Below are 144,179 nucleotides of genomic sequence, written 5' to 3' on the forward strand. Positions count from 1 at the left end.
CTGTGGTGGGTTACAGAATGTGGTTTTCAGTGGCACTAAGCAACTAGGAAGCAGAGATTGCCTAAGTATTTATTAGCACTGTGGCCTCATTTGGACACGTCTAATAAATATACATTTGCGCATATAATATGTACCCCTGCACTTTCAAAGCAAAATTATTCGTTTAATGTTTCCTACATTTCCAAACAATAAAAGGCGAAATCTCTTTTTGTACTAATTTGCTCTGTTTACGAAGAACTATGAAGTTGTTGGGGGAAAGAAGCAAGTATGTAAAGCTAATCTGAAGAGCATTTCAATTGGGTTGGAAATCCATAATATGATTTCTAGGACTTCATGGGAAAGTTGAACGCTCAAGGGGAAATTACACAAAGAACAGCTGAGAAAAAGTTGCATTCTGGCACAGAATCATGCAAATGGGGCACATTCTTCAGTTTTCTCATGACGGATTGCCTCTGAAACCTCTGAGCCAAGCTGCAGCAATGCTAATGAGGGAGATGCATCAATGAACAGTGTCATCCCAGGGGCTTCCAAAGGGGACAGGGGGGATGGAGAGGGGGCCCAAGAGGGAGCTGGAGGAGGAAGAAGGAAGAAAGAAAGAAAAAAGAAAAAGGGGGTGGGCGGAGGGGGGTTAGAAAAAGAAAAAGAAGGGAGAGCAGTTGAACTTTGAAGTATCTGTGCTAAACCATTAAAAAACAAAATTTCGCAGGTAGAGATGGAAGGTACAAAATGAACAGCACTACAATTTTATCCCTTTAAGATTTGAGAGAGTTTAAGAAATAAACTAGGATGGGAGACAGAAAACTTTTTAAACTATCTGCCTGTTGGACTAAAACCAAAATTAAAGTTGGGAGCTAAAATGCTGTACTAGAGAATAGCTTGTGGTTTCTTTATTAAGGACTCTAGACTATAATGGAAAAGACTGGGGACCATCTATGCCAGAAAAAAAAAAAAGTAGCACTTTTAAGACTTAACTTCTTTGTGGTTGCAGAGTTCTCATTTGAATATTGAAGAAAAATTGTAAATGCATACATTTGTAGCTCATTTACCACAAACGAAAGACAGTTTGCTTGTCATTCCAATTGTTTGGAAAGATTATTTTCTTTAAATGCATATACACAAAGATAATTTTTTAAGAATATTTCTCTTGAGATTAATAAATGATTGCTTTCGTTTCAGAGATCTATGAGCAGATTTCTCTTTCTTCAGTGGCTAAATCCATACATACCACTTGCTTCCATCTCCACCTACTGAATGCAAAATTATTACTAATTTACTTTGCGTTTTCCTTCCATTCTGGGCTTCCAATGCACTGCATTTCTCATGGAAATCAAATCAATAGCTATTTATTGAGCACTTATTATATTTAAGGCACTTTAAGTTACTTTTATAAAGAAACCTATAAATATATATGTAATACTGTTAAGTTTCAGCCCTTTTAAAGTGGTGTTAAGTTTCCAAACATGATGAATAACTCCCTTTATAATAATCCCACAATGAACACAGCCAATTTGGTATTGATGTCAATTGTGTGCTACACTTCCAAAATGTCCCACTAAAACTTACCCAGTGCTGGTTTAATCAAAGTATGGTTAAAATGTATTATATTTTTCCTTTCATTAGTTTATTTTATTAGCGTATGGTTTTAAAAATGTAAACAGCCGACAGTGCCCCTGTTTGCAAGCACCGTCATGTCAGTTCCTTTAGTTAAGTACATAAACAACTCAAATAGAAAAGAAATGGCTGCAGTTAAGTTTAAACTCTCTAATCAATAGGTATATAAGGAGCTCTGCATCAATACAGATTGATGCTAAGATCAGGTTCCCTTTATTCTTTTGCTCGATTTCAACCAATAGGAACTGCAAGATTCAAAATTAAAGCTGAAAAAAAAAATCCCTAACTCACTCTATTGTGTATTACAGTTCATATGGTATAGTTTCCAAGACCACCCACAGTTCTGAGACTGCTTAATGGAAGATTGCATCAGCTGCTGCACCTAATGACAACTAGATGAGTTAAGAATGAAGTGTTAGTATTCACAGTACTTGTGAGCATAAGACAGATTATTCACATCATTTCAAAGATAACCTTTGTAGCAAAATGCATTCATTCAAGTAACACATTTCTAACTAATCAGATACATTTTCTATTGAAATTAGCTTAAAAAATCAAATTTCTCAGAGAAAAAATTTAAATCTATTCCATTATAGGATCTGTTAACAGGTATTTAGACAATTTTAAATTATATATTAATGGAAAAAGCGTGTTTCTGGCATCTCACAGTGTCATTTAACAGAATAATTATGAACAATGCTATTAATTGGTAGTTCACTATTGTCCGTCATACACCTAAGAGAAGCCAGAGTGTCTCAAAAAATTTCCCTCTGAAAAATCTGTAAAGGCAGAGAGAACACATTTGAACCAAGACATCGGGGAGTAAAGAGTGAGACAGACCCTCTTCTTGCTCCCTGCCTTCTTTTCTAAAAAGGGACATTTCTTTGAAGTTTCCTGTTTTATTTATTAAATCCCTATGATTTTTACTCCACAATATAGCCATGTTCATTTTAATATAAAAAGGATTTAAATTATGAACTATTTAGTTTGCTTGCTTGCTTTTAAATCTTAGCGCAAAACTGATACTCCAGGAAGATGCACCATATTAATCCCCTGAAATACTGTTATCCAGGGTGAGATGGTACAGCAATCAATGAGCCTTCCTTGGGGCTAAAGACTCTGATTCTAAGCCCTACTCTATACTCACTGTGTGGCTTTGGGCATGTAAGTCCCTTAGTTGCTTCGGTCCTCTGATTCCTCGTGGAAAATGAGGAGGGTAGACTAGGTGTTGGTCTTTAAACTCTTTTCACTTTGGGGATGCTATAATAATTCTGGTAATGCATTTTGTTTTTTCAATGGAGAATAATGACTACTTAAAGATTAGTGTAGATTAATTCTGTGAGTCTTTTCCAATACAAGAATTTTAAGAAAGTATGGCCTCCGTATGTAAAATATAAAAAGAAAAACCTACTTACTCTTTTGGCAAATTTACTCCAAAACTTTAAACACCAAAACCGGGAAAAAATGACCTGTTTGTTTTTCCCTTTGTTTTTGTTTGTTCAATAAAACCATGGTTAACTGAGAATGAGTAATCATAACCCTTTATTAATTAAAGCTTTTTTTCTGGGAGCGTAATTCCAAAAGAAAGATGCCAAAAGAAACCTTGTAACAAATTTTCCTTTCATTAAAAAATGTCTACACACAGTTTTGTACAAAGTTATTCACTAGACTCAGTGTGCAACATACTCTACATCCTTAACTGTGGCGTTTTGGTTTTGAGCTCAGGCTCTGGAATCAACCCTGGGATGAAATCCTACCTCCACCATTTAGTTATGGCATTACTTATCCTCTCTAAGCCTCGTTGCTCTCATCTGTAAGATGAAGATGATAATAACATGTCATGTTTGAGGGGCAGGGATTAAATGAGATAATATATATCAAGTGCTCAGCCCAGTGTTTGGCCCCAAGTAAGTACTCCATTAATGTGATCATTTATTAATACTACTACCAGATGATTAGAATCAATGTTCCCCTTTACATTAAAGGCCCACTTCAAGGTAAGACAAGTACATGAAGCACACTGGAAATAAGAAAGTAATCGTAGTGAGAAGTAGCCACATGGCACAGGGAGATCAGCTTTTTGCTTTGTGACCACCTAGAGGGGTGGGATAGGGAGGGTGGGAGGGAGATGCAAGAGAGAGGAGATATGGGGATATATGTATAGCTGATTCACTTTGTTATACAGCAGAAACTAACACACCACTGTAAAGCAATTATACTCCAATAAAGATGTTAAGTAAAAATATATAAAATAAAATAAAATAACATCTAGGGAACAACAGAGCTACTGAAATAAATAAATAAAAATAAAAACCATAGCTTTCCAAAAAAAAAAAAGAAAGTAATTTTAACTTAGCCAAATAGTGTCCAGATTATCTTCCAAAAATACCTCCTTCAATCAAAACCAAAATGATTTCCATGAGTGCTACCCCTCTCCTCTGCATGATCCCACTCCCAAGCCACTACTATGGCGCTCAGCCAGTATTGAACAGTCCTCTCTGCTGGCCCAGTCACGACCTGCACATTCAGAATCAGTCGCTAGAGATCATTGCAAGGTTACCTCCCATCCTAGGTGACAAATGTAATCCACTCACCTGTACCCTCAGGCTCCGCCTGGCCCGGTTCAACCTCACCTTTGTACCATTACTTATGTGCCCACTCCACCCAGCACAGTCTCTTTCTTCCCACGTTTCAGTTTGTGCTTTTCACTCCTTCAGTAGCTCCCTATTTCATTCAGCATCAAGCCTAAATTCCACATGGCCCTCCAGACCCTTCTTCACTTCTTCAGCCTCAATTTCCATCTCTGCCCTCCATTCACCACCCAACCTCCAGCTATGCTGAACTACTGGAAGTTCTCAAAACTGCCCACATTAATCTTCACCTCCAGGTCTTCAGGGGTTCTCTTTCTTTTTGTATAGTCTTTCTCTTTCTCCCAGAACCTCTCCCTTCAGACTCCCCATAGCTAATTACTCTTTAGTATTAAGTTCTCAGCTTATATGGGAGCCTTTCCTGACTGGGGAAGATTTGGTTAGGGGCTGCTCATGTTTCCATGACATTCCAATCCTTACCCTTATCAGAATTTTTATCAAATATCATAGCAATAGGCTATGTCCTTGTTTGTCCTACTCCAAATAAAAAAATTCCTTGACAGCGCGGGCTGGTTTACCACTCTCAGGCCTGAGCACGGAGCCTTTCACATATTAAGTCCTTAGAAAATATCTGTCAAATAGATTTCTTTTATATCTATCATAGTACTTTATCTAATCATCTGCAGTGTCCAATATAAAACAGGTTATATGTCATGTTGATTGATTATAAAAGTCATTTTTAATAAATTGCATCAACATTAGAAACTGCCATTAACCAGCCAACCACAGAAGGGATATGGCCCTGATGAAACACGTCAACACTCACCTTCTCACCATACTGTCCTGGAGAATAAATAAAAACATGGACATTGCAGAGAGGTCCTTGAAGGTCTACTAAACTTAGATTGAAGAAATATTCGCTAGATGATTTATGCATCTTCAAGGCTGTCCTTTCCAACCTAAAGGCTGGAGAATGGGGTCAGGGGGTGGGGTGGGCGGTAGAGTTGTGGGGAGATAAAGAGCACAGAACCACTCAGAATAACTGGGAAGATTTACATCCTGAAATCATAATTGGTTGTATGGAAGAGTTTGGGACATAAACCTCTCAAAAATATTTTGTTTATAATTAAGAAAAATTGTGAGGTTTTCCAACCCCTGTACCTCTGTAGAGTGTGGGTGGGTGTGTGGAGGTGAGATGGGCAGTCCTCTTCATTGTCTTATGACTCACACTAATTCTTTAAGAAGTGCTTTTCTTTATAGCCTCAACTCTGATTTTAGCTGGGGTTTTTACCCAGCCAGACCCTCTCGTACATCACATGCCAGCAAAGGAAAATCTCAGCTACCTCAGCTCTCATCACAAACACTTTTTTCTGGAACATCCATCTCACTTCACTTTTGACCTTATGCCCATTCCACTTTGTCCAGACTTTCGATCCTATCTTGGCTTCCATTTCTGGCTCCCATTACGGATCCTGGAACTTGGTTTTTCTTAAGTTTTCCCCCTTGATGTTCTTTTAGAACTTTGGTTCCTTATGCTCAATGTTTCATTAATCCAGTAGTAGACACAAATTCCCCTTAAAGAGTAGGGTTTCTTGTCACTCTTTTACTAGAAATATATATTTCATATACATCAAGAGCCAACTTAAATAATAGTCCTCCTAGAACCAAATATCCATAATGGATTTTGGACCACCTGAGCCCTCAGCCCCCAATGGGCTGGTATTTCCCAAAGTGCAGGGCATGTGCTGTGCGTGGGTACGCTGCCGGAGACGAGCAGATGCGGGTGGTACACTGGCATGGCCTTGAATACCAGTAGTGCACACAGTGAGCGGGAAAGTTATTCTCCTGTTGGTTCTCTTTCGATCCTTCTGATTACAGTAAGAATAAAAAGGCCCAGTGCTAATCCTGAACACCTTTCCTGTACTATGCAATACCTCTAACACAAATGAACTTAACAGTTTCCACTTTTTTACTTTAACAGTTATGTTTGTATGGCTTATCACATGAATTTACTATTTATAGTAGTGGTATATTATAGTTTCCTTTGCTAGTAAACTACATTTAAAAGGTAAGTCCATATAAAGAAAATATTATTTAAATAATAGTACAGGTAGTGTGTAACCATAAAAAAAAAATGACAGTGGTCATGAATTGCTGAATTTGGTAAACCATAAAAAATACACCAAAGTTGTAGATCAAAATTAAATTTAGGCATTAGTAATAGTTTGTATATCTTTGAACCTCAAAGTACCAGGTTTTCTTTAAATTGGCAATAAAAACACTTTCATTAATTCTCTAAGCATTTCTTAAGGGAATTAAAAAAAATAAAATCTCTTCATACTTTCATCCCTGGCCCTTTCTTCCTCAAAACCATGAAATGATTGTTCCATAGACTACAGCACTCATGGGTCAACCAAAAAAGAAAAAAGAACCTTTAGTCCCATAATTACCAAAGGAATAAGCAGAACCTTGAGAAAACAAGCTGGTGTTCAAGAAAATAATTTTCATTGCCAGCATCTAACCACTGGCCTCTTTCTTAAGAAGAGGATGAGGCCCACAGGATAATAAAAGGCCTATAGAATCACATAAAAGTTCCACATGTGCTACTCCCTAAGTGGCCTCTAAGGGGGTAAGGCCTGGAAGGGGGTAGGGGAACAGGGCTAAGAGCAAGACAAAAAAAAAAAAAATCTTGCTTCTAGAGAAGCAGCTCATCTTACACAAAAACCTAATTAACATGACAGGTTCCTGTTTGCAGAAGAGCTTGTTATCAGTGAAAAACAACAACAACAACAATAATAATAATCGTAATAATAATAATAAGATGAGCCCTAGCAGTCGGGGTTTCTGCAATTACAGTGTGAATTGCATGAGAGGATTATATGAAGTGCTCTTGGCTTAGAAGGGGGAAGTAAAACGCTTCAGCTTGCGAGGCACAAGCAGCTGCTTGGGGGCCGTGCACCTGCCGTTTCCAAGGCTGTTTTCACCTCGAGAGGAAAACAGGCCCCTTCTCTTTTCCTTTCACAGCCCCCAATCCAAAAACCACCTCTAAGAAGTGGGGAGAATAAAATGGAGAGGAGAGAAAGGCGGAAGAAAATAAAACTGAAAAAGTTCGTCCATAACGGCAAGTGCGGCTCCCCCACTTAGAAAATCGCGGAGCTGGAGAGCACAGGGAAAGGTTGGGGGTGGGAGGGAGGAGGGTGACAAGTGGGAGGGAATGACTTCATTTTAATGCAGCAACAGACAGCGCGCGATCTGATATTGGCAAAGTTTCAAGGAAAATGGGGGGCGAGGGGGCGGGAGAAGAAGAAAGGACTCTTTTACTGTTTCAGGCGGCTAAGTCTTCCCGAGGAGCATAAGCTCAGCTCGACATTCTGGGAATAGCAATGAGGCACACACAACAATCAAAACACACTATAAATCTGTTTGATGATTCAAACACATCATGCATCTGCACCCACAAAATAGAGCTTCAATTAAATAACCTTGCAGATTTGAACAGGAAAAGAAGGGAGAGCGTGAGGATTTTTAATTAGTAACTCCCAATACAAGCAGTTCTGTAAAAATTAGGTGTTTGCAGTACACTTTATTCTAAACTGAGTTGTAAGCGTGTTTGCTGCTAGAGAGCACCGGACAGCTCCTCCCTAACGTTGGCTCGAAGCTGTGTTTTCCTTCCTTAGCAAGACTAGAGGAAGTTGCTTCAAGGAGGCCTTTACCAAAGGAGTGAAAAGAGCCTACATGAGGCTTTTTCATACTCATTCACACAGATACATGCATCTCCACAGACCTTTTCCAGTATTTCAGGAAAACTCCATATGGTTTATTAAAACAAAACACACACACACACAAAAGAGAAAAGGAATAAAAGCCCACGTCTCACATCAGGTCGTTATACAAACTACAACTTCTGTTCCCCAGAATTTTTACTTACAGGATTTCTCTTTCTATGGTAGGGATAAATTATTCCACTACACAATTACTACTTGGTTTATGAGCACGTGACCTATCATATATGTTTGTATCCACACTATAGAATAACACACAGTTAGCTGTGAATGATGTGCTTGAGTGCCCCAGAAAAGGCCTTTTTTTGTTGTTAGAGAGACCCAGATTCATTTATTTCCGACTGACTTCCAAATAAGCTTGGCCTGGTCTCTGCTTGCTTTAAAAAATCAAAAGGAAATAATTCATATTGAAAAGTAGGAAAGCATTTGTGAGGCTCTCTCTTTGGAACCTTAGAAACACTTCTTTCATTTATTGAAAATGTATTCTACCTGTCAGCCTAAGCAGAAATTCAGAGGAATGGCAACAAGTTTTTGAAAATTCCTAGACTATACTCCCCACCCTCCATGAAAGGATCCAAATGTATCAGTTATCTGACAAAATATAAATAAAATCTATTTGAAATACAAGCATTTTTCTCAACATGAATCTCTGAGGTTAATACAAAAACTAGTAGAACAAGAAAGCCAAATGTACAAATTAGTAAAACATGAAAATTAATTAAATCATTCTTTAGGGTCTGAAAATATAAATGAATCACAGAAAGGGAGACTAGAGTTCAAGAGTAGGAGCATGAAACTAAAAATGTCTCACCACACTTATATTTTCAAAGAGTAATTTAAGCAGTTGGGGGGCTTGAACCATAGTGGCAGTTATACTGCTTAGAAAGCATCCAACTTTGGGGCAAAATCAGAGTTCTAAAGGAATGCAAGGCAGGGACATTGGGTATACCACCCATCAGTCCCAGTGAAAACAATGCCCCTTTTAAAAGCCTGCAAGCCTTAGGTAAAACACGAAATAAAGGATGGACAATTGTTTTCATCACGGAAGTGGGAATTACCTGCATGTAATCTGTAGAATCAGCAAAGTACGGGGGCTCTACCTACGACCCCTCTGTCAGTTTCCCCTCAGTAAATGGGGAAAGCTTTGCCTCCCACTCAGAATGAGGCGAGATTCGGGGCAAATTCTTCCCTAGTGGAAATGAGGAAGGGACTGGGAGGCAAGGGACCTGGAAGGCAAGAGTCTCAACCCCAAATCAGTGTGGCCTTGAGGACATAACTTGCTCTCTCGGGCCTCAGCATGTTCATCTATGAAAGGAGACAGCTGAATCATTAGATAGTCTCGAAGATGTCATCTGATTCCAAACTCCTGTGATTCCACGGGTAGAACCAGACAAGACTGACAATACATTTTGCACTAAGTGGTAGACAAGGAGATTTCGATTCCTCTCCCACTGCCAAGATTAAAATTCCTAAAGAGGTGAATCCCAATAACTCACAGCTTCAATGGAAGCTCTTCAGTTAGGCTGAGTAACCTCAACAGAGTCTAAAAGAATAAAAGGAGGGCTTCCCTGCTGGCGCAGTGGTTAAGAATCTGCCTGCCAATACAGGGGGCACGGGTTCGAGTCCTTGTCCGGGAAGATCCCATATGCCGCGGAGCAACTAAGCCCGTGTGCCACAATTGCTGAGCCTGTGCTCTGGAGCCCACGAGCCACAACTACTGAGCCCAAGTGCCACAACTACTGAAGCCTGTGCACCTAGAGCCTATGCTCCACAACAAGAGAAGCCACCAGAGTGAGAAGCCCGTGCACCGCAACAAAGAGTAGCCCCTGCTCGCCACAACTGGAGAAAGCCCACACACAGCAACAAAGATCCAATACAGCCAAAAATAAATAAATAAATTTATAAAAAAGAAAAAAAAAAGAATAAAAGGAAATTGTCTGTTATGGAGTCCCTGGAAGTTCTGACCACTCACCCATCTTTAAAGCCACCGTATTTTTCAAGGCGCATCATGTGAGGCTAGGGTCAGAATAACAGTGGAAAATGGGTGAGAGCCAAGTTTTTGGACTGTTCATTACCCCTCCCCCCAAACTCAAATTCACATCCCACAGTGAGACACTGCTATTAACGGGAGTGTTTCCTATCAGGTGCTAGGAGACAAAACAGTGAAACACTACAGCGTTACCTTACCTCCCACCTAGCCAGACTTCATCCATCCCTCAAGCTTCCGTTTTCCTTCAAGAAGATTTTGCAGACCATTTCACGTTAATCTTTCTCCTTTACAAATTGGTACCATACATAGTATAGAATTCATCTGACATTAATTATGCCTTGTGACATCTCATATTTTTATTTTAACTTTTAAAGCAGCACTTCCTCAAATATGATATTACTTCAGTGCTCCTCAGTATGATTCTGTGGTCAGAATCTGTTACATGCTAGATAAAACAAAGTTGAGCAAATTTTACAGCAAAATGTCTCAGGGCAATTAATTAATTAATTGATGTGCATCGTGACACTCCAAGTGGTACAGACAGCATGTGGTCTTCCCAAGCTTACTTTAAAATAAAATGCCTTTATTGGAACCCTCCTACACTGTTGGCACTGTTGGTGGGAATGCAAACTGGTGCAGCCACTATGGGAAACAGTCTGGAGGTTTCTTAAACAGGACTTCCATATGATCCAGCAACTTCACTCCTGGGCATATATCCAGAAAAGATGACAACTCTAATTCAAAAAGGTACGTGCACCCCAATGTTCATGGCAGCACTATTTACAATAGCCAAGACATGGAAGCTAAGTGACCATCAACAGATGAATGGATAAAGAAGATGTGGCATATAAATATATATACACAATAGAATACTAGCCATAAAAAAGAACGAAATATTGCCATTTGCAGCAACATGGATGGACCTAGATTTATCATACTAAGTGAAGTAAGTCAGACAGAGAAAGATAAGTATTATGTGATATTACTTATATGTGGAATCTAAAAAAATAATACAAATGAACTTATTTACAAAACAGAACCAGACTTCCAGACAAAGAAAAAAACTTACGGTTACCAAAGGGAAAGTGGGAGTGGGGGATAAATTAGGAGTATGGGATTAACAGATACACACTACTACGGATACTGAAACAGATAATCAACAAGGATTTACTATATAGCACAGGGAACTATATTCAATATTTTGTAATAACCTATAATGGAAAAGAATCTGAAAAAGAATTTATATATATAACTGAATCACTTTGCTGTACACCTGAAACTAACACAATATTGTAAATCAACTATACTTCAATTTTTTAAAAAATCTTTATCAGAAATATTGCCCAATCTCTATAATAAGATTTCATTTAAGAATTAAGATTCAAAAGTTCAGTTATTCATTAATGCCACAAATATTTACTGAGTACCCACCTGGTAGGAGAAAAAACGGTTAGGAATTTAGAAAGCTTTCTCCATGGGGTGACATCAGAAGTGAGGATGGGAGGGTGTTATCGAATTACTGACATACGTATAACAATTCACAATTTATCAAGTTTTTTCTCGTATACTTTTTTATATATATTCTCATATACGTTTTATACCACTGCCACATATTACATATCTCAAATTTATTTCTGCTTTAATTTGCCCTTCTGAGAAAGTACATTTCCTTTAGAGTTTTCCCATACACTTTTCCTATCTGTGAAATACTTCTATCCCAAGCTCAGATGATAGTGAAAGGCAAATGAAGTTTGGGCCTCCTATATGTGTCTTTTTTTTTTCCATATATTCCTTAGGGCAAAACTGATTAAGCAGTATCTATGAACTTCTCAAGATAAGAACAGGTAATCTTTTTCAAATTCGTGTGATTTAAACATTGAAAGCGCTGTGATCAGTACAAATCACATGAAGGAACTTTTTGTTTGTGGCTGGTAAAGGTTTGAAGTGGGATTCCTCGGTGGAATAACAACAGAGAGACCTTGGACCCTGGAAAGAAGCCAGCTTGACAAAGACAAGGTAGTTTTGCCTGATGAAAACCCTTAAAGACGCTGCCACTGAAGCTCGCCTCGTTGGCTAGTGGGTATTGCTAATCTTTCAGCCTACGTGATAAGATAAGTTACAGCACATTCTGAACATAGACCATCCAAATGCATTTGATAAAAACCTGTGGTTTATTGGGATTCTGTAATATTTATGCCATTATCAGTTCCCACCCATATATAAACATGATGGGTCACCTACATGGGACACACCTCTGATTGCTCGTTTAAAATAGAAATAAAATAGCCTGCATTCTTCCTTTCTAGGATAATTTATGAGAAAGAATATAAGGTAGGTCCTTCCCGTCCCTACCAGGTACAGGAAAGTAGGATCCTTCCTCCTCTCCCATTCCTTCCTACCTAGCTATACAGAGAAATTTTCTTTGGATTTTTAAAATCAAGCATAGGAAACCTGGTGGCGGGAGGTGGTGGGAGGATGGGACGGGGGAAGGGAGGGGCAGTGTGGGGGAAACATAGCTGCTGTGCATGTGGCAGGCTCCCCAGTCATTCTGTAGTGAAGAGAGCGCTAAACTAGTAGTCAAACAACCTGGCCCAGCTCGACCTCTTACTAACTGTGTGACACTTTCCTTGTCTTCAAATGGAATAATAATGTCCTTCCAGTGTCATCCCCAGGGTGCTTAAGAGGTTCAAATGAATTGAAACAGGTGAAAGCCTAAAGCACCAAGAGCAGTATCCACAGCCTCTCCTCACTATGTATGCCATTTGGTCAAGAGCTTGGGCCCAGAGTCCACCTGAGTTAGAATCCTGCATCTGCCTGATAGCAGCTGTATGACCCTGGGCAAGTTCCACTCTCTGAGCCTCATGTTCTTCATCTATAAAGTGGGGAGTACTAATCCTCAAAGCATTGTGAGGATTTAATGAGATCATAAATGTCGCACTCTGATGGTGTCTGGAATAGAGGTCTCTCAATGAGCACAGGCTCATATCATTAGTGAAGAGCTACTGCCATGTGGATCACCTTACTGCTACAGTGTGGGAGAATGAGACTCATCAAGTGTGCTTGGCACCCCCATCAGATACAAAATTCGTATGTCACTTCCTCCTTAGAGCCTTTCCTCACTACCCCACCCCTGTCCAAGTTCATTAGCTGCTCTCCCATAGCACCTGTTTCAAATATTCTATTATACCTTCTAAGCACCATTTTGTAATGTATTTACTTACACGTGTCCTCTATTAGATTGTAAGAAACTTGATGGCGGGACTCTGCCCTATTCAACTCAGAATCCCCTGTGCCTAAGACAGCGCCTACATCATACACAGTAAGCACTTAATAAATGCTTATGGAATTGGAAATATGAATATATAATGTTCTGCTGCAAGTCAACCCCCAAATAAGTGATGGAGACACAAACACAGAGATGACATGATACAGGGTAAGAAAGAGCAACATACTGGGGGTGTAGGACAGCCTTAGCTCTTGCATTCTCTTCCATTCACTCTGTTGTATTAACTTATGCAGATCTGGTGCCTCTGCTACTCAGTTCAAGCAAATACTCATAACTCAGTTGTTTTACTGGCCTTGTAAGGCCAATAAAAATGAAGTGTAACAGTCTGGGAAGTAAATTTTTAAAATTCAGTTAATTCCACCTTTCTCCAGGTTCTGCATCCTTAATACAATGTCACAAAATCCTGTACTCCAAACCGACAAGAACAAACATAAACTGTCTCAGAATCAGGAGATTAAAGCAGGGACTAGGACTAGATGAAGTTGATGGCTTCCCATCAACAAATAGTATGATTTCCAGATAGAACTGCAAGACCCTCAAAAATGTTTACCCATAAATCTTTCCCTCCTTCCAAACTAGCTTGAAATTCTTGCCATTGTAAGTTTATGCACATGTGTGTGGTGGGTGTAAGTGTGGGCTGGACACGGCATCTTCAGAAAACCCTTGCAAAAATACCTGTTATCTTTTCACTTGCCTTTTCTCATTAGCATATTAGCATCATGCATGGGAATATTCCTTGTAAATCATAAAAAATTATCATTATTAACACAATAATTTATCAGGTCAACTTTCTGGACCCACTGAAGACAACCTGGCCTCAGGGAAAGAGAAATTGGAAAGGATTTTAGTCACAGGCATCAGATTGCTGTGGGACTGGAACCAGGGGAAGCCTGGAGAAGGTAGACCAGGGAGAAGTGACTTAATTAGAGCCTGGCGCTGGGCAGCTGGGGAGGAAGAGTAATAATGAAATCAATGTCAGCATTCAATCCTGTTGTCCCAGAGTCTACTCATTGTTCCTTTTGTTGTTGTTGTTTTTAAGTAAGGCTTAGTGAGTACTGAGAATGTGCTAGCACTAGGACAGGTATTGGTATACAGTGGTGTGAATGCAGATAAAGTACCTCCCCTTACGATGCACACAATCCTAGTGTGAGAGACAAACATTACACAAGCAGGCATACTGACTAATACTTCATTTTAAAACATGCTAAGAGCTAAAAGGGAAAAGAACAGTGGATTATGAGAGAATGAGGTAGTCTACCTTTTGGATTGAATGCAAAAGTAAATTTACCCTGAAACGAATGAAGTTTAAGCTTGAAATCCTCTTAGTTACATGGGCTCCGTCCAAGGCTTTAGAGATGGTGGGAAGGGAAGCCTACAGTGTGCTCATATAGCTGTATGTTTTTGTAAATTTTGCAAATGTGAGATATTTTAACTGCAATCAGTTAAGACCTCTGTCTCTTTCCATTCTGATTTCCTCTGTCATATTTCCCCTTACATTGTGTGAAGATGGGCATCTGGGGAATCTAGTTAGGGGAAAAATTGAGATGGGGGGCACATCTCAATTGGGTTTGATGGGACATGTTAAAAAAGTGTAGTTAAGTTACTGCAAGCATCTCAGTATAAGAAAGGTTTCCAGGAACAGTCCTCCTAGCCTTTTCACTAATTCATACAGCAGGATGACACAAGCATGCAGGCCTAGAGGGTGTCCCCTGATATGACTGTGTCCTCCACTGCCTGGCACCAGAAGTAGATAGGTAGTGAGGGAGAAACCAGATATGAAATGCAGGGAGCAAGATAGAGCTTTTGCCCTGTGTGAAAATATTACTACTAAACATTTGCATACCATTACTAATAAAAATGTTATGAAGCTGAAATAAACTTTTCTAAACCGTCAATAATAAAAAGCAAAACTTGATTACTATGGAGGAAAACTAAACTTTCTATTCTCACCATAGAAAATATTACAGTATCATTGTCATATGGAAGGACAATCAAAAGATAGGTAGCCATGTCAATTATGTCTCAGTAAAAAAAAAAAATGTAGCCAAAGAATGTAGGGAAAAAACAATTAAAGCATTATTTATGGTACTACTTCCTTTTTTTTTTTTTTTTTTTTGCAGTACGCGGGCCTCTCACTGTTGTGGCCTCTCCTGTTGCGGAGCACGGGCTCCGGACGCGCAGGCTCAGTGGCCATGGCTCACGGGCCCAGCCGTTCCACAGCATGTGGGATATTCCCGGACCAGGGCACGAACCCGTGTCCCCTGCATCGGCAGGCAGATTCTCAACCACTGCGCCACCAGGGAAGCCCCTACTTACATTTTTTAATTCATCATTTTTTGTGATGTCTTTTCTTATCTAAATAAACATTCACTTTTGAGTATAAATTTCTATTCATGATTTTTTTTCCTTAAGAAAAATTCCCAAATTATATAAGCTTCAGGCCCCACAAAATCTGCCCCTGGTCACAGCTTCTCGGTGGAGATGACATTTCAGCTGACACCCAAGGAAAGTGAAGAAAACATCCACAAGGAAAGAAAATCCAGGGCCATGGAAAGAGCATGTGGAAAGGCCTGGGGATAGGATGAGCTTACAGAGTTCACACGTAAGACCACAAATCCTATTTATTTCCAACAACACTTGTTTTATTATAAAAATAATGCATGTTCATTGTAGTAAATTAGAAAAGCTCAGAGAAGCACAAAGAAGAAAAAAAAGAACCACCAGACGCATACCAATTTTTTACTGGAAAAACAAGATTGCTCCAGTTATACCACAAGGCTGTGAATCACAAAGGATGGCTCTAGAATGATCTGGAACCTGACAGATTTTTAGAGCATGGTGCAAATATAAAGAATCTGGTCATTCTCACCATCATCATGACCATCATCATCATTATCAATGCCCAGTCAGGAAAACACATTAAAAATACCCTCTTTTAAATTTTTTGCCAAAGTCATCTGGCTACGGAAATATACATAGCACCTTTGTGGCAGTAAAGACATAGGTGAAGGGGGGTCCCTTGGGATTCCTAATTAAGTGAATACTTATTGTTCTGCTGCCCAGCACCCTCCCTTATTCTAGAAACAGCCCCTCTTCTTTTAGGGAATTGACCCTACTACTGCTTCAATCTTATGACTCTGATAGAAAGTGACGATCACTGCTTCTCCTCCCAACTCCCAACCTTAATTAATGAGCTTGGGAATGAGCACAGATTTGGGCCAATCTGAATTCGAACCCATGATCTTCTAGCTGGAGCTCAGAGAGGACTGGCCCCCTCTGTGACGGTACAGATGGGAGATGTGGGCCTGAGAGCAGCAGAAGGCCATGTTTCAAGCCAAACAGAAGTTGGTCTGAGAAAATAAGGCTGAGGATCTGGGAGAGGAGCAGAGAAGAAAAATGAAAAATGTCCTGGTGACCATACCCAGAGCGTTTCTCTTTCTAGGCATCTCTGAGACCAAGCTGCCCTTACCTGCTGATTGGCTAGGTGAAATAGTAAATCTCCCTCTTGCTCAAGTTAGTTCAAGTTGTGTACCTGCCACTTGGAACCAAATTATCCCCAATATGCTAAATGTGAATGCCTCCTGTGGCTCTTTATCATGTATAAGTCACTAGGCTGGATTCAGGGTTACTAATAAAGTAGAAAGGGGCAAGAACTAACATATACTGAGTGCCCAGTGCATTTCAGGAACTATATACAAATTACTTAATTTCATCCTTACAGCAACTCTAGGAAGTATTTGCTTTTATGAAATTGAGTTTTAGTGTGGTTGGCAACTTGTTCACGTACTCACAAGAAGTAACAGAGGCAAAATTTGAACTTAGACCTGACTGCATATCCCAGTTTTATTCCTCTTCTACATGTTGCCCGTTATGGGACCTTATAACACAATTTAGAAGAGAAATAATTCATACAAATAAGATAACGAGATATGAGCAGATACAAACAAGGAGTGGCAAAAGAGAGAAGGATTGAGTATGGACTGACCCACGGTCCAAAGGACCACCCAGTTCTAGGTACCAAATTGGAATCTTGAAGCCCTATTACTGCTTTTAAATCCTGTCCTTGCCATGAACCTAAAAATGTCATTGTTACTAGATAAGTGCTCCTCACTTAAATATGTTCAGATCTATAAGCTGGAGGTAGAAAATAAAATCTTCAAAGACTTGGCAATTTTATTGGAGTAATGTTTAACTAAGTCTATAATAAAATGTGGAAGGATCAGCAAAATACAGCCATCCAAAGACACGGCAGGGAAAATGGGTCTGAACCACAGCAGAAATTACTTAAGTCCTTTATATGGGGAAACTGTTAGCTGATAGTAAGGGCTGTTAAACAATGAAATGGGTTACCAGGGCAAGCTCAGGAATCTCCTCATCTACAGGCCTTTAAAATAGTAAAATTTTCTTGGTCTGAATGGCTTTACGTGTGGTCTTCCTTGAAGCAGGGTGGGATTAGGGAGCTACAGAGGGAGGGATGACCCTCTAATTCCCTTCCCAAGGTCTGGGATTCTCCCTACCTGACTGTCGTCACCTGGAGGAAGGGGCTCAGCCATTCGATAACCTGCCCCCTCTCTCCTAGTTCTTGCCTACCTTAGTAATGCACTCATTCACAACTGCTGTAGAAATGATTGAAATATTTAGACATAATGGAGGAAGTTTAATAGGGTCCAGTGGGAAACCCAGGTGTTTAGATCAGCTTAAAAATAATAACCACCTCCCCTGCCGGGGGCCTTCTATTCACAATCAGCTCTGCTTTTATTCTTAACCATAAAGGCTACCTCAGACAGGAAATTATTCACGTGATTGGTCTTTACAAGTGCTGTTGGGTTTAAACTGAGGGCTGTAGAGGTCATTAGTGGGCAGCCATGTGATTAACCTTTGCTAGCCCGTTGCTTTTCACACTTTGTTAACAGCTTCCATTATTGCCCCTCTGAGTCTTGAGGAAGCTGTTTATTGACAGTATTAAAAATACATAGCTACAAATTCTTAAGAGCCTTGTGTTAAAGGAAAAAAAAAAATAGCCCTCCCAACATCTTATAGCCAGCTGACTGGGGAAATGGGAAACCTCTAATTTGCCATCAAGGTTTATCAAGAACTGCATTAGCTCAATGGTATTCCCTGATACTGCTCCTTTCTTTCATATTTATACATGTGATGGTGACACCAGAGAATTTTAAAATTTGAGGAGGAAGCTGTAAAACCTCTGGATGTATTTGAGGTTTGGACTCTGTTATTTCTGAGGAAATTAGGTTATATGTGTTTGGGGAGGAGAAAAGGAAAGGGGTTGATAAGAAAAAATGTCTCTCCTAAGGCAAAGTCAAGCCCTCACCCATGTAAAATGACCAAGAGTTTCAGAAAGGATTTTTGTGTGTGATTCAGTTCTCATTCTGATGGGAATAAATGATGGCTGTTTCAGTTCTCACCCCTTTCCTCACCCCCACCCTGGGCTGTAAAATAAATGTCTTGGGAGGCATTTCCTAGAATTGTTTATGCAAGAAAGACCATATTGATGTCTCTCAACCAGTGATATGCCTAAACCCTACTTAAAGGATGGCATTCTTCAAATGATCCTCAGTCTATGACCCCTCCCACTGCCCCCATGACCTTCCTGCGAGAATTGAATGGCCTTTCTATGACCCCTCACCTCAGCATAAGAATTCTTCCCAAGCACTTTCTTTTTACTTTCTGAATTCCAATGAAGAATTTAACTCCCTGATTCAGAAGTATCTAAGGCTTTCCCTCTCCTAGGTCAGAATTCACATTCAAGGGGGGAAAAGGCCCAGAAGATGATTCTTCAAGAGATTTATTCCCTGGTTATATATATGCATATATAGTACATTATATATATATATATATATACACACACACACAATGCATAATACATATGACATATGTGTGTGTATATGTGTGTGTATATACATAAAATAAATGAGTAGGAAAGGAAATCATTAGAATTCCATATAAAATTTCTGTGCTCAAGAGATTACGAGAAAGGGACAATGTACAAAAAGAGAGATGATTCTCCTTCAATTGCCTTGAATTTTTGTTTGTTTATTTCTATTTTGATGCTATTGCTCAAACTTATTCAGATGCTGTTTAAAATGTGCAGCTATAGACCCAAACTCTTTTTCTGAGAATAATCACAGGGCAAGTATTATTTCTCTCAAAGAAAAATATGAATTAATTAACATTCCAATTAAAAGAAAACAAGCATAGTAAGTGGGACTACTGCCTTCTCCCAGAACTGTTACATGCTATAATGATCTCTGATGTCTGTGTGAATTGTTCTGAAGCTAGACTTTAGTTCCTGCATATACACTGGTCAAAAAACAAACAAAAAGCGTTCGATTTCCTTTTTTAAATACCTTTATAACTTTTAAAACTAAAAGACCACACATTCCTATATTTCATGATGGAAGGGTAGAGAGGAAATTGTTGCTAGGATAAGACTTTGTATTTTATGTCAAATTGTATCTGGAAGCTCATTTTAAAAGTGGAATTATAACCCGCCCACCCCACCCCCCCCACCAAAAGCAGGGATTTGAGATGAAAATGCCAAAATAACTTTAATTATAGGTTTGTTGGGGGGTGTGACATTAAAATATCAGTCAGTGGAAAACTTCACATTGTTAACGTGTCACTCAAAAGATTTGAAATTTGTGTTATACCATTACTATTTATTTGTACCTCTTGCTAGATAAGAGCCCAAATCACTGTAACAGTGGTCCAACATTTTCAAATTTCTTTTAAAATCATAGTTAAATATAAATCACTGTAGGCTCTTAATGTAAAACCTTGGTTCCACTTATTACAGATTTTCAAAATTGGGCTGAATCACATGATTTTTTAATATAGAAAAATAACAAAATTCAATTTGACCTACAATCTATTTTTTTTTCCACAAAATTCAAAATAATATTATGGCACTAAGGAAAACACATATAGTAGCCTCTAACATCAAGCTAGTATTTCTTAACCTAGACTTATTGTAGACAATAATTGGTTTTCTCTGCTCCCTTTCCCAAGCTGCATGAGAAAGGAAACCATGGAAACGGGGCCACCATAAAGCAATGTTTTCTAACCTCGGCCAAGCTCTCACTGATCCTCAGGAATGGTTTTACACATCCCTTGTTGACTAATGATTATAAGAAACCACAACGGCTGTTTGAAACATCCATCCTCAAGGGCCCGCCCCTTGACTCCCTTCAACTTAATCTCACTCATGGGGGATGACCTTCAGTCCTACTTCACTGAGGAAGGTCAGGCAGCATGAGCCCCTTGCACTGGTCCTTGACCAAACTAGACCCAGGCCTTGACCTGCCTGGCTGGCCTAGCTGGGCCCAGCCTGTGCAGTTCTCTTAAGTTCTCTCCACCCCTGCCCTCCACCCTCACAAGGCAACGCCAACTTGACAGTTCATCTTTAAGGCCTAGGTGTTGCTGCCTGGTCCCAGCTAACCTTGATCTGGAGTCTATTACAACTCTTAACAGCATCTTCTATCTCTTCTGCCAATGGCCCCACCCCTATGTCTGAGAACACGGCCAGCTCTCCCTTATTCTTATAAATTTCCTTTGAGAGCTCTCCTTCTACCACCATTTCCACTTCTCCAAGGCTTTATCCTTGGCCTTCGTCCTTAGTTCTCTCTTTTACAATCTCTCTTCGCTGTCTTCTTTGGTAATCTCATCAAATCCAGAGCTTCTACTCTGATCTTTAAGCAATGAATTCCTCAATCCCTATACTTACTTTTTTTTTGGCTGTGTTGGGTCTTCGTTGTTGCACGCAGGCTTTCTCTAGCTGCGGCGAGCGGGGGGCCACTCTTCGTTGCAGCGCGCGGGCTTCTCATTGCTGTGGCTTCTCTTGTTGTGGAGCATGGGCTCTAGGCTCACGGGCCTCAGTAGTCATGGCACGTGAGCTCAGTAGTCATGTCTCACAGGCTCTAGAGCGCAGGCTCAGTAGTTTTGGCGCACAGGCTTAGTTGTTCCGTGGCATGTGGGATCTTCCCGGACCAGGGCTCGAACCCATGTCCCCTGCATTGGCAGGAGGATTCTTTACCGCTGCGCCACCAGGGGAGTCCCCTATACTCACATTTTTAACTTTCAGAGCCATTGATTAATTCCTCAAACTAAAATCCTCCTTCCCCATCAAATTAGCCCTTCTTTTCAACTTCCTCATTTCAATAGATATGTCATTAACGTCACAGAGCCATGGGTGTTTCTTCTCTCTCCATGGCAAATGAATTGTCATGACACATACAATGAAACTATAAGTATTACATCCTTTCCATGGCCAAAAATTTTCTATGTAATCTCTGTGACATTGTACCCCTATATTCTTCCCTGGCTCACCATGATTTAGCCATTCTGGCCTTCTTTCTGCTTCTCAAACCCACCAAGTTTGTTCTCTCCTTGGAGTTTTATGCATTATCTTGTCTACTCCTGGAAATTTCTACCCCCCCAGATCATTCCAGGCTGGCTCTGTCATCAGGCCAAAATGTCACTTCATCAAAGAGATGGTCCCAGAAACGCTGTCATATCACACTGTTTATATTTTTCCCATAACAACTTTCATGACTGTTCAATCAGTTAGGATTAAAAAATGATGAGTAGCTAAACTACAGTAGTGACAATAGACGAAAGAAAGGACAGGCTTGAGAAGTGATTAAGAAGCAAAACGAAGAGAATTTGATGACATTTATAGAAGTAGCAAGGGTGAGAGTATAATGGATTATTCCCAAATTTCTGACATGGGGGACCAAGTATATGGTGGAGTTATTAAGCAGAATCAAAAATACACGACAAAGAACTGATTTTGGAAGAGAGACAGTCGGTTCGGTTTAGGATGTACTTAAGTTGCGGTGTCTGCATGCAGACTGAAAGATTTACATGAGGCAATTGGAAATATGGGTCCAGAGCTCATGGGAAGGCATTTAAAACTATATGAATAGAAGTCATGGGATATGAAGAGTAAGAGCAGAAGAGGAACCCAGAGACCACTGGAGAGCACCAATGTGAAAGGGAAGAGACTCATGAAATAGAAGGACAGCAAGGTAAGAAGGGAATTGCGGAAGCCAAGCAGGAGTTTCAAGAATGAGGGGGAAATCAACAGTGTAAAACCGTAGGTATGTTGCCTAATATAAGAAGTTTAACATGCCAGTGGATTTGGCAAGTATGTCATCAATGAATTTAGCAAGGGCAGTTTCAGAGGCAAGGTGGAAGCAAATGTCAGGCCACATTAGGTTGTAGAGTATAGCAGCCAACGCAAGGCGAAAAAAGAGACTTCAGGTGAGTCTCAAGCTGTTGGAGAGGAAAAGAGAAAACGCAATAGTTAACGGGGAATACAGCTGGACTCTTTCTTTTTAATGATTAGAAAGACTTAGTTGTGATGCTATATTGAGAAGAAAAAAATGGCAACTTGAGAGAGAAAGAGATTTTCAAGGTCTCCCTGACTGACACTGGCTAGTCATTTCTAGTCTTATCTCTCACTACTCTCCACCTCACCTATAATGCCCCCAAACTGGAGCTTCGACACTGGAGGAAGGCACTGGAAGTGGTGGAGGTAGACAAAAGACCTAGGATCCCTGCCTCATCATTATGCTCCCAGCCAGCTCCAAATACCTAAACTACAACTGATGGATGATTCAGCATCTCTCCAGGTGTGGCGCCATATGTCTACCCCACCCAGACTGCATACTGCTTGGCATTCAGAGGGTGGTTAAGGAATAGTGCATGTACCTTGGAAGAGAAAACACTCCATGTGTCTTCAACTTAAAATGTTGAAGTTTCGTCCTTCCCCAAAGCTCTGTGTTCTAAACACACACAGTGTATCTCTGCATCAAAATGCATTGAAGATTCTTAGTACACCGTAAATAAATTTCAAACTTATTGACAAAATCATTTAATGCCCATTAATATCATTCCTAATTAGAGGAGAAAAAGGAAAGGAAAACTAGTCTTTACAAATAATTCAGTATTCATCTTGCTCTCATGACACCCACACTTCTCAGAAAAGCATCACAATCTTTTTTATAATCCTCTTTCATCTTGAGACTTCTTGATCTGAGCCTGTTTAATTGGCTTTGAAATAATAGCTACTGACATGACACCTGAAGCATGTCACCTGGCTGTGTGACTTTGAGCAAGTCATTTTACTTCTCAGAATGTAAATATCTTACCCCATCTACTTTCAGCTCAGTTACTTCATGAGATCAACTCTCACATTGCCCTTATCGCTCACTCTATTACAGGTGAGATATACTGCAAACCTATTGGAAAAATCTTTTAGGATATATAGGAAGATTCCCATTTCAGTTTCTAAGGCATAGCAGAGAGTTGGAACTTAGAGCTTTCAGGGAGCTTACAAGGTCTTTCATAAGGGAAAGATCAAATAATGTTACTGTAAACTGCTATTGTAATTCATCCTACCATAAAGATTACCTCTGTTGTACTAGCAAGTTCAGCAAGACCTTGGGTTATCAGCCAAATAAATGCCACTTCAGTAAGTTATTGCTGCCTGGGGCCAGCTTTAACTTGCATCATCAACTTTTTTCCTGTCTAAAATTCTACTGTAAGTTTTACATTCATAAACCCTGTTCCCCCTGGCTTTATTCCTTGCCCTCTTATGACTTTGCCCCTCTTCCTCATTGGTAAAGAGAGCCCCATTGTGTGTAGTGACACCAGAGAGCTTCACCCAGTGATGTAAAAGAGTCACATTCAAATAGTATTTTAGGTAAAACAACCGCAAAAGCCCACTGAACGTGTCCTTACTTTGTGAAAATTGTTGCCTGCATCTTTGCACCACAATTCTGGGAATTCAATTCAAAAGAGATGTATTCAAAAGTATATGACTTTGGCTCCCATGTATGATCATGAGACAACAGAGGAACACTAAACTTTGTGACAATTTTTCAAATTTGTCGTTCTATGAAAAATTTCACCAATTTTCCATCACTTGAACTGAATTCAAAATGGATTCAGAAAATGTGGTACTTGTCTAAATGAAAATAAATGTTGTTTCAACAGTCTTTTTTTTCTCCTTTAAATTGATGGTTAAGTGTACAACAAAAGGAGAAGACAACAAACAACATATACATACTCGTCTGAAAAAGCCAAAAGAAAATGCCACCCACATACACAGAATACCACACACAGAGGGTGACTATTGAGTACTGATGACATTTTTTCTACCCCATACAAATTACTCTTGCTAAAGTGCATCCAGCTTGTTTTCTTGCCAGTGTTTCCCTCCATTATGTTGTCAGGTGTAGATTAAAGACACATTCTAGGAGCATTCTTCATAAGACCATCTCTCTCAGTGCTACTTAAACATGGCCTCTCATGTACATCCTCTGCGTCACTGGCCTTTGATATTCAGTAAAGTATCTCTGCCTGAAGAAAAATGAGTAGAATAAGCCTCTTCTAGGAAAAATCAATGAGTGTAAGTAGGTAATGGACATTGAGGGTACAAAGCTCAGAAACCTAATACAAATTCTCCTTAAGGACATAACATTCTCCTGTAACATGAGAATGACTGGCATGACCCTAATATATCCCCCTTGCATCTTAAGTGATTCTAGAGCAACTTTCACTAAGTTGTTTGAACTGATGCCTTTAAAGCATTATCCCAGTCCCTCATGTTAATAAAGAGAAACCTGATTAATCCCACATGGCAGATTATACTGATTTGAGGAGGGGATTCTTGTACTTACATTGAGTAGGAGTGTGCCCCATGTTTGAGAACTGGTAACTCAGCAGAGAAGGAAAATATGAAGTTCTCCTACGAACTATGAAGTTCTGAGTTCTCCACGTTGCCTCCTTTGCTTAACTCATTCTCTCCTTCTAATTCCATGCTAAGCATTTATTCATTAATTTGACAAATATTTGTTGGATACCTCACATTTGCCAGATACCGTTCTATGCAATGGAAATACAGTAATGAACAAAACAGACAAATTCCTGCTTATATTCTTCATCTCTCTCTCAGGCTTATGTATCAAGCTAAAGTAGAGCTGTCTTCTTCCTCCCAAATCTTGCTGATCTGCACTTTCACTTAGGAAGGGGGTCAGTTGTCTGAGAAGGAAAACCCTCTCATTTATTAGAGTAATCAAAAGTCATCAACAATCATATACTCATTCACTCAACAATTACTGATAAGCATCCCCTAGATGCCAGGATGTAGGCTTCAAACTGGGAACAGCAAGATGAAAACCACACGGTCCTTGGCTTGACAGGGATTATACATTTTTGCAATGTCTTTTATGTGAACAAATTAACAATTAATAGTTTTAAATTGAATTTGAATTTTTGAAGTCTGCTGATAGCTGAGAATTACTTGCTTTTCTTTTTTCCCAGGCCCAGTACTTCTCCTGATGCACTTAAGTATAGACTCTAGGGATAATGATCATATTCAAAAATATGCTACTGCCCAACTTGAAACGGGTAAGCTAGACTTGGACGTGCATCTGAGTGTTCTCACTCCATTTTCAATAATCACAACTCCTGCTATGTTTCAATTAGCTACAGTAACTGAAATTAATATTCCATTACACTTCTTTTGATCATGCTTTAATTTAACCAACAATAATGACCAGGGCATAAAACAGTCCAAGTCCTTTGTTTAGGGTTTGGTAACAGAACCATCTGCCTGACCTCAACCCTTTGGGGAATGGACATTCAGAAAGTATTTACATGGCGCCTCAATTTTGTTATTTTCCTGTTGCTTTTTTTGGTCTATGCGGCTTTGTTTACTCACTACCTGTGGCGGGTGAGGCTAGAGTCAGGGGTTTTGCTTTACTTCTGGAATTATGGCATTTGAGAGTGTTGCCCCATTTGTCATCCATTATGCCTCTTTTCTGTTAAGTATTTATTCTGGTCAAAATGTACACAAAAATTAATAAATTTTTCTTTTCTCTTTTCTGGTTGTATGTATGTATATGCATGTGAATCAGCAGATAAATAGACAGCTACTTTAAAGTGCTGATATCTAGACATCCCACCTGAAGTGGTAGGTTGACAATCATCTGTAATCCAAATGCCCCGTGGGAGGCATGCAAGTCCCTGGTGGTGGCTCTCTGTCATTTCTCACCAGGTGAACATAGTGTGGCTTTGAGCCAGACACTCCTGAGAGCAAATCCTGGCTTCACCTCTTAGCACTGTGTGACTGGTTACTTCTTAACATCTCTGAGCCTGTCTGCTCATCTACACAATGGAAGTAATACATGTTACTGACCTTGCTGGCTGCGTTATGAAAATTAGAGATGATATATGTGTTGAAAAGAACATAGAATCTCTATTAAAGGCATTTAATAACTGGCAGGCATCACTAGCATTATCACCATTATTCTTCCAAATTCTCCTCCATTCTTTCCCTCGTTCCCATCCCCTGACCTCTCATTTCCCTCTTTTCTTTTCTTCTTGCTTTCTCATTCTCCTTTTCTCTACTCTCTCCTGCCAGTACCTCGGCTCTGTGAGTGGTGCCCAAACAGCCTCCAGCAACACTCAGAGACAAAGGTGTTGCAGATTCTTGTTCCCCACGACCAGCCAGAGAAGAAATACCAGAGAGAATGCCATCTAGGAAATACTACCTCGTGTAGAAAGATATCCAGTGCATCCAATCAATGCAGTGTAGCTGAAGTTACCCTATTGTCTGAAAATGCTGAGTTTCTTTTATACATGTAATATCAAGCCCCACAAATTTAACATTCCTTCATTCATTTATTTATTCCTCTAGAAAGTATATTAAAGATATGTCATGTGCTAGATCTTCTGCTAAAATTGAAGCTATGAAAGGTTTGTTTCTTATCTTTGTATCAACACACTCTATAGATATTTGTTGAATAAATAGCAAGTGAACGATGAACAACCCAAAGTTTCCAGTTATGAAGACACAGAAAAGAAAAAAAATAAAATCTGTATTCATGAATGTAGGTCATGTACACATACTGTAGCTTCTTTTTCAATTAAAATGAGTCAGCAACCTCTATGTGTCAGGTTCTGAACTGGATGCTAAGATACAAAGATGAAAAGATAAGATATGGTCCCTGCTTATCATTCATTCATTCACTTGGTTAACATTTTCAAATACCTACTTTGTGCCAGGAATGGACTAGGGGCTGCAGACACAGCCCTGATCAAGGTAAACATGGAAACTGATCTCATGAAACTTACTTCCTAGTATGGAAAATATAAAAGAAAACAAACATAACCCCCCCAAAAGGAGAAAATAATTACAAATTATGAGGAGAGCCATCAATGAGACAACAATGGACTGAGATGGACAGGACATCTACTTCAGATACTTCAGTGGGAGACAGAAAAGTAATCTGATAGTTACAATTCACTACTTGCTTATCTGCACATCAACCTATAGGTTTGTTATTCTCTCCTTCATTCCCAACAAGTTTTGAAGAAGCAATAAAATATTCTAAGAACAGTAAAGGGGCACACAGTACAATGTGAACGCAGCTGAATGAGCAACCCAAACTCTATGGGATCCCAATATTAACACAGAAACACAGGAGGGCAACTAATACACTTAGCAGAAAGGCCAAAAAAAAAAAAAAAAAAATGCACGAAGAGGCAAGTAATGGGGTGGAGTTGGTGGGGAGCCACCTAATTCCAGCTCAGGCCAGTAGGAGTTGTAGCAGCTCTTACTGGGTAATGTAGTCAAAGTGTCACTGTGGCACCCAGACTTTGCATCTGCATGTGTGGTTTCTCAGTACTATCTTAATGGCCCTGGAAACTTCCAGGGCCTGGTCCCTGAGTCTGCTGCTTGTCCTGCTGCTGAAAGAGCACTGACTTGGCATCAAAGGACGCAAGCTCATCATCCATTTCGGCTACTCATGAGCTGTGCGACCAGGAGCAGGTCACTTCCTAGCTCCAATCTCAGCTTCCTCTCCTATACAATGGGTGTATTTGTCAGAGCACAGCTATAGACAGCAAAATTCACTCTAACTTGTTAAAACAAAAAGGAGTTTATTACTAAGTATGAGTAGCTTTCTAAATCACTGTAAGGGCTAGATGATCAGGCTCCAGGCTGAGTTTCCTGGTACAGCTTCCAGCTGCTAGAACCACTTAACCTCTGGCATCTTCCTTGCTAGCAATATAGATGCCTCAAGCCTAATCTCTCCCCCTATATTTAACCCTGTGACAAATCCAAGTCTCACGAGAGTACGAGTGATACAACTAAAATTGCATCCAAAATCATAGCTGCAAGGGCATGTAGGAAATGTCATTCTTAATTGTACAGCCTCTGTACACCAGGAAGACACACCAGAAGGGGTCGGAACAGGTAGAGCAAGCCAGTCCCCACAATTTGCCACGAAGGACAACAGCGCATCCCTCACAGGGTTTTTACAAGGAGTGGTGGCTGTGAAGATGTTTCCACTTAATAAACACTGGCTTGCCCTGTTCAGCATTCCTTGTGCCCTAACACTGGGTCCCAAAGATACTGAGTCCAGCGCTACAACCCCAGACACCTTCCAATGCCCTGTGGCTGGAACTTGCTTCCAGCAAACCACCCCTCCTGTCTGATGGACGTTGCTGGCTTACAGCATGGCTCTACCCAGAAACAGAAAGGTCTCTGCCCCCCAGCAAATCAAAGCCCACAAGGTAGAGCAGTGAGTCTGGATTTGAGCCTTGAGAGAGTTCTGTCAAATCCAGAAGGGGGAAACTAATTTTGCCTGGAAGGGTTAGCATTAACCACTGTTAACCATTTGGAGGACTTCCCTGGTGGTGCAGTGGTTAAGAATCCACCTGCCAATGCAGGGGACACGGGTTCGAGCCCTAGTCTGGGAAGATGCCACATGCCGTGGAGCAACTAAGCCCGTGCACCGCAACTACTGAGCCTGCACTCTAGAGCCCATGAGCCACAACTACTGAGCCCTCATGCCACAACTACTGAAGCCCGCATGCCTAGAGCCTGTGCTCCACAACAACAGAAGCCACAGCAATGAGAAGCCCGCACACCAGAATGAAGAGTAGCCCTCACTTGCCACAACTAAAGCCCTCGCACAGCAACGAAGACCCAACACAGCCAAAAATAAAAATTAAAAAAACCATTTGGAACCATTTCCTTCCAAGGAAATCCTAACCAAAAGAAAGCTGGTGTAGCAAAATTATCAAACAAAATTGACTTTAAGGTAAAAAGCATTATTAAAAATAAAAATGGTCACTACATAATAATAAAAGCTTCAACTCACAGGAACATATAACAATTTTAAACTCTTAGGTATGTTACACCTTCACAATGTGTGAATACAAAATTGAGCTATCTGTTAAGAAAAATTTATATGTTCACACACTTTAACACACTTCTCTCAGTAATTGATAGATCAAGTGAATAAAGAACAGCAAGGATATAGATCTGAACACAAATAACAAGCCTGATGCAAAGGACATATTATGGAAATCTGCATCCAACTACTTGTTGAACATACAAGGGCTATTTACAAAAATGAACCATGCCTTAGGCTGTAGAGCAAGTCTAATAAATTTCAAAGGCTCTCTATAGGCCACATCTTGTGGCAGCAATGCAATAAACACAACTTTTCAAAAAGAACAAAATAAAAATCTATTTCATTAGAAATTTTTAAATACATTTTAAATAATTCAGGACAAAAAAGAAATCATAATGGAACTTAGATTATTATATAATGTTTCAAAAGAATGACATGAAAAATTAGCATATCAAAAATTGAGGAATGCAGCTGAAGCATTTCTTGAAAAAAAAATAGGTTTAAATGCCTACAGTAGAAAAATAAAGGCTCAAAATTAATGAGTAAAACATATAACATGAAATTAGAAATTATTTAGAATTTAAAAAAGCCGAAGTGGGGGGTCACTGAAAAAACTAATAAAACTGAAAGTTTTCTAGTAATGTTAATAAAGAAAAAAGAGAGAAAGAATAAGTAAACAATATTAATGAAGAGGCCATAGCTACAGATGCTATATTAATTTAAAAGATATTAAATTGAGAGTATGAATAATTCTATGCTAATATATTTTAAAACATAGATGAAATAGATACATTCTACAAATATGCAATTTAGCAAAAGTGAATGGAGAATTTTTTTAAATTTAAATCAGAGAAAATCTGAATAGGTGTATAAAAGTATAAAAGTATGTTTTGCCCTAAAAATGCAAGGTTGGTTTGACACTAGAAAATATTCATAACAGATAATGGTTTATGTACCCACATTAATAAGTAAAAGAAGAGAAATAATCTCCATAGATGTAGAAAATTCATCTGAATAGATGTAGGAAAAACATTTGAAATAAATGCAAATCCACTTATGATCTGCAAATCCCTTAGCAAACTAGGCATAAAAGGACTCTTTTTAACCTAATAGAGGGTAACTACAAGTGCCTACTGCAAATGTCATACTTAATGTTGAAATGTTGGAAATATGAAAGATAAAAACGTATTTCCTCTGAAATATGTTCACACCTCTATTATAGCTCTTATTATGAATTGCAATGATCTATTGACATTTTTGTCCTCCCCTCTCCCAGCTCGCCCGACCCTGCACCCAGTGCTCCGTACAGTTCCTAGCACACAGCAGGCATACCATTCATGTTTGTTGAATGAATGGATGAATGAATAAAGCAGAGCTCCTTCGTGCTAAAATGCAGGTTGCATAAAGGTCACCAGGTAAATTCTGATTCCCCAGCTGTATCCATTTAGCACTCAAGGACTCTTTGAATGCAATCTGAGTACTGCAAATGTGTTGCCCTATGATATTTAAGACATTCCAGATGGCTCTTGAACCTTCCCAACTCTACTGTGTAAACATCATGTCCCCAACTTGTTTTCATTTACTTACCCCTTCTGAGAATCAATTCTTCCCCTTGTAAATGGAAGTAACAATAATAGTATGTTTGCCTCGCAGGGTTGTTGTGAGAACCAAATGAATGTTCATGAAACAGGAAACAGTGCTGGTCGTCTAGTAAGTATACAATAAATGTTGCCTATGGTTGTAATTATTAATAACATGAGGGCTATTTCAGATTTCCATGGTATCTAGTATAGCGCTTTGTACATAAAAGCAACTTCTCAAAAAATGTTTGCTAAATAAATGAATGACCAGTCTGTGATGCTGAAATATACTGGTGGCCTCTATGTAATTTGCATTCACTCCATTCATTCATTCATTCAAATTGAATTGCAGGCCTGCTGCATGTCAGATGCTATACTGAGCACTGGGAATACAGAGATGATTAATCATTAAGATATTAATTAAGATAAGATTCTAGCCTTTGAGGAATGCACAGCATAAATTTATTTTAATTTGAAAAATCTGCATTGGCAGCTCTGTTTTTTTTTTTTTTTTTTTTTGGCAGCTCTGTTTTTATGCCTACCTCTCATAAGCAAGGTACATTGACCCTTGTCAAGATGGAGTCAGCATGGAGAAAAATCAAGCTATATCAAACTCAATTGGCCGTAGTGGTTGGTCTTAAAAGGCAACCCAGAGAATCAAGGCTATTGTATTCAAAACAGAGTCATGAGCTGAAGCATGACTCAGAAAATTATTGGCAACTGAAGGTCCCAACTCAAGGGTGGGCCACAGCCATGAGGGATGGTATATAGGGTACCAAATGGAAGTCACCAGCAGAAGACATGTCCCATGCATCAAGGTCCCAACACATCAACACGTGGGAGAATGAATTTGGGAGAAGAAACAATATGAGGAAGGTAATAAAGAGCAACGTCCTTCCTTAGGAAGAGAGATATCAGGAGCTAGAAAGGTAATCTAAGCCTCAAACTCCAGAAAAAAAGTTTCACATACCATTAAGTTATCAGACAGACTGAGGAAATTGGTATAATAATGTCATACGGTTTTATATTGGTTAAAAATTTTTTAAATACCCTATAGGATACAATAGATTTTTGTCATGTTTTCCAGCTGCTCAGCACCTTTTGAGAGCCCTGCAACTTGGAAAACATTTTGCCTTATGAGTTTCAACTCCTCAAGGTAGAAACTAGAAAACAAGTCTCCCCAGCAACTTAGCTGCTAAGATGTATGCCTGAGACCTAGGATCCACCTATCAAACTCAACCATGAGAGACTTGTTTCAAAAGAAAGAAGGCCTGTGAAATTCACCTTCTATAGAACATGTGGCAAATGTGTCCAAGTCTTGGAGGGCAGAAAAGGTGAAGGTCCTGGTGTCTATTCCCTATGGAGTTGAGGCATAGGCTATCAGGAGTGGTACTTTTGCCAGTGAAGGGCCTTGTAGCATAACTGCCCATTGTTTCCAGTTGTGTAGCATTCGAGCCAGAGTCTCCAGTTCACCAGGAGGTTGGGGAGATTTTCTCCTTAAACCAGCTTCACTGGATTCTTACAACCAACAATCCTGACAGATATAATTCGTTAGACCAATATCTGAGAGAGACTGACCCCTGAGGAGGGACAGAAAGTGCTGTCATCTGGGACTGATATGGATACCCAGGACCACCCGGGGTCACTAAATGCCGGAAGCCACTGATGGCAAAGGAGTAAGTGCAAGCTCCATCAGCTGCACCTGGATCACTGAACGCTGTTTCTGTAGAACATGGCTTAACTCAGGGGTTGGCAGGCCGTATACTGCTTTCTCTCTCAAGAAATCTCAGGAATGGGAGCCGGCCTGCCGTCTGCTGGGTGGAAGGGAGAACCAGGAAGGGAGAAGACGATGAGAAGCTGGTGAAATGCGGCCAACTGTAGCTGTCTCCACCCAACTTCAGAGCCATCTCCATTTCTCTCCAGCTGAACTCACTGCCAATATTCTAAGAGTTCTCCCGGCAACCAGGTATTTCCAAGAAATGACAACACAAAGAAGGGAAAAGGGAAGGAGAATTTTTCTCATTTATGACCAGAGAACTGCCCTTACTGCTTTTAGAGAATGAGTTTTTTGCTTTCTTCTTATTCCTGTGGCTGCTATGAACTCTCAAGATACATTTGCTCTAAGAAACATCACTTCATTTCTCCCCCTTGATATCAAAGGCTCATACTGCTCATACTCCAGTGGTAGGATGGCTAAAGACTCCTCTTCTTAGAGTAATCCCTGAGCTAAGCACTGGGGTATAAAGATGAAGAAGGCCCAGCTTCTGCCCTCAGGGTGCTGGGTTGAGTGGGAGACACACAGATATACCACAATAGAATATCCAAGCATAATAGATGCATAGACAAAATGTTACCAAGTCATGCTCGCCTTCAACACAGGTGAGAGGAGGGAAGCCTTTTGAAAGCTTTACAGAAACGAGTGCCATTTTGGCCTTTCTGCATGAATAGAATTTTGATGAAAAGAATGAAGACATCCCAGGAAGAGGAAGCCACATAAACATAGGCATGGAAGTATGGAATTGCAAGTCGTGTTCAGGAAACATTGAATACTTGCTGGCATAGAGCATAATGTGTGTGTGATAGAGGAAAGGGGTGCTGGGAGGACAGACTGTTCTCTGGGCTTCTTTCTCAGTTAGAAAGAGCCAGATATTATGCTTGTTGATTGAATGATTATGGCACAAAGTCACAAAAAGTTGAAATAGAGTAAGAACAAAACAAAAATCCAGAAACTTCACCTCAATATTTCATCCACTGAACTCTTCAAAAGTCTCTGACAGAGCTCCTAATATTGCTTGGTAAATATGATTTTTTTAAATGGGGGTGAGGTTCTTTGATAAGATGTAAGAAAAGTACTTTAATTCAGTTAAACATCAGCATAATGATGGTGAACAACTCACTGGAGACTGAAGTGCTACTAAATTATAAACGAGAAAGATGTTGTAAAAGGGAAAGAGTCAAACTTGGAACGCTGACTTTATGCTCTGGACCCTGAAATGGCTAAATTTTCAGGATACTCCAATTTCCTCTTGACTGGTTCACACACTTCTAGTTCCTTCTCTATCTCACCCTAAGCCCTCTTTGCCTCCCAGAAAGTGGGAAATGCCCCTCTTAAACAGATCAAATGAAACAGGGAGAGAAACTATATATTTTAGTCTGAATCCCTCATCAGCTCAGAAAGAAGGCAGCATTGACCTAACGTAGCACCATATACCTTACCTTTCAGCTGGTACCTTTGTGTACCCTCGGCTGATGCCAGCAACTCAGCCCCACGTCTCCCACTCAGCTCTCCCAGGCTTCTTAGAACTCGGATTCCCAAGACAAAGCACAATTGAGGCCCAGTTAGTGCTCAAGTTTACTGAGAATTAAACCATAGGCAGATACCATCAAAACACATTTCACTTGTGACCTTTCACAGCCAGCGAATTGGAAGGATTTTCCTTTGCCGGGATTGAATTTAAAACGACTTCCCAGGAGCAAAAGGTCAGCCTGGGGAATCATGATATCCAGTTAAACACAGCTAAATAGAACATTTTAGCATGACAATAAATGGAGTTATATTTAGCTGATTTGGGAAACTATCTGGCCAAGGGAAAAGGAGGAGTACAGAGATTCTTCATCTACCACCCCTCCTCCTACAGATGGAAAAAGTAATGGAGTAGTGCAGACAAGCACAAAGGTGAAGAATTTTACTAAATCTGTCCAGTGAGACCGTTTTTGCTTTCCCAACATTTACCATGTTCTGAGTAGGACGTTTTGGTTGAATTGCATAAAGGCTATATTGTCCTCTTGACACACACATGAAATTCCTATTAGCACGACTGGAGCAAGATGGGCTCCAAAGGGAGAACATACCCTCAAATAACTTTCTAGGCAGCTTTGATTTCTAGATATGTATGAGGTGAAAGCACATTAGCCAAACTAGCTTTGATAACAAATGCATTCTTTTTTAACAAGGAAAGACTGAAGGGAAAAAATAGTTGGCACTCATCTGCCCTTAACTTGAAATGCCCCATGCTATTTTGAAATAGCCTTATATTTTGCTGTTGTTAACTAACAGATGGTTTTGTTAGCTGATGACTGTTTCTCTAAATAACTCCTGACAATAAAAGGCTGTGACATATGAGAGCAAAATGGGGACCATAAGTGGTAGCCTTTTACCTCTAGAATCTTACCTTGTCGTCCATCCTGAAATTTGATGTGTGTAATTGCAGCCACTGGGAAGGTGTGGAGTGCTATAGCATCACAGATCTGCCAATAGTTAGAAGAGATTATAGGTGTATGTTGTTTTCTTAGAAGGGAAGAAAATATATTTAATTGAAACCAATTTAGAAATCAGGATCCCTGTTAGTTTAGAGTGAGAACGTTTTCAATGAAATACTGTTTCATTCTGGCTATGAGAGATCCACAACTTTCCTCTCCCAGGCTCAGTGTGCTATTTGATAGGGAATCCAATGTTTGTTCTTGTCCCCCAAGACCCTATCTACTACACAATGAAATGGTACTCTAGGTGAATATAATCCATAGTGATTTAGCAAAAACCATCAGCCACAGCCTTGTGGAATTCATCTAACATTGTTTCACTTAGAGTGACCGATCTCTTTGCTTATAAGGTCTTTTTCATATGAAACTGCCTTCTTTCATTCTATCTTTTTAAAAATATCACCTGGTCTTTTTACTTATCTTTTATTCTGCCTTTGGGCAGTCCAAAACGGGCATGGCCTAACCTGGTTGGGCATAATATTGGCCACTTTCCAATCTCCAGCTGAGGAAAAGGTATGGCCAAAGGGCGTTACTAAATTCACAGAACTGATACTCAGGCCTCAAGCCCTTGGTTCCTAAAGGTCTATTTGGTCCAGACACTTTGAATCTACCCTCAACCTGGGAAGACCTTTATATCATATAAATAAGAATAAAGCCTTTGTACAATTCAACAAACAGGTCCTACATAGAACATGGTAAATGTTAGGAAAGTTCCCATCTTACCTCTCCAACTTCATCTTGCTCTTTTCTCCTAATTTATTGCTGACCTCTTATTGTTCTCTTAATACCTTTACCTAGCCGCTACAGTGTGGCACACTGATCTGTTATGCCCAGAATCCAAAGACAGCTCCATTTCCTGCTTATTGATTTAATCTCTCACCCTTGGTTCCAAAGGTTCCATGATGATTGTAGCCTACCACTAAAATGAATCAACTCAATCTTTATTCTTTCCCCATAGATGATCTCTCATCCAAGTCTGTGACCACACATTATCACCCTAGGACCATAACTCTATTCCCCTCTAGGACCATAACTCATTCCAAAAAGTCCATGTCTTCCAGAGGCCTGGATAAGCATAGATTACCTGAGACATCTCCTTTTAGATACAGCTAGAATATTGTTGCAGTAATCCCATCATTGAGATGACAAGATGATGGTGAACTAAAGTATGGTAGTAACAGTAGGAAGGAAGAAAAATAGTCATATTCAAAATATATTTTTGACAAGACTTGATAACTGATGAACAAAAGGGAATAAAAAGAGGAAAAGACCGAGGGTGACTTTCAGATTTCTGACTTGGAAAACGTGTTGAATGCTGGATGTGATCAAAGAATAGGGGTAAAGAGTTTGAGATCTGAAAATCATTGAAACAAGGGTGACATAGGCACATGTCTTGTGTTTATCCCATTATCATTATTTTTTATTTGGTTGCACTGGGTCATAGTTGCAGCACGCAGGATTTTCGTTGCCACGTGCAGGATCTTCACTGCAGCATGTGGGATCTTTTTAGTTGCAGCATGGGGGATCTTTAGTTGTGGCATGCGAACTCTCAGTTGCAGCATTTGGGATCTAGTCCCCTGACCAGGGATGGAACCCCTGCATTGGGAGCATGGAGTCTTAGCCACTGGACCACCAGGGAAGTCCCTATCCCATTATTTATGAATGCTCTTATGTGAAATATGCATATCTTTAATTTGAATAAATTGTCAAAAAGTAGAATAGGGGGCTTCCCTGGTGGCGCAGTGGTTGAGAGTCCGCCTGCCGATGCAGGGGACAAGGGTTCGTGCCCCGGTCCGGGAAGATCCCACATGCCGCGGAGCGGCTGGGCCCATGAGCCATGGCCACTGAGCCTGCGCGTCCACAGCCTGTGCTCCGCAACGGGAGAGGCCACAACAGTGAGAGGCCCGTGTACTGCAAAAAAAAAAAAAAAAAGTAGAATAGGGAAATCTTTATAAAATCACAGAATTTCGAATCCCAGTTCCCTTCTCTGTAAATGGTGATGACAGTATTTACCCAGGATACTGGTAAAAATAGAACACACTTTTTACAAACCACCTGATACAGTGCGTAGCACAGTATACTCAATAAACAGTAGCTGCTATTGTACCTATGATTTGGAATGGCTTACTACACATGATCTGAAGATTAAGTTGGTAACTCGCAAACTGAAAACTGAACCAACAATGAAGTGTTGAAGAATGCAGACAACACCCAACCTGGACTTCGATCCATGGAATCTCTGCTATTATGTATTGCTTACCTAGCACTTCAGCCCAGCAAATTTCAAGGTCAGTCATTATCATTTCCTAAACACAGGAAATGAGAAAAGCCCTTCACAGATGGGGAAAACACAGCACACTTGCTGGTAGGAATCACACAGTTCAGCTCAAACAAGTTCAAATATTTGATGTCCGAAAGTCATTGTCTATGAACAAATCTCTATACCAAGACATCAAAGAAAACAACCCAAAGGTACCTCTGACCTTCTTCCTTATGAAGACAGAGGCTGAGTAACTGGGTTGTATATACAGGATATGCAACCTCAGATAATCTTGGGGGCAGGGTGGTAAAGTTATGCAGGCCTTTCCCTCAAAGAATGTCTTATGCGCTCGCTTTCTGAAAATGACAAATTGTGAGTAATCTTTTTCACATAAAAATAACTCTGAAAATGACTGTACATATAAACAAATAAAACAAATAGAAGAACAAAATGTGCCTCAAAAACAAAAGAGCCTGTTCTGTGAATAAAAAGGACCCACATTTTCCCCACACCCTTTGTTACTGACTGAAATCTTCTCTAAGTAAACTGATCATGTCATCATGCAAATAATTGTCAGAAATCACCTACCATGGTTAGAGTGGAAGCTACTGGCAACCCACAAAGAAAAGTGCATCAGTTACGATTATCTGGTTGCAGGTGACAGAAACAGACTCTGGTTAACTTAAGCAAAGTAACAATAATAATTAACAAAAATAAAATAAATTATAGACCCTAATGAAAAAGTGAACAATCAGGCGTTGGGAGCAATAGGATCAAAGATGCTCCAAGAAATTAGGAAAGAGGCACTAACAGAGTATCTCTTCAAGGGATGGCCATTGGAAGGACCCATTTCAATGCTTTGTGTCAATGTCCCCTCAATGAAGACTCAAACTCCTGGGAGGATAGGGTTAATCTTATCTCAGACACGTGTCCAAACAGTGCACATGACTCTCCCACTAGAACAGCATGGAAGGAGGGAAGTGAAGTCCCCAGAAGGAAAATTGGAATGTTAGTAACAAAGAAAGGGGAAAGGCTGCTGGGTGGATCAACCCCACAGGTTCCACCATAGCCTGTCTCAGAAAACATTGGTTCTGAACAGAAACAAGCCTTGGCTTAGGAAACCCATACAAGCAATTCGATTCACACGGCCAGTGCAGCATAAAAACTTACATTATTCAAACTTTTTAATTTAGAAAGAAATCTGATGTAAGAGCTCATACTCTTAAAAATATATTTCCCAGCTCTGCCGCTGAAAGCATTTCACCTACAGCAATAGCAGCACCTGTGTACACAACTTGCCGTTAGGAGAACTCATAAAGCGCAGATTACAATTTCAAATCACACTCAAAGGAACCAGGACTCCTTGGAAGATACCCGGCTTCATGTCTTAGGACAGAAAAAATTGGGATGGTGATGGTACCTCCTATGGTTATAGCAGAACAAGACTTTTTCTAGGATGACAGAATGTGCTGAAACGACAACAGATCAGCTGAAAGAGCAGCTACTCACCAAGCCGTGAAGATTCAAACATCCAAACCAAAATATAATAACAGTTACGGTTAATTAGAACAGTTGAGTCTGTGGAAGGCAGGATTCATTACGCCACAGAAACAGAAACGTCCATTTAGAAGGCGTCCCGGGAGACGTAAGGGGCGGTGCGCAGGCGCTTCATCGGCTATTGGTGGCGCGCGCACCATCACGTCTGCGTCAGGAGAGCGATCCGCTGAGCACGTGATCTCGGCTGAGGCAGCGCAGCTGTGTGGGCCGCTGCCCGGGCAAGCGTCTTCTTGGCCTTTGGTCCATTCCTCTGTCGTTACGGGGAATAAACCTCTCTCGAAACTGACTAGCCCACTCCCGGAAAGGGAACAGATATTTAAGATCCTTTCATTTTCCTTCCACTGGAAACGGAGCCCAGAGTCGGCGGCGTCCGCGGGTGGCGGTTTTGTCAGGTGTCTGTCACCTTGAAAAATGGCTGATAGAGAGGACAGTTGCTCTGGTGGACATGGACTGTTTTTTGTTTGTTTTTGTTCAAGTGGAGCAGCAGCAAAATCCTCATTTGAGGACTAAAACTTGTGCGGTTGTACAGTACAAATCATGGAAGTCTGGTGGAGTAATTGCAGTACGTTATGAAGCTTGTGTGCTTGGGCTCACTAGAAATATGTGGGCAGATGATGCTAAGAAGTTATGTCCAGATCATCTGCTGTCACGAGTTCGTGCGTCCTGTGGGAAAAGCTGACCTCACCGAATACCGGGAAGCCAGTGTGGAAGTGATGGAGGTAAGGTCTCATTTTGCTGCGACTGAACGTGCCAGCCTTGACAAGGCTTACGGAGACCTGACCAGTGGTGTACGAGAGAGACTACGAAAGCTCCAGGGTCAGCCTGTCTCAGCCGACTTGTTGCCGAGCACCTACACTGAAGGGTCGCCCCAAGGCCCTACAGCAGCAGAAGGGACTGTTCAGAAAGGTACTTCCATAACATCATATTGTTTCTGCTTCCTGCCTTTGCAACCTGCTTTATTTGGTCACTCTGATCCTTCTTGGATTGATTGAAAGGAAATTTAAACTACAACCTGAATGAATAACAAGGACTCACGTGGAAGGATGTACAGATTCTCTCATCTTTCCAGGTAAGTGGATGTTGAGCTGTGAAAGAGGTCATCCATTAACTTTGTTTATGATGTACTTTGTTGAACAAATTCTCTTAGCCCATCAGTTTTTCACCTTGTGGTTGTGCACTTTGAATATCGTTTTAGAAATCCATTTCTATCAGAATTTCCTAAAGACATTTATTTCTCTACATGTTTCTTCTATTTGCCTTACAGCTTCTTTTTAGGTATTTCAACCGTATGGAGTTTAGCTTTTTATTTGATTTAAGGTAGGGAGCCACCTTAATTATTATTCTTATCTCGAGTTGGTTTTCCCAACATTTATTAAACAGTCCATTCTTTCTTAACTTCTTATATGTAATTGGGTCTGTTTCTGTAGTATCCCATTAATCTGTCTACTTCTGCTCCAGAAATTATTTTTATTACTGTTCACAGTATTTCATAATATTTGATAAGGACTCCCCTCTGCTTTTGTTTTTCAAAATTGTCTTGGCTATTTATGCACATTTATTGTTCAGTATGTGTTTTAGAATACATTAGTTGAATTCCTTAAAAATCTTGTTGGAATTACATTGAATTTACATATTTAGAGAAGATAGTTACCTTAATGTTAAATTTTTTCATCCATGAACATATTTCAGCAATTTTTTAGGTCTTCATTTATGTCCCTTTTAGTGATTTTTAAGTTAAAAATTTTGATTTATAGTTCTGCTTCTTTTGAGATCTAGAATTCAGTATGTTTTCCTTTTTCTTTCTCATCTAAACTTTTAATTGATATAATATACATAAAGTATACAGACTGTAAATGTACACTTCGGCTAATTTTCACAAAGTAAGCCCACTTATATAAGCAGCACCCAGATCAAAAAACACCAGAACTCTAGAAGCCACCCTTACCTACCCTCCCAGTCATCATCCTTCCCTACATTATCCCCTCTCTCTTACATTACCACTATCTTGATTTCTATTTAGCTTATTTCTGAACTTTATAAAATTGAAATCATGCAGTATATACTTGAGTATGGCTTCCTTCACTCAACATTGTCTTTGTGAGATTCATCCATTTTGTTGTATATAGTTGAGTTTGTTTACTCTCATTGCTCTGTAATATTCCATTGTATGAATATACCACAGTTTACCCTTATGATGGATATTTGGGTTGTTTCCAGTTTGGGACTACTAGGAATAGTGCTGCTATAAATATTCTTGTAAATATCTTTTGGTGAACAAATGTATGCATTTCTGTTGGGTATATGACTAAAAGTGCTCATTTGTGGGGTTTGCCTATATTCAGCTTTAGTTTGCCTGTAGTCACTTTTACTAGATACTACTAAAAATTTTCCAAAATGGTAGTACTGATTTATAATTCCACTAGCAGCATATGAGAGTTCTAGTTGTTCCACATGTTTGTCAACACTTACTTTTTTCTCTTCTGTATTTTAGCCATTTTGATAGGTGTATAGTTATATCATATTATGGTTTTAGTTTGCATATTCCTGGTATTAATGAAATTGAGTACCTTTTTGTCAGTTTGATGACCATTCTTCTTTCATGAAATGCCTGTTTAAGTATTTGCCCTTTTTTTTTTTTGGTTGTCTCATTCAACTATAGGACTTTATATATTCTGGATACGAGTCATTATCAAATATACGTATTACAATATCTTCTGATTTGTGGCTTGTTTTTCAGTCTGTTAATAGTGGCTTTTGATGTATAGAAGGTTCTTAATTTTAATTTGGTCCAATTTATCTTTCTTTTTCTTTTATGGATAGTATTTTTTAATGTCCTGTTTAAGAAATCTTTACCTACCTCAAGTTCATGAAAAAACTCTCCTATATTATTTTAGAAGCTTTATTGTCTTGCCTTTTACAGTTACATTTGCAATCCATTGTGTGTGTGACCGTGAGGTAGGGATCAAGATTCCTTTTTTTATTATATGGGTATCCAATTATAATATCTTTATTATTAAAGCTTTACTTTTTTCCATAAAGGTCTTCTGCATTCATTATGTTAGTTCCTAGATGCTTTAATTTTTTTGTTGCTATAGTGAGTTTGCTTATTTATTATATTTTCCACTTGGTTAGTGATATGTAGGGGAATGATAAATGATTTTTTTTGAAAGTTCATCTTTATTTACTTTATCTACCTGACAAAAACTTGAGATATAATCTGCATGAAAGTCCTTTAATAAATAAAATGTAGTTGATGGTTAAAAATATTTTCTTAGACTAGAATAAAATTAGGACAATTAAAAACTTGCTTTTGTGATAATATTAGATTATGATAGTTCTAGATACCAGATATAAGAGAATCTGGGTCTTATTTGCTTTTAATCAAATATTATGAAAGTGGAATTCAGCTGGATATCCCAGAGCAAAGAATTCTGCATTTAGATGCTTTTCAACAGGGTGTCTACACCTTCTTGAAAAAATTTTCTAGTACTTTTGATAATGGTTAGATTCAAAACAATGTATCTATTCTCCTCTTCAGTTGTAATGCGTACTTTTAGAACTATTATTTTGTAACATTATTCTTATTTAGAAGAGCTCTTTCAGTAAATCTTTGAATGTTGGACATTAATCAAAAGGATACAAATCTGTAGCAAGTTAACTCTGTGGGGGAACTTGTAAGGGAAATCTGTTATTACTTGTAGAAGCAATACAGATTCATCCAGAAAAAAACTCCAAGAGAATATAGCTTATTTCTAGTAACAGTGGTAGATTTTCCATGGGCTTCGTGTTTTAAAGTAAGAATAAATAATAAAAAAATGGTGTACAAAAGTAATTGTAATGTGAAGATGGTATTTTTATTTATGTTAATAAGTAGTGAAATATTGATATGAGTAAATATTTTTTCTTACTTCTATAAGTATATGTATATTTTTAATGTACACCTATGTACTTGTTTCTATGTGTGCAGAAATGAGTGAACACAGGAAACTTGAATAAGTCAAATAGATCCAGAAAAGTTAATTACAGTACCAACAACAAGGACTGAAAAACACCAGTGGCCACAGATAATAACCAACTAGAAATACACAACAAAAATTTTTAGAAAGGGGCGGACAGTGTGTTACATAATGAATAATTAGACCAAAATCCCAAAGAAAAGAATTAACTGAACAAGCTTGATCCCTTGATGTCTAGTAGAGAAAACCTCTAGGTGACCTTACTAATTAAAATTAAATACTGATTTGATATATAATTTGGTTCCAGTAATACTAAAACTAGTTTAATATATCAAAGTGGCAAGATAATACCCAATTTAGGGAAAAAAGGAGACAATCCAAATTTGGCAATAAAAAAGATACAAATGGTATTGAGTATTTTTTTTACATGCACAATTCCCTGCAATATGAAAGACACCAGCCTCTCCAAAACCAAGTCAAACCTGTGGTCAACCACATATTTCGACAGCCCAAATTTTTTCTTTCTTTTCCACTGTGCTGTGCTGATAATGTATCAGCCTTCCTTAATCCTGTCCAAGTTGAGATGTGCTTTGCCTTCACTGAGATTAAGGTACAGTCTCCAAATCTACTACCATCTACAGGTTTTCTTTCATTAGAAACATATTATTAATTATTCTGATGGAAGGAGAGTGGGAAGAAAGAAAAAAAAATTTAAGAAAGGAGATAGAGAAAGAGGGAAGGAAGGGAGGGAGGAAGGAAGAAAGGAAGGAAGGAAGGGGAAAGGGGAGAAGGAAGCGGAGGGAGGGAGGGAAGCAGAGGAAGGACATAAAGTAACCTTCTGAGACACCAAGTTGCTAAGCATTAGGAGATACTCATGAGCTACACAACCTTATGGGATAATAGATAAGTGAGAAACAATAATCATTTAATTGGTTTCCTTATAAATATAGATTAGATTCTATTCAAAACAAAAATCTTGTTTGCCTTGTTCATTCCTATATCACTATTATCTAGAACAAAAGTGCTTGGCACATAGTAAATGCTCAAAAATATTTGTAAAATAAATTGAATAGATGAATGAATTCATGAGTGTGGGTACTCAGGTCCAATTTTGCCATGATGGTTGCTCAACATGTTAGTTAGTGTTAAGCTGTGTCAGTTCAGGTACTCCTGGAAGCAGATACAGAGATGGACCTAGAAGAGCAAGAAATATATTGGGGGAAATAAATTGGTGTCAATAGTAGGAAGGAAAAGACTTTGTATCCCAATGCTGTTTTGTCACTTGTGAATGGAGAGAGGAAAGGAAGGAGGATTGGGTAGGAAGAGCCTCAGACTGCAATGTAGCTCAAGAAAGTCCCAGTCAGGCCAATGGGGAAGCCAAAAGCAAAGATTAGAGAAGTCCCTTATGGGGCCAAAATGACCTGGCTCTACAGTACTTGGTGCACAGAACCCCTCCTGGGCTGTTACTGGCTGTGAGCAGCCCTGGAAGAGCATGAATTTGGAGTTGAAGACTGTGGAGGATCCCAAATTTGCAATATCTGGAGGCTCTCTGCTAATTACACTCTTAAACAGATTCTTTCTTGATAGGGGATTGAGTGGCATACCTCCATGGCCATAGAAACCAAAAGGCTCCCTGTTTCTAATGTTGAGTAGATCAGATTCAGTATCAACACTAAATCTTCTCTCCTCATTCCTACCATGAACTCTGTGAACTTTTTCTCCTTGAATACAGAAGATTATCCCTTTCTTCCCATTCAATGTCTGCACGGATTTGAAACCTTTCACTTATGCAAATGTCTCTTTTGCCAAGAGAGTTGACAGATGTCAACTTTTTAAATTACACATAGAAAGGGCAACTCTATTGCCAACCATCAAAGACTACAAAGTCATTCCATCGTTTTACAAATATCCCTCACTTAAGTGGTAAACGTTCAGTAAATGTCCATATCTAGCTTGTAAACCAATGCTGGCATCCCTTTGCATCCATACCTAATTCTAGGACACTTCTTCCCTATATTAGTTCAAAATAAGGGATAAGACACATATACAAATAAGTATGGTATATATTTTATAGGTATATAATTTTTAAATATGCGAAATATATGTCACATAACACTATAATGTGGATAGTGAAAAGTGCTAATGAAGTACAAACATATGCAATACAAGTTCAGAGAAAGGAAAGATTACTTCAAACTGGGAGGACTGGAGGAGAGTTTCATGGAGAAGATGTCATTTACTCTGGGTCTTTAAAGATGAGTAAAATTTGTACATGTAGAGATGAGGTAAATGACATTGGCAGAGAGAATCACATGCACAAGAGCATGGAACCAAGAAAGTACAACCTTGTAAAAAACAAAAACTCAGAACATAATAGTTTTCATAGCAGTAGGATCAATTAACTGACAAGTTTCAGGCAGCTCTTAGTTCCTAAGTTTGAAATCTAAGATACTGTCAGCCTGCTAATCACTAGTAGATGTACTGTTATTATTGTCTGTTCATAAGTTTGACATCAGAAAAATACACTTGAGCATAAATCTGACCATTGTCTCTTGGCCATCAGGACCATCCTGCCTTGAGGACACATTTTATTAGCATGTACAACGTATGCTAAAAGACTGAACTGAAGACACCCATAAAGTGTAGCTATTGCATGACAGAGTGTTTAAAAATAAGTTTAAGGTGTCATTAGTTCAAGTGGTGGTTCTGACACCAAATAGCTGCTCTTTGACTGATCTAAGAATGAACACATTCTCTCTATACAGTGTTCCATTAGCGATTTTAATTGCATGCTAAGCTTTATAATTTGCTGTCATTTAGGTTCATGTACTGTACTAATATTTATTCTGCATATTATGTAACACCTTATTAAGTTTATTGCCCGCTTTCTATAAATTTTTTTTATCAGACTTCATGTGAGAAGCTAACTTACGTATCTATTAAAAGTAGTCCTTGAGTTACAGGTTCTCTTAGTATTCTGAACAGAGTTTTTAAATTAAGTCTGTGGAAGGAAAAAGGAGATGGTTTGCTTCCCAAATAGGAAATAAAACCTGTATATACATCCTATTACACAATATCTATGCCCTGAGGACCATGAATAATATAAATGGTGACTACTTGGTTTGTCTTTTTCATGCCCTCCATGGAGTTTTCTCTGACAAATGGGACCTGAATACGTACCTTCCTTTAATTCACATTCAATAAGTGAATGGCCATTCACTTTGCTTAGCACAATGTCTCAGACCTTAAAGCTTAATGAAAATTTTTAGTGAAATGAATAAATATATAATAATTAAGGTCTACTTCCTAAACATCTCCTCCATAACATTATATCACATAGTATATGCTCAATAAATCACAATGATGGTAGAGACACAAATTCAAAATATAATTGGAGAACAACAGCAAACTCCTCATGACCATCTCAGCACATATCCTTGTCTCTCCTTTCATTCTTTCTCTACCTTTCTAAACTTAACTCTGTGGACTGCTCAAGCTCAAGATGGTGGAGTAGAAGGACATGGGTTCACCCCTCCTTACAGAAACATCAAAATCACAACTAACTGCTGAACAACCATCCACAGAAAAATGTTGGAACCTACCAAAAAAGATACCCTATAGCCAAAGCCAAAGAAGAAGCCACAACGAGACAGTAGGAGGGGTTCAATCATGATAAGATCAAATCTCATACCCACTGGGTGGGTGACCCACAGACTGGAGAGCAATTGTACCATGGAGGCCTTTCCACAGGAGTGAAAGTCCTGAGCTCGATATCACGCTTCCCAGCCTGGGGATCCAGCAACAGGAGGAGGAGCCCCTAGAGAATCTGGCTTTGTTAGCCAGCAGAGTTTGAGCGCAGGAAATCCATGACTGGGGGAAATAGAGACTCCACTCTTGGTGGGTGCACACAAGGTCCCATGCACACCAGAACCCAGGGGGAAGAAAAGGTGACCTGATAAGAGACTGGGCCAGACCTACCTGTTGGTATTGGAGGGTCTCTTGTGGAGGTAGCGGGGTGGCTGCTGCTCACTGAAGGGACAAAGACACTGGCAGTGGCAATTCTAGGGAGTACTCATTGGCATGAGCCCTCCTGGAGGCCGCCATTAGCTTCACCCAACAGCCTATAGGCTCCAGTCTTGGGACACCTCAGGCCAAACAACCAACAGGGCAGGAATACAGCCCCACCCATCAGCAGATGGCCTGCTTAAAGTTTTCCTGAGCACAGTCTTGCCCACCAGAGGGACAAGACCCACCTCCACTTACCAGTGGAATTCAGCCCATCAGGAAGCCTGCACAAGCCTCTTACACAGCTCATCCACCAGAGAGCAGACAGTAAAAGCAAGAAGAACTACAGTCCTGCGGCCTGCAGAATGGAAACCACAATCACAGAAAGTTAGACAAAATGAGACAACAGAGGAATATGTCCCAGAGGAAGAAACAAGATAAAACGCCAGAAGAACAACTAAGTGAAATGGACATAGGCAACCTGCCGGAAAAAGAATTCACAATAATGATAGTGAAGATGATCCAAGACCTCAGAAAAAGAATGGAGGTGAGGACTGAGAAGATGCAAGAAATGTTTAACAAAGTCATGGAAAAAAAACAAACAGAAATGAACAATATAATAACTGAAATGAAAAATACACTAGAAGGAATCAATAGCAGAATAACTGAAGCAGAAGAACGGGTAAGTGACCTGGAAGACAGAATGATGGAAATCACTGCCACAGAACAGAATAAAGGAAAAAGAATGAAAATAAATGAAGACAGTCTAAGAGACCTCTGGGACAACATTAAACGTACCAACATCACATTATAGGGGTCCCAGAAGGGGAAGAGAGAGAAAGCACCTGAGAAAATATTTGAAGATAAAATAGCTGAAAAATTCCCTAACATGGGAAAGGAAAGAGTCACCCAAGTCCAGGAAGTGCAAAGAGTCCAAGACAGGATAAACTCAAGGAGGAACACAAGACACAGAGTAGTCAAATCAACAAAGACTAAAGACAAAGAAAAACTTTTAAAAGCAGCAAGGGAAAAGCAACAAATAACATAAAAGGGAATTCCCATAAGGTTATCAGCTGATTTCTCAGCAGAAACTCTGCAGGCCAGAAGGGAATAGCATGATATATTTAAAGTGATGAAAAGGAATAACCTACAACCAAGAATATTCTACCCAGCAAGGCTCTCATTCAGCTTCGATGGAGAAATCGAAAGCTTTACAGACAAGCAAAAACTAAGAGAATTCACCACCAGACCAGCTTTGCAACAAACGCTAAAGGAACTTCTCTAAGCAGAAAAAAGAAAAAGAAAGAAAGCCACAGCTAGAAACAGGAAAATTACTAATGGAAAAGCTCACCAGTAAAGGCAAACATACAATAAAGGTAGGAAATCATCCACACACAAATATTATATCAAAACCAGCAATTGTGAGGAGAGCACAAATGCAGGCTGTTGGAAATGCATATGAAATTAAAAGACCAGCAACTTAAAACAATCTTGTTTATATACAGACTGCTATATCAAAACCTCATGGTAACCACAAACTGAAAATCTACAATTGATACACACACAAAAAGAAAAAAGAATCCAAACATAACACTAAAGTTAGTCATCAAATCACAAGAAAAGAGAACAAAAGAGGAAGGGAACAAAAACAAACCCCAAACAATTAACAAAATGACAAGAAGAACATACATATCAATAATTACCTTAAACGTAAATGAATTAAATGCTCCAATCAAAAGACTTAGACTGACTGAATGGATACGAAAACAAGACCTGTATATATACTCTCTACAAGGTAGCCACTTCAGATCTAGGGACACATACAGACTGAAAGTGAAGGGATGGAAAAAGGTATTCCATGAAAATGGAAATCAAAAGAAAGCTGAAGTAGCAATACTCATATCAGACAAAATGGACATTAAAATAAAGACTGTTACAAGAGACAAAGAAGGATACTATGTAATGTTCAAGGGAATAGTCCAAGAAGAGGATATAATCATTGTAAATATATATGCACCCAACATAGGAGCACCTCAATATATAAGGCAAATACCAACAGCCATAAAGGGAGAAATTGATAGTAGCACAATAATAGTGGGGGACTTTAGCATCCCACTTTCACCAGTAGACAGGTCATCCAGACAGAAAATTCATAAGGAAACACAGGCCTTAAATGACACATTAGACCAGATGGACTTAACTGCTATTTATAGAACATTCCATACAATAGCAGCACGATACACATTCTTCTCAAGTGCACATGGAACATTCTCCAGGATTGAGCACATGCTGAGCCACAAATTGAGCCTCAGTAAATTTAAGAAAATTGAAACCATATCAAGCATATTTTCTGACCACAACACTATAAGTTTAGAAATCAACTATGAGAAAAAAAACTAAAAAACACAAACACATGGAGCCTAAAAACTGTGCAACCAGTGGATCACTGAAGAAATCAAAGAGGAAATAAAAAAATACCTAGAGACAAATGAAAATGAAAGCCCCATGATCCAAAACCTATGGGATGCAGCAAAAGCAGTTCTAAGTGGGAAGGTTATAGCAATACAATCTTAACTCAGGAAACAAGAAAAATTACAAACAACCTAACCTTACACCTAAAGCAACTAGACAAAGAAGAACAAACAAAACCTATAGTTAGCAGAAGGAAAGAAATCATAAAGATCAGAGCAGAAATAAATGGCATAGAGACCAAGAAAACAATAGAAAAGATCAATGAAACTAAAAGCTGGTTCTTTGAAAAGATAAACAAAATTGATAAGCTGTTAGCAAGACTCATCAAGAAAAAAAGGGAGAGGGTTCAAACCAATAAAATTAGAAATGAAAAGGAGAAGTTACAACAGATACCACAGAAATACAAAGCATCCTAAGAGACTACTACAAGCAACTATATGCCAATAAAATGAACAACCTGGAAGAAATGGACAAATTCTTAGAAAAGTACAATATCCCAAGACTGAACCAGGAAGAAAAAGAAAATATGAACAGGCCAATCACAAGTACTGAAATTGAACCTGTGATTTTAAAACTCCCAACAAACAAAAGTGCAAGACCAGATGGCTTCACAGGTAACTTCTATCAAACATTTAGAGAAGAGTTAACACCTGTCCTCCTCAAACTATTCCAAAAAATTTCAGAAGAAGGACTACTCCCAGACTCATTCTATGAGGCCATCATCACCCTGATACCAAAACCAGACAAAGATACCACACAAACACACAAAAATTATAGGCCAGTATCACCAACAATCATAGACGCAAAAACCTTAGTAAAATACTAGCAATCCTAATCCAACAATACATTAAATGGATTGTACACCATGATCAAGTGGGATTTATCCCAGGGAGGAAAGGATTTTTCAATATCCACAAATCAATCATTGTGATATACCACATCAGCAAATTGAAGTATAAAAACCATATGATCATCTCAATAGATGCAGAAAAAGCTTTTGACAAAATTCAACACCCATTTATGGTAAAAAAAAAAAAAAAAGCTCTCCAGAAAGTGGGCATAGAGGGAACACACCTCAATGTAATAAAGGCCATATATGACAAACCTACAGCTAACATCATACTCAATGGTGAAAAGCTGAAAGCATTTCCTTTAAGATCAGGAACAATACAAGAATGTCTACTCTCACCACTTTTATTCAACATAGTTTTGGAAGGCCTAGCCACAGCAATCAGAGAAGAAAAGGATATAAAAAGAATCCAAATTGGAAAAGTAGAAGTAAAACTGTCACTGTTTGCAAATGACATGATACTATACGTAGAGAATCCTAACGATGCTACTGGAAAACTACTAGAGATCATCAATAAATTTGGTAAAGTTGCAGGATACAAAATTAATACACAGAAATCTGTTGCATTTCTATACTGTGAGCTCCAGAGTCAGATATACCTGGGTTTGAACCCCAGCTCTTCTGTCATATATGTTATTCAACCTCTCTGTGCCTCTGATTCTTGAGCTATGAAATAAGGTAATAATACATATTTTATAAGGTCATTGTTAGGGTTAAATGGAAAAATGTATATAAAGCATCTTGTACAAAGTAAGTACTCAATAAATGGTTGTTTTATTCCTAAATTATTTCATTTCTTTTTCTTATTTTCACTCAATATCCTTTAAAATTGCCCTAGAATAATCTGTTCCATACACGTACAGCAACAACATTCCTAGAAAACTCTTGTCATGTCACTTCATCATCGTTATGTATAGCAACCTTCAAATCAGTCAGAGAAGAGAGGGCCAATTAAAACAAGCATAGGTTTTCTTAGAACACAACTTAGGGAAGTGACATGTCTGATATACAGTGCATGTTTCAGATGGTGAGTTTTACATGTTAAAATAAAAGAACCCAGAGTCTGAGTTGTGAATAAATTACTGCTACTTTAAAATGCCTTTTTAAAGTCTTGTGTTTCTTATCACTTCTGATGAGTAAAAATAGTAGACAAGTGGAGAGGGGACAGGGAAGAAATTAAATTGATGGTGTTAATTTATGAGCTTGTTTCATTTGTTGTTGAAAAACAAAATCAACATAGAAGGGGTGGGGCTTCCCTGGTGGCACAGTGGTTTAGAATCTGCCTGCCAATGCAGGGGACACGGGTTCGAGCCCTGGTCCGGGAAGATCCCACATGCCGCGGAACAACTAAGCCCATGTGCCACAACTACTGAGCCTGCGCTCTAGAGCCCAGGAGCCACAACTGCTGAGCCCTTATGCCACACCTACTGAAGCCCACACACCTAGAGCCCATGCTCCGCAACAAGAGAAGCCACCACAATGAGAAGCCCACGTGCCGCAACTAGGGAAAGCCTGCACACAGCAACGAAGACCCAATGCAGCCAAAAATAAATAAATTTATTTTTAAAAACAACATAGAAGGGGGCTTCCCTGGTGGCACAGTGGTAGAGAGTCCACCTGCCGATGCAGGGGACACGGGTTCGTGCCCCGGTCCGGGAAGATCCCACATGCCGCGGAGTGGCTGGGCCCGTGAGCCATGGCCGCTGAGCCTGCGCGTCCGGAGCCTGTGCTCCGCAACGGGAGAGGCCACAACAGTGAGAGGCCCGCGTACTGAAAAAAAAAACATAGAAGGAGTAAGGAAGTACAAGAGGGAATGCGAGATGCATTTGCCATTGCAGTATATCAGGATATCAGTATCTGTAGCTCATTTTTTAAAGTCACTGAAAATACACAGTTTTAGAGAATAAATGCAGAACTTCCCATCAAGAAGCTTATACCAAATAAATTAATATTTTGATTAACACAAATATAAAGATGTATTCAGAGGAGAAGCATAGGTTAATTTCCCACCCCAGATGCCCAACACAGGTCAGAGGTGAGAGTGGGGCCCAAAGAGAAGAAAATTTCAAACCTGAATGTATTGTCAGTAATAAACCAGAAGTCTTTTGAACATGTCATATAATCCAACATAATTTCTCCAAGATATATACTCACTTCATGTCCTTTTAGATCTATATAAAGCAGCAGAGAGAAACAAATTCTTGGTTTATTCAAATCAGTGTAAGTTGGTTGATTTTCCTACCTGTCTCCTTGAAGTAAAGAAAAAGCAATTAGATGATTTCTGAAAAATTAAACCATAGTTACTAAAATCTTAAAAATGAGTCCTGCTTTATATGTTTGTTTTTGTTGTGGTTGTTTTATGATACTGTTGCTTAAAAGGAAATCTACTTTTTAAAACATGTCCAGGATGATCTGAGAATGAGTGAGATAGATCCAATTAAGACCTCATTACAATGGAACATAATGTCTTCAAAGAAAAACTCCAGGCACACCTAGCCAAACATTAGGGATTCTTTTTCCCAGAGGGTGGAACTGTCTGTGAAGGTAAAGAAAAAAGATCTATATTCTCAAGGTCAATGAACCAGAGGTGCAAATATAGCTAACGATGTGTTTTTACAACAAGTCCCTGTTTTTCCTTTCACCCTTACTGAGACCATGGTCATTTTGACATTTCCATATTTGATGCTAACCTAACAGCTAATGCGTGTTTTTAAATGGAATAGCTAAAGAATTTTAGAATAGAAGTTTTACCACAATGCAGCTTTTATACTTTCAACTATTGTTTGATCTTTTTGCAAGGAAAACTTCTTATGAACTCTAAAGTATTCTTTCATCTATTCCACTTTAGGTGACCTGTTCATTTTATTTTTACCTTCATCATGCATATCCATCACCAAAAAATATATGCTTTATTTGTTTTATCCAGTCACAGCATTTCATTTTCAATTTGAGCTTACATGCTCCCTGAATGTACATAATGTCCAAAAGATAGATTTGCATGTCTTACCTCATTTGTAATTAGGGTTATTAGCAGCAAAATATCCAGGAAAGATTTTGTGTAAGCTAGGTTCTGGGCTCCTTGGCAACAGATAAAAAAAAAAAAGGAAATCCAGGACATCTCCTTCACAACAATCTCCTTCCATCTTATAGTCTTTTGTTGAGTCTTTTCATTTTAGATTTTCTTCCCCAGAAACTAGGTAGATACGCCTGCTGGCATCCATAGAGCCTTTTGTTAATACTGTAATGACAGAAGTAGACCATTGAAAGGTGTGCTTGAAGTATGCAATTTCCAGTTTCTTTTGAGTGATTCAATATACACTCTTTGCTTTCAGTTCAGACCAAACACAATCAAAAGTATACCTCTAGAAATTACAGATTTTATGCTTTCCAATTCCACATTTCCCAATTTTCATACAACTGGAAATCAGGAGGTTATCAATATTACACCAAGGAAAATGTGGGAAGAAGGGTATCTCCTTTCTTTTTTAATAATCCATAAGAACTCCATTACATTCATGGTGATTTTTCTTAATCCCATTTTTACCATGATACCAAACCATCATGATACCACTTCATTGTATAAGGTACCCAAAGTATTGTATGCAGCAACCAGGAAACACACTCTGGCCATACTGCCAGAGTAATTTTTACTATCCAAATATAATGATATGAATACTTAGAAGTGGAGATCAGCATATTGATTCCAAAATGGGTTTTGCTGTATGTCTCCAAGAACTTCAAAACCTAACACTTAATTCTGGAAATTAATGTGCTAATCATTTTTTCAATGATTAGAAAAAAATGCCTAATAAATGGACACATAGTTAATATTTTTAACCTCTGATTTTATTTTATTTTATTTTATTTTATTTTATTTTATTTTATTTTTGGTTAACCAGCTTATTCTCACATTGAAGGGGAAATCGACACTGATTACTGGGATCCAGAGGAGTCCCTAGTCAAAGATATTCCCCTTTAAAGTGATGCTTAACATTTTGTTGTTTAAGGATCATCCCCATCTACTCAGTGGTAGCAGTTCATATTAACAGTCATTTATGATGGAATGTGTTTTAGAGGATTTTAGAGAAGATTTTATCAAAGAAAAGGGCAAAAATGCTTGAATGCACTAGGAAATTGAGAAGACCTGGGAATTTGGTGTTGATAGCGTAGCAGCTCCTAAGTTTTTCACCTCCAATGACCTATTTTATTATGTACATTGTTCACCAAGTATAACCCAGAAATTTCTATGGTAGTATAATGGCTAATCAGATCTTCTCATTGAATGTTTGATGAAGCTTTAGGAAGCTTATCAAACCCTAGTGAATTTGGGATTAAGTGCACATGGAAGGTTGGAGATTAGAGATAATTTATTACCAATTTAATGTCTTTAAGAGTTACTGAATTACTTAATTTTCCATTTATACTTGAGTCAATTCTGGTAATTTACATTTTTCTAAATCATTCAATTCATTTAAAATTTCAAAGTTATTGATTTAAAGCTATTTGTATTAGTCACAAGATTTCTTTAAATCTCCATAATTATATCTCTTTTGACCTTAGTATTGTTTTAAGTTGTACCTCTACCTTTTGATTTTCTTGATCAGTCTTTCTAGATTAGTCTTTTTTTAAAGTACTCATAAAACATTTATAAAATTTGCCATCCAGTAGGTTACATAGGATAATCAAAATAGAAAAAATGGATCTCATAAAGATGAGTACTTAGAAAATAATGTGTTCTTTATATATTTTTAACATCTTTATTGGAGTATAATTGCTTTACAATGTTGTGTTAGTTTCTGCTGTATAACAAAGTGAATCACCTATATGTATACATATATCCCCATATCCCCTCCCTCTTGCGTCTCCCTCCCACCTTCCCTATCCCTAGGTGGTCACAAAGCACCGAGCTGATCTCCCTATGCTATGCTATGTGGCTGATCTCCGCATGCTATGCTATGAGACTGCTTCCCACTAGCTATCTATTTTACATTTGGTAGTATATATAAGTCCATGCCACTCTCTTACTTCGTCCCAGCTTCCCCTTCCCCCTCCCTGTGTCCTCAAGTCCATTCCCTACGTCTGCGTCTTTATTCTTACCCTGCCCCTAGGTTCATCAGAACAATTTTTTTTTTTTTTAGATTCCATATATATGTATTAGCATACAGTATTGGTTTTTCTCTTTCTGACTTACTTCACTCTGTATGACAGACTCTAGGTCCATCCACCTCACTACAAATAACTCAGTTTCGTTTCTTTTTATGGCTGAGTAATATTCCATTGTATATATGTGCCACACCTTCTTTATCCATTCATCTGTCGATGGACACTTAGGTTGCTTCCATGTCCTGGCTATTGTAAATAGAGCTGCAATGAGCATTGTGGTACGTGACTCTTTTTGAATTATGGTTTTCTCAGGGTGTATGCCCAGTAGTGGGATTGCTGGGTCATATGGTAGTTCTATTTTTAGTTCTTTAAGGAACCTCCATATTGTTCTCCATAGTGGCTGTATCAATTTACATTCCCACCAACAGTGAAGAGGGTTCCCTTTTCTCCACACCCTCTCTAGCATTTATTGTTTGTAGATTTTTTAATGATGGCTGTTCTGACTGGTGTGAGGTGATACCTCACTGTAGTTTTGATTTGCATTTCTCTAATGGTTAGTGATGTTGAGCATCCTTTCATGTGTTTGTTGGCAATCTGTATATCTTCTTTGGAGAAATGTCTATTTAGGTCTTCTGCTCATTTTTGGTTTGGGTTTTTTGTTTTTTTGATTTTGAGCTGCTTGTATATTTTGGAGATTAATCCTTTGTCAATTGCTTTGCTTGCAAATATTTTCTCCCATTCTGAGGGTTGTCTTTTCGTCTTGTTTATGGTTTCCTTTGCTGTGCAAAAGCTATTTTCATTAGGTCCCATTTGTTTATTTTTGTTTTTATTTCCATTTTTCTAGGAGGTGGGTCAAAAAGAATCTTGCTGTGATTTATGTCAGAGTGTTCTTCTTATGTTTTCCTCTAAGAGTTTTATTATTTTTTTTAATTGAAGTATAGTTGCTATAAAATATGTTACAGGTTTGCAATATAGTGATTTACAGTTTTTTAAAGGTTACACTTCATTTATAGTTTTTTTTTAGTATCTTTGCTGCAGTATAATTGCTTTACATTGTTGTGTTAGTTTCTGCTGTATAACAAAGTGTACACTTCATTTATAGTTATTAAAAAATATTGGCTATTCTCCGTGTTGTACAATATATTCTTTTTTTTCAATTTTATAGTTGATGCATTTATTCTTTTTTTAAACCAATTTTTTTATTGATGTATAGTTAATTTGCAATGTTGTGTTAGTTTCAGGTGTACAACAAAGTAATTCAGACATACGTACATAAGTCCTTGTTGTTTATCTATTTTATATATAGTAGTGTGTATATGTTAATCCCAAACTCCTAATTTATCTCTCCCCGACCTTTGCCCTTTAGTAACAATAAGTATATTCTCTATGTCTGTGAGTCTATTTCTGTGTTGTAAATAAGTTCATTTGTATCAGGACTTCCCTGGCAGTCCAGTGGGTAAGACTATGCTTCCACTGCAGGGGGTGGGTTCAATCCCTGGTTGGGAAACTAAGATCCCACATGCCCTACAGTGAGGCCAAAAAAGTTCATTTGTCTCATTTTTTTAGATTCCACATGTAAGTGATATCATATGATATTTGTCTTTCTCTGTCTGATTTACTTCACTTAATATGATAATCTCTAGGTCCATCCATGTTGCTACAAATGGCATTATTTCATTTTTTTTATGGCTGAGTAACATTCCATTGTGTATGTATACCACATCTTTATCCATTCATCTGTGGATGGACACTTAGGTTGCTTCTATGTCTTGGCTATTGTAAATAGTGCTGCTATGAACATTGGAGTGAATACAACTTTTTGAGTTAGAGTTTTCTGCAAATGTACGCCCAGGGGTGGAATTGCAGGATCATATGGTAACTCTATTTTTAATTTTTTTAAGGAACCTCCATACTGTTTTCCGTAGTGGCTGTAACCAATTTACATTTCCACGAACAGTGTAGGAGGGTTCCTTTTTCTCCACATCCTCTCCAGCATTTGTTATTTGTAGACTTTTTATAATGATGGCCATTCTGACTGGTGTGAGGTGATACCTCACTGTAGTTTTGATTTGCATTTCTCTAATATTAGTGATGTTGAGCATCTTTTCATGTGTCTGTTGGCTGTCTGTATGTCTTCTTTGGAGAAATGTCTGTTTAGGTCTTCTGCCCATTTTTTTATTGGGTTGTTGGGTTTTTTTTATATGAAGCTGTATGAGCTGTTTGTATATTCTGGAAATTAATCCCTTGTCTATCGCATCATTTGCAAATATTTTCTCCCAGTCCATAGGTTGTCTTTTTGTTCTCTTGATAGTTTCCTTTGCTGTGCAAAAGCTTTTAAGTTTAATTTGGTCCCATTTGTTTATTTTTGTTTTTATCTCCATTACTCTAGGAGACATATCCAAAAAAATTTTGCTGCGATTTATGTCAAAGAGTGTTCTGCCTGTGTTTTCCTCTAGGAGTTTTATAGTATCTGGTCTTACATTTAGGTCTTTAATCCATTTTGAGTTTATTTTTGTATATGGTGTTAGAGAACATTCTAATTTCATTCTTTCACATGTAGCTGTCCAGTTTTCCCAGCACCACTTATTGAAGAGACTATCTTTTCTCCATTGTGTTTTGCTCTTATTATTTTCACATTTTCATGTTTTAAGTTTTTGAGTGTATTTATAATAGCTTTTTAAACATCCTTGTCAGCTAATGTCCTCATCTCTGTCTTTCCTGGATCTATTCTATTAACTGATTCTTTTTCTGGTTATGGGCCACATTTCCTGTTTCTTTGCATGTGTAGTCATGTTTGATGACTAGACAAATTTTTTTATTTGTCATGTTGAGTGTCTGGATTTTTTTCTCTTCCTTTAAAGAGTATTGAGTCTTGTTTTGTCAGGCAGTTATGTAACTTGCAGACAAGCCTGGTCCTTTTAAGGCTTGTTTCTAGGCTTTCTAGGGTGGGTCTAGAGTAGCCATTGTTGTAAAGCCACTTAGCCTTAGTATTAAGGTGCAACCCTTTGACATCACTATTAAATTCCCTGGCTGTTCAAGGAAATCTCTCTACTCTGCCTGCCTCCACTCAAATGTTTCCTAGCCCCTATTATAGCTTCCTTATAGTTGATATTTCCCTAGTAATTTTTCTTTGTCCATCTTGATAGATTCTCATGCTACGAATATGTAGTTTGTCATTCAACCAGACTCAAAGGGACTCATACACAGATCTCTGGAGCTCTTTCTTTGCACACTTCTTGCCTCTCTATACTCTGCTCTGTGAATTCCAGCTGCTTCAAACTCCTGAAACTTTGATCTCTGTCTCCTCAATTCAGTGAGACTGCTGTGCGCTTTTTAAGTTCCCCATTTCTGTGCCATAGAATGTAAATAAAGTGCCCCTAGGAAGAAAGCCAGTGTGATCATCAAGCAAACTTCATGTGTTTCCCTCCTCTCAGGGATCGTATTCCTATGTTGCCTATTGTCTAATATCTGAGAACAATAATTTTATATACTTTGTCCAGTTTTCTAGCTGTATACAGTGAGAGGGTAAATCCAGCTACAGTTACTCAACTATGGATTAAGTGTGGGGTCATGACTCCTGCCGCAAAGCACAGGAAGCTCAGCTCAGCACTCTCTGATGACCTAGATGGGTGGGATGTGGGTGGGGGGTGGGAGGGAGGTCCAAGAGGGAGGGGATACAGGTATACATATAGCTGATTCACTTCATTGTACAGCAGAAACTAACACAACATTGTAAAGCAATTATACTCCAATTAAAGAAAAAAAGAGAGTGGGGTCATGACTATGTTTTTTAGTTCCAAGATTTCTAATAAACCTCTTTTCCTATCCACCTGTTCCATTCATTTCAAAATTTCTTGCTTTTGTAAAAATATGTTATTTTTTCACTTATCTCTTTAACTATCCTAAACATATTTATTTTAAAATCTTTGTCACACTGATTTCATCTGTATTGAATTCATGTTTCAATTATTTTCCTGCCTTGCATTGATTTATTTGTGTTTGGAATATAGTTTGTAGGTTCATTTGAGTAGGAAGATTTTAAGTGAATTTTGCATTCAGGAAAGAATAGTGAAGTGATTACCATATGTGCTCTGGGCTTAGACTTCCTGGGTTCAAATTTAAGGTCTGCCATTCATTGGCCAAGTGATCCTGGCAATTTATTTAGCCTCTGTGTGGCTTGGTTTTCTCATTTGTACAATGGGATAATAAAAATAACAATAACAACAATAAGAAAAATAAAAATACTGATTACCTCATAGAGTTCTTGAGATGATGCATGAGTCATATATTCTATGTTTATAAATCATACTATGTGCCTTCTATATAACAAAAGTTTAACAAACGGCTCTTGATATTTTTATGGTTCTTTCACTCTCTCTCTCTTTTCTCTGTCTCTCTCTCTGCCCTTGTATTTACCCATCCTCATCTAGCAGTTTTGAGGTTGCCTCCACCTGCCTCCCAGGCTTCTAGTCCAGAATTGTACAATTACATTTTAGAGCTCTTCTCTAATAGTGATTAACAAGCGATAAATAGATTTCCCTTGTGCTACCCTCCTCTCACTAAACCACTCCCCACCTTCCTGGAACCTGACACCCACTAAAGCCAGAGTCCCTGGTAGTGATCAAGAAGGGGACTTCCCAATCTAGTCCCTGAGTTAAAACTGTTAGTCTTACTCTATTTCATGGAATCATTTCCCCACAGGACTCCTAATACCAGTGCTTATTTCTAGGTCTGGAGTGTCCAGGCTTGTGAAATCAGCCCTCCACTGGTCTACAGTGATATTTATCTTGAGTTTTCATCAGTACCTCTCTCTAAGGTTTTCTATTTTCACGTTCTCTCTTCCATTGCTCCATATTTGGAGTGAAGTGAGTAGAAACTCATTGAGCCATCCTGACTGGAAATCTTACCCCCCTTCTCTTTACTTTTTCCTCTCTTTTACTTTTTAAAAATTACCCTTTCCTTCTCTTTTTCCTACTCCTTCATGTATTTTCTAAATAAAGGCTAAAAATGCATAATAAACATAATTTAAAAATTAAAGAAAATAGAGACTTCTGTTTTAAATTCACAGAACTTTTTTGTTTTTGCTCTTCATCTATCATCTTTTGTAATACTCATACTAATAATGCAGAAAACATAGCCAATATTTTGTATACATACTGAGGTGGTGACCCTTGAAGGAAAACTAAATGAGAAAGTCCAAGGCCAAAGTTCTGACTTTGGGGGGCATGCAGGAAGGGAGAGGCTCTTTGTGACTACCACCACAATCCCCACCCAACTATCTCAGAATTAAAAATAACTCTCACTCTTCACAAAAGATAATGATGAGTCACTGTACTCATTCAAAATCTTTAGAAGTCAGGAGAGTGTTCTGTAGTATTCCAGGGCAGTTGTTCCCTTTGCCTGTCTGATATTTCCTATTCCTGTTTGTTCTCCTTTATTTTCCCCACTTTTAATAGTGACCATCTCTCTTTGTATTATCTGTCTTTCTATTATATTTTAAATCTCTTTAAAGTATTTGGAAATTAAAACAGGAAAAGGTGAAAGGTCCATACTAGCTATCCCTTGTTGCATAACAGGATATCCCAAGTTTAGAGACTGGAAACAAATATCTGTTATCTCAGTTTCAATGGGTCAGGAATCTGGGAGTGGCTTATAACTGGGTAGTTCTGCTCTCAGGGTCTCTCATGAGGCTACAACCAAGGTGCAGCTGGGGCTACCAAAATCTCGGGACCTGACTGTGGGAGGATCAGCTTCCAAGCTCACTCACATGGGTATTGGCAGGTCTCAGAACTGCTTCCAAACTCACTTGTGTGAGTCCCTACACAGCGTTGCCTTATGACATGGCAGCTGCCTTTCCCCAGAGCAAATGATCTGAAAGAGAGCCTGCAAGATAGAAACCAAAATCTTTACATAACCTAATCTCAGAAGTGACATCCCATCACCTCTGCCATATTCTATTCACTAGGAGGGAGTCAATAAATCCAGACCACACTCAAGAGGAGGGGATTGCATAAGGGCATGAATACTAGAAGTCAGGGATCATTAAGGATCCTCTTAGGAGATGCCTAAGGATTTTATAGACCAGAGATTCCCAATTTTTCATTCAAGAAACACTTCAACATTCCATGTGGTTTCTGTTTTGAGTTTTTCTTCCTGGGAGATTTTATTTATTAAGTAATAGATTATTTCTTCACTTTTATTCATATAAAACTATAATATGCAATACAGTAAAGAGCATAGTTAATCAGCAATATTTTAAATTAATGAAGTTATGTAATTAATTAGATGGCCAATGCATTAATTCATTTTTAGGACCTCATCTAATATAAATATGCCATTTCATTTAGACTTTATGAAATACTGAAAATGATCCCCATGAGAAACTGGGGAGAATTCCTGTATGAAGTTTTAGAGGTTCAAATAAACCAGATTAAGTAAAATTGATCTAGTCAAACCCCACTATTTTGTAGATTAGAAAACCAGGTTCTAGAAAGGCCAGTGTTAGAGTTGGAACTATATTCTCTATCTCCTGGTCATGTGTCCACTACAGCACAGTGATGTTGTTGGTCTTATTCTTTACTCCCAAAGACCAGCAAGGGGCACTTAATAAAGCATAATGATGATCGTAATAATGATAATATTTATATGGCATGGTAGTCATTTTACAATATATACAAGTCAGATCACTGTTTTGTACATCTTAAAGTTATACAGTGCTGTATGTCAATTATACCTCAATAAGCCTGGGGGGATGAAAGATTGATAAGGTAAAGCTAGTGTTATTAAGCATTCTCATTTTAAAGGGATTAACTTGTTTTAGCCAAGGCAACCATAGTTAATGGAGCATTTTATGACACTCAATACAGATCAAATCCTGGTCTTAGAATTTCTTTATTCTAATTGTTTAAAAAATTGACTTTGATGATGTTTAAGGGTAGTTTACTATGTGAAATAATTTGCCTATCAACCAGAAAATAAGTTGAAAGCATCACTGTAAACCTGTGACTCACCCATAGTTCCAATGTGAGTGAAAATTAGTAAACATGGATGAGCATGGCCTAACCAGTTAATCTAGTTAAAGGTTTGTTGGTCTCATTCCCCAACACTAGGACTGTGAGGTTTGCACACTGACAAGTTTTCCAAACCCCAGCTCTTGACGTTAAGCACTGGATCATTATGGCTCAATGCCGAATAGCACGACCATATTTCAAAACGCACAAGTTACAAGATGCTAAGTTTTACCTTCTCATCTCCTAAAGTAAAATAGTATAAAGAAACTGAACTTTACTTTGTAGTATCTACCCAGTGGAGCTCTTTGAGATAAAGTAATTAAGAAGTTAATCAGGTACTTCCCTGGCAGTCCAGTGGTTAAGACTCCGCACATCAACTGCAAGGGGCACGGGTTTGATCCCTGGACAGGGAACTATCAGTAAGAGCCTGTGTGCCACGCTGTGTGGCCAAAAGAACTTTTTTTTAAGTAAAATAAAATAAAAGTGTGAATTAAAAAAAAAAAGTTAATCGTAATTGAATTTTGGTCACAGACATTGCTGCCTAACACCAGAGAAAATACAGTTGCTCTCCTTTTCTAATATGCAGGCTGCTTCCTCTGCACCCCTCTGTCCCCCACCTCCACAGTAAAGGCCTACTGTGATAGTGACTAGCTGGATAAACTTAATTTGGGTGAATTATTAGGAGGCCCACTGCACCCAAAGACATGTCTTTCAATCATATTTTGTCAGTATTAAAGTTGATGTTTTGAGGTCCCATTTGTCTATGTCCTATGTCTTTTTCTCCACTGATTCCAAACCCAGATGGGCTGATAAACAGCTGTTATTTACTGGTTCTCCCCAAACCCCAAAGTCAAGTTTTTATAAGTGGAAAGGTGTCTTATTTCAAATATACTAGAAATATTTAAAACTATGTTTTCTAAAAAAAAAACAAAAAAGCAATTTAAGTTAATCGTAGAGAGTATTTGAGAAGTGTGCACCAAAAAAATAAATAAATAAAAATCTATTTTAACATTTATAAAAGGTTGTGAAAACTAGAAGATAAGTAGTTTATGATTTCTTTGGTCTGAAGGAATAAGACCTGCTGATAACAGAGTCACTGAATGCTTTCAGTGGAGGGGTGTGTGTGTGTGTGTGTGAAGCCTGCTATTGATGAACAGATTCTAAGCAACTTCTCAACTGTGACTAGCCTCGTTCACTAGCCTGTGACTAACAGAAAATCCTTTAAAAACTTTCAACCCTTGCCTGTTTAACACTATGAGAGGCTTCTATAACATTCCTATCTATTATTTTTGCAAGGAATCACCTCTATAAGATCAGAATAGAAGAAAATGATCACAGAAAAGGCAAAGATGAAATATGGCATTAGGAAGAAGTAAGGAGGAAAATGAAACATTTGTAGAGATGCTATTTGCTATTTTGAAAAAGTCTGTAAAGACAAAGCTAATTGGAGCTGCCTAAAAGGTGAAGCACCTTTCCCTATTTGGGAAGGCCAATAGAAATTGGACTCAGAATATCTAGATTCAAAGACAGGCTCTACATTGAGCATTTGTATAATCTCAGCTGAAGAACTTCACTTCGCTGGGCTCCTGTTTCTTTATAAAATGACATGGTGTCAGTGATTTGTCTGTGGAGACCTAGGAGTTTTTTGGAGGCAGTTTTTTGGAGTTCAGTAGGGAGAAGTAATGAGGTTGAAAAGATGCCTCCACCCTCCTCAACTTCAACCAAAAGAGCTCTACTTTTACCTTCTCATGCATTGTGCTTCTGAATATAATGTGTTGCGAAAAGTATTTTGAAACCATTGGTCTAGCAAAGGTTAAAAAAAAATCAGCATGAAACTGTATATCTGGGTTGGTAAGGATCCATCATGTGCGAGGATAGAAAGACTACCTAGATGATCCTGAAAGGTCAATTTCAGGCCCTTCCTCTACCTAAAGATATTGGAGATGCAGGGTGGAGACATCTTGCTGAGCTCCAGCTCAGACTCAGGAATGGCTCTAATAATCAGACAGTACAGGAGAGGCAGCTACCTAGGATGCAAGAAATGAAGGCAGCCCTGGGAAATTAAACTTTTCTTTTTAAATGTTCTTAATTTTATAATAATGCATAAATTCTTTTAAAAGAGTCTACTAATATAGAAATATAGAGACCAAGTGTAAAATTTCCTCTTTATCTGCCCATCCCACAATATCACTCTTCTCACCATAGGTAATCACTATTTTCAGTTTGGTCTGTGCTCTCACAAACTTTTTTCCTATGCAGATATGTGTGCACATACACTGTTTTTTAAAAAAACAAATGGTATGTGTTGTGCAATTTGCTTTATTTACTTATTAATATGTCTGGGAGTTCTTGTGTATCAGTTCATGTACATCCATCCTTTCTAAAATAATTTTATTATATTTTATGATATAGCCATATTTATTTAATAATCCCCAAATTAGGGGCTTTAAAGTTGTTTGCAGTTTTTTATTAATAGAAACAATAAGCATCAGTGTACATACATGTTTATGTACAAATGTGTTTTTCTGTAGGATAGATTACTAGAAGTGGAATTGTTATGTTAAAGACTAGGAATATTTTCTAAGCTGCACCTATTTACAACAACACCAGTGTGTTTCTCTATATATTTGCCAACAGTGAATATTAATTTTCTTAATTTTTACCAAATTGATGATAAAAATTTTGATACATCAACTTGTATTTTCCTGATTACTAGTGAGATTGATCATCATTTCATCTATTTGTTGCCTGTTTGTGTTTACATTAGTTAGAAGAAGCACTAATTATGGGAATCTAAAGACTAGATTTCAGTCCTAGGTTTGTAACTAGCTTTGCAGGCTTTGATGAACTAAATCCACCTTTCTGAACCTCATTTTCTCAATCTGACAAATGGAAATAATAGCCCCACTCCTGCCTTTCTCCACAAAGTTAATGTGAGGGTTTGGTGAAATAATAGATGAAAAAGCAAGTGGAAAACTCCAAAATGCTAGACAAATAGATGGGATTTCTTTTAGTTTTAAAAATCTGTGTAATATTATTGAATAATTCTGTAATTAGGACTTTTTCTAAACAAAAGAAAGCAAGCTAGTATGTGCAGCTGCTCATTTACCTACTAACTTCAGGGTCTCTCCAGACAAGTTGTGAGGAGGGTAGAAGGCTCAGTTACTGGTTCAGCTCCAACACTGTTCCCCATTGCACCCTGGCCAAGTGACCACAGAAGAAAGCCTACTCCTTGCAAGTTTTCTAATCCAAGCTTGTTATTTCAAGGAGTTGGGGTGGGGGGTGGGGTGGACCCTCTCCCACATCTTCTCTGGTTCATCCATCAGCAACAACAATGCCATCTGGTTACCGGGGACCAGTGAGGCATAAAATGCCTAGAAAAGCAGCTGTCTTCCCCTTTACCTGTGTCAGAATTACTAATTAAGTGACAAACTTGCCTTTAGCTATAAATGAAATTTCGTGCTGCTGAAACTAGTGCAGGCTTTACACGTTATTAACTACTCCTTTTTGTAACTACAACCCTTCCTTTAAAAGAAACATATACTTCATGAAAACAGGATGAAAATTCCCATCTGGTCGCCTGTATTTTTCAGGGTGATGTATGCAGTAATTTGTATAAACCTGTAATTTTTATCCTACCTCTTGCTTTTTACCTTGAGGTGAAACCAATTTGCCTGTTTATGCTTAGTTTCTTTTCCCCAGTGTGGGTTCCTAATATTGCACATGACAGAATTTTCATTTGCAATTTTTCCACTACCAATTCAAATTGCCAATATATCACATAAACCTGGATGTGAGAGCACTGTGGCTGAGTTGTGTTACCCTTCCCAAACTTTGTAAAACTTCATGTAAATATAAGTAGGCCAATTCATACTCCCAAAATGTCAGCACTTCATCTGTATAATCTATTGGATAAACCACGAATTGGAAAATCTGAATTGGATTAAATTTTAGAAGTTTTCTACAATCAGTAAGTCTACTGAAAGATCTACCTGTTTTTGGTAACTAATATTGGAAGAAGCCAATCTAGGACCAAAATCAAAAGGATGCCCCCAAATTATGTTATTTTTCATAACTGACTTGAGGACCTGGCCTATTTGGTAATAGACAGGATTAATTTCAACCAGACTGTACCATTTGCAATGTGACCCAAATGCCTAGGGTCACTAAGGCACACTTTCGCCTCAGTGCTTTGTGTTAGGTCATTATTGAGTTCCTATGCAATTTCCCTAGAAAGAGCGGGGTTGTAACCTTTTTAAACATACTGCATCTACTGGATATGTTACCAATTCGATGCAGCCATCATTTGTTGAGTTCCTATTATGATGAAAGCCCTGGGCTAGGGATGTGAAGGGGATAAATATGAGTATTTATATTTAAGCATATAAACATATACTGCCTCAAGACATTTTTCATCTAGCAAGAGAATTGTCATATATAAAAATAACTACAGTGTAAAACAAAATGTAGAATTTTCGCTAAAATGGGTACAGAGTAAACTATCTGATAGTCTGCTGGGTCATGTGGAACCATTGGTTTGTGCTGTGTGTGCCAGTTAACATATGGGCAGTCTCTACATCGTTGCTCACATCTCTTTGTTACTTGTATGGTTCAGCCTCTAATTTTACCTCAGTATTGTTGAGAGTAGGGAGTGTTTAATGCTGTTTTAGAGGAAATACCAAAAGGAAGATCCATTTTCAGCTAGCACTCCTAGCAGGAAGCAAATTGTTGAATCGAAAAGATTTACAATCTTCCTTAAACTTCAGCGTGCATGTGAATCACCTGGGCAACTTCATAAAATGCATATTCTAACTCAGTAGTTCTTAGGTAGAGCCTGAGATTCTACATATATAACAAGTCCCCAGGTGCTGATGCAGACCATACTTTGCTTTGTGCAACAAGGATTTACCACATTGTTCCCATCGCCACAGAAGGGCTAATTGTGACAAGAGAGAAAACTGTCAAAGAGAGTTCAGCCTAAAGAGAGATGAACAAATGATAGCCAACATTTCACAGAGCATAATGGAGGGAAGCAAAGACTTACACAAATCAACTGGAAAGGACTCAGTACTTAACAGCTCCATTCTGTGCAAGGACATGGGCAAATGTACAGAAAAATTCTGTCATTAGCAATAATGGACAGAAAGCTGAGTTGGCACCCTGGACGACAACCAGACTATGGGACACAAGGAAGAGAATCTAAACGGGATCACAACAATTTCCCCACAAGTTACTAGTCTTGCTAGTTCCTCAGTGATCAAGATATGAAACATACTGATATGAAAACATACTCTATAGCCTCCATCACATATTGTACTATGTGAAACAAAATTTGTAGAATTCTCATTGGAGAGTGAGGTTTCTGTCACATTCGACAAATCCTTTTTCTGTCTGCCTGAAATACTGAGCTAAAAAGCTTCCTGTGTTATCAAAAGAGATATACATTCAGAAGGCCCTGAGTATTAAAAATCAAATCGTTGACTTGATATATTTGAGTCTCCACATATAGCTACTACAGAAAAAAATAATTGAAACAAAATGTGTTTGCATCCAATATTTTGGTTCTAAAGTACATGACAAAGCAAAAGGATCTTGCTGTAAGATTCTTATACGTCTAAAGAAAAAGACCCACAGCATGGACCTTCAGATGGGTATTATAACCAAGTTCCAGAGTAGCATATTTTCTTAATGATAACAGACATTATGCCTGGCTGCTAACTCTGAGTAGAAGTCAAAGCCAGACAAAGCAGATTTCCTGTCCTTCCGAAGGGGAATTTTTATCATTATTTTCAGGGAAGAGGCTAAGTAATCTTCAGTTGAATTCTGAACTTATTACCCAATAGACTTAAGGTTTCTTATACTACCCAAAGGTCCTCAGAATATTTTATCTAATAAAGGGATAGTTATATCAATCTCAGATTGCTTTATTTAAAACAACTACTTTAAAAGTTCAATTTAAATAGTTTCAATAAGAACTGGCTCATCATCAAATTCTGTTGAATCATTCCGACCTCCTATTCACAATGGGCATTATGGTTTATTCTTTAATGTACATTAATTTGGTTCAAACAGGATCCAGACTGCACATCTCAGCATTCTACTTGAATAAAGAAGAAAGCATTCAATTCGCCTCCATTACAAATTCAGCCTTCCACAAGTCAGTTCTGCCAGTCAGTGATGGCTGCATTGCAAAAACTGCTTTGCGAATGTTTTGCTGGGTTTTGTTGCTAGGTGATGACCAGGAAAACTTTGCAATTCCTGCTGAGAGGTTTAAAAAAATGTGCCTGTAACCAGTTTCATATCAAAGAGGAGGGGGAAGAAATAGGGTAGCCTGCACCTTAATACTTTAAGGTTTACTCCTTGCCCTGTACTCCCCCTTAGCTGTCACATAGAGAAATTGTGACCGTTAAGAAATTTATATACACAACACTGAAAAAAAAAAAGGAAAAGAGAAAACAATATTCAATGTATCATCAACCAAACTAGAGTAGAGTTAATAAAACAGAACTTGTCAAATGTCTTCCTTTTAGTCTGAACTAGAACTTAAAAAACTTAGGGATGGGAGAGGGGAGGACAGAGGAAGAGGGAGAATGAAAAGACACCAACTCATTCTCCCAGCATTCTTTTCTGTTCCACATATTAGCAAAGACCTTTTGCTTAAAGAAATTGGCTTGAAGCTAGAGTCAGCTTGTACCTGAGCTGTGTTTCAGAAACCCTTGGCCTGGACCTGACTTTGCAGCCAAGCAGCAGGGATTCCTGGGAAAGCCCAGAGGCCTGTCTGAGTCCTGGTCCTATGTCAGTGATTGATGAGGACAAGTGTGAGAGGTGACACACTGTGAAATCAGACTGAGGCACAAAGAGTTAATCCTTGGGCTCTTTCCAGACTGGGTCCTTTGAGGGAAAAATAATATTTATTCCTTCCTTTGTTAATTTTGCAGCTAAAAAAGCACTCTTGATATCTTATTCACTAGACTAAATGCCAGCCTGCAACCTCAGAAAACTTCAGGAGATAAATACCACACTAGTGGAAGTAATTATTTGTCCTTGTTGCATTATCATCATCAAATTATTTTAAACTGCTGATTTAACAAGTACTATATTATGACCAATAGAGAAAGGAGAGCGGTTTTTTCTGCATATAAATTTCTTTTCACAAATTAAAGGACCTACCTATAAATCACAGGGGAGAAAAGTCTGAGAAATTACAACTCTACCACCTTGGGCTTCTCTATTCTCAGTAAGGTAGAAACAGCTTGGTAGTAAGAGTCCCCTTCTCTCCTTCACTAACTTCGCTTGTGCTCATTCCCCACCGGGTCCTCTCCTGGGAGGACCGGCCAAGCCATGTGTGTCTTTGACTTGGCGACGCAGGCGAGTTTCTTGTACTTTCGCACCCTCCATAGCAGATGCACAAACTTTAACAGTGTCTTTCTAACACTTCATTAATTATTGAGCTGTGCCAAGAGTAATTATTGGGCTATGCCAGGAGTCCTTTTCTCCCACATCAGTAAACAGTAATTTAGAGAAGGGGGGTTATAACCTTAGGGTGAGCAACGTTTTCCCCCCACAGCTGTGTGGTGAGCTCAACAATAGTGCATATGCTTCAACAAACGAGGAGGTCCACAGCCCAGCCTCTGCGGCATACAGGAAATGCTATGACCAGAGGAAAGAAACCCACCACACTTATTGTGTGACACAAAATTTGGAACATCTCATTCACTAACAGATACAAGATCATCTGTTCTGACTTCGTGCTTTTGCCCTAATTCAATAATAATAATAATAATAAATCCAATAACAGCAAGGGAAGTGACTTTCAGGATTTTCCTATATGTTGTAATGGGAACATTAATGTTGATACAATGCTTTCTCAATTATTAAGATTTCTTTTCTCTTGCCATTTTTCGGTAAGATTTTAATTCCCTCCTTTTCCTTAATTAATAGATGTTGCTTTATGGTCACTTGACAACCCTAATCGTAGGACTCAACAAAATAGAAAGGTCTTTTTCCTACGTTTTGAAAGTCAAATAAGACATAGAAAAAGTTGGAGCCAGTGTTCCTCTGGCTCTTTGGAGCAGTTTTGCTGTTTACATTTCAGAATAATGGGACCTTGGGGTTAGAACGTTACTTAGTATAACACTCTTCCCATTCCATACAATGTTTAAATTCTCTCCAAATAATCCCCCCCTCCCAAAGTAGTTAACCAGTCTCTGCTTCAATGGGAGAGAACTTATTTCTGTCATAAACAACTCCTTCTTTAAGATGGCCAGCATTTGAGTGTTCCATCTAATGTATAACAAAAATTTGTCTACTTTTATACAACAGAAACTAACACACCATTGTAAAGCAATTATACTCCAATAAAGATGTTAAAAAATAAAATTAAATTTAAATTTAAAAAAAATTTTCTCTACTTTTAGCCACTGTTCATCATTCCCACAGTGGAGATGCAGAACAACTTTGTAAATATTCCAAATCAGATACTTTTCAAACTTTAAGGTGAAGAAGAAACTCCTAATGCTAAAAATGCAGATTCCAGGCCTCCATGTCCCTAGAGATCTAATTTCAGGAGGTCTTCAGATGGTCCACAATTACACTGCTCTAAGACTTTTCTTTCCACGACTAGATGTCTTCAGACGCTTTCAATTAATTCTTATGAGGAGCAACAAACTCTCACATGTCCAAATCCAATGATCAGTTCTCTATTATCATCTTACTCATGTTACTCCTGTTGGTCCCTCTGTCCTTCTTGCAATCCTTTATTCACCTGACCTCTGTGACAGCCCAGAGTCCTGCTTTTCCTCCTGCATTATTGTCTGCTAACATAGCACAATGGCTTCCTTGAGTTCCTTCCAGAACATAAGAAGCGAACTCCCACCTCAAGGTTTTGTACCTTCTTTTCCCTCTGCCTGGAATTTTCTTCTTCAATATATGATGCCCTCCCTTAGTTATTCCAGGTCTCTGATCAAATGACAGTTCTTCAGAGATACTTCCCTGACCAAATTATCTGAAATAGCCTCCGCCCTATTCTCTATCCCTTTATACTGCTTTGTTTTCTTCCAGGATTTATCACAGTCTGACAATACGGTATACATTTATTCATTTGTTTTGTTTTTGTTTTCCTCTCTGATAAGAATGTAAACTACAAGAGGGCTGTTTTATAAACTTTGATTTCCTCAGTGCCTAATACAATATCTGGTGCATAGTAAGCACTCAAAAAAAATACTTTTCAGGAAATCTGTGCACTGTTGGTAGACCAGTAAAATGGTGCAACCACTATAGAAAACAGTATGGAGGTTCCTCAAAATTTAAAAATAGAACTGCCATATGATCCAACAAATCACTTCTGGGTATTTACCCAAAGAAAACAAAAACACTAATTCAAAAAGATATGTGCACCCCAATGTTCAAAATAGGTGAAGGGGATTAAGAGGTACAAACCTCCAGTTATAAAAAAATATATGTAATTACAGCATAAGGAATATGGACAATAAGATTCTAATAACTTCGTATGGGAACAGATAGTTACTAGACTTATCGTTTCATCATTATCATTTCATTATGTATGCAAATGTCAAATCACTATGTAGTACACCTGAAACTAACATAATATTGTACACCAACTGTATTTCAATGAAGGAAAAAAGAACTTGTCAAAAGAATGAAAGAAAAATGATACTGAGTCCTTTCACAAGTCTGGCTAACTCTATGCCCCTTCAAAGGTGTGCTGCCTAGAGCTATTAGACTCCCTAATAAAACAGAATAATCTGTCTCCTTGTTTGGAATACTAGATTTATACAAATGTGGCATTCATTTTCATTCACTTTTAGGGCCGCTACGTCACACTATTAAATCACATTGAGCTTATGCAGCTGCTAAGCCACATTGCCCTGTGCAGCTGGATATTTGGAACCAGGCTCAGGATCTCATGTGCATCTCTGTTAAATGTTCTCTGATTAAATTTGCTCTAGCCCATTAAAATTCTTTTGGACACTAATTCTGTCATTAAGCATGTGCCCACGTCATTCTCTCTTCTGCATTCATTTTATATGCCTATTGATTCATTTTGTTGTTCTAATCATTAATTTAAAAAAAAAATTGGCAGTGAAGAAGAGTCAAGAGACCAAGGTTTGTATCTCGGCACTGCCACTTAGTAGCTATGTGGCCAACCTTGGTCAGGCTAATTAAGTTTACCGTCCTTCCGTTTCCTCATCTATGAACTGGAGATACTAATACCTATCTAATAAGGTTATTGTGAGAATCAAATAAGATTATAAAGTATTGAGTACAGTTAATGGCATGTGTAATCCAGTGTTAATTCCAACACTCAGCACCATGCCTGGTACATAGTAGACACTAAACAAACCTTTGTCAGTTATTGACAAGGAAAAGGGCCCAGTCTATGTGGTAGGACTATAGAACTGTACATCAGTTATCAATGTTGCATTAATTAGTCCTCTTTGGGGTTCAGTTATTTCCCTGACCAGTTATGAATACATACTCTGATACTGACATCCTATTTGCCTTTCTCCATTTTGTTTTAAAAAAAGAAAATAGTTCAAGAGAGACAGCCAAATGCAATCCTGAAATAAATGCTGTGTTAAGAGCTACCTCCTAAGCTACCAAGCTAGTATCCCTGTCAAAAAAGAAAATTTAACTTATTTGACATGACTTAGTGAACCCATTGCTTTCTTTTCTATATATTCACAAATCATACTTCCATCTCGGTTTGATGCCTGGATTACCAGTTTGTCACTGTAATACCAGTAAGAGAATGCTTCTTCCATTCTCCACGGGTGCCTAAGGACTAAGCTCATCTACAGTTTTTCTCAGTGCCCTGGAATAGGTAGCCCCAAACAGAAAACCAGTACTCATTTGTTGCAACTAAGAATGATCACTTAAAAGTTCCTCACATAACTGAAGTTTCATGGGTCTCTTACCAATACTATTCCTCATCTGATAGCTTATTCTTATCCATTTCCAAGAAAAGTATATGGCTACATTATTGACACTTTGAGTATACAAATCAGAGAAGCAGAGTTTGTACAGTCTAAGTTTCTCTTTCATCTTCCTTTCAAAAATAGGAAGGTTGAAGACCTCCATTCTGAACAAATATTCAGGACATTTCCTTGTTCCATTAACTGGGACCTAAAGCTTAATGCCAGGCTACAGTGTTGGACAACCTCTACCCAGAAGGCAGGGCAAGTTCCCATCAGCTTTGGCGATAAACCTTCTAAAGCCAGATTTTCCAGGATTGGTTACTTAGTTGGCATTCTATAAATGTTAGTTTTCATTATTAAGATTAGTCTCCAAAAAATGTAGTATTGCTCTCTTCAAACTCTCAAAACACTTTACCCATACCTCATTTGGGAGCTTAGTCTGATATTCTTTCCATATTATGAGAGCCTCAGGTAGAGAAACTGCAGTTTATTCATCTTCACTAAAAAAATTAATCCATTAATTAATGATTCCACAAAAGATAATGGTGATTTTATTAATATCTTTATTGTTTACAGTAACTAAATGCTTCTAAATTGTCTTAGTTTCTTTTCTTGATTGCTTTAAACAGCTAATCTTGGCGAATCCTTTCTTTATGTAGAATACAAAAATAAATTTTATTCCAGGACTTTCTGAATTATAGTAACTGTTGAAGATGGGTGGACTGCCACTGGCTATATTTCACTTATTTATTTGGCTTTTTTCATGTGTACCCAATCAGACTCAGGGCTCACCACCAGAGAATGCAAATTCTTTAGTACTTTGAAATTAATTAAATGAAGCAGAGGATAAAAAAATATTTTCCATCACCATACGGTAGCTTTATTATTATTAATGGGATTTAAACTTTGATAGAGAATAGTATGAACCTTTCACCGTACTTCTCCAGAGCAGTTCGAAGTGAGATTATAAGAAATGCTCCTACTCTTAGCCATCAATAGCCATGTAACTGCTCAGAACACCAGGGAAGCCTATATATTTCTAGGCAAGATGAACATAACCTTTTGAATGGGTTTCCTGTGAATGTTTATTGGTTTGAACCTTGGTTAATTTGACTCCATAGCCACACCTTCCTATCACGCCACACTAGCACCCTCAAATACAGCTGGGCCTCTGCCCGCCAGGAGCTTCATTCACCTAAAATAGTATCAAGAAAATCTATTAAAATGTGCCTTGTTCTTAGTGATAATTATTTAATGTAGGGAGAAAAAATAATTTAATCAATTAAACCCAAACTTCATGAAACATTTATATGATTGTGTGTTGTCATTTGAGATCTTGCAAGATAGTTATTACATTTACAGTAGTGGAAAGAACTGTGTCTTTCCTGCTTCTCTTACAATCATAATTATGATTTAAGTGAATACTTGCATGCATCAACATGAACAAAAAACTTTATAAAATCTTATTGGGACAGGAATAAAGATGCAGACGTAGAGAATGGACTTGAGGACACGGGGAGGGGGAAGGATAAGCTGGGATGAAGTGAGAGAGTGGCATGGACATATATACACTACCAAATGTAAAATAGATAGCTAGTGGGAAGCAGCTGCATAGCACAGGGAGATCAACTCAGTGCTTTGTGACCACCTAGAGGGGTGGGATAGGGAGGATGGGAGGGAGACGCAAGAGGGAGGAGATATGAGGATATATGTATATGTATAGCTGATTCACTTTGTTATAAAGTAGAAACTAACACACCATTGTAAAGCAACTATACTCCAATGAAGATGTTTAAAAAACAACAACAACAACAACAAAATCTTATTGGAAACATCTGAGGAAAGGTGACCAAATGAATCAGTATCACAAAATGTTCCTCCCCCAATACCAAGTGGCTTGAATGGGGAAAAAAAAAAGTTGAAAAGAAAGTTTAGAAAAAATAACCAACAGCTACCAAACCCAAAAAAGGATCTCATCCTAATAACCTAAACTCAGAAAAATGGTAACCAGGAAAAGAAACAAAAGATTCTGGTGTATCAGAGCCCAACTTCTAAACTTGCACCCACAATTTCTAACCTTTTAAAAAGCAGAACCGAGGGAACAAAGTGTGTCACCAAAATCTTGAGAATTTTAAAAAGTACTCTTGGAGCAAAGGAGACTCAAGTGAGTAAAGCACCCTAGGATATTCCATGGAAAAACCTCTAAAAGTAAAAATTGCTTTTTAATGCCCCAGGACCTCTATTAAGCATGATTAGTAGCCTGCGTTTGCCATATCCCAGGGTTCTATGCTAAGTTGGGGGAATAAGCGGAAGACTATAGGTTTATGATACACCCTTGGCAAAATGGAGAGGATCCTGGTACCGAAGATTCAGTGGGTTCTCAAAGGAGAGAGGAGATCTCTGAGCCCACAGGAAGTGGCTATGCTGGTCACCATGGGTACCCAGCTCACTCTACCCATACTCCTTCAAACTTTAAGAAAGTACATAAAAAGCAACACTTTGTCCCCACACTGATAAAAGGGAGAAGGATCAAGAAATGGAGGAGAGGGCTTTCCTGGTGGCGCAGTGGTTGAGAGTCTGCCTGCCGATACAGGGGACACGGGTTCGTGCCCCGGTCCAGGAAGATCCCACATGCCGCGGAGCGGTTGGGCCCGTGAGCCATGGCCACTGAGCCTGTGCATCCGGAGCCTGTGCTCCGCAGCGGGAGAGACCACAACAGTGAGAGGCCCCTGTACCGCAAAAAAAAAAAAAAAAAGAAATGGAGGAGAATGGAGTCAAGGAAAAGTCACAGTAAATGTACGATCTAGACTGAGTTTCCCACATTAAGCTTGAGTAACTTAAATATGGCAGCTTTGCAATCACACTGTAGAAGAAAAAATTTTCAAATGTATCAAATATCCTAGGAGGCAAAAGCCTAATGAACTCAGAAAATATCATCCAAGAGCAGAAAATGCCTGAATTCTTTATCTATAAAGGAACTTAAAAGAATATGTATTCAAATATGGAATGGTACAACAACATAACTAATTGCAAAGAAGATACCATATCAACAAACAAATTGAGAAGCAAAATAACAACACTGAAGGTCTAATACATAAATTAGAAGCAGCAAATATATGGAAAAAATAGCAAAGAAGAAAGGCTTCAGATGATTATACATAAAGGAATTATATGTTTATATATATTATACATTATATGTATAATTTTTTAAATATAGAAGGAAAAAGACAAGCTAGTAAAGCAATTACAAAGAAACTGTTAGATGTGAAGAGATAAAATCTTTACAACAAAATGATAATTAGTATCAGAGAAACCAACTAATAGAACAGAAAAAACAAATTCAGAGGTATATAGGATATATAGCCCTCCATATCTGTGGGTTCTGCATCTGTGAATTCAACCAGCCGCAGATTGAAAATATTCCCCCCAAAACTCCAGAAAGTTCCAAAAAGCAAAACTTGAATTTACTGACACTGACAACTATTTACATAGCATTTACATTGTATGAGGTATTATAAGTAATCTAGAGATGCTTTAAAGTATATGGGAGTATAACATTCACTTTGCTGTACACCTGAAATAACACAACATTGTGTACACCAACAAAAATTTAAAAAGTAAAAATAAAAAAATAAAATATGTAAAAAATAAATAAAAAATAAAGTATGTGGGAGGACGTGCATAGGTTATATGCAAATACTACACCATTTTAGATAAGGGACTTGAGGATCCATGGATTTGAGTATCCACAGAGGGTCCTGGAACCAATCCCCTGTGGATACTGAGGGACAACTGTACGAACATGAAGAAACAACTAAATCTGAAGATCAAAAGGGCATATCATATACCAGGAAAAAGTGACACAAAATCATCTGTATAACAACCAATCATGATTAAGTTATTGAACTTTAAAGATAAAGAAAGAATTCTTGTCTAGGCAGAAAAATTAAGTAACTTACAAGAAGAAAAAATATCAGCCTGGACTCTGAAATCTATGCAACATTATTCAATAACTGAATTCAACTTTTCTTCCCTTAAGAGTTGAGGGGAAAAAATATCTATGACCAAGAATATTGTATCCAATGCTGTTACCATTCAAATAGAAAGGCAACTGTCTAGATATATTTACACCTGGAAGAGCTTAGGAAATAAAATACTCATAAAGCCATATGAAACCCTAATAAAGAAATCATCATTAAATAAGATATGGTGAGAGGAGTCATGGTTAAATTTTAATGAATTTTAACATATAACAAAGTCTATATCTCTGGGGAAATTTGGCTACAGAATAAAATGAAAATATTATAACCATGACATAGGAAAAATTAATGTCTGGTCCCTGTTTTTAGTAATAACAGAATAGTTTGTATCAGACTAACCCTCCCACATATAACAATTACAAAATCTAGACAAAATATTTTTTAATTAGTTTAATGCATTGGAGAATGACTAAAGGCAGTCATACTGGAAAGGAGTTGACTCAATAAATGGGAACTTTGCTGGGCAACATTTGCATTTGTACAGCTTTTCACTTATAGTCACTTTCTGTTTTACACAGCACATCACAACCTTCTAAGCAGGAAGCTTCATTCTTCCTGACTTAAGAAATTAGAGAATGGAGTTCGGGGCTGCCAAAGCAGCTAAAAGTGAGGAAGTAAGGGGACGAATCTCTGAAACTGGAGAATCAGAGAAATGTATGTAAAACAAAATCTGCATGTAAATTCTACCCAAGTCTTTGGCTAACCCTGAACTGAACATAAATGAAGGCAACTACAAGGACAAAATTAAAATGTCTCACCAGGATCCTGAGAGGTGACAGCTGGAAGGCTAAAAGAACTGAGCAGAGACTGTAGCTGGAGCATACCACAGAGGAGACAGATTGTGGAATTTGAGTTAACAGCCTGCTAGAACAAAAATCAGCACATTTCAGAGATAGGCAGTAGAATTCAGAATCTTTACAGTGTATTAGCCATGGTATCCAGCATAAAGTCAAAAAGAAAGAAACAGAAAAATGTGACCCATAGTCAATTAAAAAGTAGTCAACAGAAATTAACATCTGGGTTGATCTAGGTGCTGGAATTAGCAAGCAAGAACTTAAAGCAGCTATTAAGAATATGTTCAAGAACTTTAAAAAAAATGACTCATCAAAATAAATGAACATATGGAGAAGAATCTCAGAGATATGAAACTATAAAAAGGAACCAAGTGGAAATCCTAAAATGGTAAAGTATAATATTTTACATTAAATTCACCACATAAAATATTGAAGGAAAAAGAAGCAAGTCTCTAAAATCTTGAAGACAGATTAATAGAAATTATCCAATCAGAAAAGAAGGGGAAAAAAGAGGAAAATGTGAGCAGGTATTCAGTTACCTGTGGAGTAGATAGAGAGAATGGAGGGGGAACAAAAGGAAGAAGAAAATAGCAACAAAAATTTCCCAAATTTACTGGAAAACATAAACTTACAGACAAAAAAATTCAATAAACCTCAAGCAAGATAAATAAAAAGAAAATCACAGCTAGATACACTGTAGTCATACAACGGCAAACTAAAAATAAAAGTAAAGTCTTGAAAACAGGAGAAAACAACATATTACATGATAGAGAAACAATGATAGCAATGATGGCTGAGTTCTCATCAGAAACAATGGAGGCCAAGAGAAAACTGGAGGGCTGTGGTAGATAAAAGATGGTCAAAATTTCTTTGGTACTCCTGCAATTGAGAGATTCCCTTCCTTTGAATCTGAGTGAGCTATGTGATAGCATAACCAAAAGAATGTGGTAGAAGTAATATTGTATCTATTTATGGGCCTTAAGAGAGTGGCAGCTTCTTTTCATCTCTTGAAACACTTAGTCCTGAAGTCCTGAGATGACAGATAAAAGTCCAAATACCCTGCTCAAAAGATCACATGGGATAGGCTCTGAGACTACATGAAGAGGGAGAAATGTATAGCTAAGCCCTAGCTTCCATACATTTTACCAAGGTGACATGCATTTGAATGAAATCATCCTGGACCATGCTGACCAGCCACAGCTGAGTACCACCAAGTAACTACCACCAATGACACGTGGAACAAAAGAATCACTCAGCCAACCCCTGCCCAAATTTCTGAACAAAAAAATCATTAGATATAATATAACAAATTGGTGTTGTTTTAAAACACTAGGTTTTGGGGGTGTTTGTGAGGCAGCAATAGTTAACCAGAACAATGTTGTCAAAATGATGAAAGAAAAATAAAAAACTTTCAATCCAGATTTCTATATCCAGCAAAATTATCCATTAAGTATGAAAATGAATTTAACACATTTTCAAATAAATGAAAAGTTGAAAATTTTGTTGCCAGTTGATCTACACTACAAGAAATATTAAAGAAAGCTCTTCTAGCTAAAGGGAAATAGCACCAGATGAAAACATAAATGATCATATAAAACCCCTATTTGTTTTCTCTTAATTTTTTTAAACAACATATGACTGTTTAAAGCAAAAGTTTTAACATTCTGTTCTAGGGTGTGTGTGTGTATATATATATATATATATATATATATATATTTGACAACCAGAACAGAAAAACAAATGGACTGAATAGAAAACAAAGCACAAAATGGTAGACAAAAATACAGCCATATCAATAATCACACTGAAAATAAATAGACTAAATATGTAATTGAAAGGCAGAATTGATAGACTGTACAACAAAGTAAGACTCAGTTGTATGCTGCACATAATAAACGCCTTAGGTAAAGTCACAGATAGGTTAAAAGTAAAATGATGAAAAAATACATATATTATAAAAACAGGAAGCAACAGGAAGGTTGAGTGGCTATATTAATATCAGAAAAAAATAACTGTAAGAAATGTAAGGATTACTGTTGGAGATAGAGATAAATTTCATAATGCTAAAAGAGTCAATTCATCAGGAAAACATAACAATCATATGTGTGTATGCACCTAAGTAACAAACAAGCGAAATATATAAAGCAAAAACTGACCAGTTGGAGATTATAACATCCCTTTCTTAGTTATTGATAGAAAAACTGCTAAAAAAAATGAGTAAGAATATAAAAGAGCTGAATAACACTATTAGCCCCTTTAACATAATGACATTTACAGAACACTCAAAAATTTCAGAATATGTATTCTTTTCAAGTATACATGGAATATTTACTAAAATAATACCTATATGCTGAGCCATAAACTCAGTCTCAATAAATTTTAAAAGATTGGAATCTTACAGGGTATATTCTCTAACCATAAAGGAATTAATTAGAAATCAATAGTAATAAGATATCAAGAAAAGCCACCAAATATTTGGAAATTAAACAACACAATTCTAAATAATCCATGGGTTAAAGAAAACACAGAGAAAATATAAATTAGTTTTAATAGAATGATAATTACATTATAGGAAATTTATGGGACATGGCTAATTCAGTGCTTAAATGGAAATTTATAGTGTCAAATACATATCTTAAATAAGAGAAAAAGTTTACAATCAACGTTCAAGTTCCAATTTTAAGGTTTAAAGAAGTAAATTTTAGATATGGGCAAAGAAGAAAAAAATAAAGAGCAGAGATCAATGAAATGTGAAACAAACACTAGACAAATTTGACAAAAGCAAAAGCTAATTCTTTGAAAAGATCAACCAAATTTATAAATCCCTAAACAGAAAATGAAAGGAAGGAAGGAAGGAGGGGAGGGAGAGAGGAAGGAAGGAAGGAGGAAAGAAGGAAGGAAGGGAGGAAGGAAATTAAAATTATTAATATCAGTTAAAAAAGAGAAGTTACAACTGCAAATAACACAGACATTAAAAGGTAATTTTGTGCCAGTTAATTTTACAACATAGATGAAATGAAACCATTTCTTGTAAAATACACAACTTAAAATGAGACAAATGATATAGAAAATCTGAATAACCTTGTACCTGTTACAGAAATTGAATTCATGATCAAAAAGCATCCTACAAAGGAAACCCCAGGCCTAGATGATTACACCAATAAATCCTCTCAAACATTTAAGGAAGGTATGACACCAGTCTTATACAAATCCTTTTAAAATACTGAAAAAGAAGAGTTTTCATCTCATTTTATGAGACCACCCAAAACCTGATACCAAACCATGACAAAAATATTACAAGAAGCAAAAATTACAGACTAATACAATCAAATGCATATACATATAAAAATGGTGACACCACTGGGCATATAGCCAGAGAAAACCATAATTCAAAAAGACACATGAGGGGCTTCCCTGGTGGCGCAGTGGTTGAGAGTCCGCCTGCCGATGCAGGGGACACGGGTTCGTGCCCCGGTCCGGGAAGATCCCACATGCCGCGGAGCGGCTGGGCCCGTGAGCCGTGGCCGCTGAGCCTGCACGTCCGGAGCCTGTGCTCCGCAACGGGAGAGGCCACAACAGTGAGAGGCCCGCGTACCGCAAAAAAAAAAAAAAAAAAAAGACACATGCACCCAAATGTTCACTGCAGCACTGTTTACAATAGCCAGGTCATGGAAGCAACCTAAATGCCCATCAACAGACAAATGGATAAAGAAGATGTGGTAAATATATACAATGGAATATTAATCATAAAAAGAACAGAATTGAGTCATTTATAGAGACATGGATGGACCTAGAGACTGTCATACAGAGTGAAGTAAGTCAGAAAGAGAAAGACAAATATCATATATTAACGCATATATGTGGAATCTAGAAAAATGGTACAGATGAACCTGTTTACAAGGCAAAAATTGAGACACAGATGTAGAGAACAAATGTATGGACACCATGGGGGGAAAGCGGGAGTGGGGGGATGGGATGAACTGGGAGATTGGGATTGACATATATACACTAATATGTATAAAATAGATAACTAATAAGAATCTGCTGTATAAAAAATAAAATAAAAGTCAAAAATAAATAAAAATAAAAATGGTGAGGGTTATTTGGCCTGAGGCAACCCAACACTGGAGTCTACCTGGACTCTTTGATGGGGCTAATGGCCAACTCTGGGACGGCTCACACCAAGGAGTACTTCCCAGAACTTCTGCTGCCAGTGTCCTTGTCCCCTGGTGAGCCACAGCTGCCCCCGCCTCTGCAGGAGACCCTCCAACACTAGCAGAGATAAAACTGTGAATGAATCATCTTTGGAGAGGATTTGCAGATGCCATTGTCTATTGGTGCTGGTGAATACAGCAAGAACAGTTCCAGAATCTCCCTCAGTTCCTGACTTAAAAGGGCTTAGGATCACAGAAGCCATGTGGATGAAAGGCTGCAGCCAGGAGTCAGTGCTGTGCCTCTGACGTGGGAGAGCCAACTTCAGGACACTGGTCCACAAGAGATCTCCCAGCTCCACCTAATATCAAATGGTGAAAATCTCCCAGAGATCTCCATCTCAACACCAAGACCCACCTTCACTCAATGACCAGAAAGCTACAGTGCTGGACACCCTATGCTAAACAACTAGAAAGACAGGAACACAACTCCACCCATTAGCAGAGAGGCTGCCTAAAATCATAATAAGTCCACAGACACCCCAAAACACACCACCAGACGTGGACCTGCCCACCAGAAAGACAAGATCCAGCCTGATCCACCAGAACACAGGCACTAGTCCCCTCCACCAGGAAGCCTACACAACCCACTGAACCAACTTTAGCCACTGGGGACAGACACCAAAAACAACGGGAACTACGAAACTTCAGCCTGCAAAAAGGAGACCCCAAACACAGTAAGATAAGCAAAATGAGAAGACAGAAAAACACACAGCAGATGAAGGAGCAAGAAAAAACCCCACCAGACCTAACAAATGAAGAGGAAATAGGCAGTCTACCTGAAAAAGAATTCAGAATAATGATAGTAAAGATGATCCAAAATCTTGGAAATAGAATAGAGAAAATGCAAGAAACATTTAACAAGGACTTAGAAGAACTAAAGAGGAAACAAGCAATGATGAACAACACAATAAATGAAGTTAAAAATACTCTAGAAGGGATCAATAGCATAATAACTGAGGCAGAAGAACGGATAAGTGACCTGGAAGATAAAAGAGTGGAAATAACTACTGCAGAGCAGAATAAAGAAAAAAGAATGAAAAGAACTGAGGACAGTCTCACAGACCTCTGGGACAATATTAAATGCACCAACATCGAATTATAGGGGTCCCAGAAGAAGAGAAAAAGAAAGGGACTGAGAAAATATTTGAAGAGATTATAGTTGAAAACTTCCCTACTATGGGAAAGGAAATAGTTAATCAAGTCCAGGAAGCACAGAGAGTCCCATACAGGATAAATCAAAGGAGAAACACGCCAAGACACATATTAATCAAACTGTCAAAAATTAAATACAGGGGATTCCCTGGTGGCGCAGTGGTTGAGGGTCTGCCTGCCGATGTGGAGTATGTGGGTTCCAGGAAAATGCCATATGCCATGGAGCAGCTGGGCCCATGAGCCATGGCTGCTGAGCCTGCACGTCCAGAGCCTGTGCTCCGCAATGGGAGAAGCCACAGCAGTGAGAGGCCCGCGTACCGATAAAAAAAGAAAAATTAAAAAAAATTAAATGCAATGAAAACATATTAAAAGCAGCAAGGGAAAAACAACAAATAACACACAAGGGAATCCCCTTAAGGTTAACAGCTGATCTTTCATCAGAGACTCTGCAAGCTAGAAGGGAGTGGCAGGACATATTTAAAGTGATGAAGGAGAAAAACCTACAATCAAGATTACTCTACGCAGCAATTATCTCATTCAGATATGATGGAGAAATAAAAAACTTTACAGACAAGCAAAAGCTAAGACAATTCAGCACCACCAAACCAGCTTCACAACAAATGCTAAAGGAACTTCTCTAGGCAAGAAACACAAGAGAAGGAAAAGACCTACAATAACAAACCCAAAACAATTAAGAAAATGGGAGTAGGAACATACATGTCGATAATTATCTTAAATGTAAATGGATTAAATGCTCCCACCAAAAGACACAGACTGGCTGAATGGATACAAAAACAAGACCCATATATATGCTGTCTACAAGAGACCCACTTCAGACCTAGGGACACATACAGACTGAAAGTGAGGGAATGGAAAAATATATTCCATGCAAATGGAAATCAAAAGAAAGCTGGAGTAGCAATTCTCATATCAGACAAAATAGACTTTAAAATAAAGACTATTACAAGAGACAAAGAAGGACACTACATAATGATCAAGGGATCAATCCAAGAAGAAGATATAACAATTGTAAATATTTATGCACCCAACATAGGAGCACGTTGATACATAAGGCAAATACTAACAGGCATAAAACGGGAAATCGACAGTAACACATTCATAGTAGGGGACTTTAACACCCCACTTTCACCAATGGACAGATCATCCAAAATGAAAATAAATAAGGAAACACAAGCTTTAAATGATACATTAAACAAGATGGACTTAATTGATATTTATAGGACATTCCATCCAAAAACAACAGAATACACATTTTTCTCAAGTGCTCATGGAACATTCTCCAGGATATCTTGGGTCACAAATCAAGCCTCAGTAAATTTAAGAAAATTGAAATTGTATCAAGTATCTTTTCTGACCACAACTCTATGAGACTAGATATCAATTACAGGAAAAGATCTGTAAAAAATACAAACACATGGAGGCTAAACAATACACTATTTAATAACGAAATGATCACTGAAGAAATCAAAGAGGAAATCAAAAAATACCTAGAATCAAATGACAATGGAGTCACAATGACCGAAAACCTATGCAATGCAGCAAAAGCAGTTCTAAGAGGGAAGTTTATAACAATACAATCCTACCTTAAGAAACAGGAAACATCTCAAATAAACAACCTAACCTTGCACCTAAAGCAATTAGAGAAAAAAGAACAAAAAAACCCCAAAGTTAGCAGAAGGAAAGAAATCATAAAAATCAGATCAGAAATAAATGAAAAAGAAATGAAGGAAACGATAGCAAAGATCAATAAAACTAAAAGCTGGTTCTTTGAGAAGATAAACAAAATTGATAAACCATTAGCCAGACTCATCAAGAAAAAAAGGGAAAAGACTCAAATCAATAGAATTAGAAATGAAAAAGGAGAAGTAACAACTGACACTGCAGAAATACAAAAGATCATGAGAGATTGCTACAACCAAACTCTATGCCAATAAAATGGACAACCTGGAAGAAATGGACAAATTCTTAGAAAAGCACAACCTTCTGAGACTGAACCAGGAAGAAATAGAAAATAGAAACAGACCAATCACAAGCACTGAAATAGAGACTGTGATTAAAAATCTTCCAACAAACAAAAGCCCAAGACCAGATGGCTTCACAGGCAAATTCTATCAAACATTTAGAGAAGAGCTAACACCTATCCTTCTCAAACTCTTCCAAAATATAGCAGAGGGAGGAACACTCCCAAACTCATTCTACGAGGCCACCATCACCCTGATACCAAAACCAGACAAAGTTGTCACAAAGAAAGAAAACTATAGGCCAATATCACTGATGAACATAGATGCAAAAATCCTCAACAAAATACTAGCAAACGGAATCCAACAGCACATTAAAAGGATCATACACCATGATCAAGTGGGGTTTATTCCAGGAATGCAAGGATTCTTCAATATACGCAAATCAATCAACGTGAGATACCATATTAACAAATTGAAGGAGAAAAACCATATGATCATCTCAATAGATGCAGAGAAAGCTTTTTGACAAAATTCAACACCCATTTATGATAAAAACCCTGCAGAAAGTAGGCATAGAGGGAACTTTCTTCAACATAATAAAGGCCATATATGACAAACCCACAGCCAACATCGTCCTCAATGGTGAAAAACTGAAACCATTTCCACTAAGATCAGGAACAAGACAAGGTTGCCCACTCTCACTACTCTTATTCAACATAGATTTGGAAGATTTAGCCACAGCAATCAGAGAAGAAAAGGAAATAAAAGGAATACAAATCAGAAAAGAAGAAGTAAAGCTGTCACTGTTTGCAGATGACATGATACTATACATAGAGAAACCTAAAGATGCTACCAGAAAACTACTAGAGCTAATCAATGAATTTGGTAAAGTAGCAGGATACAAAATTAATGCACAGAAATCTCTGTCATTCCTATACACTAATGATGAAAAATCTGAAAGTGAAATTAAGAAAACATTCCCATTTACCATTGCAACAAAAAAATTTATTCCTAAAATATCTAGGAATAAACCTACCTAAGGAGACAAAAGACCTGTATGCAGAAAATTATAAGACATTGATAAAAGAAATTAAAGATGATACACATTCATGGAGAGATATACCATGTTCTTGGATTGGAAGAATCAACATTGTGAAAATGACTCTACTATCCAAAGCAATCTACAGATTCAATGCAATCCCTATCAAACTACCAATGGCATTTTTCACAGAACTAGAATAAAAAATTTCACAATTTGTATGGAAACACAAAAGACCCCAAATAGCCAAAGCAATCTTGAGAACGAAAAACGGAGCTGGAGGAATCAGGCTCCCTGACTTCAGACTATACTACAAAGCTACAGTAATCAAGACAGTATGGTACTGGCACAAAAACAGAAAGATAGATCAATGGAACGGGATAGCAAGCCCAGAGATAAACCCACACACATGTGGTCACCTTATCTTTGATAAAGGAGGCAGGAATGTACAGTGGAGAAAGGATAGCCTCTTCAATAAGTGGTGCTGGGAAAACTGGACAGGTATATGTAAAAGTATGAGATTAGAACACTCCCTAACACCATACACAAAAATAAGCTCAAAATGGATTAAAGACCTAAATGTAAGGCCAGAAACTATCAAGCTCTTAGAGGAAAACATAGAACACTCTATGACATAAATCACAGCAAGATCCTTTTTGACCCACCTCCTAGATAAATGGAAATAAAAACAAAAATAAACAAGTGGGACCTAATGAAACTTCAAAGCTTTTGCACAGCAAAGGAAACCATAAACAAGACCAAAAGACAACCCTCAGAATGGGAGAAAATATTTGCAAATGAAGCAGCTGACAAAGGATTAATCTCCAAAATTTACAAGCAGCTCATGGAGCTCAATAACAAAAAGACAAACAACCCAATCCAAAAATGGGCAGAAGACCTACATAGACATTTCTCCAAAGAAGATGTACGGATTGCCAACAAACATATGAAAGAATGCTCAACATCATTAATCATTACAGAAATGCTAATCAAAACTACAATGAGATATCATCTCACGCCGGTCAGAATGGCCATCATCAAAAAATCTAGAAACAATAAATGCTGGAGAGGGTGTGGAGAAAAGGGAACACTCTTGCACTGCTGGTGGGAATGTGAATTGGTACAGCCACTACGGAGAACTGTATGCAGGTTCCTTAAAAAACTACAAATAGAACTACCATATGACCGAGCAATCCCACTACTGGGCATGTACCCTGAGAAAACCATAATTCGAAAAGAGTCATGTACCAAAATGTTCATTGCAGCTCTGTTTGCAATAGCCAGGAGATGGAAGCAACCTAAGTGTCCATCGACAGATGAATGGATAAAGAAGGTGTGGCACATATATACAATGGAATATTGCTCAGCCATAAAAAGAAATGAAATTGAGTTATTTGTAGTGAGGTGGAGGAACTAGAGTCTGTCATACAGAGTGAAGTAAGTAAGAAAGAGAAAACAAATACCATATGCTAACACATATGTATGGAATTTAAGAAAAAAAAATGTCATGAAGAACCTAGGGGTAAGACGGGAATAAAGACACAGACCTACTAGAGAATGGACTTGAGGATATGGGGAGGGGGAAGGGTAAGCTGTGACAAAGTGAGAGAGTGGCATGGACAATATATACACTACCAAACGTAAAATAGATAGCTAGTGGGAAGCAGCTGCATAGCACAGGGAGATCAGCTCGGTGCTTTGTGACCACCTAGAGGGGTGGGATAGGGAGGGTGGGAGGGAGGGGGACGCAAGAGGGAAGAGATATGGGAACATGTGTATATGTATAACTGATTCACTTTTTTATAAAGCAGAAACTGACACACCATTGTAAAGCAATTATACTCCAAGAAAGATGTTAAAAAAAAATGGTGAAAAAATATTGGCCAAACAAACCCAGCAACATATAAAAAAGAAAATGCAGCATGACCAAGTGAGGTTTATCTAGGAATGGAAGGTTGGTTCAACATATGAAAATCAATCAATGTAATAGACCATAATATCAGAGTAAATGAGAAAACTCATATAATAATTTCAATGAATACAGAAAACACCTGGTAAAGTTCAATACCCATTCATGATAAAAGTTCTTAGCAAACTAGGAAAACAAATCAACTTCCTAAATCTGATAAAGGGGCATCTACAAAAAACCTACAGCTAACATCATATTTAATGATAAATATTAACTGCTTTTCCCCTAAGATTGGGAACAAGGAAAGGATTTCATCAATTTTATACAACATTGTAGTGGAGTTTCTAGCTAGTGCAAGAAAGCAAGAAGAAATAAATAAGAGGTACATGGATTGGAAAGGAAAAAGTAAAACTGCCTCTATTCACATATGATATGATTTCATATGTAGAAAACGCTAAAGAATCTACAAAGCAACTACTAAAACTTAAAGCGAATTTAACAGTCATGAATACATGTAACAACATGCACAAATCTCAGACACTATTCACATTATGTGAAACAGTCCAGACACAAAAATATACATGATATATGATCCCATTTATATAAAATTCTGTAACAGGCAAGACTATACTAAGGTGAAAAAAATGGAAAAGATATTGCTTTGAGGGAAGGGATTAATTGGTAATGGACATAAGGAAAGTTTCTGGGATAATGGAAAGATTTTGTATATTGATAGAGGTGTGGAGTACATAAGTGTATGCATTTGTCAAAACTCATTAGATTGTATACTTAGGATTTGTGCACTGTATTTAAATTTCACCAAAAAAAAAGTAAAAACTATAAACAAATACTAAACTCTGGTTAGTAAATTTTCTTTTTTAAGTAGTATGGCTTAGCAATTCTAAAATTAATTTGTGTGAGTTTAGACAAGTGGGTAAAAATATTTTAGGCTTCAGCAAATGAGTAAATATATTGCTCAAAATATGACAGCCAGATTTCTCCTTGTAGGAGGTACAAATATGAAGGGAGGAAGACAAGAATGTACCCTGAGGTACTGGGTTGAAACTGAGAGTGTCAGTATGACCTTATGAAGATGATAGAGGATAGAGAGACAGACAGACAGAGATAAGAGAGAAAGAGAGAGAGACTGAGACAGGGAGTGAGATAGAGAGAAAGAAGGAGAAAGAGATATCTCCTAGCTGTAGAGCTGGAGGGAGTGCAGAGGGCTAGGACAGGGGAATTAAAAGATGAGCATGAACATCTCCTTATGCCAGAAATTAAGGTGTACGAATGTGGGTGCAGGCTGCACAGCACAGTGACTCCATGGGCTCTGGGGTCTGAGCTCTGGCTCTTTTGGCCTTAGTTTCCTCATCTGTAAGATGGAAATAATAATAGTACCCACTTTATAAAGTTGCTATGAGGATATGGTAGATGATGTTTGTAAAGAGTTTAGCACAGTTTCTAACACAAGTACTGAAAAAAAAGATTAACGTTGGGGCTTCCCTGGTGGCGCAGTGGTTGAGAGTCCGCCTGCCGATGCAGGGGACACGGGTTCGTGCCCAGGTCCAGGAAGATCCCACATGCCGCAGAGCGGCTGGGCCCGTGAGCCATGGCTGCTGAGCCTGCGCGTCTGGAGCCTGTGCTCCGCAACGGGAGAGGCCACAACAGTGAGAGGCCTGCGTACAGAAAAAAAAATAAAATAAAATCTAGTAAAGTAAAATTAAATATATTTCTAATAGCTGACATAGTATGATTTCATTCTTATAAAATTATTTCTATATCTATCTATTTATCTATCGCCCTGCCTCTCAGTTCATCTGTCAATCTCTATACATGCATATAGGGTTGACTAAAGATAGTGTTCACCAAATGTTCTGCTAGGTTATTTATAAGTAATTTTTTCTTTCTTTGTACTTTTTGTACTACTTGAAATTTTTGTAATAAGCTTGTGTTTTTTTATAAAAAATAAAGCACATGCTATAACATATATAATGGCATTTACATTTTGATTCTCAAAACATTATGTATTAATTTTGATTTGATAAAATATTAACATGCTAAAGTCATTTCCAGCTCTATAAACAAACTAAAAAACCAACACAAAGTATCTGCTCCACATTTCAAGAGTAATGAGTTCAATCATGTTAAGGTTATAATTTTGATAGTCTGCTAATTTTTTTCCTCTCAATGCAACTAGAAATTAATTCTTTGTCAGTCTTAACAATTAGTGTTCTTATCTTTTTTATGAAATAAAGATGACATTAGATCAAAATTTTTTCATTTTTCTTCTTTTAAAAAATTTACAGTAATAGCCTAGTCGTGACAAGCATATGATAATATCATCTGCACAGAAAAATAAAATTCCGTGATTTCACAGCCATTCCTACCAACTACCTTATTGGGTATATGGCTAAATTAAAAATCCTCTCTCACATTTATCCTGAAGATTCCTTTATTTGAATTTTCTCCCATAGTCCCAGCTTCTCTCAGAACATCTACTTTATTCCTGTACCCTATTCCTTGTTCTCCAGAAATGCTTTAAATTCTCAAGATTTTCCTCTAAGACATGAAGTCTCAGGGTTGAGAAAATGTAGTACAGAGGAGTAATGTGGTAGAAGATACTTCTGTTCATAAAGACTCACTGCCAGGGGCTTCTCTGGTGGCACAGTGGTTGAGAGTCCGCCTGCCGATGCAGGGGACACAGGTTCGTGCCCCGGTCCGGGAAGATCCCACATGCTGTGGAGCGGCTGGGCCCGTGAGCCATGGCCGCTGAGTCTGCGCGTCCGGAGCCTCTGCTCCACAACGGGAGGCCCGCGTACCGCAAAAAACAAAAAACAAACAAACAAAAAGACTCACTGCCAGGAGGACCTTTAAGATGGCGGAGGAGTAAGACATGGAGATCACCTTCCTCCCCACAAATACATCAAAAATACATCTACATGTGGAACAGCTCCTACAGAGCACCTACTGAACGTGGGCAGAAGACCTCAGACATACCAAAAGGCAAGAAACTCCCCACGCACCTGGGTAGGGCAAAAGAAAAACGAAAAAACAGAGACAATAGGGTCAGACCTGCACGTCTGGGAGGGATCTGTGAAAGAGGAAAAGTTTCCACACACTAGGAAGCCCCTTCACTGGCAGGGATGGTGGGTGGACGGGGGCAAAGCTTCAGAGCCACAGAAGAGAGCACAGCAACAGGGGTGCAGAGGGCAAAGTGGAGAGATTCCTGCACAGAGGATTGGTGCCAACTAGCACTCACCAGACTGAGAGGCTTGTCTGCTCATCCGCCGGGGCGGTGGAGGCTGGGAACTGAGACTCGGGCTTTGGAGGTCAGACCCCAGGGAGAGGACTGGGGTTGGCTGCGTGAACACAGCCTGAGGGGGCTAGTGAGCCTCAGATACCTGGGAGGGAGTGTGGGCAAAACTCTGGACCTGCCAAAGAGGCAAGAGACCATTGTTTCGGGGTGCGTGAGGAGAGGGGATTCAGAGCACCACCTAAACGAGCTTCAGAGATGGGTGCAAGCCACAGCTATCAGCACAGATACCAGAGACAGGCATGAAACGCTAACGCTGCTGCTGCAGCCATCAAGAATCCTGTGTGCGAGCACAGGTCACTATCCAGACCTCCCCTCCCGGGAGCATGTGGAGCCCGCCACTGCCAGGGTCCCGTGATCCAGGGACAAGATCCCAAGGAGAACACATGGCATACCTCAGGCTGTTGCAACGTCACTCGGGCCTCGGCCACCGCAGGCTCGTGCCACATTCCAATTATAACTACTGTACACCTCCCTCCCCCTGGCCTGAGAGAGCCAGAGCCTCCTAATCAGCTTCACCTTTAACCCCTCCTGTCTGGGTGAAGAACAGACATCAGAGGGCAACCTACATGCAGAGGCAGGACCAAATCCAAAGCTGAACCACAGGAGCTGTGTGAACAAAGAAGAGAAAGGGAAGTTTCTCCGTGCAGCCTCAGGAGAAGCAGAATTAAATCTCCACAATCAGCTTGATGTACACTGTATTTGTGGAATACCTGAATAGACAATGAAACATCCCAAAATTGAGGCGGTAGACTTTGGGAGCAACTGTAGACTTGGGGTTTGCTGTATGCGACTGACTAGTTTCTGACTTATATGGTTATCTTAGTTTAGCTTTTAGCACTTGTTATCATTGGTGGATTTCTTTATTGGTTTTGTTGCTCTCTTCTTTTATTTTTTATTACTTTTTAAATTTTTTTATCTTATTTTTTTATTTTAATAACTTTATTTTCTTTAATTTATTTATTTTCTTTCTTTCTTTTTTTCTCCTCCCTTATCTACTGAGCCATGTGGCTGGCAGGATCTTGGTGCTCGGGCTGGGTGTCAGGCCTGAGCCTCGGAGGTGGGAGAGCCAAGTTCAGGACATTGGACCACCAGAGACCTCCCGGCCCCATTTAATATCAATTGGCAAGAGCTCTCCCAGACATCTCCGACTCAACGCTAAGACCCAGTTCCACTCAAAAACCAGAAAGCTCCACTGCTGGATGCCCCATGCCAAACAACTAGAAAGACAGGAACACAACCCCACCCATTAGCAGAGAGCCTGCCTAAAATCATAATAAGTTCACAGACACCCCAAAACACACCACTGGACTCGGTTCTGCCCACCAGAAAGACAAGATCCAGCCTCATCCACCAGAACACAGGCACCAGTCCACACCAAGAAGCCTACACAACCCACTGAACCAACCTTAGCCACTGGGGGCAGACACCAAAAACAGTGGGAACTACAAACATGCAGCCTGCGAAAAGGAGACCCCAAACACAGTAAGTTAAGCAAAATGAGAAGACAGAGAAACACACAGCAGATGAAGGAGCAAGGTAAAAACCCACCAGACCAAACAAATGAAGAGGAAATAGGCAGTCTCCCTGAAAAAGAATTCAGAGTAATGATAGTAAAGATGATCCAAAATCATGGAAATACAATGGAGAAAATACAAAAAAAACATTTAACAAGGACCTAGAAGAACTAAAGCGCAAACAAACAATGATGAACAACACAATAAATGAAATTAAAAATATTCTAGGGACTTCCCTGGTGGCACAGTGATTGAGAGTCCGCCTGCCGATGCAGGGGACGCGGGTTTGTGCCCTGGTCCAGGAAGATCCCACATGCCGCGGAGCGGCTGGGCCCGTGAGCCATGGCCGCTGAGCCTGCGCGTCCGGAGCCTGTGCTCCACAACGGGAGAGGCCACAACAATGAGAGGCCCGCGTACCGCATAAATAATAGTAATAATAATAATCTTGTATCTTCATCACTTTAATCCTTTCATGGCAATTTATGTTCATGTTTTGATTCACCTCCAAGATCCTGTTATTAGGGAAGAGGGTACATGCCTAATTTGTTGCTGTATTCTTGACAGAGCCTACTCCAGATCTTTGTGTGCTATAAGCATTGTATAAATTCTTATTGAATGAAATCTGAATCTTCACATAATACATCCCTCTTTGATAATATTGATTATGAAGCTGATTCAAAAGGATAGGTTTTGCCTAATTGGAGACACCTGGAACCTTCATAATAACCCCAAATATAACAACTCTCACAGGCACTGCTGGGCAATAAAATCCAGCAAGAAAAATCATCCAGGTTGCTTCATGACACATAACTCAGTCCATCAGTAGGATTGCATCTTTCTCTTCTTTAGTTCCTGACTCAATTTCATCCCTGGATATCAGATTATTGGTTCCCTTATTAAGTAACTTCTAGTGTCCTCTCAGTGATACCTGTTACGAGCCCACTGATCTACCCACTATGACACTACCATCTGGATCTTCTTGCCCAAAGCCTGATGATAGAAAAAAATGCTTGTGTTCCTATTCACCATGTACCCATATTTTATTTATGCCATATTCCAAGTCTGGTTTGCACTTCTTTATAAGAAGTGCCTGTGTCTTAGTTTTTAAAGGACTGTTTTAAGTGTCCCTTTAAAATCTCCTCTGCAAAAATAGTGCTTAATGATATAGGACATAGGATCTTCAAATTTAAATATCTTTGATCAGAATTGAGATAATAATTTTCTTTACTGATATATATTTTTGTTATTAAAATAAATGATGATATGAACATCCGATTTCAGAAATACATCAAGTAATAGTAAATGTCTATTTTCACTTCCCTTCCACCCAATAGATAACCCACAGATAACCACTGATACAGTTTAGTATATATTCTCCCAAACATTGTTCTACACATTTAAAAATATAAATGAATATATATGGCTATACCTGCAACCTCCTCCACATAACCTGTACCTATATAGTTATTTTACATAAATGTAGTAACATCATAGATTATTTTTATTTATTTATTTTTGGCTGTGCCGTGTGGCATGTGGGATCTTAGTTCCCCGACCAGGGATCAGACCTGCACCCACTGCATTGGAAGTGCAGATTCTTGACCACTGGACTGCCAGGGAAGTCCCAACATCATAGATTATTAATTCAATCATTCAGCAAGTTATATTGACCCCCCACTGCTAACTATCTTCTATGTACTGTTACAAGCAATGAAATACAACAATGAACAGAAGAATGCTCCCGGCCTCAAGGAACTTACGTTCTAGTGGACATTCTGTTCCGTGTACATAATACACATATTATGCATAACAGTTTTCTACTAAAATGGAATCATACTATACGGATTATCTCACATCTTGCTTTTTTTTTAACTTGAAAATTTCTTGAAGCTCTTTCCATATCAGAACATATAGTACATATACATCTAAATCACCATAACCAAATAATAGACTGGGAAAAAATATTTCATCATATAAAACAGACTAAGATTTTATATCTAGAATATATTTTTTAACTCCTACAACTTAATATAAAAATATATATATAAAAAACTGGCAAATATATAAAGATTAAGTCATTAAAAGAACTAAATATCTAACAACACTTCAAAAATATGCTTGATATCACTAGAAATAAGGAAATTTTTAAATATAAGTCGTATCCAAGTTCCATTTGAAACTTCCACTTCCAGCAAAGATGGAGTAACAAGGACCAGATTTACCCTCTGCCCAAAACAACTAAAAACTAGACAAAATAAATGTATTTAGAACAAAAACTTTTGGACATTAGAATGAGATAGTGCAAGAAAGTGATATCTGAAAGAAGAGAAATAAAAAAAGTAAGACCAAGAATGGTCCCAACTTATTGCCTTGAAAAAGATCCCAGGTCACAATTCAGGGAGAACCCAAGCGTTGCCTGGCAATCTTCCTGAGTTGAAAAGACTGAAGAAATGGAGTTGAAAGTCTAGGAAGCCATGTTGGCTAGGGTTTTCAGGGCAGAGAACTAGAGAGGAGAAATCTGCATGAAGAAAACTCTGGAGATCTGCAGAGACCTCCCCTTGAGCCTTCAGATCAGCACATGCTTGTGAAAAACCTGAGACCAGCAAAATAAACTCCCAAAATGATAAAAAAGAATAAGCCTGGGCTTCCCTGGTGGCACAGTGGTTGAGAGTCCGCCTGCCGATGCAGGGGATACGGGTTCGTGCCCCGGTCCGGGAAGATCCCACATGCCGCGGAGTGGCTGGGCCCGTGAGCCATGGCCGCTGAGCCTGCGCGTCTGGAGCCTGTACTCCGCAACGGGAGAGGCCACAACACTGAGAGGCCTGCGTACCGCAAAAAAAATAAGTAAATAAAAATAAGCCTAAGAACTCACAAGGGCACTGTTTCTATTCCCGCTCATCAGATTGGATAAAAAAGTAAAACCTAACTATATCCTGCCTGAAGTAAACTCATTTTAAATAGAAAGACGGAAATAGATTAAAGTAAAATAATGGAAAATTATATACCATGAATATAATTTCTTTCTAATTGAAAGAAATCTACTGTCATCACTATACCAGTAAAAAGGGGTCAATATGCTAGGAGGACATAACAATCCCAAATGTTTATGAACCTAACAGAGCTTCAAAATACATAAAGCAAAAACTGGTAGAACTAAAAATAAACACATAATTTATAATTACTGTATTTGAATATTTTATTTTCATATGTATAAATAAATCCACAATATATTATCAACATTTTTTAAAAAATAAAAATTTGCCTCTGGGATTGATAAAAGAAGTAGACAGAAAATCTAGAAGGATTTAAAACACTATAAACCAACTTGACCTAATTAACATTTGCAGAATACTCCAACCAGGGACAGCAGACTACATTTTTTTTTCAAGTGCATGGAGAACATTTACCAAGATGGGCCATATTCTGAGCCATAAAGCAGGTCTCAATAAATTTTAAAAGGTTCAAATCATACAAGTATGTTCTTTAAAATGGAGTTAAATTAGAAATCAACAACATAAGTAGAAAATCCAAAATTTGAGAACTAAATAATACACTTCTGAGTAATCTGTGGATCAGAATATAAATCGAAGGGGAAATCAGAATGTACTTTAAACTGAAAGAAAATAAAAGCATGCCTTATCAAAATTTGTGAGATGCTACTAAAGAAGTACTTAGAGGAAATTTTAAAGCACTAAAACAGTTATATTAGGAAAGTAGAAAGGTCTCAAAACAGTGATTTCAGTTTCCATGTTATAAGATGAGAAAAAGAGCAAATTAAACCCAAAATGGACAAAAGAGAAGAAATAATTTTAAAACCATAAATAAATTGAAAACAGAAAAAAACCCAGTGAAACAAAAAGGTGATTATTTTGAAATATCAATGAAGTTGATATCACTATAGTCAGACTGATCAAGAAATAGAAAAAAGACACAAATTTCCAATAACAAGAATGTGAGGGGTTTCCCTGGTGGCGCAGTGGTTGAGAGTCCACCTGCCGATGTAGGGGACACGGGTTTGTGCCCCGGTCTGGGAAGATCCCACATGCCGCGGAGGGGCTAGGCCCGTGAGCCATGGCTGCTGAGCCTGTGCATCCGGAGCCTGTGCTCCACAACAGGAGAGGCCACAAGAGTGAGAGGCCCGCATATGGCAAAAAAAAAAAAAAAAAAAAGAGTGTGAGATATAACTATAGATCTTACAGATGATAAAATGATAGAAGGGAAATGTTTTAAACATCTTATGTCAATAAATTCTACGACTTTGATGAAATGGAAAAATTTCTTGAAAAACACAAACTGTCAGAGTCTACTCAAGGAGAAATAGACGTCAGTAGGCTTATATTTATTAAAGAAATTAAATTTGTAGTTTAAGGCCTTCTTACAAAGAAAACCGCAGGCATAGAAGGCTACACTGGTGAATTCTGCTGAACACTTAAATAAGAAGTAATATCAATTCTACACAAACTTTTTCAGAAAATTTAAAAGGGGGTAATACTTCCCAACTCATTCTATGAGGCCAGCATTGCCTTGTTATCAAAACCTGACAAAGACATTCAAGAAAAGGACAGACCAGTATCCCTCAGTAATATAAATGCAATAATTCTTTTTTTTTCCATAGTTTGTTTTATTTATTTATTTTTGGCTGCATTGGGTCTTCATTGCTGCGCGCAGGCTTTCTGTAGTTGCAGTGAGCAGGGGCTACTCTTCATTGCGGTGCACGGGCTTCTCACTGTGGTGACTTCTCTCATTGCAGAACACGGGCTCTAGGCACGCGGGCTTCAGTAGTTGTGGCACGTGGGCTCAGTAGTTGTGGCTCACCAGTTCTAGAGCGCAGGCTCAATAGTTGTGGTGCACGGGCTTAGCTGTTCCACAGCATGTGGGATCTTCCTGGACCAGACCTCGAACCTGTGTCGCCTGCACTGGCAGGCGGATTCTTAACCACTGCACCACCAGGGAAGCCCTAAATGCAATAATTCTTTATAAAATTTTAACGGCTTGAACCCAATGATAAATAAAAGGGATAACATAATCATGGCCAAATGTGGTTATGCCAGCAATATACGATTACTTTACCATTTGATGTCAATCAATGTAGTTCATAATATTAATAAACTAAAAAAGACCATATGATCATCTCAATAATGAAAAAAACAAAAAAATTGACAAGATCAAAAATCCGTTTCTAATAAAAACTCTCAACAAATTTAAAATAGGAGCAAATTTCTCAAATTGTTAAAGGGCATCTATGAAAAACCTACAGCTAACATCATATTTAACAGTGAGAGACTGAATGCTTTCCCCCTAAGGTCAGGAAAAAATAAGGGTGCTCACTGTTACTACCTCCAGTAAACATTGTACTAGAGGTTCTAACCAGTACAATAAGGCAAGAAGAAGAAATAAAAAAGCATGCAGATTGGAAAGAAGTAAAAAAATGTTTTTATTCATACAAGATCATATGATCATCTATATAGAAAATTCCATGGAAAGTTGGACAGGTTTAGCATGTTTGAAAGATACAAGACCAATATATAAAAATTAATTTTATTTCTACATACTTTTAAGGAAAATCAAAAACTAAAATTAGATAAACTATGGCATATTAGTTTTCTCTTGCTGTTGTAACAAATTATGACAAACTTTGTGGCTTAAAACAACACAGATTTATTATCTTAAATTTCTATAGATTAGAAGTCTGATGTGTGTCTCACTGGGATAAAATCAAGGTTTGGCAAGGCTGTTTTTCTTTCTAGAAGCACTAGGGGTGAATCCATTTTCTGGCCTTCAACTCCTAGAGAATACTTGACTCCTTGGATCCTAGCCCTCTTCCTCTAGCTTCAAAGTCAGCAAGTGATCTTGGATTTGGCAAAGGTTTCTTAGATACAACACAAAAACACAAATGATAAAAGAAAAAAAATCAATAAACTGGATTTAATCAAAACTTAAAACTTCTGCTCTTCATAAAATACTGTTAAAGAAGGAGGAGGAGGAGAAAACAAGCCAACAGACTGGAAGAAAATATTTACAGAACATATATATCTGATGGAGGACATGTACCTAGAATATATAAAAAATTCTTACAACTCAATAATAAGACAAACCACTGAATAAAACAATGGGCAAAAAATTCAACCAGACACATCACCAAAGAAGATATGTATATGGCAGTTAAGCACCTGAGATGTTCAACATCATTTGTCATTGGAAAAATGCAAATTAAAATGACAATGCAATACCAGTACACATCCACTAAAATAATTAAAACTTGACAGAGTGCTGGAGAGCATGTGGTTCAACTGGAACTCTCACTGTGGGAATGTAAAATGTTATAACCATTTTGGAAAACCATTTGATTGTTTCTTTAAAAGTTCAACATAAACCTACCATACAACCTGGCCCTTTCATGCTTGGGTACCCAAGAGAAATAAAAGCATGTAGGCACACAATTCTGATAACCAAGACATTTGAGAACAGCCTAAATATCCATGAACAGGCAAATGGAAAATAAATTGTGGTATATCCTATAGTATGGACATATATACTCAGCAATAAAAAGGCATGAATTGTTGATACAAACAACAACATGGATGAATCTTACAATAATTATACAGAGTAGGAGAAGCCAGACTAAAAAGAAAACAATTAAATTCCATTTAAATAAAAGACTAGAAAATAGAATAATGATAGAAAGCAGATCAGTGGTTGCTTGGGGACAGTGTGGAGAGGGGATGGAAGAGGTAGTGAAGAATTACAAAGGGGCAAAGGAAACTTTTAGAGGCAATAGTAACGTTTATTAGCTTGATTGTAGTGATAGTTTCTCATACACAACCCATACATAAACACACGAAGTCACATGTCAAGCATATTGTAGGTCAATTATACTTAAGTCAGCAAAATTGTAAGAATAAATAAATAAATCCAAAGGAAACTATGTTCACTCACCAAGTAAGCAAAAACCAGAAGTCCTGTAGTGGAGATAGTATAAGGTTATGAACATTCTCATGCAGTGTTGGTTGGAGCTTAAGTCTCACAATATCTATCAATTAAAATGTACAATCTCTTTAAAACAGCAATTTCACTTATTTTTTAATAAATTTATTTCTTTACTTTTGGCTGCGTTGGGTCTTCGTTGCTGCGCACAGGCTTTCTATAGTTGCCGTGAACGGGGGCTACTCTTCCTTGCAGTGCACAGGCTTCTCACTGAGGTGGCTTCTCTTGTTGTGGAGCATGGGCTCTAGGCACATGGGCTTCAGTAGTTGTGGCACGTGGGCTCAGTAGTTGTGGCTTGCCAGCTCTAGAGTGCAGGCTCAGTAGTTGTGGCACAGGGGCTTAGCTGCTCCACGGCATGTGGGATCTTCCCAGACCAGGGATTGAACCCATATCCCCTGCATTGGCAGGCGGATTCTTAACCACTGCGCCACCGGGGAAGTCCCAACAATTAAATTTACAGAAATATTTCCACATGGATACAAATATAAACATTGTTTATAATCACATAATCTTAAATGTCCATCAATAGCAGCATGATTAAATAAAGTATGAATTATCCATATTATGGAGTATATTTCTTTTATAAACAAGTGTTCTGATATAAACATCTATTTTAATTTTTGTTCTTAAAAGCATTACATAACTGAATTAGTTTTGTCCCCACACTGGATTTGTTTAACAGGTGATATATATACGTGGGATCAAATTTTATTTATTTGACAGATGTAAGTCACTCAGAAGAGCTCATTTTGATTTATTGGGTACATAATAATATGCCTTTCAAAAGAAAAACATGCTCATGTATATTTTCTTGACAGATTGAAATGCTGCAGAACTAGCACTTTGTTCTTTCAGAGAGACGAGACACTATATATTATATATATATGTATATAATGTGTTCCTGGCCTAATCATCCAAGTAAATCCAAAGGAGTTATTCTAGGTTCTTGAATAAATATTACTCATTTTATAACTTTTCATTAAAGTAAAATATAAATATCACCTACATTTTTTATATATCATCTATAAACCAGTAATTGGAGTATAAATATATGCAAATTATTTACACTCATGTACTCACACCTACTATCAAAAAGCCCAACAATAGCTAGGACATAAGAGTGGAATTTCCTTTTTAATTCTGAGGCTTCTATTACACTTATTTTCCCATATCAGTTCTAGACTGTGTCTCAAGCTGTGAATCTTGTAAATTTTGCTTTCCTTGGCTTGCTTTACAACCAGATTTTTGCAGTTTAATGGGCCTTAATATATTTAGCTATGTGATTGGTCTTCACCAGCAAGGGTCAAGGGAACCAACATACTTCCTGATTCACTAATGCCTGAGGGAGTGGCAGCAAACATCCATGGCACATGACTGCATTGGAAACTGTGCTTGAGATGAAAAGTCAACTTGCCTTCTTCAGGCTCTGTTGGGGTTTAGCTTCCAAATGCTTCTTCCTGGGGAATATGAAGCAAGACCTAGTGGTTTAGGCCAGCATCAAGGTGAGAGCAAGATGACGACAAAACCAAAGTCATATGTGAGAAGCAGTGATTAGAGCAAACATTCAGATTCTCAGCAGTTTGGAACACAGATGAAAACCAAGAGATTCAAATGAGAAACTGGAGGGCAAAGCTGTTGTAACTCAGCTTTGTAAACTCAGGAATGAGACATCATAGTCCTCTTAGCCACACAGAGCAAGACAGGGCAGAGTGAAATGAGCTGGAGAAAAACATCTCCAAAGGTGATGGCAGTTGAGGAACTGGAAACCAGGCAGAGTTCCTGACCAAGCAAGGCAGGATCCCAGCCTGAAGGCAAAGACAGAGACGTAAGTGTTAACAGGTTAGGACCCTTCCCCAGTCTAGACAAGGATGCCAGACTTTATTCAACAAGTATTTATCGAGGATCTGTTACATGCCAGGCATTGTTCCAGGCACAGAGGAAGGACCATCCAGAGAGAATCTTAACCCTGTATCCTGGGCCGTTGTAAGAGGGCTGAGGAGAGTCTGTGATTGAGGAGAGAGACATATGAGGCCCAGGATTTGCCCTTAGAGAAGCAGTTTACAGGTCTCTTTGGCAGCCAAGGAGAGTTAGTGTAAACAAGAATTCATGAGTTGTAACAAGACCTTCAGATAATTCAGTTTAGCAGCAGAACTTTGATAAAACACTGCAAGAGCAAGTTGGGGAGGACTACTTACTTTCATTCTGCCTTTATAGGCATCTGCTTAGGAATTGGGCTATGTTTGAGCCCATATTCCCACATTAGCAGGGGGTTTGGGGGATGGGGTACCAGCAATAGCTAATCAGATTGTCAAAACTCAGGGAAAACAGTAACAGGAAAAATGAGATAGAGGATGACAAAAGGGAGCCAGAAGGTCCAAGCCCTGTCCAAGAGAACCCAGGGAGGCTGCAGCATATAAAGAGGGTAGAACAGGTCAGCAAGCATCCAGGCAAACCTCCAGGTGGCAGGTACTGCTCAGGAATAAAGGACAGTCTTATATTGATAACCACCCCATTGCCTTAAGGTAGAGTACTGGGAATAGCCAAAGAAGGAAAAGGAAATCTGCAATTAGAGTTGGGAGGGAAGGGACCACAATCGCAGGTGTAAAACACATAGCACAGTGCCAGACACACAGTAGGCTTCAGTTCATGATGGGCACATTCATTAGCTATCATTGTTTTAACCTGAGCAATGTCCCAATACAAACCAGGTAATCACAGATCTTCACTCTGACTGGTCTTCACATTCAAAGCCTATAGGAGAATGGCCTGCCCAGGATCTTGACCCCCAAATTACTTTCTTTACAGAAAATTAAGGGTCTTTGCTGAAGAATACAACTATAATATGTCCATACTCTCTTCAAAAGATGAGATTCTCTTCTTCTGAGTATACCTTCAACTCTGACTCCAACACCAAATGTTGCTAGGGAAGAAGATTAAATCAAAAAGCACTGGTGAGCCTCTGGGATTATCTACGGATTTCATTCATGCAGGTTCTATTTCCTTCCATTAATATTGGTAACTGAGAAATGCCTGCTCAATATGTCATGTTTATGTTATAGGAGCCTTCTAATGGGCCAAGGAAAGAAACCAGAACTTGTTGTGGTGGAATTTAATACAATCTTTAGTTCCACTAGCATGAACTCCAGCTGCACACATGTATTTTGAAAGAATTCTTAACCGGGGTGAGCCCCTAAGCTTTTCCTTGCCTAGCCTCAAAGACCTCCCCTCTCTTCACATGGACCCACCTTCTCCACTTAATACAGACAACATAAATATTTAATTTCAAACAGCAGATTTCTAAGTTCCTCCAAGGACTAGCAAAACCTAATTAATGTTGAGAATCTTTGTGGCAGAACTACCAGCCTGACACCCTGCCCGGATTTATATTTCATCATGTGCCCAAAGCCTGAACTTGCTGCAGAACTGGTGTCTCTCCTCTCTTTGTGACTGTCACAACGCCAAGGTGCCATTCAGGTCAACGCATTAACCTATGGGTCAAGCAGAGCTGAGCAAGCCAATGGCAAAACCCTGGGTGAGCTACGCATTAGGAGGCAGGTGCTGATGGTGTCAAAGACCACGCATCTGAGTGCCTATATTTGACCAGTAAAATCTATGTGGCTGCTTCACTCCCCAGGAAGGAGAATTGCCATGGACATGGAAACTGCCGACAGGCATGTTCTACGGATCGCTGTGCTGCACCAACCTAGAAAATTCACGTTATCGTTATAAGGTAGCAATTTCAGAAAGTTTTGAAGTCAGCATTTTTTTTTTTTTCCTAAACCCTGCAGTTGGTGCACAAGGACACAGGAAATCCTAAAACAGCCACTGTTTTCTTTATCTTGGCATTAGCAGGCAACATGAAGAAAACTTTGTTGGAAATTTTCCACTTTGAACGGCAAGGGATTTAGTGTTTATTCCAATTTCTCTCTCCCTCCCTCCCTTTCTGAGAGGGGAGTTCACTCTTAAGTTGAAAAGCAAACAGCCACAAAAGCATTTCCAGGTACAGAGCCACGGGGTATATCCCGGCCTTTGGAGAGAGTCTCCCAGGTTTCTAACCACAGCCGGTTTTATGTTCCGTGCATCAATCCACACTCGTGATTGTTACCGTACACCTGTATGTCATTCAGAGGTTCACCCAACTCAAGCAAATAATATTGTAAAACTGCACTGATCGAGAAAAAAAAAGTTCAGGGAAAGGGATTTCCTAGCTCTCAAATAAAAATGTGCAGTGGAGCGCTTACTAAGTAAACAGAAAACATGGGCAGCTGAGAAATCAATTTAGCTGAACAAACAATGTTCCATGTAATGAACTACTAATTATCCTTTTATGCCATGTCAGTCTGAGTGATTACAGAGCTGTGCAGTTTAATTTGACGTTTGAGCATTGCCTTGCTCCATTAGCTTCATATAAAGCTACAACTCATTCAAAAAGGGGGGGGGTGTCTGTATTTATCTGGAACTAAGTAAGCACCTGTATTAATAATAAGAGGAGCATCTCAGAATCTTTTTAAAAATATGTTTTTCATATGAGAATAAATAAAGCATTGTGAACCTAAGGAGTGTGGAGATCAAATCCAGTACCTTTTGGTCAGTAGATGAAACACCTTGAAGCAGTGACATGCCCTGGGCTCATCGCAGTAACGCTGGCTCTTGAAAATGCCACCACCGCCAGATGACGCTTACCTTGCTCCCCATCCCCAGGATTCAATCAGCTGCAGGACTATGGAGCCCAATCAACAGGAGGATGAAGAGTGGGGGTGAAATAAGGAAGGAGCCCTTTTTCAAACTAGATTCATTAAATTGTAAGAATCATTTTTTAAAACTGAACCTCTGTTGTAGTGAGAATACAATCAAGGGGATTAGAATCCTTGACTTCCCCTGCCTTCCTCATTGTATCACACAGTGAGTGAAATGGTTAAGGGAGTAAATGGTGATCTGGGAATTCTTCTTTCATTCCATCCAATTCAACAAGTTTGCGTTGAGTTCCAGCCATTCACCTGAGCTAAGTGTTGTGGTAGATAGAGAAAGATACAACCCATGTCCTTAAAGGATGGGGCAATCTTGGACTTCCCTGGTGGCGCAGTGGTTAAGAATCCGCCTGCCAATGCAGGGGACATGGGTTCGAGCCCTGGTCTGGAAGATTCCACATGCCACGGAGCAACTAAGCCCATGCACCACAACTACTGAGCCTGCTCTCTAGAGCCCATGAGCCTCAACTACTGAGCCCACATGCTGCAACTACTGAATCCTGTGTGCCTAGAACCCCTACTCTGCAAGAAGAGAAGCCACTGCAGTGAGAAGCCCACGCACCTCAACAAAGAGTAGCCCCCGCTCGCCGCAACTGGAGAAAAGTCCCACGCGCAGCAACGAAGACCCAATGCAGCCAAAAAAATTTTTTTAAGTAAATAAATAAAATTATTTTTAAAAAAATGGATTGGGCAATCTTTAATACTCGAGCCATCTATTTCTTCAACTTGCTGAGCAAGGAAAACCAGCCACCCTAAGCTGTGGTTCTCACCTTTGGCTGCACATTGGAATCACCTGGAGATCCCAAACAAACAAACAACAAAATCTGACACCTGGATCCCAAACCCAGAGATTCTAATTTGATGGTCTGTGGGGCAATGGGAGAATCATGATTTTTAAAGCATCTCAGGTGAACCTAATTGGAAGCCACTGTTGCAATCCACTGCTATGTTGTCTAAAGTTTTATCTTCAAATTATGCCATTTACTCAATCCACAGATATTTATTGAGTACTTGGGAGGCATTTATGTGGTATGGGAAAGATATACAATGGTGATACAAGGATCCCCAAGAGAGGCAAGAATCACCCACCTTTTCAGAAAACATTATAGCTAGAATTGTACAATACCTCAGAAAGAATGATCTCAATTACTGCCCACAACAACCCTGAAGTGAGATATCCCTATTTCCATTTAACAGATGGGAATGAGGCCTAGCAAGATAAAGTGGCTCACTTAAGGACGAACATTTAGTCAGTAACAAACTGGGACTTATAATAAACATAGAATTTTAGAGCCAGATGAGATCTCAGTGGTGAACTAATTCAAACCTTTCATTTTTCTGGTGAGTGCTCTGAGTTTTAGAGAAATTTAGTGACTTAACTAACCAGTGGTCAAATGGCTTTTAGAGCCCTAAGACTAAAACCCAGTTTCCCAATTTCCAGTTCAGTGTTTTTACCTGAGCAATAGATTGCATCTCCAAATGGTCAGCTCTGGTCACTAGACAACTAAATGAGGAACAGGGTTCCAAATCTCATTTGTTTTAGTCTCACATCAGACTGACGATTAAGGAAACAAATCCACTGCTTGGCACTTAGTTGTCAAGCTAGTTAAGAAAAGTAAGTAAATAGAATAATACTGTCAATTAAATCTGCGATAAAGAGCCTTTTCCAGGTTCCCAAATCCCAAGTCCTTGACCAACTGCATGCCTGTGGCCTACTCCTTCTCCCTGGCCATATCTAGGATACTTAGGCAATTATGTTCTTTATTTCTAGCTAAGTCTGCTCTTATCCATCCTGGATGTGCATTAGAATCACCTGGTGTGAAATAAACCCACGCACATATGGTCACCTTATCTTTGATAGAGGAGGCAAGAATATACAATGGAGAAAAGACAGCCCCTTCAATAAGTGGTGCTGGGAAAACTGGACAGCTACATGTAAAAGAATGAAATTAGAACACTCCCTAACACCATACACAAAAATAAACTCAAACTCGATTAAAGACCTAAATGTAAGGCCAGACACTATAAAACTCTTAGAGGAAAACATAGGCAGAACACTCCATGACATAAATCACAACAAGATCCTTTCTGACCCACCTCCTAGAAAATTGGAAATAAAACAAAAATAAACAAATGGGACCTAATGAAACTTCAAAGCTTTTGCACAGCAAAGGAAACCAGAAATAAGATGAAAAGACAACCCTCAGAATGGGAGAAAATATTTGCAAATGAAGCAACTGACAAAGGATTAATCTCCAAAATATACAAGCAGCTCATGCAGCACAAAATCAATAAAACAAACAACCCAATCCAAAAATGGGGAGAAGACCTAAATAGACATTTCTCCAAAGAAGATATACAGCTTGCCAACAAACGCGTGAAAGGATGTTCAACATCACTAACCATTAGAGAAATGCAAATCAAAACCACAATGAGGTATCACCTCACACCAGTCAGAATGGCCATCATCAAAAAATCTACAAACAGTAAATGCTAGAGAGGGTGTGGAGAAAAGGGAACCCTCTTGCACTGTTGGTGGGAATGTAAATTGATACAGCCACTATGGAGAACAGTATGGAGGTTCCTTAAAAAACTAAAAATAGAACTACCATACGACCCAGCAATCCCACTACTGGGCATATACCCTGAGAAAACCATAATTCAAAAAGAGTCCTGTACCACAATGTTCATTGCAGCTCTATTTACAATAGCCAGGATATGGAAGCAACCTAAGTGTTCATCAACAGATGAATGGATAAAGAAGATGTGGCACATATATACAATGGAATATTACTCTGCCATAAAAAGGAAGGAAATTGAGTTATTTGTAGGAGATGGATGGACCTAGAGTCTGTCATACAGACTGAAGTAAGTCAGAAAGAGAAAAACAAATACCGTATGCTAACACAGATATACGGAATCTACGAAAAAAAAATGGTTCTGAAGAACCTAGGGGCAGGACAGAAATAAAGACACAGACGTAGAGAATGGACTTGAGGACACGGGGAGGGGAAAGGGAAGCTGGGAAGAAGTGAGAGAATGGCATGGACATATATACAGTACCAAATGTAAAATAGATAGCTAGTGGGAAGCAGTCACATAGCACAGGGAGATCAGCTCAGTGCTTTGTGTCCCCCTAGAGGGGTGGATAGGGAGGGTGGCAGGGAGACACAAGAGGGAGGAGATATGGGGATATATGTATATGTATAGCTGGTTCACTTTGTTATAAAGCAGAAACTAACACACCATTGTAAAGCAATTATACTCCAATAAAGATTTTTTAAAAATAAATTAATTAAAAAATAAATGAAAAAAGAAAGGAAAGAAAGGAAGGAAGGAAGAAAGAAAATCACCTAGTGTGCTGTTGAAAAATATCCAGGCCTGGAACCCTCCTATACTGTTGGTGGTAATGTAAACTGGTACAGCCACTGTGGGGAGCAGTATGGAGGTTCCTTTAAAAAACTAAAAATAGAGCTGCTATATGATCCAGCAATCCCACTCTTGGGCATATATCCAGAGAAAACCATAATTCAAAAAGATACATGCACCCCAATATTCATTGCAGCACTGTTTACAGTATCCAGGATATGAAAGCAACCTAAATGTCCATCAACAGAGGAATGGATAAAGAAGATGTGGTACATATATACAATGGGATATTACTCAGCCATAAAAAAGGACGAAATAGTGCCATTTTCAGCAACATGGATGGACCTAGAGATTGTCCATGACAAAGACAAATATTATATGATATCGCTTACATGTGGAATCTAAAAAAAGGCTAAAAATGAACTTATCTACAAAGCAAAAATAGAGTTACAGATGTAGAAAATAAACTTATGGTTACCAGGGGATAAGGGGGGTTGAGGGATAAATTGGAAGACTGGAATTGATACATACACACTACTATATATAAAATAGATAACTAATAAGGATCTACTGTATAGCACAGGGAACTCTACTCAGTACCCTGTAATGGCCTATGTGGGAAAAGGATCTAAAAAAGAGTGGATATATATATATGTATAACAAATTCACTTTGCTGTACACCTGAAACTAACACAACATCGTAAATCAACTATACCCCAATAAAAATTTAAAAAAAAAGAAAAAAAATACCCAGGCCTGGACCACGTCTCCAGAAATTCTGATTTAATTGGTCTGGTGTGAGTTCTGAGTATTTTTAGAAGCTCCCCAAGTGATTCTGATGTGTACAGGGTTAGACCATTGACTCCGGGAGTTGCCCTCAAATATACTGGACCACCCATCGTCCTCAGGTGCTCTTCATCCCCAGAGCAGAAGACCAGAGTGGGAGGAGGCCTAGTGTCCTCCTCTATGCCTTTTCTCCCCTAGAATCGACCATGGTTCTTCTCTGGCCTTCCAAGACAGAAAGCAGTTTCTCCCAAGTAAGAGAGGATCAGGCCTCATTTTAAAGCACAGCATTTTTTTTTACATTCTACAAAATACCTAGCCAATAATCCTCAAACTGTCAAGGTTCTGAAAAACAAGGAAAGACTGAGAAACTGTCACAGACCAGAGGAGACTAAGGAAACATGGCAAATAAATGGAATATAGTATCCTTGATTGGATCCTGGAATAAAAAAAGACATTAATGGAAAAACTGGTGAAATGAAGTCTAGAGTTAAGTTAACAGTCATTTACCAATTTGGTCTTCTATTTTTGGCAAATGTACCATGATACTGTAAGATCGCAATATGAGGGAAAACTGAAACTGGTTGAGGGGTACAAGGGAACTCTCTGTGCTATCTTTGCAGCTTCTCTATAAATCTAAAACCATTTCAAAATTAAAAGTTTATTAAAATAAAAACAGTAATTTTTTAAGGTGCACTGAATGAGAGTTTAAAGGATTGCTTAACTTATTTAGTTTTTAATTTTTTTTAACATCTTTATTGGAGTATAATTGCTTTACAATGGTGTGTTAGTTTCTGCTTTATAACAAAGTGAATCAGCTATACATATACATATATTCCCATATCTCCTCCCTCTTGTGTCTCCCTCCGACACTTCCTATCCCACCCCTCTAGGTGGTCACAAAGCACCAAGCTGATCTCCCTGTGCTATGCGGCTGCTTCCCACTAGCTATCTATTTTACATTTGGTAGTGTATATATGTCAGTGCTACTCTCTCACTTTGTCCCAGCTTACCCTTCCCCCTCCCCGTGTCCTCAAGTCCATTCTCTACGTCTGTGTCTTTATTCCTCTCCTGCTCCTAGGTTCATCAGAACCTTTTTTTTTTTAGATTCCATATATATGTGTTAGCATACGGTATTTGTTTTTCTCTTTCTGATTTATTTCACTCTGTATGACAGACTCTAGGTCCATCTACCTCATTTGACACCATTTTCCCTCCCTTCTCAAAACTTTGCTAGTATGGCAAATTGGCCGTTTCTGAGGATTTTGTCCTTAACTATGTTGTCCTTAAACTATTCCATAGATTGGGGGCAGAGGGAGCCTTGCATTCCCCCCAGAGTTTAGAGGGTACCATTAGCAATACTATTAGTGTTATATATTAATCGTGTGGGGAAAGTAGAGGATTGTGGCCTTAGAACACAAGAAATCTCAACTATGTGTGTGTGTGTGTGTGTTTATATATCCTGCTGCCATGTTCTGAGACATGAAGCCACATGGTTTAGCAGCAAAGTGTTTCAATTGTGTTGGCAGCACCATTTTTACTGTCATGTTCTTACCACACTCGCATGCATATTTTACGATCTTACTGAGTGCAGTGTGTTCTCTACCTAGAACATATGTAGTCTCTAAGCACATTAAAAACAGCTGCTGCCTGAATCCCTGTCTTTTTTTCCAGCCTATAAGCCTAGTTCCCAGGCCTGTCTTGCAAGACTGTTCTACTTTAAAAAACAAATGAATGAACTATTAGCAAGTGGTATTTTGCTACCAGATCTCCAAGATGATCTACATAAGAGCTCACTGAAGCTGAAAGGAGTTTAGCGTCTACATAGTGGAATGGAGTGCTAACTCCTTCCCTTCTATTCAATCCAAAAGGAAACTAGCTCATGGTGAGTGCAGGAGTTTTGTTGCTTAAAGTACAAACCCACTTGGTTCTGAGCTGAGGCCCAGTAAAATCATACCATCTTTATCCCACAGGCAAAGAATGTTCTAGGAGTCTTCTAGCCAGTGCCTCTGGGAGGTGAAACAAAAATAGGAAGTTAGGAAGAAAAGATGCTGAAATGGGGTTTTAAAAAGAGGACCTTTTATCCAGTTGGGCCTATTCTTCTTTCCCCAGACCAGTATAGGGTACCTCAGCTTTGACCACCCTGCTAGGATAATGTTTTAAATCAGTCTCCTCCATTGGGTCTTCTTCTGGCTTTCCATGTGACTAGAATAGGATTTCCGTTATACTACGTTCCAATTTGGAACCTACAGACTGGGTGGTTCTGTATTTGGCCCATGCTCAAACTTGTCCTTCCACTCAGCTTCCCACATCCTGTGTTGCTTCTGTGCCTATCTATTTCTCCACTTGATTATAAACCCCCATGGGGGAGAAAACCATGTCTTATTCATTTTTTGTCCCTTGCTATGCCTACCACAATGCATGTCAAATAGCAAGTGTTCAACAAATGTTGGTAAAATATGTTTGATAGTTCTTTAGTGGCAAGACCTCCTGTGGAGCTTGTTTATGGCTGCAGTCCCTGTGGTCACACCAATGAGGGGATCGGGGCAGTGCTTAGTCAGAACTCAGCTGGAGGACCTTATATTTCTCCTGCCCACCCTGGAAAAAGTAAGGGTTGATTCACTGGAGGCTGAGGCAGTGCTAGAAACACTCCAGAATGATGTACCAAAGACACAAATTTTCCCTCATCTTTAAGCCAGAGGAAAGTTATGGTTGTAAATTTACTCCATGGTGCAGAATTCATTAGATGAAAGGTAATGATATAAGTTTGTCTCATAAAAGGAGACATGTAATACAAGGGCGTGTCCTGAAGGCTGAGAGGAGACAAGCTCTTTAGACATGACAATATATAGATGAGTTGCAAGTAAGAGGCAGGGGTGGCATAGTTTATAACCAAATGGACTTACTGACAGTAAACACAACAACAAAACCAGGAGGAAACAGTCTTTAATGTGAAGCTGGAGCGACATTTTCCAACCTGAGTCCAAAATGGATGGAGATGAAAGAAAGGCCTCTCTAGTCTATTCCACCCATTCCCCTACCCCAGCATTAGTTTTAGTTCTACACTCTAGGTCTTTCCCAAAAAGCTATGCCCTTATGGTCCTTTCCCATGGAGCCACCCACTCACTCAATTTTTATTCTTTCATTTTGCTTTTGAAACATTATATTTCCTCCCACTAGGGTTCTACGTTGGGCTAAGCATCCAGGTAGCTTGTCAATTATCAGCAATTTGCATTTATGTTCCTGGACTTGGAAGATGGAGAAGTAGAAAGAGTAGGGGACCTGTGGCAATTAACTGTCCTCAGGAGAGGATATTTATGAATGAATCATACCCATTCATACTGTTGTGATTAACTTCTTGCTAGCATATAACCTTTATGTTATTAAGCTAGAATGGTATCAGAGTCCTTCTTTACCTTAAATCCTGCTACTTTCTTGTTTACAAAAACTCCCCTTGTATTTCCTATTTGTATATCTATCTTGCTTATTAAACTGATTATAAAGTCCTTGGGGGAAAGACCCATGTCCCCATTGTTCACTTGGTATGTGCTCAAAGGGCACAAAAGTGGTGGGGAGAGAAGGAAAAATACCCAAGACAGTCTGTGCTTTTATTCCAAGTCCATAACTTTGTAGATTTTTTCATAAATCCTACATAAGATACCTATAAAATCATCTTGGCAGCCAAAATCCAACAAACTACAAGTCATTTTACTCATTATTTTCATCTTAAGTGTAAATTCTTCTTACAGGCATGCATGCATATTCTTCAGCCAAACTGGACAATTACCTTCTCTTCTAATTTGTCTTTTCTGGCCTGTCTTAATCACATCTTTGCTGAGATTATGCTGCATAACAAACACCCCAAAATATCAGGGATTCCTAACAACTGACATTTATTTTACACTCACAGGTCTGCATATCTGCCAAAGGTTATGTGATCTCAGCTGGGCTCATCTGGGCCCGGTTGGATTCAGGCCAGGTCACTTTCAGGTCTGCTTGCGTGTGCCTTCATACTGGGTCCCAGGCTGAAGGAGTAACTGTTACCTGAAACATGCTCTTCTTGAGACAAAAGGAAGAAGCTCCAAGAGGGCTGGCAGAAACTTATCATGCCTATTTTAAGGCCTATACTCACAAGTATCATGATGTCACTTCCATTGGCCTAAGAAAGTCACGAGGCCAAGACCAAAGACACTGAGGGTAAGGGAGGATGCTCCACCCCAAGCAGTTTGGGGAATGAGATGAATAACTGCTGTTCAGTGATCTAATTTCCCACAAGCCTCTGCAGCTTTATTTTTACTACCCCATTTGGCTGAAATACCTTTACTATCCACAAACCTACCTATTTAAATCTGGCCCATCATCCTTAAAGTCCCAGTTCAAATGTCACCTCCTCCATCAAACTCTCCCTGGTGTCACTGGGCATATATAATCATTCCTTTTTCCAAAGACTGAAATCTGTATGGCTCAAATAGTATTTATTACACATAGAATTGCATTGCAGTCATTGTGTGCAATATCCCCTATAAAATCCTAAGAACCTCTAAAAACAGGGACTATGAACAATGCATTTTTTACTACCAACATCATTCATTGCCTTTAGCATGGTAGATGCTCAGTATGTGTTGCATAAAGAAATGAATACATACATATGTGTGTGTATATGTGACTGTGTGCGTGTGTGTCTGCATTAAAGAGAAAATATAACAATAATTAAGCATTTCAAGCTCTGGCATCAGACAGACCTCAGTTCAAACCCTGTCTTCCCCTCTCCTTGGTGAGTGCCCTCTAGGAAGGTACTTAGCCCCTCTGTGCCTCAGTTACCTCAACTATAAAATGGAAATTGTAATAATTCATGTAAAAGGTTGAGTATAAGACAAGCACTCAGTGCTGCTATTTTATTATTACTGTATATGCTATGGTGAAACATTATTTCTCTTGTTATATGCAATGTGATGAAAATATTTTTAAAACAAGTACATAATGACAAGGACTAAAAGGGAACATATGTTAGGGTAATAGAATTATAAGTAAAACATCCTCTTTTTTAAGTTTCCTTCATGGATAATATGGTTTTGTTTATGCCATTTTAAAAAAATAAACATTTATTTTCCTTGGTGTTCAGACAAACTCCAGGGTGGTGACACCCATATGGACCTACCACTTCATATAAATGACTTTTTGAAGAGATGCTGTGTGCCAGACCCATTATAAATATTTTTTTTTTCTAATTCTCACAACAACCCTGCAAGGTCAGTAATATTATGCCTATTTTATAGATGAGAAAATTGAGATCATGAGAGACCAAATTATTTGCCCAGAACTCTGCTGTTAATAAATGGGAAATATAGGAAATGGAAATAAGGCCTGTCTCTGAAGTTCAGACTTCCTTCTCCACCCCACATTTCTGTTAAATCACTATTTCACAGGTAATTTATAGTGTGCAAAACAAACCAGAGGCACAGACAGGTGTCAGTTTCTAATACCATTCTCCAGTAAAAGAAACCAGGGCTCCTTGGAGAAATGGCTGAGTCTAGGACTGTAGCTGGTAATATACAAGATGAGCCTGGAGCATTTGTAGTGCCAGCAAGTAATGAAGCACTCCAAAAACTTACAAAAAGAAAATACGTACATACACAATGATGTGCGTATGTCTAAGGGGCACAAGAGCCAACTGAAAGAGCTTCCAAAGGCCAAAGCTAGAGCAATTGGAGCAACAAAATAAAGTAGTATTGGGTTATAAACCAAAGTATAAAATAAATAATCCATGTGTCCATAGCTGACATAAATAAATGATTTAATAAAGAAATAAATGGGGGAGAACAGACAAATTTTCCATGCAGAAGACTGCCAAATAATTTATGTGGATACTCCACCCTCAAAAAGTGGAGCATAACTCCCCAATCCTTCAGTGCAGACTGCACATGGTAACTTCCTTCCAAAGTATACAGTATGGAAAAAGGAGAAATGAGTAACCTTACAGTGGAGAAACAAACACCACCTCAGCCAGGTGATCAAGGTCAGCATCAACAGTGATGTCATGATGATAGTAAGTACCCTTGATATGATGTGATGAGAATGATACTTTACCTCTGTAGTCCTCCTCCCCAAAACCCATAGCCCTAACTAATCATAAGAAAAACTTCAGACAAATTCCACTAGTGGAGCATCCTACAGAATGCCCGAACGGTACTCTTCAAAACTGTCAAAGTCATCAAAAACAAGGGAAGTCTGAAAAACTGTGACGACCAAAGAGCTAAGGAGACATGACAAATAAACGTGATGTGGTATCCTGGATGCGATTCTAGAGCAGAAAGAACATTAGATAAAAACTAAGGAAATGTGAGTAAAAAGATGAATTTCAGCCAATAGTAATGTATCAATATTGGTTCACTAATGGTGACAAATGTACCATACTAATATAAAGTGTTCATAATATGAGAAATTGGGTGTGGAGTATGTGGGAACTCTCTGTACTATCTTCACAACTTTTCTATAAATCTAAAACTCTTCCAAAATTGAAAGCTTATTAAAAAAAAAAAAACAAAACAGGGCCTGGATGTGAAGACAGATCCAACTCTGGAATTGTCCCCGGAAGAATCTGGGGCTAAAAGAGTTTCTTGGCTAAAAGAGTTTTCTTGTTTTCTTGGTGGTACTGAAGAAAGTACAGCCTGACAGAATGCTTGCACACCATCACATCGAAATCTGACTCACCCAACCAAGTGGATAGTCTGCCTGGTGATCCTAGATGAGAGACCAAATTGCCAGATCATGATTCCACGGTTATCTGATGGCATCTACCGAAGTCCCCACTATTATATACTCTCATTGCTCACATTGTGAATACTTACTTGAGCATTTATCTGTTCAATGACTGTCTTCCCCGTACACAGGGAGTCCAAGAAGGAAAGGGCTTCTTTCACCACATATTCCCAGAACTTAGCAGTGTGGCACCTACTAAGTGCTCAGTAATTATTTACTGAATGCGTGAATGTCAGTGCAATCTAGAGGAACAGTGATCAACACTGCTAAGTGTGGTCTGTGGTAAATGACAAGCCTTGGCTTTCTGAAGATTGAGAAGCCACTGGGACAAATGTAGCTTCTCTTTCAGTCTTCCCAGTCTCTTGGTTCACGCTCCAGCTTCCCAAATACCATTATTTCTAAGCCTTTCAAACAAGAGCAGAGTGAGAAATTTTACCTGCTATAATCAAATCTAGTCCTATAAAACAGTAAAGTTTTCAAACTCCAAGGGAAGTGTAAGGTCCACATATTTTCTTTTGTGTGATCCATCTATTAGCCTAAGAATTGAGCCTATTCCCGGCATCACAAGGAAAATATAGAACCCTAAAAACCACAAGAAACATGTAGCCAAAAGCACTGTGGGGAAAAACTGTAAGCATAAAACAGATTTCATTAGGGGTGCATGATATTAAGTCTCTCTGGTACATCAATCTTCATTATTGTTATTTTATTCTATCAGTGCATTCCAGGTCACAGCAAGTTAGTAATTTTGCCATATCTTTCACTGCCTGGCTTTATGTAAGTGCTGCTAAGAATAAAATTAAGCAGTGGGAGAAAAACATCAGTTTGGTGTCTAAATTTAGAAAACTTGATGAATAAATCTATTAAATTCATTGTGGGGAAGAGAGAAAAGCAAATCATTCCTTATTGGAAAAATAAAATAAATAGAAAATAAAAGGTGATTGTCTTTATAATTCAGAAAACCAGATTTAAATGTAAAGCTCCCCAACCCTCTTTTGTTTACAAATGAGTATATTGGTTGATTGTGTATTTTCATTCATATAACCCTCAGCTTGGATTTTTAAAAAGACATAATCTGAGGCAAGATACCATGAAGAAAATAGTTACATGAGCCCTGGATTCAGTATTTATTGGGGGAAGAGTAAGACCTTTACGAGATCCTACTGAAGGGATGTAAATCATCTTCCAAAGACCATGGAAAGCAGGTCCCTGACACTCAGCACTGCAGACATCTGGCAGGCTTTTATGCTCACACTCCACTCTCCCGCTCAACATCTGGCAGCCCCTTCATCCCTGCACCCCACCCTTGTCCCCAACTGCCTCCCAACATCTGCCACACACTTTCTTAACCTCAGAAGCAAATCCAGTCAAAAGCTCAAAAACACAATGTTCCAAGGGTGGTGACCTGGAGTCACATACTAGGTGGGGTGGAGTAGGGTTTGTTTTTATTTTTTTTTTTGACTTTAAATGAATACACAATTCACTTGAAAGTAAGCTTTCATGTCTGTCTGGTTCTCACTCAGAAACTTGTTTAAAACTGAAATCCAGGAGACTTCCCTGGTGGTGCATTGGTTAAGAATCCGCCTGCCAATGCAGGGGACACGGGTTCGAGCCCTGGTTTAGAAGATGCCACATGCCACGGAGCAACTAAGCCCGTGCGCCACAACTACTGAGCCTGTGCTCTAGAGCCCGCAAGCCACAACTACTGAACTCCGCTCACCTAGAGCCCGTGCTCTGCAACAAGGGAAGCCCCCGCACTGCAACAAAGAGTAGCCCCCACTCCCCGCAACTAAAGTCCACACACAGCAACGAAGACCCAACGCAGCCAAAAATAAATAAATAATTTTTTTAAAAAAATTGAAATCTGTAATTAACATTAACCTCTTAAGAAGTTTTATATCACCCTGGGAATTAGATGATACAGTCAAAAGTTAGAAAAAAAAAAGAATTTTATTCTGATGACATGCATCCTTTAAGCAAAGAGAATTAATTCTGATTGGAAAAAAATGGACAAAATACCTATGTGTTGCCTATGTGTACAAATCACTTGAAGTGTCTTAAACCTAATCCAAAAATGTTTTGAAAACTATTTAAGGGAGTGACTGCTATTTGTTTGGGGATTTCTTCTTTATTTTCGTGTATTTATTAATTTTTATATAATTTTTTAAAGTTACTTTTCACTTACAGTTATTACAATATATTGGCTATATTCCCCATGTTGTATGGTACATCCTTGAGCCTATCTTATAAGGGAGTGAGCGCTATCTGAATTCCACATTAGTTTAGAAATTCCTTCTTAGTGCCTCCAGCACCTTATTGGCACTAATTGGTTTAAGAGCCATCTCACAGGTTGTTTCCCCTGGTTCAGAACAGGAGGAGAGCTTCCTGGTTAGGCTCTCCCTGAAACACTTCTCCACACCTGGAGTAAGTCACCTGACCCAGGTTTTCTACTATCAAACTCATATTCTGGGCTACACCACTCTGGCAGTTTGTCGTTAACCATTTCATGGTATTTGTCTTAGGGCTACACCTGAATGAATTAACTCCCCCAACAATTTCCTCTTCCCACCCCTACACACACACAGTTCTCCATTTCCTCCCCTCTTTAGACCAACCCCTATTCCTTTCCTCCAAATAAAGAGATGCTTGCTCTTTCTTTTTTAAGAGAAATATGGAAAAAACCATATAACCCTGAAAGTGCTGGGCACAGGTGAATTCCTGAGGTGGTCTTGGCTTCTGATGAGATAGATATTCCAAACTGGAAGCCACTCTGGGCTTTGGATGGTTGCCAAGCTGCTGCATGTATCACAGAGACTCTGCAGGCCAGAGGCCTATCAAAGCATTTCGTCATTTGAGTACACACTTAAATTAGCATTTACTTCTGGGACATTATTTAGATTCTGTTGCAGAGTTTCTTGTTTAAAAGTTTAAATATGTTTAGTGACTGTTCATCAGTTGAAATTCTTGCACATGTTTTGTGTTTTATTCTCTTTTATTGTTTTATTTTAGTCCCTAAGAATGCTATCAAACAAACTAACACAACATTCATTGTAAAGCAATTATACTCCAGTAAAGATGTTAAAAAAAAAAAGCATTATATCAACATTTTTTTCTCTTTTGATTATTACCTGTACTAGGGAAATCTTTGTGCTTATTAAAATCACAGGGATAGTAAACCAAGTTAGGTTGGAAGTAGACTAGAATCATAAATAGTCTTTGCATGTTAATATCATAAGCAGGATAAAGATGATATGAATAAGGTTACAGAGGGTGCACAACAAGCTGAACTAATACGTAGTGTCCTGGAAAAAGCATATGAGTAGGAGATAGAAGCCTTGCCCTCTGGTCCAAGTTCTCCACTATCTAGCTTTGTGATGTTACACATGCCTCCTCACCTCTCTGGATCTTGGTTTTTCTCATCTAGAATAAGTAGATTTGTCTATATACATTTTTCTTAACGTTGTATTATTTTTTTAAGATTTTTTTTTTGATGTGGACCATTTTTAAAGTGTTTATTGAATTTGTTACAATATTGCTTCTGTTTTATGTTTTGGTTTTTTGGCCCCAAGGCATATGGGATCTTAGTTCCCTGACCAGGGATCGAACCTGCACCCCCTGCATTGGAAGGCAAAGTCTTAACCACTGGATCACCAGAGAAGTACCTTAACTTTGTATTATTAAAAAGAAAAACTCGGGACTGGTGGTCCAGTGGCTAAGACTGCACGCTCCCAAAGCAGAAGGCCCAGGTTTGATCCCTGGTCAGGGAAGTAGATGCCACATGCTGCAACTAAGAGTTCTCATGCACAACTAAATATCCTGCATGCCACAACAAAAGATCCCGCATGCCACAATGAAGATCCTGCACACACCAACAAAGATCCCTCATTCCACAACTAAGACCCAACACATCCAAATAAATAAATAAATATTTTTAAAAAGAAAAGAAAAACTCATTGACAAAAGTAGAGAAAATAGTACAGTTAACCCAGCTTCAAAAATTATCAGTATACCTTGCTTCATCTATACTGCCTTGATTTCTCCCACATCATTTCCTGCTGACTTTTTTTTAAAGCAAACCCTAGACATCATAACATTCAAGCTGTAAATGAGTATTTCTAAGAGATAAAGACTGTTGCCTTAGCCACATTGCATTATCATCATTACATCAAAACAAACCAACAAAACCAAGAACAAAAACACTTGGCAATAATTCCTTCAATCACTTTCAACTCTAACATTTTAAGCCCCAAAACCTCCCACAAGCTAGATTTTAGTCTGTTATAGCCACCTTTTCCTAAAACTAAAGCTTTTTACTCCATTCTATAAATGAGGAAGAGTTTTAGTATTTTTACCTGATAGCTTCACTGATCTCCAATTCTGTGCTTCAAACCAAAGGGAAACATGAAAAACTTAGAATTGAGTAAAGAGCCAATCGAAGGTTCAGATGTTCAAAAGAAGCCAGATTCCTCATGAAACATTAAAGAAATAGAATTTTTCTGACTAAAAAGGAGACACAGCAATGGAGTAAATTACATGCAAGAATCATTCATTCATGCATGCATTTTTTCATTCATTCATTCAACAAACACTAATTGAACATTTGCTTTATGCCAGGGACAACGGTAAATGATGGGAATGAAAATATGAATATGACACAAAGCATCGCCCACAGAAATGTGACAATAAGATAGCCTCCATTTTCAATTAGGGAAAAATTAATAGCTGTGGGATTTAATATGTAGTTGGGAGGCTAGCAAAATATTGAAGTTCGTTTTCAGAGGACTCCGGGAATCTCTTTCTAGAAGCAGGAGAATATCATTTTTATTTAGGATGGCTTAAATATAGAGAGAGGATAAAAAATACTTTAAGTTGTCTTTAAATTCTAAGATTTTAAAACCCTGATTTGATACTTGGGCAAGAAAGTTATAATGTACAGGTAGATACTATAATGATCACTATTACCTGTCTGTTGGGTGCTGGGAGTTTTCCTATACATAAGGGCAAAACCACCCTGATAATTGAGGTTCCCTTCTCTCTGAAGTAGAAAATGTAAAATATAACCTAAACTCACCTCTCCAAACAGAAGTCATAGTATGTGAAACACAAATGGAAGATATAGATGTTGGTTAAAACTCATTTCAATCTTCCTTCCCTGCACTGTTCCTGCTACTGGGGTATCAGGCTGTATTATCTGATGGCTACAAGATCTTTAAGTTGCTAAGTCACCACAGTAATTTTGATATCAGAAGCTTGAAAGCCCAGTGACTGAGAAACACCACATGAGGTAACTCAGACACCTGCAAAAGGACAGCCCTGGACCAAACAGTGATATGAGAAATGTTTGCCCTCACTGACCCCTTCTTACTCTTCACCTGTACCCATGACCTTCACATTGATTGGCTGTTGAGACCTTTGCTTAGATGAAGCTCTTGCTCCTGACTTTTCATTCTCCTTCTGTCTCCTACTCACCCCACCCAAAGAAATGTCCCTACCTATGCCCTATTCACCCAGAGCCATCTTTTATCATAAGACCAATTTTTTTAAGGTAATGTGGATATAAAAATAACTAAATTAGTTTGCTCTCCCAGAAGGTATATTTTCATTTTCATGAGGACCCTCTAAAAGCATCAGTTGGTCATTAATGGAGAACAGGTGTGTGTATAGTGCTGTATTTGCTAAAAGCTTTCAGATACATTGTCCAATTTAACCTAATTGCCACACCAGCACAGTAAGATATGTATCATTTTACAGAAAAAGAAACTGAAGTCCAAGCAGACTAAGTAGCTTTTCCATGATCAGCTGACACTAAGAAGCAGAGTTATTTCTGATTTCAAATCTCATCTCAGTATCTGGAAGCCTGAGCGCTTATAATCTCCACAGGAGAGCTTAAGCAGGGTCGTCCCCTGCTTAACTGGGAAGGAAGCAGCACTCACCCTGAAGTCATGACCCTTTAGTGCCCAGTTCTCTAGCTTTTTGATTCCAAATGCTCTGTTGTGTTATTTTTGTTGTGCTGTTGTTGTCATCCTTGTCATCTCTATTCGTTTATTTTGTTTTGTTTCCACAATCTCAGTACTTATCACTAAGGAAATGCCTTAACCCTAAGAGACCCTTCATTGTGAATATTTTAGAAAGCTGTGGCCCCCAGGTAGCAGACTAGCCTCCCAATGGCACCACACAGAAACCCAAGCCACCTCTTCAGACCCTGGTTCTCATACAAGAGGGCAAAGTCAGCCACAGAAGAGGAAATGTCTCCGTCTCTGGTACATAAATGGCCAACTTCATCACCCTTGGTTGCTTTGGTCAGAGATTCAGAAAGATTAAAGTAGATAAATCACATAGATGCCGAATTGAAGTGAGTACTGCTGGATTAGCTAATAAGCAAAGAGGGAGGTAGTCAGACCTCCTGACGAAGCAGACAACACTGAGACCATCTAGGGTCAGCTAAACTTTCACTGCACAAAGGGCTTATGTTTAAGAGAACCCAGCCAGATTCAGGTACATGCAAACCTGTGTGACAACACACCATTTTCTAAGGTGGTGGTGGTGGTGGGGCTCTCCAGACTGGAAGTCTAGGTATCTGTGGTCTAATCCCAGATCTCACTAGCTCTGAGATCCTGGATAAGTCATTTAACCTCTCTGAGGCTTCAGTTCTTTCATCTGTAAAATAGGGGCATTGAGGAGAGAAGGTTTGGGCTGAATGAAAAGTTCTATTTCTAACACTGCCTAAGATACACTATATTATATTCTCTTCTGGAAGGACATACATTTTCACAAAAAGGCAGAATGGTATAAGCACTGGAGTTAGCCTGGGTTTGAATCCCAGTTCTGCCACTTACTAGCTATGTGTCTTTGAGCAATTCACTTAACTTTCCTAAGACTCATTTTTCTTACATAAATGGAAATTATAATTATTGGGAGACCAAATGAAATAATGCATGTAAGCTGATGAGCAGAGTGCCTGGTATACAATAAGTGCACAATAAATGTCAGTGTTAGTTCATACCACATTTTAAAATGTGACAGGCATTGGCAAAGACTGGGAGAGCCAAATCCAGAGTCCCATCTTGTTGGTCTGTGAGACATAGAGGAGCATGAGTGCAAAGACTGGAAAAGGCACTGCTGGGTTGCGAAGGCTTTTGTCCCCACTAAGTTTAGGCACTAGTTAGTAAACAACAAGAGTGCTTTAAGCACAGGGAGATCAGCTGGGTGCTTTGTGACCACCTAGAGGGGTGGGATAGGGAGGGTGGGAGGGAGATGCAAGAGGGAGGGGATAAAAAAGAAAAAAAAAAAAAAGAAGAGTGCTTTAGGAAGATCAATCTCGCAACAAAAAGAAAAACTTATTTCCTTTCTTCTAAAAGCTAAGACAGGATCATTGAGGGCCTATAGTGCTCCAATATAACATGGAATGTCAAGTCTTCCTCCTGGAAGCAGCACTGTTATATCTTCACCAATAAATAGCTCACAAATACCTAGCTAGAATTTGGTAAAGATCTGTAGGCCTTTTGGATGAGAGCAACACCATACATGCACCATGATCTATTCCTCATTTTTCCCGAAAAAAAACCACTACAACCCCTGTCCCTCAAAACAATTATTTATTCTCAATGTCCCTAAAAAGTGCTATAGCCATCCCTAATAGCATATTAACTGTTCAAATGAAAGCATTATACTAAAGCCTGCAACATTTATGTCAAGGTAACATTGAAGGTGCAAGTCACATGTCATAAAATTAAATAAATTCACAAAGCCTATCCCCTCTCCGGTCTTGGCTTTCAATTCTGGTTGCATCATAAATGAAACGGACTTGGTGGCCTCCACCTATCTCCTGGGAACATTTGTTTGATTTACAAAAAAAAGGACATGATTTGACACACTCGGCATAATTAGTATTCACTACTTAGGAGAATGCCCCAACAGTTAGAATTCAAATGTACTGAAGCAGGCCCTGCATTTCTCTCTGTCCCCCTCCTCTCTCCCTTTTCCCTCCTCTCTTTTTTCTGCTCTCTCATTTCTTCCTCAGAGGACCATGCAAACTGGAGATGTGAATAAGCAAACCCCAGATGTCATGGGGGCTCTACACAGAATCAGGAAACAAAATGCATGTTTCAGCCACAGCGGTTCTGCGTAGCTAGCAGAGGCTGCTGTTATCTGCTCTGCTGCCCAAACCTCTTCATGCAACTGCTGATTACACAGTGTTGGTTCCACATAAAGAATTTTCAGGAAGAAGCGCTATTTCAGAGAGGGATGCTGAGCATTTGACAGTGCTTTGCTAACAATCATTAAAGTTATTACTGCTAGTTAAAGTGGGCATAAATACGTAGAAAACATTGTGGTAACTACTGTTCACAACATATAAAAATCCTCTCTTACCAAGCACAAAAGAGTTTGCCTGTTCATTTTAAATCTGCTTAATTTCTGTTTTAGGGGGCCTTGTGACGGTCTTCCAAAAGTTAACTGCCAAAACTGTGACTCTATTTAGTTGTTTATTACACACCAACTCAAGGTGATGCATGCTGGTAGACACACAGAAAAGCAAAGAAAATTGGAGCTCCTTAGCAAAGGAGGCCAGGAAAGCTTTAGGAAAATTCTAAACTGGGAAGTATTTGTTAGAGAATTTCAGTTAGTTTTGAAGACAAGAATAATCTAAGCCCTAAACAAGCAGCATAAACAATTTAATTTTAAAGTTGTAATGGACAATGAAGAGGTAATGATAAATAGAAAAGACCGACCCCAAACTACAAGGAAATGGATGAAATCTTTGGTTTCTTGCCCCTTTAGTTTTATATGGTTGACATGCTTCCCCTGGCTCGTAGCCTGGAAATGCAAGGGAAGAAAATCATTTTGAATTTTGTTTCTACCCGAAAGTTTACATGTGCCATTTTGGAATCATCACAAGTTTCACCTGGGTGGTATCCAGACAAATGACAGCTTCCGCTGAGTATGTGGTAATATAGCAATGCAGAAATGGGATCAAAACTAACCTGGAAGACAAGGAAGGCCTCTGCAAACTCCACATCCAAGTGAACACAGGGCATTTGGTCTCTTCTCTGCAGTGATTAATTTTTATTAGATTTGAAGGCCCAGCTTAAGCTTAGCCTAGAAACTGTTTCAACTGCTTATTAATGGTCTGTGCCCTCAGTAACTATCCTTGAAGAGAGGGAAACATAGACCTTTAAGAGCATCTACTCAACTCTACATTCAAAGCCACAACATTTTTATTTTATCTGTTGGTTTGGTGAAGGCTTGGGAGGGCGAGCAGTTCCTCCCTTCGTTCATTTCTTGGAATGGAAATGGAAACTAATTGCATGCTGCTCTTAAAATCAGTTTAAAAAATAGTTTGAAACTTATCCCATAAAGAAACATAACCATAGGTGACAATTATACCTCAAAGATTGGTCACTGGCAGTTCATTTATATTTTCTTTCCCAATACACTCCCTCCACGCACCCATCCCCATCACCACCACCACCATTACCCCAAACAAAATACTCTACTTTTGAATTAAGGTTTGTGGAAAGGCCTGAACAGAGTAGTATAGATGAGTAAACAGTGTCACCTAGTGGACGGGAGAAGAAGAAAACCAGTGAATCGGCACAAATATAAGCTTGGACCAGCTGTCAGCTTTGGGCCACATTTCCCCCTTATTTTGACCCTCTGTTATCACCTATGAGCAAACAAGAAAGTTCCCTTAAGGAGACACCAAAAAACAACCACAAACATATAAACCAAAACCCCCATGGCTTTCCCTCTCTCGTTCTCTAGTTCCCTAATGAAGGTATCACCCAAATAAAAATAACAGCTAGCATTTAATGAGCATTTTCCATGAGTCAATATTTGCAGAGTGCTTTACCTGGGTCTTCTCACATAATCATCCAAACAGTCCAATTATTTGTTAGGGAGTTTGGGTGGCTTATTCTCAACGTCATAGAGCCTGGCTGTGATAAACCATGCAGTAATGCCCACTAGTTAGCACCCCACACACACAGCCCAAGGGCAAGCAGAGAGATCTTGGAGGAACACATGTATGCAGTAACACAATAATTAGATACATAATAAGCATTTACTGTGCCCCAGACTATGTAGGGGATACAAAAAAGAACTGATATGGATCCTGACGTCCAAGAATTTATAGTCTAAAAGAAAACTTAAATTTATAGAGTACTTTCAAGTTTACATCGTACTAACCTATCTTCACAACCCTAAAAGGTAATTATGGCCCTGACTTTAGAAATAAAGTTTTATGATTCATCCAAGTTCGCACAGATAAGAAGTGGCAGCTCTTCAGATTTAAAAGCAAGTTCATCACTCCATCTCATGCTGCTTCTTTCCCAAATGCAGCTGCTACAGATCCCTGTTTCATGACAAGGGGTGGAGGACGAAAACAGCAGAGAGATGACTCAGAGACTAGTCATCACGGGATCAAGGGTAGAACGTCCTTCTTTCTCCCTCTACCACTTTCAAACCACCCCCGCCCTGAAAGCAATGACAAAAAAATCAAATTTCTCAATAGATTAAATTAAAACAAACCATTTACATTCTGTATACCTCAAAAAATGAAGCTATAAGAGAACTTCCATAATCTAAAAAAGGGCATACACACAAAACAACATATAGCTAACATCATACTTAATGGCGAGAGACAGGACACCTTTCCCCTAAGATGGCAACACTACAAAGATATCCTCTCTCATCACTCCTTTTCAAAGTCCTAGCTAATGCAATAATACCAGAAAAATAAATAAAAGATGTACTGATTAAAAAGGGAGAAATACAACTGTCTTTATTTGCAGATGACATCATTGTTAATATAGAGAACTCTGAGGAATCTACCAAAAAACTCCTGGAACTAGCAAGTGATTATAGCAAGGGTGCAGGAAATTAGATCAATATACAAAAGTCATTGTTTTCCTATACACTAGCCATGAACAACTTGGATATGAAATTATGAAACAATACCATTTACAATACTACCAAGAAGAACATCAACAACTTGGTCATAAATCTTAACAAAATATATACAGGAACTGCATGTGAAAAATTACCTTCAAAGGGGAGAGAAAAACCTTCTAGTACATAAAAATAGGTTAACAGAATCAGGAATAGAGTATATTCTTTATCTTTGTAAAGACTGGGGAATTCTGCCTGAGGTGAGATTCTAGATTTCAAATTCCCAGGATTAGTAGCCCATCAGAGGCTCTCTGGTCCCCTTCTCCCCTCTGTGCTCTTCTTATAGAATAAGGGAAATAAAATCAGTTGTGGCATACTCAGAGTGCCCTAACTCACTTAGGAAAGCCATGAAAATAACAAAGAGGGAAAAAAAGTAAGGTTTTTCATAAAAAGCCTTAATTCTGTCAGATGGCAGAAAGAAGCAAGTACAGCATTTCTCCCGGCTCCAAGGACATGACATTGCCTTTCTTAACTTTCTTCCAGCAGTTAAGATTCCAGATCTAAAATCCTTTAAGGATCTTTTTAAATCACAGAGGTCGTTTTAGCTTATTGAACGGAGCTGAGAGATACAGCTGAAGTTTCCTTACTTACCTTCCATACTATCAGTACCACAAAGAAAATTCATCTGCATATATCATGCAAAATAAGAACAGGGTGGACCTTGACTTGTATGCTTTGTGTACTTTATGTGACTGTGCCAGACACTTCCCAAAGTGCTTTACACATAGTAGCACATAGTAGCACTCATTTAATCCGCACAACAACCCTGTGAAGGAGGTGCTATTATTATCCCCATCTTACATAGCTAAATAGAAACTCAGAATTTTTTTTTTAACATTGCAGAGTTTCTTTTAAAAGTTTCCCCTTGGATTCTTTAGATAGCCAACAACCAACAATATGTCAACTAAAATATCTTATAATGATTTGATTCCTTCACAATATTTCAGGAAGCTATTATTTGTAAAAAGCAAGATATATTGGTGCTGTGGGGGCCCTTGTGTGGTGGTAGAAAGGCAGGAAGGGTGATTCGGTCGAGACACATCTCTGTAAACTCAGTGATGTGCTGGTCAGCGTTTAACAACCAGCTCTCTATTTAAATAAAAAGGGCAATGGAAGAGAAAAGAAAAAACAAAGAAAGGCCTGATTTGTAGCGTTTGCTCATCGCTGTGTATAAGTACTCTCACCATTGCCAATTATAATGCTCACAAACTTCCTAAAAATTTAGCAGTGGGCTCTCAACCAGCCAATAGGAGCTGACTCTAGCACACCACTGCAAAGCTTCATGAAGACAGTGTTCATGACTGTTTTCCTCAGCCTAGCACCTAACACAGTGCCTAACAGTCAGTAGACACTCAATAAATATTCGTGGAACGAATGAATTAGTGAACTAATGAGATGCAATCAAGTAAATTAGGTAGAAGTATACTATCTTCCACTGGTTATAATATAACCAGGACCTTGCTGCTTCAGTGACATCCCAGCCTCTATTTATCATGATGGTCATGATTTGTGCTACAATTCTGTGGAGGGAAGGAGAGTATTATCTCAACACTGTGCTTTGTTAATCATAATGGAAGTGCTCAGAGAGATAAGACTTCTGACTCTGTGTTTCCAAAAGCAGTAAGAAAGAGACATTAGACTTGTTTTTGTGCAACTTAATCAAACATTACTAAATTTATAATTTTGAAATGTTATTATTTAAAACTCCTGTAAGAAAAAATAGCAATGTTATGTCAATCTGAAACTCTGGCTTCTAACCTTTTGAAACAATAATTGAGACAATTATTCCGATTAGGAAATTTTCTCAGAAACTCAGTTGTTTCATTAGAACAAAACAGAGAGGGAACTAGCTCTTCAGTACCATAGGGCAGTTTCTTCTTCCTCCTGGAAATGATTTTCTTGTACCACACATTGGACAGAATGTCAGAAGGGAACTAGATATTCATTTATTCATAAGCAAGTGAACTGATTTCAATTTGTCTAATACCAGTTGTGTGCACAACCTTTAAGAGATGGAAGCAGACATCGTATAAGACCATTAAACTTTTAAATAGCAAATGAGGAAGAGTAGTAAGACCTTGACATAGCCTAAATTGAGAATCAGACCAATCTAAAGTATCTAAGCAGAGAGGCTACTGCCTTCCAGCGTAGGGTTGCAAGATAAAATACAGGATACTCAGTTAAATTTGAATTTCAGATAAACAATGAATCATTACTAAGTATAAGCATGTCCCCAGTAAAACTCCCAATATTACATGGGACATAGTTGTACTAAAAAATGATTTGTTGTTTACCTGAAATTCAACTTTAATGGGGTATTTGTATTTTTATTTGTAAAATCTAGCAGACTTATCCCAGGGATATGTTTGCTTGATATGGCCTAAAAGGGAGCCTGAAATTTTAAATAGATTCAGTATTTAAATGTAAAAGAAGTAAAGAAAAATTTGAGATAATTATTTTATAACCTTGAGTATTAAAGCCTTTCTAAGTTACAAAATTCAGAAGTCATGGAAGAAAAGTTGCATACGATCCACTTTATAAAAATCAAAAAAATTTTTTCTGGGGAAAGAAAATAATCCATGTAAAAAACAAATGACAGCTAGGCAAAAATATTTGCTGCTTGGAACATAGACAAAGGGCTAATCTCTCACATATATAAAGAATACCTACAAATCCATAAGAGTAAATGAAAGATTGTTTATCTGATTAAAAAGTCCACAAAGATAAACAGAGTATTCACAGAAAAGAAAATAGATATCATTCTTGAATAAGTAAAAAAAAAAAAAAAAAAAAAAAAGATGCCCAACTTCACTCACAGTAATAAAAATTAAAATGAGATGAAGTTGGGTTTCTTTCCATCTTTGTAACAGACTGGCAGAGTTCCAGAAGCTTGATAATAAATTATATTGGCAAGACTGCAGAAAAATAATACTTTTATATTGTTGCTGGTGAGAGTATGAATTTGGTAGAATTCTTATGGAGGGCTATCAGACAGTAAGCTTCAAATACATATCGCATTGACCCAGCAGTTCTACTTCTAGGAATTTATGCTACATATATACAAATGCAAAATGAATTAAGTTCAAGGATGTTACCTGCAGCATGGTTGTAATGGAAAAAATTTGTCAACAACCTAAATGTTCATCAACAGGGGACTGATTAAGTAAATTATGGTACATCCTCACAATGGAATACTATGAATATGTAGAAAAATAATTAAAAATGATTAATGTATTGATATGGAAAAATCTCTAGGTTATACTGATGAAAAGTAAAGGGTTTATAGGATATTAAAATTTGGGGGGGTGGAGAATGAGACAGAAAAGGAATATATATTTGCACTGGTTTTTATTTGCATTTAAAAATATATCTGATAGGATAATAAATCAATAATAATGGTTACCTATCAGAGGGATAAGGATGGTTTGATGAAAGGTGGGGAAGGAAAAAAGTCTTTTAATAAATATTTTTTATATATTTTATATTTAAAACGTGAAAAAAAAATGTGAATGTATCACCAATTCAAATAATAATAAAATGAATGGATTATATTATCCCAATCCTGATTTTATTCAAAAATAATAAGGCTTAATTTTTGGATTAAGGTTACAATAATTATTGAAATTCCTTAATCCTTCTCCTTATCCCACTGTGATGAACTAATGCTCCCAGTATTGTTCTTAGTCTCAGAAGAGAGGCATAGTGATAGCACAGTCCCATGACTTGACTCAACTATCCTCAGTCCAGAACTATTACACAGTCCTTAATACTCCTCATCAAACTTTAGCCTAGGTTATCAGCAGCAACAAAAATAAATAATTGCCAAGCACTGGCTGTCAGTAGCATATCATGGTAGCTTCTTTGCTTCAGAAAACCTATTAGCCCTTGCACTGACAGGCTTAAAAGGAAGGCATCGGGTATAAAGTTTTTAAATTATTTATTTATGTATGTATTTAGGCCATGCTGCACAGCATGTGGGATCTTAGTTCCCTGACCAGGGATTGAACCCACACCCCCTGCAGTGGAAGCTTGGAGTCTTAACCACTGGACCACCAGGGAAGTCCCAGGTATAAATTTTAAAAGATGAAAGTTGCTGTAAATGGTAGAGACAAGAACACAGGACTCCAGAAGAAAATGTAATCACCATTTTATGTCGGAAGAAAGCTCCAACTTGAGCCTTGAAAGATGAGAACTCAGAACAAGAAAAGGAGTCCAGAGGCATTTCAAATGAGGGAACATGATGAGCAAGGGCACAGACATGGAAAAAGTTGTATCATATTTAGATCAATGAGCAAACTGGGAGTTTTCCACACAAAATGTGGATTGTAGGAGAAAAAAATGGAAAAGTGGGTTAAAACCTGTAGCAGAGATTGCTGGTTGTCTGTGCCAAAATGTGTTCTCTTCCTCCCTTTTTTTAAGCAGAATACTTATTTTTAGCTAGGTACATTAACACATGGAATAAAAGGCCACATTTTCTCAGCCTCCCTTGCAGCTAGTTGTTGCCAGGTGATCAGGTTCTGGATGCATTCTATGAGATTCTGAGTAGTCTCCTTAAAAGGGAGGAGGAATGCCCCCAAAACATAAACACACGAACAGGAACCAAAAGTCCATGAGGAAGAGTTTTGTTACAGACACGTAGAACAAGACAAGGAAAGATGAAGAACAGATTGTTTTCCTTTACCCCATCCAAAATATCTTGTGAAAAACAAGGCTTCAATCAGAAGACAAAAGAGTTGTTTTCTTGAGGATTTTGTGAAAAGCTGGAACACAGATAGTGCTTTTTTTCATAACCAGGTAACAAAGGGCAATACACTGAGAAAGAGGAGTTTTCTCCTAATTACTGTGTGAGGCTGTGTGGTTCCAGTGGAATGGAAGCTAAGTGGGGTACTGTTTTGGCATTTCACAGGTTTTCAACCTGGGAATATACTAGAAAATAATCAACATTCTCATGAAGATTGGCAAAAAATGAGGAGTCTCTCTTATTTGGTTTCACAGATTTGGCTTTGATGGCCGTGGGCATCAAAAGGGAGATCTAGAGCAGAACTGGATAGAACTGATCATGAGCTCATGGAAGCCCCCATGAAGTCACTGAGAAGCAACTGAGTAATACCAGAAGTAACTGAGAATGACTTTGAACAGAGGGTCTAAAGACTTGTGCTATGTGGGAACATTAAAATTAGCCATTGAAATGTGAGATATTGCGATTAACGTCAACTTATTTTCTCAAAGGTTACTGGGGTACAGTGACAGCCTCACTATATATGTGTCAGTGTTCCTAAGATGAGGGCCCCCACTAAAGCAGCAAAGAAAAAACATAGCTAGAAAAATGATAAGGTGAGGCCCATTGATGGTGTTGAGATTCCCTTTCTGGGCATGAGAAGGTGATTGATTAGTAATGGTGAATAGGAAGGGTAAATGACTAGTAGTGGTAGCCCAACCAGGAGGCAGCTGTGCTGTGGGGAAAGAGCACTGGGCTTCACTGGAAATCCAGAGCCCTGGCAAAGGGCAAGGTCTCAGAAGCCTCACAGGCCTTTCTGACATCTCAGAGAAGATGGGAATGGACCTCCACCTTGAGAAGCAGCAGTCATTTCTCTATACAAATTGGTTTACCTCTTTCCATAGTCTCTAGAAGAGGAATAACTTGAGATTTCCAGAGCCATGCCCAAACACCAGCAGGTATGAGTCATTTTCCCCATAACCCCCAGTGCAGGAAGGAGCAAAGAGTTCACCTGCTTATTCTAGTTTGTCATAGCGTCTGATGAAATCGTGAGGGCCCCTGACTGCCCAGACCATCAGCTCAGGAAGGCACTACTACTTGGTTTCTGAGGACTTAGGACTCCTTAATTTTTATTTGTTTGGTGTTTTATTTGCCAGATGTGATGATCATCTTAAATCCAAGTTTTTGCTTATTAGAAATGAAAGCCATGGGACTTCCCTGGTGGCACAGTGGTTAAGAATCTGCCTGCCAATGCAGGGGACACGGGTTCAAGCCCTGGTCTGGGAAGATCCCACGTGCCGTGGAGCAACTAAGCCCGTGCACCACAACTACTGAGCCTGTGCTCTAGAGCCCGCAAGCCACAACAACTGAGCTCATGTGCCACAACTACTGAAGCCCGCACACCTAGAGCCCATGCTCCGCAACAAGAGAAGCCACCACAATGAGAAGCTCATGCACCGCAATGAAGAGCAGCCCCCACTAGCGGCGACTAGAGAAAGCCCACGCGCATCAACGAACACCCAATGCAGCCAAAAATTAATTAATTAATTAATTTTTTAAAAAAGAAATGAAAACCACCATTAAGAAGGACCGTGGCATTCTAAATTCAATTTTTAATGCTTCCCTTTTTGAAGTCTGGTGTTATAAAGTTATCTATCACAAAAGGGAAGGGAGAATGGGAAGAGGAAAAGAAATGGAGGAGGGAGAACGAGAAAAGAGTTAGCAGAAAGACCATGTGTAATTGTACTTGGAAACCATAGAGAAATTGATCCCCAAACACTACAGACTGGGTTATAAACTACTCTGCAAGTTCTGACATTATACAAGTATGACTACATTGCCAAAGCAATATTTTTACATTCAAAATATTCTTATATTTCACATGGACTTTGTCAAACTAAAACTAGTTATATTTCAAAAAAATCTTTCTAACACTGTTCAATTTAGTTAAAACAGTCAATTGACCACTTCAGACTTCTTTTAAAGGAATTCAGTATGCAAAAAAACCCAGAATATTTGATTTTCACTATTAACCTTGGCTTTAAACGCTAAGGTGGGAGAATGGGAGGAAGCAGGATTTCTCTAGTTGACTATATGTAAAGTGCTGGTGAACCAGACCAGATTAAACATGAAATCTCCTTTAATCATTCTAACCTAACATTTTCACATTCAAAGCAGAACGTTTGGCTAACCAAAGAAATCCACATATTGTTTGTGCTTTTGTAGCATCTAGGCATATTTAACCAATCATTTATTAGTGATTCACGGAAAATCTTTTAGGTCATATCTAGGTATCTAAACAACTGGAGTTGTTTTTAATAATTCATGTGGATAAACCTACTATAACCTGGTAATTGGCTTTGCCTGGTGGTAGCAATGCTGCATTTATTCTCTGGTTTGCCCTATTTTTTAAAATTTTTATTGGGGTATAATTGATTTACAATGTTGTGTTAAATTCAGGTGTACAGCAAGTGAATCTGTTATACAAATACACATATCCACTCTTTTTAGATTCTGTTTTCATATAGGCCATTACAGAGTATTGAGTGGAGTTCCCTGTGCTATACAGTAGGTCCTTATCAGTTGTCTATTTTATATATAGTAGTCAATCTTAATCTTCCAATTTATCCCTTCCCCCTTTATCCCCCTGGTAACCATAAGATTGTTTTCTACATCTGTGACTCTGTTTCTGTTTTGTAAATAAGTTCATTTGTGCTTTTTAGATTCCACATATAAGCAATATCATATGATATTTGTCTTTCTCTGTCTGATTTACTTCACTCAGTTTGACAATCTCTAGGTCCATCCATGTTGCTGCAGATGGCATTATTTTGTTCTCTTTTATGGCTGAAAAATTTAGTTTTTTGGAGGCAACTTGGCAGTATCTATCAAAAAAAAGTGTAAACACTTTGATCCAGTAATTTCAATTCCAGAAATCTAACTTACAGATACATAAGTGTGCAAGGGTGTAATTGCAAAGACGCTTAGTTACACATTATTTGTGATTGTAAAAAAAAAAAAGCCATTGTAAGGCCATTAACAAAGAAACTGGTAAAGAAATTATAATGTATCCGTATAGTAGAATATTATTCGAGTCAAAGGAATTAGGGAAATTCAGGATATATTTTTATGTTTAATATGCAAGGGGCTGAATAATTTGCTTAGTATGATCAAACTGTTTTTAAAAAGTCTTATATATAAGTGTATGTATATGCATATATATGTGTACATGTACATGTGTAATATATTATCATATATAAATGTATGCTATTGCATATATATGCACATATATATTATCATGAATGTATACATATACATGCATGTATTTTCTATTTGTCTATATTTATATATATATATATATATATTCATATTTGTGTATATTTGCATAGAGAAAGGTCTAGAAAATATACACCAAATAGTTAAGAATGGATATCTATAGAGAGAAGAAATGGAATAGGATGATTATATAGTTAGCTGATCATCTATAGCACTGATATGTTCTCTTTCCTTCTGCCATTTTGGCCCATGTATTTCATGAGAAGATGAAATGAAATAGTGGTTAACTTAGTTCTGTATTTCTTAGCATTTGTGCCTATGCTTCTTTTCTCCCCTATGACCTCTGTGTGTGTGTGTAAATTGAAATTATTGAGAAACTATTGGTGAATCTGAGGTGGTAGATAGTGTTAGAGTTCATGTATCCATTTTTTTCTTGTTTCCTGTGATTTTATCGTCATAGATAACGTGTACAGCCAGGAGTAAAGATATTTTTAAATGTGAGTGATGTATAATTTCTGAGGTATTATGTTAGAATGCAGATGACTCCTTTCTCAGGTTCAAAGAAAGCCTTGAGCAAAATGTTAAGAAAGCTGTGGGTTGTTTGGTGCTCTGCTTTCAGTGCCCTGCTCTCTCGTTGTCTTGAATGGCAGAGATTTTCAAGCAGACCCAGGTATGAATGTCAGTTCCATCAGTCACTCCATCAGTGGCTTGGGACACTCATTTAGTCTTCCAAAGCCTTCGTTTTCTACTAAATGACACAAGAGTATCCATCTAGTAGGGATTTTGTAAGGAATACGTGAGGTACCGCGTATGAGAATGCCTAGTTTACACTGCAGATGCATTAACTCTCAGCTTTAAAGCTTATTTCATTTACTGTCCTAAGTGCCAACTTCAGCCTTAGAAACCAAAGAGTAACCCAAACACAGTGTATCACTTGCATGGGTTCAGAGAGCAACATTCTGAGGAGCTAGCAGTTACCAAAGAGGTCTCTGGGCTTAGTATATGTGCCTATGGATATGCAAAAATAAGATTATGAAAGCTGCAAGTGGGAAAATCCTGAGGCCACACAGGTTGCTTAATCTTTGTGCTAAATAACTTCAATCCCCAGGGAGTGGCAGGGAGAAAAACAACTACTCACCCTTGCTAGCAACCCAACTGTCGGGGTGTGTGTGAGTTCATGTGAATGCCAACTTTACTGGGAAAGTGGATTGGGGTTGACCTGGAGAGACACTAAAAAATGGCTGTCCTTCCTGGAGCTCTTACTGCAGACCTCTGCAGTCTTTTTTTCCTTTTGTTAATTAAAAAGCTAAACTCCTGCCTCAATCCCATGATTTCCACAGTGGGCCCTACAAAAAACTGCAAAAAAAAAAAAAAAAAAAAAAAAAAAAACCCTGAGGACTCCTTAAGCTAAGGTTTTTTTTATATATATAAATTTATTTATTTTTGGCTGCGTTGGGTCTTTGATGCTGCCCACGGGCTTTTCTCTAGTTGTGGTGAGCGGGGGCTACTGTTCATTGCTGTGCGTGGGCTCCTCATCGTGGTGGCTTCTCTTGTTGCACGGGCTCTAGGCACGGGGACTTCAGTAGTTGTGGCGCACAGGCTTAGTTGCTCTGAGGCATGTGGGATCTTCCCGGTCCAGGGCTCACACCCATGTCCCCTGCATCGGCAGGCAGATTCTTAACCACTGCGCCACCAGGGCAGCCCTTTATGCTAAGATTTTTAGAATTGCTTACTCTCTAAAACCAATGTGGGATAGAACGGGTGTGAGGGAGATGGATTGCGAATGGATAGAAATACAGGTATAACTCCCTTGTATAAAATTATTGCATAATGGAACTTTTTGCAAGACCAGAGAATATATGACATAAAAGCAATATTCCAAATCAAAGCACTTCATTTGTCAAAGTCACTGAAATAGTTGTTTAAAACACACACGCGCTCACGTGCACACGCACACACACATACTGTTTTCTAAAGTGTGATGTTTTCTGCCTCAGCCTTTTCTTCTCACTTGGCAGCCCTGTTGTGTACACGATCTCTACAGGAATGCAGAAAAACCACCTGAGGGAGAAAATTACTAATCACTAAAAATTACTAATCACGCTCTCACACTAAACAAATCCCACCGGGAGGTTTTTAGTTACACGTCGGGATATGAGTTCTTTTTTTTTCCTCTCAGGTTAATGATACAAAGGCATACAAAATAAAAAAAAGGAAGCATGTCACATCTTAATATGCATTAGCAGGGATATTTTTACATGATAACATCTAAGTCTCAGTCCAAAATAAAGGCAAAGTAGACTGAAAGTCTCTAATGCCCACCGCTGGGTCTCTCAGAAAGAAAAGAGGTTGGAGAGAGAATCATACTTCCCACAGCATTGAATACAGTGCCTATCATCGCCCGGCGGTGGCCCCTATCATTTACTGTAACATCCAGTGACCTTATTTTCACATGATATTCAATTCACAAGCTCATCAGGTGCCTGTCATATATTATTTCATTAAATAGACCAGTGTGTTATTTATGGCAGTCCCCACCAATTTATATCATATTTTCATACTGTTTATCTTATACTTGTTTATCTTTTACTGTTTCTTTAGTCCATTGTAAATAGCCTAGGCCCATGTACCTACTTAGCTGATCAGCAGTTGAGCGTATCCAATTCAATGGTCATATTACAAATGAGAGAAATTAGTAGAAGCAGTAGAATTCAGGGTTTCTTTCATTTGAGTGCCCCTTGGGTTCTTTTTTCTTCTTTATTATTATTTTTTTGGCTGATTATGAAACATAACACCATTCATCATAAGAAAAATTTTTTAAGCAAGTCAGAAGTGTATAAAATACAAAGTCCTTCTACAATACCCCCCTTTTCCAAAGACCATTATACACAAATAAATTCTTCATGTATATAATATAAATCAATGTATAAATATAAATATATCCCTCCAATTGGAATAATGTTAAACATATAGTTCCCATGATTTACTTTTCACTTAACAATATATTCTAGATTCCCTTCTATATCAGTAAATACAGAGTTACATCCTCCTTTTGAACAGCCACTGAGTATTTATTCCATTTGGGGGTCATTTTGTAATTCATTTAAATAATTTCCTATTAGTGGGCATGTAGCTTATTCCCCATTTTTCAGTCTTTTTAATAAAGCTGAGATGAACAATCTAATAAATATATCTTTGAATACTTTTCTAATTTTCTCCTGAGAATAAATTTCTAGAAAAGGGGTCATCCAAATGCATGACATTTTTAATTTTGAAATATGTTGACAGTATAGCTTATGGGAAAAGTTGATTCAACATACCCACATTCTCACAAACACCACATATTCTACAACAAAAAAACATTCTAACTGACAAAGCATTTGAGTCTGTGTTCCAAAACTCCAAAATCTAAACCCCTTGTTTTGCGTGCCGCACCAGCACCTAAAATGCCAATAGTAACCGTGTGCTATGTTCATTCAGTTCTTCTTTAGTGTGTGGTGAAAATACTGAAAGATTATATTCTGGGTTGAGAGAAAAAAAGTGATTCAACCCCAAAGAAAAATTAGCTCCATCTGGGGGCAGTCCACCTCTGACCCTTGTCTCTTAACAGTGCAGGGGGTTAACTGGATGGAGTCTCTCAATCTTTCATTTTCTGTGACAGTGTCAAGGAAGAGGAGCCACCTGAGAAAGAAAATGTAGAAAGGGCACACCTCAGACAGGAGGGGGAGGAGGGGGTGGTAGATGTGTGTGCACATGCACACATGTTAAAATTCTACTTCCCTGTGACATTTGGCTTTCTAATTCTATTTTGGCACCCAGAGTAATTAAGCAACATCTGCTAAATACCCTGTCAAAGGTGTTCCTTCCCTCGTCCCAGCCCCTACCTCCACCTATGCGGGCTTTGGTTTTCTCCCCTCTTTATTTGGAGGCTTTTTGAGGCCTCCCAGTCACCACCTGTGTGGCAAAACCAGCCTTCCCTCAAGATCAGTCGCTCTGCAACAGTGCACAGGTGTGTCGAGGAGCAATCTCGGCATTCTTGCTTTTCACTTAGGCAGAAAGAAAACAAAAAGGCAGAAGATTAAGTTATACCCCGGTACAAACAGGTGAGAGAGAGAACACAGGCGAAGCCATGTAAGCTAGAACCATATTTAGATAAATGTTGCTGGAGGGTTCCTGGTGATGTAATTGGGATCAAAATACCTTAAAAGTAAACAACTACAGAGACACAGAAACCTGACTTTTGTGGGACAGCACCAATTCATTTTAGTTGTTATGGAAGCGGCAAGTCTATGGTAAATACGATTATATCATTGGAGGGGAAGAGACTAGAACTAACATGTATTGAGTACACCTACTATGTGCCATGTAGTATTTATGCCAAGACTTTAGGTATTTTTCTTGGAAAGTTGCACTTTGTCTCTAAGGCACAGAGTTCATGAATCTATAAAAATAAGCCTCTCTGGGGAGTTCCCTGGTGGTCTAGTTGTTAGGATTCTGCGCTTTCACTGCCGTGGCCTGGGTTCAGTCCCTGGTCAGGGAACTGAGATCCCACAAGCCACAGGGCACAGCCAAGATTTAAAAAAAAAAAAAAAAAAGCTCTCTCGTTTCTTCTGTCCCTCACCACTTTGCTGGCCGTTCTTGATACCTCAGATCTGCTATCTTTCCGTGTGGACACACTTCTCTAATCCTGGCTCTCTCTCACACACGAACACACGCGGTGATAATAAATGTGAAAATGCTCCGTTCCTAGGAGAGCACTCACAAACCCAAGGATCACTGAGCCCTGGCAATATAATGGGTAAATCCAAGGAGGTAATAACTACAATATTATGTTGCATTGAAGAAAGGCAAATTAAAACCCTTAAAGAGGAAAGAATTTTTTCAGTAGAGGATGGCAGGCTTCTTCCTCCTCTCTCCTTCTCTCTCTCTCTCTTTCCTTCTAAAGGTCTGATTCCCATGTTGCAATAACATTTCCACAACCTTGGGCAATTGAAACACTTGCCCTTAGCTACAGCGTATTACTCATGCTGTGGGTTAAGTTTTCTCAGGCATTGGCATGCCAAGACATCAAAAATCACAGAGAAAAGGCCAGAGCATTTAATTTTTCCTATGTCTACTGTAAGAAAAAATATCTTAAGTAAACAACCTCAGCCAACTTGAATAATTAATAGCAATGTTTTAAAGAGGCTTCCCATTCAAGGGAAACTCATACTTGGTTTTGCTACTGGGTTTTTATCCCTGAATATGGAGATGCTGATAGCAAAATGACATAAAAACACTTCTGGCAGAAATGTTCTCTTGCTACCTGAATGTTTGCTGCCTGCACACATTAGGAGTGTGTAGGTGGCCTTAGCTCAGAGGTGGAAAATTGAGGAGCATAAACTCACAGGTTTCCAGGATGCTGCTGCCAACTAATGAAAAATGGCCTGACCATGGTCCTCCCCAGCTCTTAGAGCTGCTGCTGAACCACGACAGGCCATAGAACTGAGCAGAATTGGTGGCGGAGGGAGGGGTGGAAGAAGGGCATAGCACCGTGGTTAGGAGCACAAGCACCCAGACTACCTGGGTTCATATCCCAGCTTAGCTCCTTACAAACACTGTGGCCTTGGGCAAGTTATTTAACCTCTTTAAGTTACTATCTCTTCTTCTGTAAAATGAGCACAGGAATAGGACCTTCTTCTTGAGTTTGCTGCTGTAATTGAATGGGACAATGCCTGTAATGCTGTTAGCTGCACATTGCCAGGGTCAGTGCTTGATGAAAAGCAGCAGTTGGCATTGCCAGCCAGTGTGCACCTCTGCCACCTACCAGCCCTCCCATTGCCAGACCCAACTGATTTAGAGAAAGAAGTTGGTTTCCCATGCAGCCCAGCCCCACCGGCCACTATTCACCCCACCTTTGCTTTACCCCAGCCCTGCCCTTCCCCGCCCTGCATCCCCAGGCACCCTAGGTAAGTCTCGGTAGAAGGCTCCAGACAAGCCAGTCCTGAACACCAGACCAACTGGATAGTGAGGCCAAGGGCCAAAACCAAAGCCTTGACCCACAAACCCAGGACGAAACCTGCTGCTCTTGCCAGCAAAAGGCAGGGGCTTGCAAACTAGGAGAAAGGGAAGTGGAAGCAAATGAGTGTTCCCCAACAAGCTCTTGCCAGGCAGCTAAGTAAGAAGTTTATCAGGGTTCTGTTCACAACAACAAGCCCAACAAACAAAAACAAACAAACTTCCACATAAGGGTAGAATGGAGCAAAGGCAAGGCAAGGTGCCCAGGTCACCTGCTCTAGGGTTTCTGAGACACAGAGAGAGTGGCTGGAAAAGTAAAAAACAGCAAAAGGAGATGAGCAGAGAGAAGGGACTTGAGAATGTCATATTTTCACCAGTTCTGCCCCCATTCAGCTCACACAGAATTCTGCATTCAGTTGGGGATGGGGGGAGCCCGCAAGAGAAGAGACAGACGAACACTGGGATGTGTCCAGGAGATGGCGAACAGGCTAAAGGGGAGTCCCACGCTGTGTGGGAAGAGGAACAGAGAAAAGATTTCATAGTGTCCTAGAAAGGAGGCATCTCAGATGTGATATCAGCCTTCTCTGAATTGTTGACGTTTTCCCAGCTAGACCAACTTTGTCTCTGTGCCTCCAAAGAGCAGAGTTAGGCTTGGTGTGTAGAGCTTACAGGCAGGCAAATTTCAGCAAAATATAAGGAAGGTATATCCAGCTGACCTCCAAAATTGTAGTGGGAGCGTTGAACTATTCTGGCTGTTGTCAAGGAGATGGTGGAAATCTTACTGGCAGGATTCCTGACTGGATGGGAGGTGGGGATGGGGGGGATGAAAGGACCTCTGACCCTGAAGTCCCTTTCCATTCTGCATGGTAAAACAGGGAGAGTCAGTGAGCACAGCCACAGCCATTTTTCTTCAGAATTAATACCAATTTATGTTTCCTCCTCTCCTCCCACCACTTGATTTTTTTTCTAAATAAGTAAATGGGACATAACTGATTTCTAACCCTCAGATTCAGTAACATTTAGAGGCTGATTATTAACTCACTGAAAACACTGGATTACTTCTCTCTTTCTCTCTTTCTCTCTCTCTCTCTCTCTCTCTCTCTCTCTCTCTCTCTTTCATGTGTCAGAAACAGGGAAAACAAAAAATAATTTTTAGGACACATTTTTAAAAGATCAAGATTCAACTACATATTTTTTCTATTTTCCATATAAGAAACAAAACTAAAAGGCACATACACTGGAAAATGTTGTTTGAAACACATGGGACAAAAGGATAGTGTCTTAATGTATGAAGAGTTCATATAAATCAATATGGAGACGATCATAGCGATAGAAAAGAATGCAAAGGGGATGCATAGAAAATATTCAAAATTATATATATTTATATTGAGATATATATTAAGCTATATGTGTAGATATATATATATACATATATATCCAACAAATATATGGGAAAATGTTTGGACTCACAAGTAAAGACATGCCAGTTAAAACAATAATGAGATGGTATGTTGTGCCTATAATGCTAGTTTCTACTATTTTTTAAATCAAATATCCAAACCGATCTGGATCCCCATTTTTTTTTGAGGAACAGACACAATGAAATTTATATACAAGGGTATTTGCTTCAGGGGGAGAGGATTTCTGACCTCCTTCCCAACCTCTCTTTAGACAGGAATGATTGGCAGTGGAGAAGTGCAATCATAGCATGATTACTCATTTGAGATGGGTTCATTGGACAGACCCTCTTCTGGTCTTCAGTTGTAGTAAAGACCAGAAGCTGATTTTTGCAGAGAGATTTCTTGCAAGGAAGCATCACATATTTTATTTCCTGAAATGTAAAATTTATCTTTCTGAGAAAGGTGCAGATAGATATTGGTTAGACATACTTTAAAATAGTAGATAAGAGTCACAACTTCCTACTTCCAGATCTTTGCAAGAGAGAGGTAAATATCATAAAATGTATGGTAAGTGACAGGGCCCTTTAGGCCTGTAACAGGAAATCTAGCCAAGGGTCACTGACAACACGATTTCCAATAGCTAATTTCTCTTGTATATTGCTTGTAATATAAATAAAATTTTTAAAAAACACTACAATTCTATTTTGATGTCTGTGAAAAGCTTATGTGAAAAGTTTTGTTTAGGAAAAACTCTAAGCACTAACTAAAAATATCTTAGAATTTAATATTATATGCTTTCCTTGCCCCCATCACTGAAAAAAAGTCAGGAGTAACTAAGTGGAAGACAGAGAGAAAATATTGTAATGAGGAAGGCATGGAAAGGAGGGTGAACAATCTTCTCTGAAGAGGGTATAACTGGAATAGGGGGACTGAGATAAAGGTCAAGAAGGCAGATATGGTAGGTTTAAAAAAAAAAGTAATAAAGAAAGATGTAAAAAAGGGCTAAAACAATCTTGAGAAAGAAGAACAAAGCTGGAGGTATCATGTTCCCTGATTTCAAACTATGCTACAAAGCTATAGTAATTAAAACAATATGGTACTCGCACAAAAACAGACACACACAGATCAGTGGAACAGAACTGAGAGCCCAGAAATAAACCCACAGATTTATGGGCAATTAATTTATGACAAAAAAGCAAAGAACATACAATGGAGAAAAGATACTCTTCAATGAATGGTGTTGAGAAAATTGGATAGCCACATGCAAAAAAATGAAACTAGACCACTATCTTACACCATACACAAAAATTAACTCAAAATGGGTTAAAGACTTGAATGTAAGACCTGAAACCATAAAATTCCTAGAAGAAAACATTGGCAGTAATCTCACTGACATAGGTCTTAGCAATGCTTTTGCAGCTCTGACTCCAAAGGCAAGGGAAACAAAAGCAAAAATAAATAAATGGACCTATATCAAACTAAAAATCTTCTGCACAGCAAGGGAAACCATCACCAAAATGAAAAGGCAACCTACTGAATGGGAGAAGATATTTTCAAATCGTACATCTGATAGGGGGTTAATATCCAAAATATTTAAAGAATGCCTACAACTCAACAATAAAAAAAAAACTTAATTAAAAATGGTCAAAGGATCTGAATAGACAACTTTCCAAAGAAGACATAAAGATGAATAACAGGCACATGAAAAGATGTTCAACATAAGTGTTATTAGGGAAATGCAAATCAAAACCACAGTGAGATAT

General features: G+C 38.5%; 1 pseudogene; it reads left to right on the top strand.

The window, feature by feature from the left end:
* Positions 1–33,426: 33,426 nt before the first annotated feature.
* Positions 33,427–113,368, top strand: LOC137224272 (DNA polymerase eta pseudogene; annotated as a pseudogene).
* Positions 113,369–144,179: the final 30,811 nt, after the last annotated feature.

This window comes from Pseudorca crassidens, chromosome 5, assembly GCF_039906515.1.
Source record: "Pseudorca crassidens isolate mPseCra1 chromosome 5, mPseCra1.hap1, whole genome shotgun sequence".
Taxonomy (NCBI): Eukaryota; Metazoa; Chordata; class Mammalia; order Artiodactyla; family Delphinidae; genus Pseudorca; species Pseudorca crassidens.